Here is a 111,501-nt window from a genome sequence, read left to right as displayed (position 1 = left end):
TATTGGTCACTGGTGAAGATATCTGAGTTTTGAGTGAGCCTCTGTTTGTGCTTGCTTCTGTGTGTGTTGGAAACTTTAAGAACAAATGATCCTTAGCAGCACCCTCAGTAAAAAAGCTTAGCCCCCGTAAGCACCTTCAGAAAAAAAATCTCTGGAGCCGCCACTGCTTGTAATTATTCTTTGTCTTTCAGGTAAAACAGTTACAATCTGCTTGGTTCATGGTTACTTTCATCAACCAGCTGCTTGGCTGTTTTTCCATCAGACTTGTTGGCCGTTTGTGCTCCTCTGCGATTTTCAATTGAAGCCAAACTGAAAAATGTGTGACTGAGTGTCTACAGCCCCTGAAGTGACCTGAAAAAGACAAACAAAAAAACAAAGATATCATATGCAGAAATTATAAATCAGCCAACTATATATACAGTATATGTACATGTGCAGTACAGACCAAAAGTTTGGACACACCTTCTAATTCAATGGGTTTTCTTTACTTTCATGACTATTTATAAGGCAAGAAATCCCACTTATTAACCTGACAGGGCGCACCTATGAAGTGAAAACCATTTCAGGTGACGACCTCTTGAAGCTCATCAAGAAAATGCAGAGTGTGTGCAAAGCAGTAATCACAGCAAAAGGTTGCTACTTTGAAGAAACTAGAATATAAGGGGTATTTTCAGTTGTTTTACACTTTTTTGTTTAGTGCATATTTCCACATGTGTTATTCATAGTTTTGATGCCTTCAGTGTGAATCTACAATGTCAATAGTCATGAAAATAAAGGAAACTCATTGAATTAAAAGGTGTGTCCAAACTTTTGGTCTGTACTGTATATATATATATATATATATATACTGTATATATATACAAATACTGTATATATATATATAAATACTGTATATAGATAGATAGATAGATAGATAGATAGATAGATAGATAGATAGATAGATAGATAGATAGATAGATAGATAGATAGATAGATAGATAGATAGATAGATAGATAGATAGATAGATAGATAGATAGATAGATAGATAGATAGATAGATAGATGCTTTCCTGAAACTCACCTCAGTCTGAACTTGTTGAGAAAAATTCCTCTCCGTTCTGGATACTCTCTTCTCCAGGGACTATTATCTAAGAGAGCAGACGAAAAGGTTCATTATAGGAGCACAAATTACAAGTCTCATATTGTCTACATACTAGAACCGGAAAGAGGAATTTAGATGGCCAATGAAAAAATCAGCGCAGCAGCTTTTGTACTCCTGAGATCTATAACACTCACCAGAGTCTGAGCTTCTTTTTCCCATAAGACCAAAAAACAGCTCATCTGTTTCCCCTAATAAAGAGAAATCAAATTATTGTTTTTATTCCACATACACACTCATTGGTTTATAAGGATGCAGTTATGTTGAATCTCACTTTTTGCTGCAGTTTTCGAATCTTCATCTGTAAGACACAGAGGAAATACAAAGTCAGGTAACAAATTCTTCCAAAAAAACAAAACAAAAAAACAACAAACCTTTACAGTTTACAATTTGATTTACCAATTTTGCCATTTTATCTTCACTTGTTGATATTATAAAAGAAAATAGTAAAAAAAGAAAATACATAAATAAAATCAGCTAGACATATTAACAACAGTCTAGCCAGTATTTCTTTTGCCGTCAACCACAGAAAGCTCTCAGGATCCGGTTCTGTCTGCTCTGCTTCAGGTCTTCCAGTAATAAAATTTTCCGAAAAGAAATTTACCATTTGATTCACCAATTTCACCATTTTATCTTTAGTTGATGATACAATTTTTTTAACTAGTACAATTGAAAATACATAAATAAAGCCAAGCAGATATATTCACAACAGACTAACCAGCATTTCTTTTGCCCAGCATCCCGTAAAAGCTGTCAGGATCCGGCTCTGCCAGTCTCCTTAGAATGCTCTGCTTCAGGTCTTCCAGTAACAAAGTTTTCCAAAAACAAAAATTTACTATTTGATTTTACCATTACATCTGTAGTTGATGATAATATATAAACAAACTAATAAAACAGAAAATACACAAATAAAATCAGCAGATATATTCACAACAGACTAACCAGCATTTCTTTTGCCCAGCATCCCGTAAAAGCTGTCAGGATCCGGCTCTGCCAGTCTCCTTAGAATGTTCTGCTTCAGGTCTTCCAGTAACAAAGTTTTCCAAAAACAAAATTTACTATTTGATTTACCAGTGTTACCATTTTCTCTATAGGTAGTGATATGCCACAAACAAAGCAATAAAACATAAAATACATACAATAAAATCAGCAGATACATTCACAGCGGACTAACCAGAGTTTCTTTTGCCCAGCATCCCGTAAAAGCTGTCGGGATCCGGCTCTGACCGTCTCCTTAGTATGGTCCGCTGCAGGTCTTCCAGTCTTACAGTCTGCTGAAGATATATGAATAAAATAGTCAGTTTCCCTGAGAGGGGAAAAAAAAAAATCATCTGTGAAAATCTGCTTGATTTACGAGTTTCAGGGAAACCTACGTCTGAGGAGGCTGTGCGCGATCCGGTTTCTTCGCGTCTGGAATGACTGAAGTGAAGTTTCATGATGAGGAACAAAGTCACCAGGAGCAAGCCTCGTTTCATTTTCTGAGCAGCAACTGTCCGAAAAATATTCACAGTTACTCTTTTGTTTGTTTATTATTAGTAGTAGTATTGAGGAGAAACGAGACTTTTTTTTTTTTTTTAAAAGAGCACATCTAATTGTTGCGAGCAAAAAAACAAAAACTACTGCGTAAAGAAGCGCAAATAAAGGTTTAACTGACATGACTGATCTAGGTTTGCTTATTTTTGACATAATAAAAAACATATAACAGCATAAAATCAGACTGCAAACATAAATTGTACTTTATCAAGAAAGATTTCAAACATTCAGAAATGTATATTTACCTGTTGTTTTGTTTTTCCTCTGGCAGATTTGTTAAATGCGTCAGCTGCGTGCGCCCTGGTGCGGAGTGGAGCGGATATGCGCTAAGATCCAGTCTTGATAAATGAGACGTCCGCGCTTTGCTGTATTAAATATTAGTCAGAAACCTACGTAAAGCCAATCAGCAGCTGGAGCGTAGGAAGGGTAACAGGTCTTACGTCACGTCAAGCTTTCTCCTTGATGGTTGGGCACACCTCGCCCCTCCGCACCCCTGGACATGAAATAATAAACAGTGTTGGTAAGGTAAGGGGAATGGGTTTAGGAGCAACCACATGTAGGGACATAAAAGACGTTAAATGAAAGTGGGCTTACATGTTTTACAACATCCTCTAGATCTTTGACTTTGACGTATGTATGGACAAAATTTTTAACAATGGCTTCAAATTATTTTCCCAAGATATTTTCTTTTTCTCAAGAAGCATCATCAGAGCTAATGATGCACATATCAGTCAAATCAGATATGGAAGTGGCCAACTTTGTTTTATTTGACTTTGGTCGTTGATTAGCAGACCAGAAATAAACTTTCTTTGTTTGTTCGTCAAATGCACGAAAAGTATGACCTATCGTTTTTCAATATATTAATTAATTAACCAATAGCAAATACCCTGCCACTATTTAGATATAGTGCCACACAAGGTAGCAAATAGGCTGGCCTTGAGTTACATAACAGCTGCATGTTCACTGAGACTTTTCCACACAGTAGACATAGCCCTCTGTCTATAGGGTGCCCTGGCTCAAGGGTGCCATGAGGCAAAAAAGAAAAAAGAATATGTTAGCTGAACATTGAAGGAGTTTCTATTTGTTATTTGTGTGTCCACTCAGTGGACACTGAGCAACAGAATGAGGGGATCACCTAGTGCAGCATTCATGTCTTTTCTCCTTTGATTAGTCCAGTGGATAAGTAATAAAAATCAACTTTTCTTTTGATGCCAACATCTATTCAGCCTGAGAAGTTTATTATAGGGCCACATACCCATGTTGGCTGGGTACACTTGTTCAGATTTTTATTCGTTTAATAAAATAAAAAAAATAAAAAAAGGTGAGGTGAATCATATGGATTGATGGGTTGGGACGATGGTGCAAAAGAAAGGGTCAATCATGAAACTCCATCTTCTGTTCTATTACAAACTACTACCCTTTTAATTGAACTTGCATCAAAATTGTATCCGTTTTTTGACAGTAGAAGAAAAAAATAGAGCAGTTCAAGCTTAAGCCATCCTCAGTAATTTGGAATTAGCTGAGAGAATCTCAATCGATGCACCTCTGTTTATTATAATATCCTAGAAGCATCTTTGATTTTCTTTAATAGTAGCTGATAGTCTTTCTGTATCCTTATGTCTTAATGTGAGAGATTTTCATTTCTGTCCACTGATTTTTGCTTTTATATTCTATTTGCGATGGGAGACAACACATTTCCTTTCAGATGCAAGGGAAATTCAAAAACCTTCGCCACTGGGTTTGTTTTAGCAACGAGGTTTGGGTTTCATCTGAAACTGTGCTTGAAAAGCTGCAAACCAGGCACAGAACCTTAAGAAAACGTCTATGATGTGAAAGTGGATTAAGGAGTTACTTAAAATTGTGTTTGATAATGCACATCTTCACATCCAGACTATGCAGGTTTGATTTTTTTTTTTAGAAGAAGCAGTATTTTTGTTGTTCTTGTTGTTCTCAGTACAAGTAATAACCTTACTGTCATAGGACTGATTTAACTGATTTTAATACCTGCCTTGGGAAACATAATTAAAATAATATTATTTTTTTCATACTTCCCCTGTGGCGACAACATAAGCATCATGCCAGACCTTTAGGTGAAAACATTGTAGAATGTTGACCCTCAGAGTGAAACGAAATGTGTTTTCCTTTCAGCTTTCCTACAATCTATACTGTTACCTGCTAATTACACCACGCAATCTAATTTATGCAAGTCTTTTATTACAGAAAAGACACAAAGTGGTTTTAAATTTTAAACGGCAGATAGCGATGCCACTTATTGTAATGCTTCAGCAACCAAATTCCATTCTTTTCAAATAAATGACTGGTAGACTGTGGGCTGCACAAAGCCACATTTATTAGTACTTGTTGCCTTGCAGCAGGAAGTTTGAAGTCCGAATCCCGCCTGCATGTTTTCACCAGGAAAACATGCAGAGTTTGCATGTTTTCCTGATGAAAGTATCAGCTCTCTCTGAGTGCTTTGGCTTTGACGCATAATCCAAAACAAGTGTATGTTTGGTTGTTTGACCTCTAAGTTATGACTGAGTTTTTGAATGCCTGGTTGGGTGTCTCCGTATGTTGGTCCTGTGATGAACAGACAGCCTGTTCATCACAGGCTGTCTGTTCAGCCTACACCCTGTACAGGGTGTAGTGAATCACTGTGCAACTAATGGAACCTGCAGTCGTATGTTTTGACTCCATCTCCGTCTGTCCACCCATCCAAAATCAATGAGCTTTACATGAGCATAACACAATAACAGATTATGAAACAAGCAACTAACATTACATTTGACCAATTTCCACAATCAAGAATAATCACCAAATATACATCTAATATAATAAACAACGTTCCAGTTTGTATTAATCAAAGTGGGATTTTAGCCGTGATTTAAAAACACTCAGTGTTTTGGGTGTTTTTCTGTTCACTTTTCTGGAAATTTGTTCCAGGTTTATGGTGCATAAAAACGGAGAGCTACTTCTCTATGTTTGATTCTGTCTCTGGTGATGCAGAGCAGGTCAGAGCCAGAAAACCTGAGTGGTCTGGAAGGTTCATACAACAACCGTTCTGTATAAAGTGATTTATAAAATAAGTATTATATTCTAGTGTAAAGACTTCAGACTTTAGAACTGGGGTGATGAGCTCTATTTTCCTAGCTTGGTGAGGACACATCCTAGATCAGCTGCAGCTGTCTCACTGACTTTGTTAAGTTAACTGCTCAAACACTACATTTTAAATAATTTTGCCTATGAAGGGAAGGTTGGAAATTGGCCTGTATTTCTGCAGTAGTGACTTATCCAGATTGTTCTTTTTTAACAGTAGTTTGATAGCTTCTATTTTAAAATCCTGATAAAAGGAGTTTTCTATTTGATATAACAAATAACAGGCAGAATATTTTTAAGGAAAATTGTGGGTATTTCCTTGATAGTTGAGAATCTAAAACACCTTGACAAAACTGAAATCAAAAGTACATCATATATCTTTTTGTGCCACTTTGCACAACAAAATTTGACTGAGTTTAGTAAGCACTGCAGGAAAGGCATTTTTAAAAAAATAGTCATTTTCAGGGAAATGATACTTAGTACTCATTTAAATATGGAAAAGACATTTTAATGTTTTCAAAATAAATAAATATTGAAACCGACAAAATTGACACTAAAAACACCATCAAACAATTAAGAGTTCAAACCAAACCCATCACCTTTTTTTTTTTTGCAATCACGCATCCATTTACAGTTGCGCTTGTGTATGTGCACTCATTGGAAATGCAAATGAGTGTAAATACCTGAGTAAAGCAAACTTTGATAACAGGCAGGTGGATTTATGTTGCAGAAATAACTGGCTGCAGCCGTTGGAGATTTACACCAACAGCTCAACAGCAAGCGAATCCGCATACGTAATTTTACTAAAAAGGTTAACGACTGTTTTACCAATGGCTTCCTTTTATTGTATTTGTTTTCCTCCTGCATGTAATGGTGCTGAAGGTGTGGTTGAAATGAAGGGACAACAGCCGTGTGGAGGTGTGGGAGGGGAGATCTAAAGGAAATAGTGAAGTCATTAATGGCATATTTACATTATTGATGAAGATTTTTTTTTTTTCATCTCCCGTGGTAATCAAAGTGACTCTCCTCTTGGAGCACAGTGTCGGGGGGCAAAGAGCGCCAGTGGCTGTTTATCCACAACGTACGCTTTCATCTAACCAAAAGACAATTGACTATGAGCTACAGGGCTGGAGGTGCTGCAATGCATCACAGATATTGTCAGCTGCCCTCTGGACGTCTGAACAATATGACGTGAATTCTCCACTCGTATGTTGCTTGGATGTCACCTTTTCTTGGTACCTGACTCACTATCACATTTGTTGCACTCGTATTGGGTTTGGATTCCCCTCGGAGTCCCAGACAGCCTAACATGTTGTGGGGCAATCTCTCACCTTGACAGGTCAGCGGGATGGTCAACAAACACTGTTCTGACACAGTATGAGATTGTTTTAAGTACTTTCACAGCAGGCGTGATATATTTTTAGGGAGGAATATTACAAGATAAACCTGTTGATTAGGTTTAGAGACGGTTCAGATTTTTTTCACAAAGATTGTGTGTGGTCTACTTTGTTTGATTAGTATCTTACCAACAGAACAACACAGAAAGACTTACGTCAAGATTGGGGGGGGAGGGGAGTCTTGTTTTAGGTTTTAAGGTCTGTTAAAAGATACATTTCTGTATCAGAGCACCGCCACCTAAAATATAAAAAACTGTGTAAAACAATGCAAAATATCCAGCTATCTTCTGTAAGGTCATTAACCCAACATTACACATGAACAATTGATCAGGTTATAATATTAAAATAAACAATGACACAAAGGAGTACACAGACATACCCATATTGATTAGTTGGGTTAATTAACAGATTGTGAGCTGCTAAGGACTCCACAATTATCACAATGATTAACACTAAATATTCCCTTCTAGACATCTTTAATTACTTCAAAAACAAGAAGTAGCAGCACAATCGACACAATTAATTATAAACACAGAGAATCTGTGAAAAATCAGGCTCCTTTCCCTCCTCTCTGTGTTTCCTAAGGTCTTAGCACTGCCAATCAACCTTAGCACGTTAGCAGCTGTGCTAATGGCAGAGAAGCTACAGCTACTCTCTGCCATCAAACTAACTAGCTTGTGCATTGATGCGAAGTTCTGTTGTGGGAAAGTAGCAGTAGAGTAGTAGAAAGTTAGAGGAGGGATGTGAGCAGAACATACATGAGCTGATTGGCAGCAATAAGATCCACTTCCTGGCTCTGATGGGTTGTTTCTGACCACGATGTGTGTTTCTCTAGATGGCTGTGGGATCACAGGGAGAAGGCAAAGGAGCTCAAGTTTTGGTCACAGAATATCAGTCTCATATTATTCTGTCATATTTTTAACAAATATGTAAAAAAACATATTTTCTATAAAAGTTTCCTTCTGCAGCCAGTTCATTCTGCTGCAAATCATCTCCATCTTGTGATTCTATCACCACTATGCTTCACTGTAGGATCGGTGATGAGTCGTACCTGGTTTCCTTCAAACACGGCACCGGACGTTCACACCAAAGAGTTCAATCAGACCAGAGAATCTTGTTTCTCACGGTCTGAGAATCATTCTGGTGCCATTTGACAAACTCCAGACCGGTTGGTTATATATGCCTTTTGTGAAGGAGTGGTTTTCGTCTGGACATCGTGTCATACAGATCCAATTAGTTATTTTCTGCAGAGATGGTTATCCTTCTGGAAAGTTCTCATCTCAGAGAAATGCTGGAGCTACACATTTAATTTTTTTTTTTTTAAACATGCTGCAGCTGCAAATAGAAACTACTTTCTTTATGTTGCAATCCATATGTTTTTATTGAAATTCCACCATGACTTGCCATCAAATAAGAACTCTTTCATGTCTCTCCACTAAAAGGTGAAGAACTGCAGTTTTCCTTTACCGTTTCAGGCACGGTGGTATCTATTGGAATAGATTAATATTAAAATCTTATTGCTTTGTAGGAATAGACCAAAGCTGTTCCACAACCTGAGCAAAACAATTTTCATCTCATCAGAATTTCACAATTTGCATGAGATTACAAATAATTGGATTCTTCAAATTAAATTTGGTGAAAATTAATTCAGAAAAACAGCTTGTTCCACAGTTAGTGTTTCTTTTTAAAAATCTCAATAACTCTACAGCTGCTGTTGTCATGCCCTCTTTGAGATGTTGTTAGGTTTTATGTTAACACAAAATTGCATGTTTGGGTCAATATTCATTTTCTGAGCTTCCAATTTAGATTTGTAGTGCCTTGCAAATCCACACAAACAGCTTGAATTTCTTATTTTTCATGCTAAACAAGCTTGACTTCCTGGCATTTACATGGTAGATGATACCAATTTGAATTGGAGAACAGGCATAGTTGTACATACAGTATATACTTAACCCCTTTTACTTTGATATTCTGAAATAAAATCCTCTGCAACCAGTAGCAAGTCCATGCAAATGCAACCATGAAAGCAGACGCTCAAACCTTTTTGTCACACTTCATTTGATGTTTTAAAGCAGCAGATAGAGCCTGCAGTACCACCACACCGTGATCCCTCTCTCTGATTGAGCTGCCAGTCATCCATTGGTGCAGACTTTAGCAGCACGAGAGTGAAAAGATAAAGTAACTTCCAGTCTGGACTTCCAAGGAGAGAATAACGTAGTGGCCCCTGCACGGGAAAATGCTATGAAGAGACTGTGCAAGCCAAACGCAGCAAGAGGCATGTGTGAAGGCGCGAAAACACAATAAAGATGCGAGAAATCACAGTGCAGATTTAGCTATATTCATATACAATGTGGCGCTTTGAACAAAGTGCAGAATCTCTGGCCAATAACTCCAAACGGTATCCTGAAAGTGTGAACCCTGTCACAGAAAAACAGTTTGTCACACTCTTCAGAGCCATCTTGCTTTTTTTAGCCTTCATGTTGCTCATGGCGACGTGAGAACTAAAAAAAAAAAAAAAAAGCAGGTCTTGATTCAAAGCCTCACCATGGTAGATCATAAGAAACACCTGACAATAATTGACTTAATGGGTACTAATCAAGTGGGGGAGTTTTAACTGTGAGACCACTTTATACCCCTCCCAGGGGGCACGCAAAATGACTTTGATGGATGCAGTTTTTTCTGCTCGCTCTCCTCTGGGATCTTTGACTCACAAGGTCCTGAAGTGTCACTTCCATCTAAATGTTAATTTGAAGGCTGCTTTTTCAAAGCTGCCATGGACGCTGATGTTTTTTGATAAGTCATTTTACATAAGATGATATTTTGCATAAAACCAAATAATGGCAATGTCTGAGCTATAATAGTTTTTTTTTAGTGTTTTAAAATTTGTTTTTTAGGTCCATACTGGGAAAGAAATCTTTTGTTCCAGTCCCACAATAGCTGGCAACAGAGGAAAAAATAAGATGCTTTGATGCTTTTGAGACCTTTGAATCTCTATTTAAATAAATGACCTTTTTTTCATCTGTTTTGAAACTGTATTGCCTATTTTTCAGCCACTGAGCACACTCTAAAAGACACATTAGTCTCCTGTCCTGGTTATCACAGGCGCAATCAGCGTGTCTTATACTGTCTCCCCACTTTCTTATTTACACTTCAGTACATAAAATTGCTGCAATCAGGATGACTCACATAGGAAATTGTTTTAAAACTAGAAAGTATCATGTTTGAGTAGAAACAGAGATCTGAATCAAACAAACTTTTGGCTTTATAGGTTCTTTGCTTTGGTGGCAAAAGTTTGTCTGTAAACCAGAGGTGCTGTTCTCCACATCATAAAACTCAGGGAAAGCCTGGACACCTTACATTGCCATAAAGTTAATCAGTGAAGTGAAAATAAACTTTCAGAGTATTTGTTACCTGGTTGTTTAATGTAGTTTAATGTAGTCAATTCAACTCAGTTTATTTACATGCAGTGCCAATTCACAAAGTCAAAGGGAATTCAATCATAGACACAGATTCCAACATCCATCCCAAATTGCAGTCAAGTTCTGTTGATTGTTCAAATTGGTTTAAAAAATAATATCCAAGGAAAACCAGCAGATTTAAGCAAATCATTCGCTTCGTCGTAGCATTTCCTTTTTTTTTTTTTTACAAGCATGTCAAAATGGTGGACACAGAAGAATTTTTCCATATTAATCATTGGCAATAGTAGCTCTTTTGATGGCTTCATCTAGGACAGAAACAAACCCAAGCAGAAAAGCTCTGAGCCATTTTTCAAGTCTATGGGATAAAAGACGGTACATGCAGTTGATCAAAGTAAAGCTCAGCCAATAGCTCTGTATGAGACACAGGGTTAAACAATGAACGATATTGACCCAGCCGATGCACTGGGTAGGTGTCCCAACCAAATTCAATATAGAGTAAAAGTCAGAGCAAATATGAAATTAAAAGTTTAAACAACAGCAAATAATGCAAAATTGGAGAGCAGGATTAGAATATAGCAGTTAGGAAAAGCGCCTATTTGTCATCCAGCAGTCCAAATCTGTAGCAGCATGACAAAAACTTAAGCCAATATTAGTGAGATTTATCAAACAGGAAAGTTTTTACACTAGTCTCAGAAATAAAGTTTCTGGCACATGGGCTAAAAGTGAAAAATAGCTTGGTCATTGGTTGATCATTAATGCTTCACACATTAACCCATGTTACAGAAAGATTTATTCACCAAGGTGCATAAATCTTGGTGAATAAGGATTTACCAAGAATCTTTATTCTTGGTAAATCTGAATTCTGAATTCTGTCCAGTTCAGGACAGAATTAGAAAAAAATCTAATGAAAATGCACAAAGATGGTTTACATATTATAACAGCAAGACTTTAACAGAGACCAATATAATGCATTGTGATCAACATAATATTAGCAACTGAAAATGTAAGAAAAGGCAGAGAATTGTACATAATCACTTGCATTGATTAGTATGCAAATACTTTGCATTAGAATGCAAAGTATTCACAGAAATTAAAAACTGCTTTTTGGTGTGCACAGGTGACACGATGATTTGAAGATTGTAGTTTTGAGAATGTCCTTTTTTTTCTAAAAAATGCACTAAAATGACAAAAAAAACTGTAATTACCATGATTATAAATGCTATAACATTAACAGAGTAACTGTTCTTACTCTTGTTTGATCTTTCCTGCCTGCTCACAAATTGTGTCAAGTGCAATTATGTAGTCAAGACAGGAACCATGAACCAGGCTTAGACTTCTCACCCTTTGAATCAAACCAAACATTTATCACTAGGATTTAATGATCTGCCCCTTCTCCGTTGGAAGCAAGTACGTTCTTTTGTTCCTACATGTAAAGATGTATTTAAAGATCAAGAAGATCTTTATTAACACCAATGTACGAATAGAAAATTTTCTGGAACCATTCTAGAAACATTGTAGACCACACTGATAGTCCTTGTTTTCATAGCAGATGATACCAAAAGGATCTGAGATAGTTTGTTTTTCCCATTTCTAAATACACACCAGTTTAATTCTAATATTAGGTACGTAAAAATGTTGATGTGTTTTGAGTGAGTGACCTGAAGGTGGCTCATTTCGAAATGTATACATACGACTGCAGACTAAAGACACAAAACAGCATCGCTGCCAGATCCAAAGGTGAACTCGGCATGAAGGCAATTTCAGTGACAATGATAAACTTTGCTGTGAACAACCCCTTTTTACTGCACTTCGTCTTAGTTTCTCAGGAGACCAAGTCAAGTCAATGAAACATATTATTCATGAAACAGTCACCTAGAAACTGCTGTTATTGCTTTCACATTGAATGAAGGGTTCGCCCTCGATCAATACTGACATATCAACACTCCAGCACTTATTTTACAAGGGAAGCTGCAATAGTTATTGACAAGACTTGATCAAATTTCTGATCAGGTCTTGATAAAGAAAATAATAAAGTCATTTTCGACCTACACACAGCCTGCACACAAATCTTTGAATGGTTGTCCATTCTGCACAATCAATTTTTCCTTATGGGTCAAAAGACTAATATGTTCTACTAGAACACATTCCTGCTGGTATTTTAAGAACTGGAGTCCATATTAATTTAAAATGTAGAAAACTGACAGATGAAGCACAGAAAACATCTTCCTTATCTTCGCTCTTGGGGGTGCAGCCAATCAGAGCCAGGGAAAATTCATGATGCTGCCAAACGCCAGCTGTCCAGTTATACCTACAGTAGGTGTTTCAACTTCCCAAATTGTATTTTCTTTGGAATATTTTTGATATTCTCTACTAAAAAATCTGCAAATATCCAGATTTTCCATGAATAAATTTGAGTTACATTCCTGATGAATCCATAAATACTGAACAGGTTGGAGTCCACTCTATATCACAATTCAAAATAAAATGAGTTCCAAACCGAAAATCCTTCACTTGAAAATATTCATGTGCTCTGGTGTCTTATGTGTCTACATCTTAAATCTATGAGGCCAACAATTAATAAGCTTGAAAATTATGACAATGTAAAAAATAAAAGTTCAGCCAATCATTTTCTGAGCAAACAAATAAGTTAAACCACGCAGAAATCTCTTCCAGTTCTTAAATCCAAATAAACGGCGAATGAAAGTAAAAAAAAACAAATTGAAGGAAATTACTAATTACAAAATTACTAACGTAAATGGTAAAGAATATGCTTCAGGCGTTTAATAATGAATTTGCATTTTAAACTACAAGAGTGTGCCACGAGTGTTTTTTCTAAAGACTATTTTTATCTTTTTCTACCAAAAAGGGGTAAACACCAATTTGCTTCACATCTCAATATTTTTCCGGTTCACAACAACAGACTGACAACCTGTACAGCGTCTATGCTTTATTGTACAAATTACTCTACCGAGATGCAGCTTGTTATGCCAACTTATAATGAGCCATTATATCACTTTATACATACCCTAATGATGTTGATGCTCATTAAGCAATAATGAAGTGCATGGAGACTCTATTTAAAAACACTTAGGAAAAGGAGGGAATGTAAACAAATTTAGATTCATCTATTTTCTTTCTGTTTAGCTGATAAATCATTACATTAGAATAATTTATTGTAGAATTGTGAAAGATAGACTGGAGGACAAATGTGGCTGATGCTACGTTGTGATTTGTTTTTGAAATGAATTTAATTCAGCTGTGGCTACTATAAAGTAGCTCGCCCATGAGCATGTGAATTGGTGCGGCATGAATGGGAATCACTGAACGTTGTATGAATAACTTTGGGGTCATCTGGACTTGATAAAGTGCTACACAAGTAGAGGTAATTTACCATGTTCAAAAAGCTGTCAAACATCTTGAAGTGATTTGACTTGTTGATCATTTTCGAAGCAGAACAAGTGACATAATTCAATTTCACCTGGTCATTACGCTCTCCTAGCACAATCTTGTTTCTTCTTTTGGCAATTCATTTCAAATTTCTTGTGAATATTTGATAATTTTTTTTTTCATTTGCAACTTTTATCACTCTGCTCTGTTTCAATGAAGGCACATACAGACAGATAAAAGCTTTACCAACCCCGCCCCCGTAACACCTAAACACACACACCCACCCACCCACATGCACACACACACACACACATGACTGATGGCCTTGGGCTCTCCTCTGTAAATGACAAGTGCCATCCATAACAGACAGGCAGGGCTTGGTAAAGAGATTAAGCTCATAATACAAGATGTCCTGGTAAATACAGCTGGCACCACTTCTATAGACACGAAGGCAAATATCTCTATCCATATCGGATTGTTGATTATGTTGCAGGTTTGACTTGGGGGGGTGGGGGAGTGTCCTTGACTCGGCAGATGGGCTTCACCTTTATTCCACCTCACTTACTGGAGAAAGTCTAAGCGAAAGGATGTAAGAGAGAGCTAACTGTGATAAAAACTGATAAGATACCAGGAGGAGGAGACTTACAGTCTATTGTGAGCAAAGCTAGGACATTATAAACTCATTATACATGACTATCTGATAATCACATACATTATAATTCATTATAAATCTGGCACAACTGGGTAATGACGGTTTTATCTGTCGGGGCCATCTCCTGATTATAACAATCATACTGTGATTTGCTTATGAAAATAAAGCATCCAGAAATAGACCCACAGCTGTACGGAGCAGCGCCGTTTTCAGCTGTTCAATCATTTTACCTTATTAGACGTTATGTCGCCGTTAATCGGAAGCCAGCATCACTTCAAGTAAAGTACTGATCAGCACATCTTTGGAAGCATCAGTGAGCGACGGCTGACTAAGGCTGTCTGTTCAAAAGATGAAAGGCAAAAGACAAGTGCAAAACCTTTTCATAGCTGAGCAGGATAAAGTTGAACAGAACTTACAGTGTTCGGTGTCTCACTGTTAAAGGTTCTTCTTCAAAGACTTCACACCTCGCGCGAAAAGCCCTTTGACAAGCTTTCAAACTGCGATTTGTTGACTTGCTGTCACTGTAGATTGTAATTCCTTCACCAAGGTGAGAGTCGAGGTGGAGGTTGGCGGTGGGTGCTGTTTATGCCTCTTTCTGTGTGTCCGTCTCTGTTTGCCAAGAAAAAATCTGAAAAATAAAAAAGTAATTTTTGTTGAAAACTTTGCAGATATGTGAGGCAGAGGCCAAGGACAAAATCATGAACACGCTTGTTGCTCTAACTACTACTAGCTACATCCCCATGACGTAGCTATGTTTGACTTCAACGACATCTATCATCAAAATATTAAGTTTTGTTTAATATTAACAGTTCTTTCTTTATTATAATTGGCAACCCTCCTTACAGGGGCAAAAATCAAATGAAATTTTTTTTGGGGGGACAATAAATAGAAACATTTTTGAGTGAAAAAAGCTCTTTCCATCTCTCATCTCTGCTCCTTTGTGGCTTGCCTTGTAGGGTTGAGTCCTCAGCATGTTAAATACTGTTATTAACAGTAATAATAGTAGTTATAGTACAGTTCTGTACAGCGCCATATTCTACCTGTGTAGTTCTATATGTTAAACCATAAATGTCAACAATGTTAGTAGGTGGAAGGTGGCAGTGGCCCACCTGTATGATTACATCTAATATAATTTAATTGCACCCTGCTCTAATATTTGCTGTAGTCCATCAGAGCTCCCTCACGAGAAATTGAAGCTCAAAGTAAGTTGCAAAACTATAAGGAAATACCTTTGAGAATAATCCAACAACATCAAATTATGCTGAATGAATGCATTTATTAACAAACTAAAGCAAGATATTACAACTATGCCGGAAAATTTGCCAAATTATAAATTTGGCAACTTATACATACCTAACTTAAAGTATAAGCACAGTGCTTATACTTTGTGTGTGCATGATTAATAGTAATAACAAAAGATAAAAATTAAATCTTTATTTTTTTCCCAAAGAAGCAGAAGAATATTTTTTTTTAATTCAAAATGGGTCAATCTTTGACATTAAAAGAAATTTGATATCTGTCAAACTCTAAGTCATATGACAACTACTAGCTTACAAAAAATAATTAAAAATCTGACCTCAAGCTCTATTTAGAAACACTTTTATAAATCTGGATAGTACATATGGCTCTGTCTGTCATCGAAAATTAACATCCTTAACATCCAATGGACATTTTTGAAAAATCTGTCCTCATTATTCCTTTTTTTTCTCCTTCATCTGTTATTCTCTCAGTCCTAAGTGATCTCTCTCTCTCTCTCTTTTTTTCTCTAGCACTTTGTGGAACAAAGGTGTGTGTCGTGATCTTTCACTAATTAAGGAGCACATGGTTTAATTTGACAATACTAAGCTAGTATGGTTACAAAAAAATATTTGTAAGTGTTTCCTCGGAGGAACAACTTTTTGAAGGAGGGGTGTATTCACGCCCCCTCTGCAAACCCAATTTTTTTTCCTAATTTTTCCATCTCTATTTAAAACAAATAGCTAAAAGTCTAGAAATTTTATTTTTACTTTTTTTTGTGGATGGTCAATTGTTGATTTGCTCTTGTAAGATATCCCAAGCAAACTGGATGGAGAGTGTTAATGGACATAATTTTTGAAGTCTTGTCCCAGATCCTTAATTGGATTTTTGATTTGAACTTTGACTGGACCGTTCTAACAGATGAACATGATCTTCCCACTCTAGCTGGTCCTTCATGTTTGAGTCGTTATCTTTTTGGGGCTATTATTGTCCTCGCATGTGAATCTATAGTCCAGCTTCTAACATGTTTTCATCCATTTTGTCTGCATTTACTTCCATCACATTCACATCACATCTATAAAGGTAGCCAGCTGTACAGGCCTTTACTTAGTTGTATCAGATTTAAAAAAAAAAAAAAAAAAAAAGGTCCAATGCAACTTTCCCAATAGAAACATTACATTTTGTGGCTGTGACATGGAAACAAGACAAAATAAATGAAAAAAAAAGAGACAAAATAAGACATGTGAGTATCTTTGCAAGGGGAAATTAATAAGATGTTGTATATGGTTCACTTAACATGCTGCTGCTCTCATTTAAGACACAGAAAGACAAATGTGGCAAAGGAATGACAGATAATTAGCGAGTGTCTGTCAGATCAGGATACTGCTGAATGACAACATTATTTGTTTCCTTCAGTCAGCAAGCCATCGCCTAATTAACAGTGGCACCCCATCTTTCACTTCATCTCCAGCGTCTGACCGTCAAGCCTCAGTGTCACCATTTCTCCCATCTCCCACTCGCCCCATGATCATTTTCATCACCCTCATTTCCTGAGATGCTGCAAGGCTTTACACTCAAGCATTATGGGGGATTTAAATAGAACAGTCACGGGAGGACACCTGTGACTCAGTGTGCCTTTTGGCCAATCACAACATGAAGGAGTTACAGTACGAACAGTAAACCTGCCGTTGGAGCCTGATTATCAAAAGATGTAGTATTTTGTTAAAGGAAAGTTGTAAAACTAAAGTTAGGAACTTGAAGTTGTAGAGATTGTTGTTTACATTTACATCCAGCTCCATCTACAACAAGCTCTGGGCATTAAGTTCACACTCTTCTCACCTTAAAACGCTACAGTCTGCCCCTAGAAGAGGCAGAGTAGAAACACACGGAAATCATGATATTTACATTTTTATCTACATTTTTATCAGTACTTAGAGCAAAGAATTGTCATTTTGTTTGTGAATTTAATGAATTCAATCTATTCCCACAAAAGGTAAAGATCATTTTGACTTGACTGCCTGCTCTCATGATGTAGTGCACACATACTCTTCAACAACTAAGCTTTCTGTCTTAAGATGATGCAGTGCTACAGCAGCTGACAGCTCAGGTGCAAATTTTTGTTTATTTGACAGACTCACTGCTGACAGCAAGTGATTTAATGCCTTTCTGCAGTTTTCCAGTAAAAGAAAATATGTTTCTGGAGACTCTTTACTGCATTTTTTTCTGTCACCTGAAAAGCTACTGACAGACAGGTCGCACTTGTCTCACCTCAAAACTTTCCAGTCGTGACTACAATTTTTGCAAAATCATGTCCACTCTCTAACTATTTACCTCATGCTCTCACTTAGGGGTTTGTGAATATCATACAATGTTTAGGATGCTTTACTGCTTTTTAAAATTGCACCTAAAGAAAAATCCATGCATTGTCTGGTACTGCCGAGGTGTGGCTGGTACTTATCTCCGGTAGTCACTGGGTAAGAAGGAGGGAACTCCACAGACAGGTCACCAGTCCATCACAGGAAAACACAGAGAAACACAGAACACACACACACACACACACCCACACACACACACACCCATCCTCCCACATCCACAACCACACCAGATATCACAGTAGACAATCAGATGATGAGTTCCTTTACTTGTTCAGTAGGTTTCTCAGATGGACATGCCTAAAGATGAAACGAGTTATCACAGAAGCAGTTAAATGTATTTTTATTGCTGTGCACTGATTGCATGTTATCAAATTCATGAATAAATATGAGGGCAAATAAATATTTCTTAGTGAACTTGTTTTTGATAAAAAAATTTGATAAAAAACTAAACAAAAACTAAATAACAGTTTGGGTTTAGTACTTGAATTTAATTTATTTTTAATAAAGCATATTACTTAAAAAATGTCTTAATGGAAAATACAAGAACAGCTTGCAGAGACTTTACTTGCAATGACAACTCTATCAAAAACACAAATGGGCTGCTAAACTTTCCTTATTTAACAGGGACGTCCTGTTACATAAGGAAAGTGCAGCCCGAGAATGATTTTGAGTGGCCCAAGACAAATCCAACAAATTTGGCACATCAACACAGGCAAACAAAGCAGGCTGACAATTTTCCAACACGTTTCAAAAAGAGGCAACAAATGTAAGACTTAATATGAACAAGCGTTATAAAGCAAACTGTCTTTTTCCACTAGTCCAAATTCAGAGTCCTGAAGCGACTGCTCCACACTCATCCCCATGGTTATCATCAGTGACTTTTCCATTGAATCCAAATCGCTGTATGCCTCTGCCACTTCCTGCCACAGGTCAGGAAGAGAGACAGTTATTCCTCTGAATAAAACATCACACAGATGGGTTTAACTGAAATATAAAATATCAACTAAAATATTTAAGGCAGCAAAGACATAGAAATTCTGTTTTATCAGCATTACTTGCTGTAATCCTTTACACAGTTGAACCTGTACAGGCTTCACTACCACCATCCTGCCATCTGGACCTGGTTTTACACCCAGTGAAATCCAGAACCAGAAACTTTGTGTTTATAATGAATGTTCATTACATGATCTAGGGTGAGGGTCAAGTACAACTTAAATTTTGATGGAGAAGAAATAACTTACTATCTTGAATGAAACACATCTTTAACCCTACAGTTCAGGGTTTCCATTGAATTGCTGTTCTGCTTCAGTAACAGCTGTGAACAGGAATAATGATCGGCACACTGAGCTGGGAAAAGTGTGCTGTCTGGAACAGAAGAGCCACTGTATGGCTGCACATAGCAGTACCAGCCACACAGCAACAGCTGAACGTCACTATTATAGCTCTGAGGACTACCTGTTGAGAGATCATTTTCAGTCGTTATGCATTTTATTAAGGCTTTCAAACTGTTGGCATGAAAAGGCGTGTCCTCCTTAAAACTGTTAAAAATATTGTGTTCAAATGGAACTCGTGTTTAAAGCACAGGAAGTGATTTACAGTCATAATCAATTAATTAGAATATGCTTGTTGTGAGATTGGTCAAATTAACCTGATGTAATATTCTAGTCTTTCTCCAGTTGTAAGCAGAAAATCATAATTAACATAAGTAATAAGTTAAAACTTTCCATTCTGTCATGTATAAATAAACATACAGAAAAGCATTTATCCATGATTATCCAAAGAGCAATGAAATAAAAATGCAGTTATTTCCCAAATCTATCTGGTAGGACATGTTTGAAATAATGGGATAAAGTTATTATAGATTATAAAAAGCTTAAGCTTAGCTAAATAAATAATGGTTTACCGCTTCATAATACTTCTTCACACTCCTGTTAACAGTGAAGCATGACTATTGGGTTATAAATTATTGATCTCTCCTGACCATGATGAACAGCTTTTGAATTGATTCTTTCCATTATTCCTTTGCTCTGGATTTATAAGCAATAAAAGTTAAAATAATTATTTCATATTTAATTTTTACCAATCTGCATCTATCCACAGTTTGTGCTTTATAACATGATGATATACTGGATATATGTGCCGTTTGATACAAATATCAATAAACACATTAAACACTTCATAGCGCACGTTCAGCAGCTATGAGCCGATAACAAGTAGCAGAGGACTTGCCAAGTTCAGGCCGCAATTAACGGGGAAAACACTCCACATGCCCATGGCCTTTCTTCCAAAGTTTTGTGAAAGTGAATGTTAACATATTAGTCAGAAGTCCTTTCCCGCAGTTAAACAATAGAATTTTCTGAGGATACATCGCACTTTGTGTGGGCAATATATCTAATGGATATATTGCACATAAGTACAAACAAAAAGTTTGTTCTTTAAGTTTAAATGTGTTACAGCTGTAAAAGATTTTTAGGCTCCAAAGACCAAGTTTTTCCATTTAAATTTATTTCTAAATTTTAGACTTCTAACTTCTCTCTCATTTGTCAGTTGTGTGGTTGGAAATTTTATTGTTGATGCATCATTTCTGTCCAGTATGGATGGCAACATTTCTGTAATGCAGCGCTCAGGGCCAAGTGGAGGGTGAAGCAGCCAGGCTTGGGCTGGATTTTCTGAAGCCCAAAGGTATTCTTCAGTTTCTGTCTGGGTTGAATGATGGAAGAAAAAAAACAAAAAAACAGACCATGCCTGAGGAACGGTGCAACGTAAAATCTTTTAGAGAATGCGAGTTTCTGAAATGACTGTGTAGCTATATGTCAGCAGCTTTATAAAGAGTTTCAGCAGAATCTGTGTCTTTTTTGAGATTACAAGCTAAATTTATCAATGACATCAGGTGCAGGAGATGCCAGGCTGTGGCAAAGAAAATAATAACTTGCCTGACAACTGCCAATCAGATGTATTTGTGACTCAAAGGTGACCTTTCTTTCTCTTTCTCTCTCTTTTTCCTGCTTTCTCTCTCTCTATCTTGCTACCATTCCTTCCCTCAGAAAGTTTATTGTCTATAATCCTATAACAATTGGATTATTTTGTGTAGTCTGCTGTTTGGAATTGACTAAATTTCCCTAAAGAGAGCATGATATTAGTCGGTGGATTCATCCCCCAATCTTTATGTCTGCAGTGCGTCTGGAGGTTTCCGCATTGACAAATGTGGCAGGATATTGCCTGAAGTGGTACCAAACAACAGAGGATATGAATGAAACTGAGATCGCTGTGATTCACTTCGAAAGAGAGAAGTGAATCGTCTAAGGCTGATGAGAAGCACCTGTTTTCCTCTGAGATGATATGCCAACGTTTTCTGTTTCTTTAGAGAAATCAAACAAGTATATATATATAAAAAAAAAGAAAAATGAAGCAGTGGCATAAACATTCATCAAAATGAACATTTGAACCAGACGTCAAGCTCAACTAAATAAACTGAGAGCTACATTCAGTTTAAAAAAAAAAATAAAAAAATTTAACCACTCAAGAAAACAGAACAACAGGCACATTTTTCTCCACTGTTTTCTCCATCATCTCCAGGACTAATGATCTCCTCTGTGATGCACATGTACCTGCCGTCTCCTGTTTATGGAGGCACACATAATCTCCGCCTCGACACTAAAACATCGACTTTCGTGCAAAGGGGATTCTGTTGCCCTCGCTCTGTGCCTAATGTGTTGTCATATGCAAGTTTTAACGATCTGCGTTTTAATCACGTGATTAAGCTTGCTCACTGTGTCAGAATCACAGGCTGGACTATGTGGCACATGATCTGCTTACACATTTCCTTCAATATATTTAGACACCTATGGCAAATTTTATGCAGAAATAAGTTAACTTTCTATTGAAGCAGTACAAACATCAGTTTGAAAAATATGAATATAAATGAAGCCAGAAGGTATAATTTAGCTCTGTTAGTCCGCTGGAAGAAAAGGAAAACAAAAAGTCAAAAAAAGGTATAGCTTTTAGTTTAATTTAACTATAATAGCATGCATAGTTGGAATCTAGTCACTGCACCACCCAATACACACTTTTAATGCTAAATATTTCCAAAAAGACTTATGCACACACATTGCAAACAATCAACTGCTTTCTTAGGCAACAACTAAGTAAATTTTAAATGATTTTAAAATAGACTTAGCTGAAGTGAAAACCTTTATGAGATTTTCTGATTCACAGTTTAACATTCTGTTTCAGACATTGTGACCTCCAGATAGACAGAATGAATTTCATCCGGTTTCTTATTAGTGCGCAGATTATTGGCCAACATCAGCTATAAAGGTTATTGGTGTTAGCCAGATGCCAACCTGGGCAGATGCCAAGGTTAGTTGGTGGCATAAAAAAGGGAAGTGTACAAGCACATAATAATAAAACTATAACTATATCAGTTGTGTCCTGAAAATCTTTCCTGATGCTTTTGTGTTTTGTTAATCCCCTCACTTAATCTAGGGGATTAAGTGAGTTTTTCTTTTTTGTGGGACTGCATTTTGTCAAATGTCCTGGATTTGGTAGGCCGGCAAAGGGAGGGCCTCGCTCAGGGTGCTAGTCATGTGAAAACTCGTGTGTTTGGGTTCCGTCTACTTCTTAAATGACAATGACAGTAATATGTACAAGAAATCATTTTGAATGTAATATAAAAACAGAAAGTGGAAAATACCCATATTTTAGATTACACACAATCATCATAAATGCTCTTCTAAGGCTTCAAATATTAGAGCATAATGAAAAAGTATTGAAGCCTAAAGCAACTTTGTGTTTACCTGTTTTGTACTGCCCCTTTTTAAATCCTGTCATATATCTAGGAGGCACATCATAATGTATCAAAAGGTTCATAATAACTGAATATATGTGAGAAACCATGAGTGAGTCATTCAAAAAGCAGAATAAAAGCAGGGCGATTTCTCCCAGAGATTATTATTTCAGTCTTCTACATTGTGTCTCAAAAACAATCAGGACCCTTAAAATTGATTGGATTCAATCATAAAGTTAAAATTGTACACACACACACACACACACACACACATATATATATATATATATATATATATATATATATATATATATATATATATGTAAAAGGTGTTTTTATTTGTTAGTAATAAAGTAATACGGAACTATTTCCAAACTTTGACATTTTATAGGAAAGGTACATGCTTTTTATCAAAGTTGTAAAGATCAGTGTTAATTACGCACGAATACTGACACAAAAGCTGTAGAAAATTCTAGCACCCGTTCGCTCCTCTAAGAGGCAGGCTTTTACTTTGAGGTAACCTCTGCCAAACATCAGAACATCTCTTTCTCTTCAGTTTCCATTTGAGCACTCACAATGACGATGATCTCGTGGCATTATTGCCACATCTCAATGCATCGAGCTCTCAAGAGCTGCAGGCTCTCTTTGTATTGCAAGACAAGGCCTGCCGCTGTGGCTTGCAGACAGGAAACAGGGGTTACAAACATGAGGTACAAGAGAAAGGTGTGTTTAGTCTGTCATTTGTTATTTTCAATGTAAAATAGCCTATTGTATATTTATCAAGAAGTAATTACATTAGTAATAATACAGGAAGGTATAAGTGTGGTAGATTATCAGTAGATTTTAAATGTATGTTCTTTAAAATACAATTTTAAGTAACCATAAAGAATAAATGTACTTATATTTCAGTATATTTTTATTCACTACCCTCAACATTATAGGGTAGCGAATAAAGGGGACACATGAAGAAATAAACACACAACACTGCATCATTTCGTGAGAGACAACCACATTTATAATCATCTTTGAGTGGTGACATTTTGGTAATATTTTTTGCCTTTAAGGGTTGCAGCTTATATGCACCATTTAGTTTTACAACGCCTTTGATGGCTCAGCAACCATCTGGCCAGTTTATCCAAGGCTCATTCTCACCGAACAGCGTAGAGATCTGAAAGTGGAGCTGCTTGTCAGGCACGCTATGCGTTCAGTCCTGCTCTTCTGTGTGCTGTTTATATTAGTCTGTAAGGCCTTTTATCATTAGTCTTCGTTACACGGTCCGCCTTGTTACACAGCTCACTACAAACGCCCCGCTTTGTTTTATTTCCATCGATCTCCCAGTCATCACAGTAGAGCCATCTAGTGGTTACATTTTGTATTGCTAATAGGGGGAGTGACCTGCTGATAGCGAAGGATCCAGTATACAAAAAAAAAAAAAAAAAGCAGAGAAACAGCACTAGTGTATAATTTATTACTAGAAGTTAGTTACTCACCTCTCACTAAATATGCAGGCTGTCTAAAGAAGAAGAAACGGTTCATGAAATTTTGTCATAGCCTACCATGTAAAAAAAAAAAATTACAATTGGTATTAGATGTCAAAAAAAAAGTACACAGACTAAAAAAAAAATTAGAGCAAATGTTCCTACTAACACCATCAGTCTAGATAGTGATGTGTGTGTAAAAGAGGTGTTAATTACATATTTTATCACTTATGTCAAAGTGCTGTAGTACATGTAGCAATGACAGTATCGCAAAAGCCTCAAGGAGAAATCTATCAAGCAGCCAGTGAGTAGATATTTCAGAGGGAATATATGGAAAATAGTTTATTCTACTTCGTTCTTTTAACGCGTAGAGTATGTTGTTCTACCACTAAAACTGGTGTAAACTGGTGTTATTTAAACACAAATTGTGGCTAAATGAAGATAATCAAATAAAGAATAGCAAAATAATGCTTCATAATGAAATAAATACATCAAGGGAAAACAAAAGTATGCTTTCCCCCTGACTAACATTCTCCCTATTATTGGTTTCATAAAACGCTGTACGGACACATCTATGTAAATTTCTACTGTTTACTTCCTCTGAAGTTGATCTGTTACAGTTTGTAGGCTGTGAGATATTGAAAAACAAAGATACATTTCTTGCTTGTGCACACAATCTTGGAAAATAAACCTGATTCTGAGTCTGTATGGTTGCTTACAATTTAAAGATATGGCCCGGTAAATTATTCTTAAACTAAAAGGCCACTGACTGCATAAACACCTCTGGGTAGCATGGTTCAAATTTTCAGCCCAGGATTTCACAAAATACAAGTTGTTTTTTTTTAGATGCACAGTTGCATTTAAAAAATGCAATATTATAGAATCAATAATATTGATTCTATTTTATGCCTATTTGTTTGGTGAAATCACAAGAGACACATTATCAAAATTGAACAGCTGGTTATTAATAAATATTAAAATGGACAAGCAACTTTTTACTAAATTTCAGCATAAATGTTGAAGTTTTCCAGTTGCATGTGGAGTGCTTTGGACGAGATTCTCATCTGCCTCATTGTTGGAAAAAGTTTTATATTGATGACCCCAAATTCATAGAGGATATTGTTGTGGATGGTAAAGTTTAAGAAAACAGCGACGGTGATAACGAACATCTTCAGAACTTTAACATGTTTGTGTGTATTCCTGCATGAATTTCTCCTTTTGGTTGAAATCCATCCACTCCTAAGATATTCTTTCTTCTTTTTGGTACTGCTTGAAATGATGGGAATGATATGGTTTATGACGTCTGCCTGAAAATGATCTGTTGAAATGCTGAAAATGGACCAAATGTTTTCATAGCAACCTGACCCATGAAAGAAAGGTCCATTTCTACAAAAATGCATGGTTGAACCTTTTGTTGAAGAGGATTGAATCTTGAAATATATGTTACCAGCAAACTAATAAAGCATAGATGTGTCTAAAAATTGGCTAATTCACCATATGTCAAAACTAGCATGTGATTTGATGAATGTGTTTGTTATTTTTGAAGAGCTAAATAAACAAATAAAACGATAAGACAACAGTGAGTGATTCATAAAGATTCTGCAGACAATATCATTTCATGATTTATTGACATTTACTTTTTTCACAATAGTTTTGCTTGATATCAATATTTTCCATAAAGTTTTTTTTTTATTATTATTTAAATTACATTTATGTTTTAATCACATACACATTTATTGTTTCATTTTCTTATTGCAATAAACAAGAGTAGCCAGAATGAGTCAGGTATTGCTACAGTTTGCCATACAAACTCTTTATCCCTCTGATAATGAAGTTCAAAAATAATTTTATTGGCAAGACAAAATTACACCAAAGCCTCTCGGGCTCTCTCATTCTATGGTTCTGCTCGGAGAGAGACTGAGGGCAGAATAAGGCTAAGGCTAGGAGCCTAAACACAGCTAACATGAAGTCCAGAAAATGAGAATCGGTTATTTATTTCTCGAATGTGAAAAATGAGGAGGATTTAATGGCTGTTTCCACTTTGTGAACATATCTAGGACAATTTGAACATTTCAGTCATGCTACTAGAATGACTGGCCTAACAGGGATGCAAACACTTTGATATAGCCGAGTTATAAGATCAGCTCCATGATAAAATCCTTTCCGATTCATCAATCTCCTCAAATCAAACAGGATTTTTGTCTCCGTCACGAAGTCAGGGCACTTTTTAGCTCCAGGTCACCTCCGTACACTACCGGTGGAGGGTCAGGAGTGAGGATATACCATCACACACTTGAATATACATGGTACACACACCAACAGGAAGGCAAGCACAAATCTTGGAACAGTATCTCACTCAAAGATGAACTCAAAGATTACTTTCCACAACAAAAAGAGCACAATGGTGGAAGCTGACACTGAGGCAACTTCTTCTTTAAGTAATGGCATTAATAATATTCCTCTGCATTTTCACTTGGGTACGCTACTCACAAACAGGAAAAAAAAAGCAATGTAGGGAATCCAAATAAAACAATAAAAACAACAGCCTATTGAACAGATCGTTGAGCTGAAATCCTTTTACACCTGGTGTTGTACCCTGTTCCCCAAACAGAGATTCCCATAGTTTAAAGGCCCTTTAATATGAAGGGTCGGTCTCTGTGCTGAGCTATGCATCTGTCTTTTGCTACTCCTCCCTTGCACCATTGAGGGTCCACGATTCTTATGGAAGGAAAAGAAAGGCCTGTGATCTGGCATGCTCCCACTCTAAACAACTCCAGACATTGACGTAACAATGATAACAAGTCACTTTGATATAAATTGCTCATTGCATTGCAATATTCAGACAAAGGTAAGACATTAGAGCTCATTGTTTCTCAATGATAGGGCACAGTGTACATCTTGTTCAAAAAAAGGGGTTTCCGTTCCAAGCTGTCGAGCAGGAGCCAGTTGTTGCTTAAATAGCTTTATCTGGCTCCTCATCTTATCTACCTATTGGTAATTCTGTATTCCAGTTGTCTCGGAAGTCGGAGCTCTGATCTGGGATTAGTGTCGTAGCTGAGTTGGGAATACCACAGCTAAAAGTTGGAAAACCAGTTTTTCCAACTAAAATCGAGATACTCATACCAGTACTTTAGGGTTGCAGCAGTATTTCTGATTTATGCCAAAGAGTTGCAGTTGTATTAACTGTTTACATAGTCATGTGAGGATATGACATATCCAACCCATAACCTGCTGCTACTGAACGACGCAGATGACAGTTATCACTTTATGTTGTTGAGAATTGACCCCTTATATTTTTCGCCCAACAGGCACTTTAGATAATTTATCCAGTAACATTAACCCCTTCAGGTGATGCTCTTGTTGTATTTCCAACCAACTTTAGAAATGCAACATTTCTTCATACCTCCAAGTATGAAGGAAATGCTTCAAAGCTGCAAGTCAGAAAATTTGCAAATGTTTTGGCACTAGTTACTGTGTGTGGCGCTACCAGTGGAAGCCAACAGTGATATATTTTTTAACTTTTTTTTTTCATTTAAACACTAAAAGCTGTGTATTACAGTGCTATGTTCCACTGATTAAATGAGATAACTGTCAGAAATGCAAATAAATGATTTGCACAAGTTATGACTGAATGACAGCTTTATGGGACATTAAACTAATGAATACACCAACTTTCCAAAATCGGACTAAAGAAGACATTCCAGACATTTCTGTTGAAGCCCAATTCCAACACTGAGAGGGAAAAATTAATGTGGTCCTGTGATTATGAGATAGCTCAGTCATAACAATGAGATGCTATCTAACAATTATTGCTAATTCAAAATGATGACTTATAAGTCAGATCTTCCAACTTCCGAGAACAAATAGAACGCACAAGTGTGTCAGGCTCGTTTATGACATCCACCAAAACAATTTCAACCCCTTTTATTCACTTCCTTCTCATGGATGCATTGATAAACATTTCCTACCTACAAAAATATTATATGTTTTATTTCCCCCCGATTTTGCTCATTTTTTCATGTGCAGTGTAAACACAAAGCAACAGTCCAAACCGAGATAAAACAAAGTGCTCACCAGTCTTTGTAAAAGAAAACAAATCATGGTGCGTGTCATGGCTTTCATTTGTAAGACAGGAAGTATCAATGGTTGCCTCGAGCTGGACGTCTGGGCTTTTGCTTCTGGGCACCTTTATCGTATGACTCCAGCTCAGTATCATCTTAAACTAAGAAAGCATGCTTTTCATCCGGTTCCCTTTCAGTTTTTTTTTTATTGACCCGAACAAATAAACCTTTGGGTATCAGCCAGGTGAGGAGGAGGAGGACTACGCAGGAACAATAGGATTCAACCCAGTGGTGCTAAAGTTTGTCCCTGAAGAGCCTTATTGTAAGGACGCATGCAGGAACAACATAAATAGATCCGAACCTAAGGTCAGGTTTAAGTCATACCTGACCACCTACACAGTAATTCAGCCTGAGAGGAAAGAGCGTGATGATGATGTAAACGGAAAAGAGAACGCCAACTATAACCTATGCTCTTTTCAGTACCATAAACCACAACACCATAGAACATCCTTTACTTGAACATATTATGAGCTGTATAGGACTGTCATGTGTTAAATACAGCAGTGCAGTATGTTCACAAGCTTGACTCCAGCTGTTTCCGCCCTCCCCTTTCGTCTTCTTCAACGTCGTTTTCTGACTGTTATGAAAGCTGGCAGACATACCCTGCAGCAGTGTTAGTTAGTGCGATCTATTTTAAAACACAGATTTGTTCTGGACTATACGTGTGTGTGTGCGTGTCGGGGTGTGCGCGCGTCTGCATGCTTCCTGTGGTCAATCCATCCACTGACCCGCACAGACCCTCCTCTCACCTCACCTTCTCTGGCAATGACAGGGGGCTTAGGCTGCGATCCCCTACAGTCTCTCTTCTGTTCTCCTAACCTTCTCCGTCTGATGTGTTCGGCTGTGAGTACCGCCGGCCTGTCAGACAAAGTCATGTTGCAAATAGTGAGGACCTAGTGTCACAAATGGAAGAGCTGCTGGCTGCAGAGAAGGACAGTGTACAGCATTGTGGAGAGCGCCGCTGCGAGCCGCGGCGGATACAGCGAAGACAGAAGGAAGCAGCTACCCTACTGACGCAACACTATTGTCCTGGTTTCTGAGGTGCATAGGGTGACGAGAAGAAGTCGAGCCGTAACAACAGGAGAAACACCCCCTGCGCCAGAATAGTAACGATAACACTATGCATGGTTTGACATTTCTAGAAAGATCTGTGTAGTCTGTGTAGTGTTTTGTTTTGTTCTTTTCTGTATTGAGGTGGCCTCGTTTTGGCCACAGTGCAAGGGAAGGACTAGGGAAAATGGGAAATGTACAAGAGAGTACGATGGATAATGAATTCTCTCCTTCACTCATCTTTTCTACAGAGCTATCAGAAGTCCTTTGAAAAAGAAGGCGAGTGAGTGGAGAGTTTTAGGTAAAGGGAAAAAGAGACACATAATACTTGTACTCCTTCCCACTGTTCCTTTCCCTTGCTATTCTATCAGACATTTAAACTACTGGATGTTTCCCCCATTAGCAATTGCTGTTTGTTGATCTTTTTTTTTTTTTCTAGCTTCACAGTGTGCTTTTGGAGTGGATGTTTCTGACGGGATGAAGTCACAGGACAATGTGTCAGTAAGGAGAGAAGAGGATTGGCCCATGGGTGGTGCGGATGGGCCCAGGGGCGGGTCTCAAGATGGCGTGGCTGAGAGGTGGGCCTTGCAAGAGGTGGTGGTGGTGGGGATGAGGGCCAGGGGCAGCTGCGCGGAGAGCCAGCGGGTTCGAGGATGCAGCCGCGGCCATAGCTGCGGCAACGGCCAACGGGTTGGGCAACAGCCCCGCACCCAAAGCTTTGGTGAGATCCTTAGAGAAGGTCAAAGAAGACTGAAAACAGAAACCAGAGGGGGGAGAGACAAGTAGGACAGAAATAATGTGATCAGTTCAAAAGCATTAGTACGTTATAAATAATCAGATGTTCTCCAAGACCTTGTAGAAATCTAGTTTTTTTTTCATTCTAGAAATTTACTGTCAGTAATACTTCACCTCATTTAACTTAAATCTACAGATGACATATTAAGGAGTCTCCATACAAACTGAAATGTTTGCATCTTTGGGAATGATAAAAATGTTGTTTTTTTTTTACATATTTATTGCAATAGCAATAAATGTGACAATACAAATCAAATAAGCCCGTTTTCTAATAGCATTTTTTATGAACTACTTATTGGAATGGCATATCTTTATAACAACCATGTGAAAAGTAAAGATACAAAGTATATTTTCAGTTTTGGGGTTTATAGGCAACATCTGGAGAATTTAGCTTTTGCACAATAAGTCCAAATTTTTATCATAACTATATTTTGTTCCTCTTCATTTTTTAAACAAAATAAATAAATGTCCATTATTAAATGTCAACACATTCACAACACTTAATTTGGCACAGGTTTAGTTAAAAATGGGCTGGGCAGATGTTTTTTCACTCTATCTCAAATATGGTGGGTGAAAGACCTAAAGGAGTAGTGCAACAGTTTAAAGGCTTATTCAGATTCAGCTCCTTTCCCGTTCTTCTCACTGGCTGCAGATTGTCTGACTGAACTGACGCTAGTTGATCAGAGAGTTAATTGTAGAGATTCTGCAAGTGTGTAGTAAATGTTTGGGTTTTTCAACAGACTATTTATGGTTAGGTTATTTGTGCTACAGTCTTGAAGCATGTCATTGGGAATAGAGAGCATAACAAACGTGTCCATCTGAGAAAATGGCAAGAGTCAATGATCTCATGAGAGAAAGCCTGTCAAACACTGATGTGTCTCACAGAAATAATTGCTTTCAGTTCAAGTTATATTAAATTCATAAAATCAGTTTAAACCCGACTAGCTGACAGTTTTCTGTAAACTTGCAATATGAGTCACAGTTCCTTCATAATACAGTATGACCTAGTATTATCAATAGCTTCAAGACCTTCCTTCAAAAGATGAAATAATCTTATCAATTTTTAGAATCAATGTTTGATGAAATGTGAAACAGGGGACAGAAGTCAAAGCGTTACCGTCAGATCCGCCCCCCTGTGCTTCTTATGTCGGCTGAGGAGGGGGTTAGGCTTTCCTGCCATGCCGTCCCGGTGCCGCCGGCTTGATATGTGCTGAAAACACACAACAAAGGAGACCAAGTTTGTGGTTTGGATATTTGTCTTGATTATGTACCGATTCAAAAATATTTCATTCACCACTATAAGTTGTGTTTAAAAAAATTAACTTTACTGACTGCCACAAGATTTTCTAATGTTGTGAAGTCTGAATTTAAATTCAGGAAATGTATGTTTTTTTTTAGATTCAGTGTATGGAAAACAATATAATTTATGCTTCTCAGACTCAAAGGGAAGGATGATAAAAAAAATCTTCCACCTACCTGTTTGAGTTGCAGTTCAGAGTTCACCCGCACGTTGCAAATCTCACAGTGGAAGGTTCGTTCCTGAGTGTTGGGGTCCACTGGCCCCCCTCCCTGCTCTCCAATGGGCTTTGGACCTAGGCGAGGGTACGCCTTAATAGGACCAAGCCCGCTTCGTGCCTCCAGTATGGTTTTGTGTTTAGTGCCTGAAGGCAGATAAACACACACAAACAAACAAACAACAACACATTTTTAAAAGTCTTCTGGATAGAAAAATTTTAACACAGAGGGTAAAATAATGCAGATTAGCTAAATCTCCATGATCACAAAATGACTAGATATCGTCTACTTCCTCAATAAAATAAATTAATACATGATGCATCACTGTTCAGCTCAAATTACAGAGGCAGAAACAATGAAATAGAAGAAAAATAATTAAACTTGACAAGAGTGTGAAGTACTGCGTGGCTTCATCAATAAATCAATAACCATTGAAGTGGAACAGAAATCTGAACTCTTCAGTTGGATAAAGCTTTTGTCCACAAGATGGCAGTAAGAAGACAGCTGTACAAATGTCAGAGTGAGACATCAGATAAAAATATCCTCTTATGTTGATACTTTCGTAACTTATTAAAAATAGAAAAATGAAACATTGCGAACCACAGCACATTATGTACCATCTGTGGTTTGAGAAAAAAATATATTTCCACAACAAAAAGAAGAAACGATACTAAGAAAGTTTAAAAATTGGCCATCTTTCTAAAAAATTTCTTAAATATTTTAATCATGAAAGTACTTGATTATATAAGCTTTTAATACTGTTAACTTGGGTCAAAATACAGAAGACGTGATGAATTAGACATTAAAAATAAGTAAAAAATAAATAAAAAATAGAAATAATACTACTACACTCCTCAGAACTGAAAGAAAACCATTCAACCCTCATCAGCTCTAACTTTGACACAGTCTGAATTGAATTTGAATAATTTTTTAAATCCCTTTGAACAACGCAAAGGTCACCCAGGGGAAGGAGAAATTATGAGAGTGGGGTGCAGCGTGGAGAACGTGGAGGCGTCGTTGCAGGGACGCAACTGCACTGATAAGTTTTACTCGAAGCCAAAAATGCGCTCTCTGTTTTATTTTGGTCTGAGCACTGAGGATGGCCCTGGAGATCCGTTTGTCTTTGTAAGCTTGACTCACTTTATAAACACAAGTGTGGATGGCTTTCACTCCAAGAATCAAAAACAGGAAATGTTTGGAATAAAACAAAATGTTGAAATGAAATTACTTTGTAATCTTTTTTTATTTTTTTTGCCATTTTTGCGTGTTTGGCACTTAATCCTTCTGCCACGCACTTGGTTCAAGCATCTGTCTCTGCATGACTCATGCTTTATTTTTAAACTGTGAAAATGTACAAGTTTTTTTATTTTAAGAATGACTGAGGGTAATTGTTTCCATATTGTCTTCCTCCAACTTTCAGCTGGTTTGACTTTTAGTTTTCCAGGCCCTGAACTCTAGAAATACCCAGCCAGATGAGACCCAGGACTGTGATTAGGAGTTAATAAATTAAAGCACTGTGTGTTCTTTTACTTTAAACATGCATCTGCATTTTGATGAGAAACACTGCTATTCACTGGCTCTAGTGGAGATAAGCAACACCAACTGGTCTGTAGATAAATGAAAAAGGAGTCAATCAAATAGGGGTGAAAAATAAAATCGAGGAAAATTGTGCTATAATGCTGGTAGTGACCGTCTTGCTATTGATTATCCCACATTAAAATGGCCTTATTGGCTGAGGAAGCTGGGTCTAATCACCCAGGATAAGCAGGGTGTAGTTTAATCAATAATTTGCCAATTCGTTATGGTACTGTGTCTCTTGCTGCTATTCAGTGCTGAGCCTTTGCGGCAGCTTTAAGTTTTTTTGTACTTGGTAATGTTACAATTGCCTAAGTGTGAAGTGAGAACAATATGGTTTTTCAAACAAAAATCTCAAGAGTGTGGTGTGTATTTTCACCCCTGGCCTCTTTTACCCCTCGTACACACACATACTGAGAAGAGTAATCAGAATAAAGGGGGCTGGATACAAATGCACACCACTGTTTTATCTGAACAAAGTATAATTTCCTTCCACTAGCAATTGTGCAGTACATGTTTATTTATCAAATATAATCCCAATATAGCACATAAAATTTTTTTTTGAGGAATTAATGCTTTTGCACAAACTTTTTAAACTTCTAAACAGTCGTCTTACATGCAGACTTACTGTAAGTCGGTCTGGAAGGATTAAAGTGAGCAATTGGCATCGCAGGGATAATTGTAACAGTGAGAATGTGTCATGTTTCAGAGCTGTCTGGTACAATGTGTCCAGTGGTATTGTATATTCCTATTTACATCCCTCTGGAAGCGGTTACACAACCCAGCCATCATCATGAAAATGTTTAGATGGAGAACTTTTAGAGAGTATAGATAATAGACCTCGTGGAAATGGCAGAAGTAATCTTGATTCAGTGGATTTGGGGTTATGTCAAACATTACAGGCCTATGTGAGAGAAGAAAGTGAGCTTTCTGTTGAGTGTGAACACAAGGTTAGAAACTTTGACACGACTCTTGAGACCTAGAAAGAAGTTTTCGGTTACATGGGCCAGGAATGTCAGTGTCAAACAGATCATTTATCGGCTGATCAGTGCAGTTCTTAGTGTCCTCTGTTGTGTCACGTTCAACACTTCATTTAAAGCTTTCTTAATCAATTTCACATAAATATCCACATAGAAAGCAGCTACTGGTATGAACTGATTGATTTTTTAGCCTAATCAACTCTAATTGGTGAGTGGCAGATAGAAACTTTGAAGTTGGAACTGAAGGAAGAAAACTGAGGCCACCAATTTTCAACATTAGGGAAGAATTTAAAAATTAAGTCAAAGGACATGCAGGTATCTGGAAGCTGTTTTGATGAAACCTTTTTTTTTTCATAATGTTAGCAGGTCATTCGGTCTGCAAGAGAGCACAGGTTTCCAGTAGGTAACAGGAAGTCTAGAAGTATGACAGCAAAACTCCTGTATCTTATCGTCAAAACATGCTAGATTTGAAAACATACGTGTTTTTGGGAACTTTTGAGTTAAGTTAGGAGCCACATGTTTTCTACAGAGATAGATTGTGGTGTAAGTAATGCTGGCCACTTAAAGCATCCTATGAGAGTCTGAAGACATTGCAGAACTAGCAAAACCCTCGTAGGGATTTCTCTCCAGCAGCAGCAGTTTACAGTGTGGATTATATGAAGATTCAACGGCAAAAAGGCTACAAAAAATATTTTGAATGGTGCATCTCTGATTTACAACTGCTTGTAGGTTCCCATGTGCGGATTTCAAAGTTAAGAAAATCATAAAATTGCCTGTGAACATATTTGCATTTCTTGATGAATTCTATATGTTTAGAAAACAAAAAAACAAGTATTTTAAAAGAATTCAAGACGCTCATTAAACTTCCGAAGTTGTAAAATTTTAATTTCTATAAAACTTTCACCTGAACTGCTTTCTGTCTACACATATTAAGCATGTTTTGGGGGGTTTTCATTTTATTCAGAATTCAGCTATTACCCACCTTTGTTGTGGGCTTCCAGCTGTGAGAGTGAATTGACAGCCACCTTGCACAGTGAGCAGTACAGCAGCTTTTTGGCCTTATCTTCCTCCGTCTCCGGGTTGGATGGGCTGCTGGAAGCCGGAGTGGCTGACACTCCTGAAGCTGGTGGTCCAGACCCGGGCTGGTCTGAGCTGGCGCTGCCGCAGCCGGGGGAGGAGCTGGTCGGGGGGACCAAAGGGGGAGTCTGAGTTGGAAGAAGTGGGCACACTGACGTCAGGGGGGAATCCATGGGCGGGGTGGGTGGATTGGGTAGTGAGGGAAGGGGCCCTGAAGCCAGAAGGGGCTCGCTTAACTGCGACAGAGGTCGTGTATCATCTGGGGAAATTAAAGGAAAAATTAGAAAACAATGTGTCAAATACCCGATTTTATAGAGCCAACAGAGTAGCTGAAACAGTTAACTAAAGATATGTTCCCCCTAAAATATAATTTTATTAAATGTAACCACATTGTCAACCACTCCCTCTTGGCTATAGCAGTTTTGGTCCGGTCCGTAGATCAAACAAACCAACAAAAAGCTTTTGGTATTCTGTTTTTTTTTTATTTACTATGCTGTAATTCATAATGGGTTTGAAGAAGGCCTTTTAATTAAAGTTATACAGTAAAGGAAATACCAGACTTCTGTATGTAAAGGGAGGAACGCAACGTGTCTGAGAGCTTCATCGTTCCTTGATGTGGTCTGGTTGTGTTAACATTTACCAGAGACAAATAGGAAGTACAGACCACAGTATGTTTCTGCATCTGCCAAAACACCTGTTATTGTTATTTTTAAAAAAAAAATTTGGTTAAAACAGTAATGATTCAGTTCATAAATTCCAGAAGCATTTTATTAAACAGTGGCGCCAGTATAGCAGCCTTGCTCCGGTCAGACTGCCGCAGGGCAGCTGTGGATACAATCCAGTAGCTGGCCATCATGAATGGGAATGACTGATCTCATTGCAACAAGTCTTTGAGTGTCCTAATAAAGCGCTTTATAAGTCTGATGTCATTTTATTTCATTCTTTATCTTTGCCTGTGTGTGCAGTGGTGATTCCTGCAGGAACGGTCCAGGCTTTGACCAGTCTATATGTTGAAGTTTGTGGACTCCCGTCAGTATATGGGGGGCTTGACTCTAAAATGATACAAAATTCAAGCTTTTGCGTGTTCACTAATAGAAAGGCTTTATAAATCTCAGATTCCTTTTTAATGCATCTGTTTTCAGAGGAGCATTTTCTAGTTTGGGTTTAATCAGTCAAAAATATTTGATTTTGAGTCAAAAATATTTGATTTTGAGCTAAAAATAATGGAAAGGCCCTTTAATTTAGTGCTGAGTTGGAAACTTTATCTCTTTTCTCCAGTCATACTTATTTTCCTACAGTCCTTATAGAATGCAAAAGATTTCAGCGGCTACACAAACAAGGAAGTTGTTCATGGCCTAATTAAGAGGTAACATTGTATAATGAGCATTTGTGCAACTCCCTTATCCTGGGGCATATTGCCCCCCATAAAAACTGCCTTTGCCTGTGTGAATCTATACTTCTGTCTTGTTTTTAATCAGTTACCATATACAGTGTCCCCCCACCCTTAGTTATGATGCATAAAAATCCTTAAAATAAAATCTTGCATTGGATCCATGCTCTTATACTGAAAATTTAGAATTTAATTTGAGTATGCTCAATTATATCTGAATATTCTTATTTGTTTTCAAGTTAATAAAACAGGAAAGGAAAAGAAAAATAGAAAAATAAATCTTCTGGTGTTTAATCTAAATGTTGAGAATTAATTAGAAGCTTTAAAGAGCAATGATGTCATTATCTGGGCTTTCTGTATTTTTTAAAGACTGTCCAGGAACTTCTAATTCCTGTGTCCCTTGCGGTATGACATAACCTAGACAATGGAAAATTGAAAATGGGTCACCACTGTGGTCTTTATTGGGACGATGATCCAAAACATCTGGTCAAATCAACATAGAAATGCTTCACCTGACACAAACTACACCTTCTACCAGACCTAAAATTAAAGAAAACCTGTGGGTGAGCTGAAGAAAAAAGAAAATAAGAACAACAAGAACTCTTGAGAAAAAGCAAAGATGAATGGTCATATATCCTTCTAGCTCCAACCAGGTGCCAATGACTGTGACACTGGTGATATTATACAACTATGATTTCTTAGGATTAAATCATTTCCCCTTGTTGAATAAAAGCACTTAAATTAAGGGTTGGGTTTTACGCAAAGTATAAATGTCAGATTAAAGGGCTGCAAAAGCAGGTTAATGTATTTGAAGGCATTTTTTACCAGGGACACCAGTAAGCAGAATAGCTGTATACATTTCCACACATGTGTTTCTGGTCAGCTACTCCCACAATCAAGACCATCGGTATTCACTAAATAGAGAGTGCTGAAAAAATATCCCCCCTGCATTTGGGTGGGGTATTCATACGCGCTCAAAAGCAGAGACTGTGTGGCCCGAACCCAAACTCTACAGAAACCAATCTGATGATCGGCACCAGAAAGCCTCCCATGCATGTAAAACTAAAGAGATGTTGTACAACATTTCTGGAAAGTAGGCATCGTTTGCTTTAAATGCCTAATTCACATCTGTGTGTTCTCATACAGCATTGCCTTTTGTGACAGACATACCACAATGATAGCTGATATGTTTATTTCATCTATAGGCTTATGTGATTATATTGTAATTGGTGCTTTTTGGTTAGTGTTCCCCTTTCAGCTGTCTTCAGTCAAGCTCTTTAAGTTTGTTTCTGTCCACTGCTTCCCAAAATCAAAATTCCTTTGTTCCATACTGGTTTCCAGTTGCAGGACTGCAATGAACATTTGTTCAACATATGTGTATTCAAAAGGAATAAAAAATATATATATATCTATTTTCTGCTTTGGCTTCTCATGTGACATTGAGAAGTCCACTAAGAAATTCAGTATTATTAGTTGTTTAACAGAACACGCAAACCCTGCACAACATATGTTTTGGTTCAAAATCAGTCAGGAAAAAACATGAGTGTGTTGCCAAATAATTAGGAATAATTTTAGAATCCAAGTCTGAGATTGCAGACAAACATCTCTCTGTTTCTCCTCATGCACTAATTAGATACACCCTACAGGGCCTGTATTAATATTTACAATAAAACAGCTTCACTTTCCAGCTTTTCAACACCGAGGGCAAAAAAAAACAATCATTCTGCAACAGTTAAAGCAATCAAAGAACACTTTTCATGAAATTCTATATAAAATGGTCATATATCATGTGAAGTTAAACCGTTTTGTTTGATATATTAATATTAAGCTGTAGACTCCAAAAGGAATGTTTTTCTTTCACACAATCTTTGTGCTAGAGTTTGTGCTAGACTCTCCTACAACTGTGGATGTTCTGTAAGTCTACTTAATCATTTACAAAGAGGCTCCCTCATGGCCAAGCATAGGAAGTTCCTATTATTGGGGGAGAGGTCATGAGGGGGAGATAATTCAATCCAGATGCTTTACACTTACCCTGGTGAGTCTATGCTGGCCTTAATCCACTTTGGGAAATTAAAGCAACCTATTGGATGGACCCAGGAGGAAAAGGATTTGTTGACCAAAGCATCTCATTGAATGCAAACAAATTCCACACAACCATTTGTTGTCAACAGACGAAGGTTGCATACAGAGTACGTGTTAAAATCTGTTCTGAACTACAGGAAATGTTGAGGAAAAAATGTATGATTGCAAATAATATTGGGGCTGACAATTTATTTGTAATTGATGTATATTTTGCAAGTGTTAAATGAGAGATCGTGTGGTAATAAATCCTGTGGAAAGAGGAGACATAAAGTAGTGATGCATAATTAATGAGAGTAAACATACTGCATCGCCTTATGTCAGAAAATACTGAGAGAATATAAAGAGGATGGCAGCAAAGTTGTCCCTTGAAATAATTCTTATTTGTTAAAAATATTGGGATTTTTTTGTGATAAATTAAATACTGTGCGGTTGGTTGAACTGAGTAACCAAATTAGTGTATAGAGTCCAACTTTCTGTGATTGTATCTCATAAATGTGGCTGTTATGTGTAGGCCTCAAATGTTTGTTAGAGAACATCAGTAAACAATCAGCTGTTGGACATGGAAACGCTCAGAGCAGGATTTGGTTATGAACATCATCCCAAACTGTCACAGAGAAATGTTCACTCCATCTTTATAACACAACACCAAGCCTCCAAAGTCAAGGTCCGTCAACAGAAACTGAGACCAGGCAAGCAGAGCATTAATAAAAAAAAAAGCAGCCAAGAGACTCATGTTAACGCTAAAGAAGCTACAGAGACCGCGAGCCAAGATCGAAGACTTTGTCGACAGGACAGCTCTCACTGACATTTATAGAGTGGCGTGAAGAAAGCAATGAGAAGTTCTGTTCGCAGTTTTTCACAAGCCATTCCGGCTACAGAATATGCAAACATGTAAAGAATGAGTTCTGGTTAAATGGCATCAGAATTGAGCTTTTTAATGTCGATCCAAATGATGTGCAGCTGACTACACTGTTGCCATCTTGAAAGTTAGTGGTGGAAGAATCATGCAGGTCAGATGAGCAAATTTAAACTTTCTGGCCTGCATGCAAAACATTACCTGCTTGCCAGTACATAGCGTTATTGGGAAGGAACATGATAGAAGCTGCAAAACGCTTGAAACTTCCAGCAAAATAGTCATCATAAACATAAAACCAGTATAACAGTTGGATGGTTCAGCTCAAAGTACATTTATGTGTTGGAATGGTCCAGTCAAAGGCCATTCCTCTTTATTGAAATCCATGTTTAGAGTAGCAGCTGAAGTGAACATCAGTGTATCCAGTGTAAATATAAATGCATTGTACACTTTTCAGATTTTTTAAAGTTTAAATAAACAAAACAGCATTTTACATTCCTTTCCCCTTACAAACTATGCACTGCTTTGTACTGAACTGTTTTATAAAACTTTAAAGAAATGCATTAAAGTTCATGATTACAACATGAAGAAAATGAGAAAAATTGCAGGATGTATTAATAGACATGCAGTGCAAATTTACCTGTCAAGCAGGTGACTGTGGATTCGGCAACCATTATTAATTATTAAAGATCTATGGAACTCAATGCCAGACTTGCATCCATAATGCATCCGGGTGCATTTTCCCAGTTTGCTCTTAATTTGCTCTTAATGTCTTGTTGCTGGAATGCAACAAGACATTCCAGCTAGCAACTAACATGCATCTTGTTTTATTAGGTGCAACTGTCTCAGACAGATTTGACCCAAGAAACTCCTGCTGAAACAAAACACATATAAACAGACTTTGGCTCAACAAACAGAGCATGAAAGACTATCAGCTCTGCGTAACCCAATTCTACTGTCAGGTCCCCACTGTGCAACCCAAGCCATCACATGAAAGTCATCTGTTTAACTGACCTTGGGTGTGTGTGAGTGTTTGTGTGCTGTAATATGAGGGTGGTTTTAACGTGGTCCTTCATTAAAGTAGGAGTGTCAGACTGTAGAATGATAAAGAGGAAAGGCGAAGCAGGAAGGGGGCGGCCGGCAGAGCAGAGTTTCTCTCCAGTAGTGTAACAGCTGCCATGCTCTCTACTGCAGGCCTCGCCAAAACCTCTTCTCACCAGTCCAAATCCTTCAAAGCCAAGAGCCTCCTCTTTAGGGACAACAACAACCACAAAGCCTCTGAGGGATGTAAAACTCCCTCTGTGAACTGTACTGTTGAGCGGGTGACAGCATTCAGATCATAACCTCTCGCAGCTTCAGCCCTCAGCAAGGTCCCCAAATGTCATGTTCGCGGTCGTCACTTCTGACTGCATTTGATGTATTAATGAAAAATGATGGCGCACATAAAATGAAGGTCGGTGTAGACATGGTAGCCCAGGCCATTACTGCTTTACATCTGTTTCTCTCTAAAGTCAAACAGATATAAACAAAAAGATCTTCTACAGCAAAAATAATCAAGGTCAAAAACAAAGGCAGTTAAGCCTCTGTGGGAACGTTACTCTTCTATCTGAATAATTTGCTTAACCGTATTGTTTATTTATGTTTACACAACTTTATGGCTATAACCTCCTGCGTCTGTCCCAGAGTGGGCTCCACGTCCCACATCACAGTGTCTGTCTGTCCCCAGACAATGCTTTCCCAGTTGAGGAAGGGCACAGCTGCATGCTCCCAGTGATCTGTCTAGCCACCACTGAACTGAAGATCAATCTGAAGACACACACACACAAAACCCAGCATGCATGCTGCACAATCAGGAAGAGGCAAGGTTCCAGGGTCACGAGAAAAAGGCTTGGATGGAAAAAGGCATTCTTTCACATGTTTCTACTTTCGGATCTCCATCATGGCAGGCTTTGTTTTGGTCTCTCGTTCAGTTGTTTTTTGTCTCAGAAAATCTCAGTAATGGGGACTGATTTAAGAGGTTGAGCCCATAAATCCCTGAGGGGGAAAAAGACTAAAAAGAACAGGAGCTACAATTTTTCTGGGACAAGCTAGAATAAAAAAAAGTGCCAAGGAAAAGGCAGGGAAATGCTAAGATGTTTACTCTGGTGATTTTATCAAACAGGAGTTTCTTTTCTTATTTTTTTCATTTGAATGTTTGCACTGAGGTCCCACATCAGTACCCTGAAAATGTCCTGTAAACAGTCAGCTACAGAAACCTTTGTAAATGTCAGTGAAACGTGGCAGGTCTATTCAATGCCTGGTGTTTGATCCAAACTGTCTGCGACACAGACAGAGCGGAAAACTTGACAACACAAAAGAAGATGAGATAAATGCAGACAGTACTGTGAATTATCTCTTGAAATAATAAGAAGGGAAGGAGAGCTAAGACTAAGGAAGCAGGGGGAAAGCTAGAAATGTTCTGCTAAGAAATGAGCATGCACTGTCCCTTCTAACCATTAATCATCTGTCCAAAAGTAAATAAAGTCTCATTAAAGTCAGATCAGCTGCTGTCACCGTCCTTTATGACTCTGTGGCGTCCATGTTTAATATTAGTCTCATCTTTATTTATAATCAATCAGTATTAGCACCTATTACCACCATGTTTAAACTAATAAGCCATGTTCTATTCTGATTCAGCAACAAATTACATAATGCCTTCCAGAAGGTCATTTAGGAGTGATACACCACCTTGAAAAAGTAATCACTCCCCCTTCGACCTTTCCACATATTGTCATGTTATATCTAACTACTTCAATGTATTTTATTGGGATTTTATGTAAAAGTATTGCGTAATTTTGCAGTGGAAGGAAAATGATACGATGTGTATTATACATTGATGTTAATCTTTCACTGGAGTCATAACTGCAAATCCTTTGGGGTTTATCTACTAGGTCTGAAATTACTGCCATTCTGAGCCTCAACTCAGTCTGACTGAATGCAGAGTGTCTGTAAACATAAATAAAGTTTGTGTTGTAGAAATAAATGCTTACTCAGTTGGACTCTGTTCGCTAAGTCGATGATTATAGGCAGTTGGTTGAACTGGATTTAATTCAGGGGGTATGAGAGTAAAAGGTGTGATCACAAATGCTTTTTATATGTACATTTTTTTTGTAAAAAAAATAATTGAAAATCATGTATCAATTTCCTACCACTGCAAAGTTATAGAACTACCTTGTGCTGGTCTATCACACGAAAAGCCAAATAAATACATTGACGTCTGTGGTTGGAATGTGACAAAAGGTAAGAAAAATATCCAAGGTGTGTGAATCCAGGCAGCTTGTAATAATTTGTTGGCTTGACTCTCAAGCTCAGTTTGATTTACTGAAACTGGGCTTAACTGTGAATCAGAAAAATATTTTACTGTATACTAATCTGTTTTCAGCAGGCTTTGTGAGGTGGTGTTTCTGCAGCCAAATGCAACAGCATAAAAAACTTCATTTTTTTTTTCAGCAAGTTACTGCAAAGCCACTGTGATTAAAATACTTTGTTATTCTTGCATATTTCCCATCATGCATAACGTGAACGCCAATCCCTGAACATTCCTGTGTGGAGCAAGATGATTGTGTTTGCAATTAGAGGATCACACAGGCACTTTCTACGTCTGGTAACATCTTCTGCTCTCTCACCTGCTTTCCCACTATCACAATCCTGGGAAATGCCAGGGGCTCCAAGTGGAGACGGGGATGAGGTCTGGGTCAGGGCATGAGGCTTGTCCCCCTCCTGGGGGCGACTCTTGGACGTTTCAATGCCTTTAACTCTCCTGGCATGGCGGTTCCCCTTGTAATGGGCCTCCGCCTGGCTCTGTGAGACAAAAAGGAATGCAAGTTTGTATGTTGAAAGAATACACCACTAACAACAAGTTGAGTTCAGGTAGGATTAGATTCTCTGTCATGCTTGCTGTTGAAACCATGGCCATTTGCTGCCACTTTAATTACTCTATTTAGAAGTCTATAGGCAGACAGGAAGCTTCAGGAGGAGGCAGATTACAAGGAAGATAAGATAAAATGATGCAAGGATACTTTGATTGTATATAAGGACAGATAGAGTTTATCAACCCAAAGTTTCGATTGGTTATGAATTTTTAATATTAACATAAAACAGCATAGTTTTATTGAGGTAAAAAGAGATTGTCAACCTCACAATGTTGTTTTTCTAGAAGAGAATAAGAACAACATTTGAATACTATGTCATTTAGAGTTCACTAGAGTAACAACAAGTGGTGTAAGATCTCTCATTGTTAGAGGAAGAGGTGTAGTAGAAAGCTCAAGGACGCTGATCTGTTTCTAATCAGGTTTAACACCTGAAACCAGTTTTGATAGAAGTGTTTTGGTAATTTGAAAAAATAATGTGCACCTGCAGTGCCTCCACAATGATTGAAAAAAGCAGCTGTATTTTTTTCTTTTGTTTTGAATTTTTTCAATGTGGAAAGAAAACATTTTAGGAAATTATCTTGTCATATTATTTCTACAATATTCCATTGCTTGCAACTGATTTGAATAGCTTTGTAGAGGCAGAAGAATGGATTAAGGTAGACTCTGATACTTGCTGGAGAGAGCTGAAGTTTTATATTTGTTCGCATTTCAAAAGTTAAAAAGTTATAGTTGCTGCTATTTCTGTGGGGATTACATCAGACACAGCACCAAGTTCAGTGTTTCTGTCACTGCTGTGCAGAAACGCTCAAAGGCATGACACATTAGCACCTCTCTGAGCCCATCAGTAACAAACAGAACTTTGAAATAGAAAGGTGTCTGTTGGCAGACAGAGATTTGTGGACATACTGCGTAAAGATTGCTGCAATAATTTACAGATGTTCTAGCACACATGTTGAGCAGCCCTGATGTAGTAAAGCAGACCTGATATTTCAAAGATGAAAGGATCAGGATCAGTGTGCTGTGCAGACAGACAGGTCCAGAGAAAGCATGACTCAAAGTGTGATGAGAGGATCTGTGCTGCTTATGATGAAACAGCTAATCATGCTGCAGTTGGTTTCCTAAAACACAGGCCCGTGAGTTCACAGCTAAAGCGTTTGTTGAATGTAAGATTTGGACGGATTGAGAGAGGACTGATGATAATTTCAACAGGAAAAGATGTGTGTCAGTCAGGTCTGAGCTAGAGCTCTGATGTCAGAGCTGAAGACTGCTGAAAAGGAAAAAAAAGTACAATTGAATAAGTGACAAAAACAACAGATTCAGAGAGAGGCTATGAAGTTGGAATGCAAACTCAATAACAGCGAGGTTTAGTTTTACCAGTATGGGAGCAGAATTCCCCGCCGGCAGCAACTACACAGGAGAGTTTGTGTTTCATACAGTTGTTGAAAGGATGGAAAGAAGGAACACTTCATTAAAGAACTCAGTATACAGTATGAAATGTAAACATGTCAAGTGTACATTTTATTTAATTTGTTCTGGACTTTTTCTTTGGCAAGAATACCACTGAGTAATGTCCAACAGCAGACGTGGTGGCAGATGTTTTTATTAAACCTGCCACATATTTTAAGACATATTTGGAATGCAAACAACGAAGGAGTTGTTGTAGCAGATGAGATTGTATGGAGTAGTACTTACACAGAGAAAGAGAACATGCTGGCCAGGGAAAATATGCTTCATCTGTGGCTCTTTAAGTGGTATCGTTATTGTTAGGTTTTTTTTTTACCTTCTAGATGCACTTTATGAACCAAGTCAATAAATAAGAGATTTTTTTTTTAACTGTAAGAGCTACTTACTTTTTCAGATTGGACGACTTGTTTAGTGAATGAAAGAAAGTAAGATAATAATTTAACTACCTTTTGAATGATTTTGTTTTGCTGTAATGTGGAGGTAGCTACCACATGTATGTATATGGTGGAGTTTTTGCTGTAATTACTCCCAGCAGAGGACCTGCCTAGATGCACTTTGATTTGAGATTATAACAAATTTGGAACCCTCAGCAGCTACTTTAAATTTTGGGGGATTAAATTTTATCGGATTTCACTTTACAGATGATTTGAATCGCTATGTTTTAGAATCATACACCGCCTCTTGATCATGCCCCATGATTCTTAAATTACTATTTTTTTATTTCTGGTATACATTTACACAAGACTTAGGATTGAAATCATGTATATTTTTACCACCCTTCCAGTAGTATATTTGTGAGATCAGACATTGATGTTGGATGAGAAGACCTGGTTTACTGTTCATGCTCTAATCTCAAAAGTTGTATGTGCTTAAGATCTGGGCTGAATTCATTCAATGAATGACTCAATATGTTTGTCAAAACAGTGTAAATCTTTCCACATTCACTGTCTATTATGCTCAAACGTGAAATTGGTTTTAGTGACAAAACGATGGAGGAAAACAAAATAAATATAATTGAAATATCATCGTCACAATATTAAACAATAATATTGCAATGTAATTTTATCCTGATATCCTGCAGCCGTAAATCCTGGCTTGAACAAAATGGCACACAGATCATTTCCAGAAGCTAGTAAAGATGATCTCTTGATGACAGACTACGTAGCAGCTAATGTGTTTGTTCAGAGAGTCAATTGTCAGGAGATTACACAGACATTAAGACCGTCTGTCTCTAGCCACAGTGTTACTATATAGAGGTATGTGAGTCAGGAACAACATGCTGGGTGGGATGCAGTTTATGTGCAGAGCTGTCACCTAAAGTCTAAATATACAACATGGTGACAGTAAAACAAAACAGAAATCACCTCAAAACGCACACAAACTACAACACATAGTCTAATAATGCACAAGTCAAATGTGTGTAAACCTATTTGCTGTGTATCAATTCGTACTTATCTTATTCAGTGAAAAGCACAAACAGGCTCCTCGCTATATATATATATATATATATTTGGTGCTCATGCCGGTTCTGCATTTGACTCCCCAAGTACGTTAAGTGAACTGATTCGCCATTAAGGAAGCTGGTCTGACCAGTTAATTTTCCCTGAGAGCCCAACAATGTCTGTATTGATTCAGGAGGCTGGATTACTTATAGTTGCCAGTGAGGGATTTGATCTCGATGAGCAGCTGACAGCTGCGATGAGCGCTGAAATGCTTAGACTGACACTTAGGACATCAAGCTGATAACAGGCTCAAGTGTGGAGATAGCCTGGCTTGGTAAAAGCAGGCAGGGGGTGATGAGTAATGTTACCAAGTCTGGTTGTTTATGTTAGCTTCATGTGTTACAGCATCTCAGACGGGAGCTGTCAGGTTGAACTGTAAAGGGATAGGCCACAAGTTCTGTTAAAATTTTATAACCAGTTAATTAAAAATTCATGTTTTGGAGCAGTTTTGCAGCAAATGGTGAGAAAATACTGACTGCTGTTTCTAAAACGAAAGGTTCAGCAAAGGATCAGCTTTAAAGGTGTGCTTGCTCATTCGAACAGAGTTATGGTTTTTTTTTTAATTATCTACATTTTTTCTCAATTGATTTGAACAAGGTGCATGTCACATTACAGGTGGGAAAAGATACAAACACCTGCAATCTTAACAGGTGAAATAACTGCTTTTTATGTTTTGACAAAATCTCCTCCAAAATCCTAAAATTGCCCTTCTGAACCTCTGCAGCAGTTTTTGGAGCAACACATGCTTCCTGTAAATTCAGATTTTAACTACTCCCTGTCAAAATGAACATGCTGAAGCACTTTGGCAAAGCCTGCAGCTTAAGGTGGAAAAAGTTATGGAGCCTGCAAAGTGATGACTCAGAGAAAAAAGGGAATATAAGGAGATAGGGAAGTTTACAAATGCCATCTTATCCTCTACTATCAGCATCTTATCGGCTGCAAGAGATCTAAGTGTCATATAATGCAGAAACAGTGTAAAACTTCACCTCCACTCTTGCATAGAACTTTACTAAAACAGACATCAAATAACAGAAAAAAGTATCCCGGATAAGTGAATGCTGCTGTTCATTATAATAAAGTCTAAACAACAGGATTATCTGGAGATGTTGAAGTGTGGCTACTGAGCTTGGCACAAGACAAAGACGGGGAAAATGATTGGAAACATTGAACAAATGAGAAAAGAAGAGACGCAGTGAGGAGACAAGGACAAATATAAGGGATGTACATCAGCCTGTTTCTGCTGCAGCAACTGTGACGTCAGCCAATGCAGCTCCTCAGAGACTGTGATGTCACTATTGCAGCATGCCACCAAGGTTATTCTGCATTACCCAGCATTTAGCACCTCACACCACCAAACAGCGCTCACACAACAGGGAACAAACCCCCCACTCTCCCCTCCCATCTCCTTCTCCTGTCCTTCTCTTCTACTCTCTCTCTACCAGTTTCCCAAGATGCAAAGCTGCTGCTGGAGCTAGACGCTAATCCATGCCCTTGACGAATGCATCTTATAATAAGTAGTGGCAGGCAATTTTAGGGTTTTCCACACTGTAAATAATGCAGTGTGGAGAGAGGGAGGAAAATAGAAAGACGGGGCGAAGGTTGCTCAAACAGGAAGCGAAAAACAGGAAGAGTGGAGAGAAAAGCTAATGCCAGGTGGGAGTGAGGGAGTCAGGGGTCGTGTCGAGGGAAAGCTGACAAAAATTTGTTCTATAATTGAAAGTCAGGTTTGCTGTAACACTTGGCTCTTTTCAGGAGCAAAACATTTTGGGCAGAGAGCTGATTTTTTTCAATAAGGTTTGTTCTTCTCCAGCTTAGAGAGAAAACAAACAACGCATCACAGTAACAAAGTATTACTTTGCAGATGTACCGCAGTTTGTCCTCTTACTCTTGATCACGGTTGAAATGATCATGTGAGGGAGGAGTCAGTGTATTCCTGCACAACATGCTCTTAAAAATGAGCCAGACTGACACCTAGAATTGACAAAAACTCAAAAATACTCAACATTTTTGTTTTTGTCTACAGAAAGTTTGAATCCTAATGATGATTGTTCCATATTAAAGTTAGTTCATCTCTAAATCTAGTGGACTGTTCATCATTTGAAGTCAGTTTAAAAGATTAGAAACATAATTATTTTCATCAGATTGTTGAGATTCAAGATGGCACAAATGGTCCTCCCACAATAGCTAATAACTTTGAAGAAACCGCTAACATTCTTTATATAATTAAATATCACAGTTTTTTTGTTAAAGTTAGTTTTTAAATTATGACTTTCTGGATAAAATTTCACAGTCATAACAAAACCACTTTCACGTTCTATGCATGTGGTCCACAGAAGTCCCAGCTGGTCTTTGCCTTCAGAAAAGAGAATGGACAATGAACACAAGTTAAGATGATCTGAAGCGTCTACTCTTGTTTTTATCTCACATTATGTTCTACAGTGAAGTTCACTTGTATTCTGTATAGCTACAGAAACCCCCCTAGGCTATGTGTTGAGAACCCTGCTATGTTTCCAGACATTACATAAGTGAAAATTGAGTGGGAGTGGGTCATAAAGTGAACCAGTTTAGATAGGATTGATTGTAAAGAGCCAATCAAATATCATATAGGAATCAATCACATTACATTGTAGTTTCTTGTAAAGATCTCTCAACCATCATGACATGAGTACTTAAAAATAAAATTATTTAAGACATGAACAGAAGGGAGCATGATTTCCATCGTTTCTCATGCAAGTTTTTGCTGCCTGATTAATAAGTTGCTTTATACCAACTTTAAAGCAGTCATACATGTGAGTTTTGAAGCTGCATTAATGTCTCTTCTTTACAGATTTGTATCTATAGCAACATCTACCATAACTTCTAAACTAAAGGGCCCCAGTGCGTGATCTCCAGCAGTGGGTCTCAAAGTATTTCTTGTGTAAACATGTCTGACTGCTTCCTGTTGCCTATGAGGAAACAAGAGAAGTCTACAAAGAGAAGATTACAGCCCTGCTGCTGCCCAACCACACTGAAACCATGATTGTAGATGTGCAGTGTATATATAGCAGCGGTCCACTCCTAAATGTTATGTACTGTGCACGGCTGGACAGTGGGGCCTCAATTCTCCCCCACAGAATCAGTAGAATCACACCTAAATTATACAGTGTGAACATATTTTGCACTGACGTTGTCATGTTTCCATCCTCATTATCCACATGACAAAATAAATAAATAAAATAAAATAGCAGATGGTTTAGCATCACTATTCATAACACACCTCCAGTTTTGGCTTCATTCATCAGTTGGCAGTCATATATGCAGGTTGGTGATGGGGGTGTGAGGTTTATAATGTTTATCTGAAGTGTCCCCAACATATTTTCCTGCTGTTTATGCTGTCGTGCTTTAAGCCACAGTGATTGGTGCTTCTGCTAACTCCATGCCGTCTTGAAATAAATTCCAGCGAGGTCAAATGAGCCAAAACATTGACCAGAGAAATGCACAACATCCTCTGCTTCACTATCTGCTATGTGGGACAGCATAATGAGACAGAGAGCTGTCCAGCATAACCCAATGGGAGACATGTGGAGAAAACAATACAATACATTATAGTGCAAACGTAAAAGGTGCAAATTCTTTCGCAACGCAATATGAGATGTGTTGCAGTGTGTCATAACTGATTTTCCAAACATTAAGCTTCATTTAGTAGGCTGTAGAACCATAACAGTAACTGAAATTAATCAAGTTATCCGTCATTTGGATGGTCTCATTCCTAAATACTGTTTATTATTATTTAACAATTTAATGTTCTGTTAAGTGAGGTAAGTGCCTGGCTTGATTCAGACTTGATTCACTAAAGAATTTCACAAATATTTAAAAATAGCAAGTTTCTTTCTACAGGTAAGCCCATTATTATTCATACCATTATTTCGGTTGCAGATTTAGATTTAAAATGAATATTTAAGATTGCTAACATCCTCCTTCTGATTGGAAGTAATATTAAAGTTTTGCAGCAGTTTTCCCAGAATACTGACCTGAATCTAATAATCTGTAGAGTGAGCTAAATATTAGGGTGAAGGCAAGGAAGTATGAAACACTTGTAGGTTATCACCAAAGATGTAAAACTTATAGTGGAAACATGTAAAAAAAAAAAAAAAAAAAAAAAAAAAAAAAAAAAAAGGGTTTCATTAATGTAACACAGTGAAGATTGTTCCATTGCTTATGAAATAGTGCAAAAATATTTACTGACATACAATTTTTGAATAAGATTGTAATAACTCCTGACAGATGCCTATCTCATTACTTATTACAGACAGATATCTTTGTTGAAAAAAAGTCCTTTTACATCTAAATGTGCCAAAGGTAAGAAAAAATGAAGGCTTAATTCTATATTGTATGTTTTATTTACCTAATTAAGCAAACCAGATAAGGACCATGAATTTTCATAATAATTTGTAAAAGTGTACACCCTCCTTAATCTTACTATTTGTAAAATGCATTTACATTTTATCACAACCGTATATGTCACATGGGATGTATGCCATGTGACATATACGGTTATGGCATGGGATGTATGCCATGCCATATGATGGCATGGGATGTTCTTGTGAACATCATAGATGTTCCTCATAGAGGTAGGTTCCTCTACCTCTGAGTTGAAGCGGATCTGACAGACGTTGCAGGAGATGACCGGCCGCTTGGTCTTGACCAGAGGCACTCCGAAGGTGTGGTTTATCACAGCCTTCTGCACGGGGTCCATCTGGGACAGGAGAAGACAAAAACAAGGGGGGGAAAAAAATGTCAGCTGTAATCAAATCTTCCAGGTTTGAACTCCTAAAGTTCAAGAGCCATAAGTCAATAGGTCAGCCTTCCATCATCATGTGAAAGATGAATGTGACCTGTGACCTCTGCCTCTAATGGTTGAAGTAGGTATGGAGAGGAAAAGTCAGAACTTGTCATGTCAAAAGACCGAGGGGTAATGGTGTAGAAGTAGAAGAAATTACTATGTCATATAGTAATTCAGCTGAATGGAATGTTTTAGTAGCACTTGATGTAATCTGAATATCTATCTATATATATAAAGAAAACTTAGTGGAAAAAGTAAAACACAGATGTGAGAAAAAGGTTTTCTACTTTTACCTACTGCTTTTCGTACATTTTATTTGACTATTTTCATTTGTCTTCAAAAAGCAATCAATTATTAATGCCTTTCATAATTAACCGATTCTACTCTTAAACCTTTTCACATTTTCTCTCAACACAAATATCCACATATTTAATTAGAATTTGATGCGACAGACCAACACGAAGCTGAATTGTAGTTGCCTTTTTTTTTCCAGTGGCTTTTTCTTTCCGCTCCTTCAAAACAACCCATTAAGTGCACAAAAAACAGCTGTTAAGAGTTTTCGCAGTTGTCGGATTTAAAACTTCTCCATCAGTTTAATATCAGACCTGTCTCCTGTGCTCCTTGGTCATCACGATGCTGTTACTTTAATGTTGTCTGACACTCTGATGCCTTCACAGAAGCAGCTGCAGTGAGACCAAATTATGCAAAGGTCTATTTTCTCATTAAGTTTGAAGGGCGGATGGATGCCCATGATTTCATTTGGGCATTTTAGAGTAAAATGGGGTGAATACAAATGCTTCACTTTTCAGATTTTATTATTATTATTTTTTTCATAAATAAGTGATGCACTTATTTTAGTGGCTAAACCTCTAGAAGCTGAAAAATATAAACAGTTTTCAAGGTATGAGCACTTTTGATAGGCAATACGACCGCTGGCAAAGATTATAACACGCGCAGACACACGCCTGTTTACAACATCTTTTCTGTGTTTTCATCCAGCCCGTTGCTACAACCCAAACACATGCATCATGACCCACATTCAGTAACACATTGTCCCTGCAGTAATTATTTCAGCTGGGATGCCAGTCATCTGTTTGGTGCTAAGAGCGTTGTATAAATTTAACTAACTAGCTTAGCAGCACCTTCAACGTGTCAGCGTTTAAGCTGTCCTAAATAAATCTGTCCCCGACACTAAAGACCCTGCCTCCATTGATCTAAAAGGGGATCCATTCCAATTGTTTATCTGCGTTTGAAGCTGAATTTATCCAGCAATCATTGTTAGCATTAGTCTGGATTTCCAACTCAGACAACTGTCTGGAGCAAGCCCGCAGCTAAAGCGAGTAACATTATGAAAATAAGTGTCTGGGTTTATGAAAGCGAGAAAAATAAACTGCACTTTGTGGTGTGAAGAACTGAACTGCTTTGATGTTTGGTGTTTTAATGAGTATTAGGTCAAAAGATAATGAATGCTCCATCAGTGTTTCAAGTCTGACGAAAATCAGCTGTGTTGGAGATGCTGATAAATACCAAATAACTCGGCTTGTCATTTAATTGGACTGCTTTAAAAAAACAAAAAAAAACAACAACTTACATTTCACTCTTATCTTATATACAAATGACTCAACAATTGTGGGAGTCACATTGAGTGAAATCAGTGAAATCAATTTTCTAAAGAGTTAAACTGAAACAAGACTTTCCTTGGACCTTCTCACTTCCAACTCCTTAAAATGAATAGTTATGAGAATAGGGTAGGAACAGGCCAACAAATGCTCCTTCTGGAGGAGAGAATGAGTGATAGAGAGGGGGAGGAAGATTAATCGGAACAGATTGAAAAAATAAACCGAAGAAAAACTGGGAATAAGTCCAGACAGACAAAGATACAAAGAGAGAGAAAGAGGCCTGGTCCGGACATCCTCACATCACGCATTCTTATCTCATTTGGCTTTCTCAGGCGAGTTCCATGACTCCCTCTTGTTCTCTCCACAGAAACGGACTAAAGCAAGCTCTGCTCTATACGGGCCATAAATTCAGATACTGGTACTCCCTTGTTCTAGTGCTCAGGGTTCCAAAACCTTTTTCACCTTTTTTTTCTTTTAATCACATTAAAATCACAAACATCTATGTATTTTGTCAAGATTTGTATGCACAGCCAACACGTAGCACTGCACAATTGTCAAGTAAAAAACAACAACATAATTCGCAAACTTTTTCACATGTACGTCTGAAAGTGTTTTGTATTTAGCCTCCATTTGAAAAGAAGAGTGTAGACAATGACATCTTTGTCTATTTTCAGCTCAATCTCAATATGGATTAAAAGAGAGCACTTATGAACAGACATTTTCAAATTCCATATTTTATATTTGTGTCTGAACTTTGACTGGGCCACTTAGACACCTGAACATTTTTTAACTAAACCATTCCATTGTAGTGTTGGCTGTTTAGGCTTGTTGTCCTTCAGGATGGAGAACCCCCGCCTCAGTCTCAGCTCCTTCACAGCCTCCAAGAGGTTCTTGCCTGTAGCTTTGAATTGTTCAACTGATCTCAGCTCTGAGTAGCTCGTTTCCTTTTTTAAGCAACAGCATCACCACATCATGATGTGGCCGCTTGACCATGTAGGTGATTGAAGGTGATGTTTGTTTTGCACACACTTTGCTTTCATCTAATCAGAGCAGCTTCTTCTACATTTCTATTGTGTCTTCTACATGATTTATGGCAAACTGGAGGCAGGACTTCTGATGGGCTAAAGCTTGTCATGTTGACAGCTTCTCCTACCTGAGCTGCGAATATCTGCAGCTCCTCCAGAGCCACCATGGGCCTCTTGGGTGCTACTCTCATAAATGGCATCCTTGCCTGACCTGACAGTTTAGTTGCAGTCATGTCATAGCTTTGGAGGTTTGGAGTTATGTCATCATCTTTCTGTTTGAAATTATGGATCAAATAGTGACATAATTTTCCATATTTTAAAGATTTTCATGACTTTCTTCCCGACCTGTCAGTTGTGTTTCTTGTGCCTTCACAATTCTTCTTGTTCTCTAATGTTTTCTAACAAACCTCTGATGATTCCACACCTCTGATGAATTTACACAGATGACTTTACACACAGTTGGCTTGTAGGATTGTAAAGCAAACAAAACAACACCAATTCCTTCCACTTCACACAAATACCAGAGTCGATATGTAGAGAAAACTGTCAACTGTGTGAGCAACCCTTGAAGAAATAGCATCGCCCTACACAATGCACTTGTAAGCTTCACACCGAAATCAGTCTGAACTCTGCAACCTGGAAGTCATGAGCTGACCCATTATTTTCGTGCCTGAGCAGAGTTGAACATGAGGCTGAGCAGGCGCGGTCCCTGTCTCACATGAATCATAGGGTTTCTCCCTGGCTCGCTCAGGCCGGCTCTCTGGGTGTGGGTCACCTCCGATCCATCAACTCTATTCAGCTGTTAAAAACACAGCTGCCAACACGCCTGTTTGGAAGGCGGCTTGCGTCTTTTCTCACCCAAAGAGCCCTCCAAAAAGCATGCTCTCATGAAATAGGAGCAGAACACAATGATGACACTGCGGAGGGATTTTCCAAAACCCCACTTGCACACAATTATGAGAAATTGTGGAAGTAGTATTTCTGGAATCTGATGGAAGTTAATAAATTGCACATGTTTTTGCCCAGTTCATGAAAGCTCAGCCAGATGTGGGTAAGCCACAAAACCGCCAGTTTTAAGACATCAACAACCCCACACGACTCAAACAGCTTTAGCAACAATTAATCATCTTCTAGTTCGGCACAAAAACATAAAACTCATAGACCTTTTACACTTTGAATTTTACTGTCATCTTCTCTAACTTCCTCGCACATTTGATCAACTCACTAAGACAAAAACAAAAACAAAGGAATTAGCTTTCTTCAGTGAAGAATGTACTATTTACTATCACAAGACCCATTCTGCCAGCAAGGGAAGCATGCAGCTTTTGAAGCATGGGCTCTCACACACTTTGCATTGATCCAAAACATCCGAGCACAGTTGGGTGAAAGTTTGAAAGAAAAAGATATTTGGTACTCACCCTCTTCTCCTCTGTGTCTTTGGAGGTTTGAAGCTGCATTATTCCTCCTGTGTTTGTACTGCTCTCTGAGGTGAGTGCTTGAGTCTCAGCATGTGTGAGACAGAGAGTGTGTGGTGCACCTTCTTCACTCATTCACTCTGCCGGTAGTGTGTCAACGCCCGGCGCCGACAAACTCTCAGAAAACAAGACTTAATGCCTAGTGATGCATTCCCAGCTCTGACCTTTCCTGTTTTTTGTTGTTGTTTTTTTTTTTACAACATTTCTGCTTCCCTTCAAGGTGCTGCACCAGAAATCCTTCTCTTCAACACATGTCCTATCAAGTGCCTGAATCTGTTGTTCAGCCTCCTCCTCCTGTACAACTCAACTACTTCTCTCAGAGACACGCTTCAGTGTATTTTCTTCTGCTTCCCAGTTTTCTCCTCCCCTTCTGTCTCTGCATCTCCCACTCGCTCTCCTTCCCTTCATGCATTCTTCATCCAGCCAAATGCTAGGATTAAGTTTCTAACTGTCCCTTTGCCTCAGTCCTCCCCCCTCCACCTTGGGTTCACATCACAGATGTCATCTTTTTTTTTTTTCCTGATCCCCTAATTCTAGCTGTTGCGTAATGAAAAAAGTGTGTGTTACTTGCCATTTAAAACATGTCCATGAATCTCCTAGTTTTTGTTCACATTATCAGTATTTCGAAAACAATCTTCATAAAATAAAATTTTCTTTTTCGCTCTGGTTTGGCTATTTACATGTGAGAGCTCAGGAAAACTCATGGAAATCTACCGAGGCAAACTCAAGCATTTCTGGCACTCAGAGGGATTCAAATTTCAGGGTGTTTCACATTTAAACTCAGACATTTTGCTTGTTAGCTTGAAAAAACACAATCCCAAGTAGGAAACGCTGACTTCACAACAAACAGAGCAATAAGTGTTAATCTTGTTTTCGTCAACTTTTGTGTAATCAAGAACCTTCGCAATTCAGGGGCCTCACTTTGATTTAGTAAGAGGCTGACAGATGAGGTACACTAAAAATGTAGTTTTATTATCTATATTATCTTTAGTGGAGCTTGAAATTTAGATGCTGTTGAGAAAAAGGTAATGAAGACAAACTGTGTCTAACCAGGTTGTAGACGTTCATGGCTTGAAGTACCTATTTAATCAAATTTAGGTGATTCGGTCAAATGTTAGAAATCATTTTGCAACTGTAAAAATATATTTAAAAAATTTAATAAATGCTTAAGTACATATAATCAATAAAGCTTCTGGGAGATATACTATAGATACAATGCATAATCTTCAAATAATATCAAAATCTGCAATATGCATACATTTAAGATTAGTATTTCCTGGACCAGTTGTCTCATGATCATCTAAACTTTGGTTTTGCAGTAATTTTGTAGTTTTGTTTTGGACTAAATGTTTTTATGTGTGTTTTTTGTGAGTTTTAGCCTGAACATAGCTTTAAAAGAGCCTAGTTGTTGTTTTATTTTGGTAATTTAATTTCTTTTATTTGTTGTGCTCCATACCAGTTTTTCCTGTGAAACGAGTTAATGAGTTTGTTCTCCCTTTTTGTTTCGTAATCCTGTGCTCGGGTTTGGTCATGATCTTTTTAATTATTATTACTCATTCAGTACTAGCTGAAGCAGCTTAGATTCCTTTTATTTCATATCATCAATAGTGTCTGTTAAAACACACTTTCAGGTTCTGTTTGTTTTTTGTTCAGTTATATATAAAAAGGGCACAAACGTAACAGAAATGTACAAACAGAAAAAAAAAAAAATACATTTAAAAAAATAAAAGAGGTTTTGCAAGCAAATACTTTAACCTTTGGAAAATTTTAATAAAGATTATAAATTTTAGCCATTAGCTAGAAAACACTGCAAAAATGAGCTTGTACCACATATGGGTGGAGAGATGATATAAAGGAAGAGTCTTTTGATTGCTCATTCTGAAAGCTAAGATGTTAAATGAAAATATTCAAGACTCACACTGTCACACATCACACAGTGTGAATATTGTGTGACTGTGAGATTCACAGAGCTGGGAAAGCATCACTAGGTATTAAGCCACTGAGAAGTCCTTTGGAAGAATGAATAAAGTGATTTCCAGGAGATTTTTCTTCCTCAGTCAAATCTCTGTGATTATTTTGTCTTAAAACTCAAGTATTTTATCGCTCTGCTTTAGGAGCCCAACATGAGTGGAGGGTTTTCAGACCCAAAGTGAAATAGTGCGTGTCTACATCAGGACAACCTAGAGCTGCAATAAAAGTCAGCCTCATCACTGTCTACAGGCACATTGAGTGAGACAAGCAGCTAGAGGACAAATCCCATTAGAGGACAATTAAGGCTGTATTCGGCTTTAAGAAATGCCATTTCTCTGCTCAGCTATGAGGCTATAATAATAATATGAGGCAGTGTGGAGTGGAGTCCCATTATAGCTGTACAAACTCAGCACAGATCAAATATTTTAAAAAAAGACTGACAGAAGTACCAGCTATTAGATGAACGGGGAACAATTCGCTTTGCTAAAGTGCAACCTCTTCATTAAAAATATCTTTGTATCTAAAATTGTACATATGCTGCTGCAGAGGAGCATTTAGAAGTTGTTTAAGAATCCTGCAGATATCTCCTATACTAATCTTGCTGTAGAAATGTACTCATCTACAGAATACAGAAATACAAAACGTCTTGGAATGCCAAGGGCTACGACTTCCTCCGCAGCAAAACATCAGTAGTTTTCTTTTTTTGTCGAATTTCTTCTCACAAAACACCTGGTAAATGCAAAAGTACTGCAAGATCAGCTTCAGGCAATTAACTGTGTTCTGCTAAACATTCAAACCAAACATGTTTAAGTCATACTCTGTAGTAATGTACTGTAATTTTGGAAACATCTCTACAAGCCACTAGAGATAGTAGAGTACACAAAAATTGTGCTCAAGAATAGAACAACTTCAACATATTTTTACTCATGTAAAAATACTTTGCATAAGTGCTCCACAAGGACTTATTAATCAAAACAAATTTCATTAATATAAAAACTATGTACTAATATTTACAGTATTGTATACAGTCTAAGAATAGGACAGGGTACTTCTGAGGATAATATATAAGTATTTACTATTTTTCCAAATGTCTCAGAAGACTCAGCAGACACAAAATAATATTAGAACAACAAAGCTTGTGTGTTTACAAGAAGGCCCACTTTAACATTAACTTCAAGTGTCTCTGCATCTCATGGTATTGTGGTTAAATAAATAAGTATCGCTCAAGTAAGAGTAGCGATACTTTGTGTTACTCAAGTCAAAGTAAAAAGCTTGGTACTGTAAAACTACTCTGAAAGTACATTTTTCCAAACAGTTATTCAAGTAAATGTAACTGAGTAATGTAACTAGCTACCCACCCCTGAAAACTACTCATGTTGTTTTCTGTGAAATGTGCGTTTGTGTTGGCAAGTCTGTCATACTAAGGTCAAAGTGTCCTCCAATCCTTCATTATGGCTCCCTCTCCTGGCCGCAGACCTGAAAAACACCTCTGGTGCTGCCTCTCAGCTGTCAGCTGCAACAGCTATTAACATCCGTTGAATCCCTGTGGACCTTCAGACATACTTAACTCACAGAAGATGAGGATGGGGAGCAGAAAGATGGAACAAAAAGCTCAACTAAAGAGAGCGAGAGAGAATGAAGGATCCAGAGGGAGTAAGTCAGAGTAAAGAAAGAGGGATTAAACGGCTCTGCTAACAGGAACAAGAGGGCAGAAGAAGTGCTTGCATAATTCCAGTGTTTCCATAAATTCACATCTGCTGCTGCATAGAGGGCCATGTGACTTAGTTCAGTTTGGGAGTGAACATGCTTCCATTTCTTTTATTGCTCACCCAGGACTATTAAAATGACTTTATTATTAAAGCATGTTAAATAATGCACAGAATGTATCTCGGCATTGCCATGAATGTTTAAAGCGCATGTTGATATTCTGTCAGAGGGCGCTGCTGTGTTTCCCCTTTTGCAATCTGCAGCCAAATATCCCAGATGACACACGAGGACATGGCCCAGGAATGATTTTACACATTGCTGACAAGAAAGCTGTTGACATTGTTCGTTGGAGCCTAAAGGAGCAGACACTCCACATTATGCTGAGCTGGTGATATGCTGAATGTCTCTGCAGCCTTCTCAGACTGATGCTAGTTAGAGCCAGAGGGAAGAGGGAGCGGGAAGATCCCTCTCTGCTCACTCGGAGTACACACCACTTCAAACAAACTGCATCGTTTGAAGTGCGCAGCTATAAGGATGACCTCAGAACTCCTCTTTAATTATTGCTCTTTGATTTTAGCAACAAGGCAAAGTGTGTGCACATAAGGTATTAGTGAGTTGGGGAAGTCCTGCTAACATACAACCCTATCAGGCTGTGTATCCACTTTCACGTAATAAAATGTAACTGCTGAAAGACGTATTTCTGCAGCTGCATGGTGCAGCAATATAGTCCCATGTAATTGTGTAGAAATTGGTTTATGTTCTGCTTGTAGTGGACAATTGAAAAGACTGCAGTATATTGTGTTTGCCTGGGTCTGTGTCGGCTCTTACGGTGTTGAAGTTGTGGAAGAGACTCATGCTGTGTGGAGGAGGTGGGCTTTCCATAGGAAACTGTAGGAACGGCTTCATGTCCAGGTGGGGCTGGATCACCGTGGGGGTCCGCAGGAACGTCGGCACTGCTGCCCCAGCCCGATTAATGCCTCCTGAACATAAAACAAGGACAAACACACACAAAACCATAATTATATGTTTAGGTTCCACTTTGTGTGAGTGAAACAATTTCATGCTGCTTTTATGCTGCCTAATATTTTGTAAAATTACTATACAAGTATAGAAATTAAGGTGAGAGACAGAAAACTGGTTAAAGATGTAGCTCTTCCAGCGTATTCTGTGCAGTTTTTCTTATTCCTGTGAAATGAAACTACATTCAGACAGGCATGTTAAGCTGTATTTGGTCAGCTTACATTTATACATTATAAAGCAGATATTAACACACGATTTAAAGTTCTTTGGTTTGTAAACTTTCCCCTTTTTCCTCTAACAACTGGCCACACAATACATGTTTCCTAAATTAAGGTTTTGACCCTGGATCCAATTAATACACACATTTCCCACCCAAAAAAATCCAGCTTGCAGCTTCTATTCTGCCTAATGACCATTCAGTCGGAAACTTGAAAATCCGAACTTTTTCTGATCCATTAACACATCACAGTTAAGCAGTCAAAGGTCGCACTGATGAGAACACTACTCTTTGTTCTTGGAAGTTGTTCTTGAGTGAAGTATTGAGTGTTTTATTCCTTTGTTTAAAATGAGTATTGTATTTCCATTTTAAAGCTACTTGTTCCTCACACACATGACGTGACTTCGCTTATGCCCACAATATAAATAATACAAATAACTTTTAGCAGAAATGGTAAGAATGACTGGATTATGTTATCAAATGGAAATAAAATGTTCATGTCAAAATCTCAAATCAGCATCGAATCCCCTTTGAATCCATCCGTCCATTGACTAGACTTCTTGACTGTGCAGGGTGAAACTTATGTCTATTTCCAGCAGTCAATGCAAGAGTGGCAAGGAACATCCTGGGCAGGTTACCAGTTCATCACAGGGCAATACAGGGACACACAGGACAAACAGCCAAACAGGTACACACTAGTCTAACCAGATGATCTAACAGATATATTTTGGGGCTGTAGGAAGGCAAATATACACAGGAATAACATGCAATCTCCTTGAAATCCAGGACCTTTCTGCTGCAAAGCAACAGTGCTATCAAGAGTGACTGGAGCATGTTTACACAAAACAAAAGTCTTTGTGTGAGTGACACAATCAATCAATCATATGCACATCAACCACAAAGCTTCTTTGTGTGGATTTCCGTAATGCACCTTCCTGCCAGATCATCTTCTCCCTTATCCTGGGAGATATCTGCAGCTTGATCATTATGAGTTTCACAAGCTACTTTATGCATCAACAAAAGCTGTTTCTTCTGCAGCCTAGATGTGTCTAGTCACAGTATGGTAGCTGTGAGGTGTGCACTCTTGCAGAGAGTTCAGGCTGCTCCTTAGAGAAAGGGTGAGAAAGTGGGAGGGGCTTCGAGTAGAGCCACTGCTCCTTCACATCGAGAGGAGCAGCAGAAGTGGTTTGGGCAACTGGTTAGGATTCTTCCTGGATTAAGCTAAGGGAGGAAGAGAGGGACGGATGGATGGATGGATGGATGGATGGATGGATGGATGGATGGATGGATGGATGGATGGAACCAGAGTGTAGATTAACAGAGAGAAAACCGACAAATTGTGAATTAAGCTGACGTCAAACTCTACAGATGACCTCTTACAGAAACTCAGCTCCATTTTCTCACCAGTGTTTCCATTTTCCTTCTGATTCTCTTTAGCCCCTCTCCCCTTCTCTAACCTCTGTCAAAGATGATAGTGATGGGCTCCACATAGCAAAACTCAGCCTCAGCACGCTCTTAGATTAAGCCTCTTAATATCCGCAACTGGATTTCTGTGGCTTTTAAATTCCTCTGAGACTTAAAGCTTTGCTGCAGTCCTTTTTGGGATCACTCTAAGCTACTCATCTGCTCGGTTACTTGCTCTCCTCTAGCTGCATTTGTAACTGCAATGCATTTCCCTCCGCGGCCTTCCCAGTTTCCACTGGGTAAAGTGGGAATTATTTGAAACCTCTGCGTTTTTCTTGTTTTTTGTTTCCCAAGGCAACATTCAACCAAAATCAATCAGAGAACATAACTTGATTCCTGCATTGGCAAATACGAAGTCACCAGATGGAGACTCGGCATTTTGGATTAGAGAGTGTAAGGAAAAGAGGGGGAGATTGAATGTTGAACGAGGTGAAAATGCTGCCTCAGCTGAAGCTCGTCTGCCTTCTGCTGAACATCTGTAGGCCTGCAGGTGTGGAGGACTGAGTCATGAAGCATGAAAGAGTCCTTCACAAAGCAAGCAATCAGTCTTCACAAGAAAACACATGTATCAATGCATAAAACTAGATCCCAAACATCAATAAGACAACATCAGTCACTGACACACATTCAACTGCCTTCAGCAAGACCCTACTAAAGACCCTCACTGGAGATTTTAGATTTAGCAATAATAAACTCTTCTACAATGTAAACGATACCCTGCACCTTTAAATATTTATGTTTTTATGACTTATGCCTGTTAGTAACTTTCAGTTCATTTCTTTTAGCCTTTCATCACTATGATACAGAACTGCTAGCATTTACGTTTTGCTCATTCCACCTTTCAGTTTTATGAAGAGTGTAAACATACAGCTTTGGGACTTTAAAGCCTGTAACATTCGCTGGGAGTGATGCGAACAGATAAGCGATACTCTTGCTGCTCTGTCCTCCAAAACCTCCTTGGTGAGTGGTGACAGCAGCGCGCTCTCTGAGGTCGTGCCACTAAAAACAAGGCTAATATCACACTGCTAGAATGCATTAATCATGACACACTGTCGTGCCTTGACACATGGCCTGCATTCGCCTCCTGGCAGAAGCCGGTTGGGGCGGTTAGTGCTCTGCTTGAAGAGCAGCAACACTTTGTCCGCTGAATTTGCACAAGCGGTGATGTTTGCAGCTCCCCTGTGAGTCTGCGCTTGAGCATGGAGGCTGCTACTGGCAGCGGGTCAGGTTGTGTCTGGCAGGCAGACAGAGAGACGGGATGACTGGAGGACACAATGTGTCTCTACAGCTGCGGCGGGAGGAAGGGGAATCTGAGGATCTGGCTGAGGCAGGGGGACCAGACGTGAGCGAGACACGCAGACGTTCTCGGGGCAAAGACAGAGATTGTCCCATCAGGGACAAATGTGATTTGGATGTGCGCGTGTTTGTCAGTTAGATAAATCATACTTGGGCCACAGTGTATAATTACCCCATTAATTTAATCGCTCTTCAGGGATCTTCTTACGCTGTAAATCAAACAAATGGCTTTATAGAGTGGGAGATAAGACTCTGGGGTGAGCGAAGAGCTTCTCTACATTATTTGTGATATATGTTGGTACGTGTACGAGCTTTAAAGTGAGAAGTCCGAAAGGGAAATTTTATGACAGCAGAGAAAAAAGGCATATGGCACAATAAACCACAAAGAGCTTTTATTTGATGTTTTTTTTTTTGCTGCACACTGAAGAATTGGGAGCGCAGGTGAAAAACATCAGGATTTACTGACTGAACTCAAAATTTTATAATCTTTTAATAGCTAATTACAGTGAACTCCAGCTGCACACAAACAAATTCTCTCCAAGAACATTGGAAGGATTATTTACACCAATACTTTGCATGTGTGATTAATATTGGACAGTTATTAAGTTCACCATCTTCCTTTGATGTGGTAGGACATAAAGTAATACTTCGGTATAAAAAAACAATCATTATAGCAGGAATAAGTACTTTTGGCAGCAGAGGCATGTGTCAGCTCTTATGTAAAATTAAACCTGGGATATCCATAATGCATGAAAAGATAGTTGTGCTTTGAAATTGATGAGAAATCACCACTTCATGCTAGACCCCAAGCAACCCGGACTCTTCCTCTCCACTCCTCCTCCTGACTTCCAAATTAAATGAAAAAACAAGATTCACTTTAATCTGAAGAGTACTTCAGTCCACAAAGCAACATTTGGTCCTTGTTCTCTTCAGCCCACCTATATCTGATGTTCTTTCTGGTTCGGAGTGACTGGACACTTTAACCTATAACTGAGTCTTGAAATTAGCACCTAAAGACAGACACTTCCTATTTCAAGCTGCTTGTTTTCTTCTCTGCAGGGTCTGTTTGTGGCGCTGTGACAAAAAAGCTTTTTGAAGACCAACAGTGACCGATACATGCTGTAGTTTAAGCTGTTTCCATGTTAACTTTGCTCTACTGTGATACAAAAAGTACACATAAATTCATGTTTAATTTAATATAAATTGGAGACTATTATTACCTTGCTTCAAACATGATCAAGTTTATGTTTGAGTTCACACTTGTTTGAGACTTTGACTTGTAGACAGACAGAAATTATTTGGATTTACATTTATTGTTTGATACTAATAGCTTACATGTGAATAGAAGCGAATGAGACAAACATGTTGACAATGTTATCAAGTGTACAAGTGAAAAAGACAAATCTGCCACATGAATACAAGAAAATAGTAAAAAATTGGGGAAAAAACTGTTTTGGTATAGATTGCTTAGTGGAAAATAAGAGAACAGAACGCAGCACATTTTATTACATAATCCTGTTAAAAAAAAATGTCTATTTGTCTGGGCTCTTATGTCACTGACCACGCTCCTTACTCATCTTTGGGAAACATGTAAGAACACACTTATGCACAGATTAATAGGCTGTTCCAATGAGACACAACTTATTCCTTCGATTTTTTTCTGCTTGAATATTTGGTTCGTCAACATCATCTATCCAGGTAGGCACAAATTTCTATGTCTACCCCATGTGTTGAGTAGGCAGTTGCTCTCTTTGGAGTTCAGAATCATTTTTATGCAACACCCAAAAGCAATCTTTCTGGAGAAGCTGGGAATGCTTTTTACAGCTTGTCAATGGAGTCAAAATAAAGAAAAGGCATTCTGGAACTTTAAATATTGGGCACTGAATCAAAACAAGTGCTTCATTGATTCAAATTGGACTCTGGTTGGTTCTGGTTCTGTGTCTCATCCGGCCTTTATATGAGACACAGGCTGCACTTCAAGTGCAAAATTGTACAATGTTGCACTAACAATATAGATTTGGCTGAAGACAGGTTAGTCCAAAAATTTATATTCATACTGAGCTCTTAGCTTTCTGATATAAATCATTTCCTTTAAATGTGTTACTTGACATGCTTTCATATGCATCTAAATGTTGATGATCACAAGCAGTACATATTATGATAGTTTCAGAAACAGTGAGAGAAAGAACACATGAGCTGTATCCAATGTTATGATGAAGCTCTTGTGCAAAGGTCTAGTCAGAGGAGCGATATGTACAGAAATTGCTATTTGTAAATTGCCTTGAGATTAAATTTGTTGTGAATTTGTGCTATATAAACAAACTGAACTGAATTGAGTTAATTCACGTATTAGGTAACAAAATGATGCAAGTACAGTATGCAGTTAAACACTTTTTTTTTCATCTTTGTGACTGTACAGTGCTGCTGAAATGTTGCTAAGGGTACAGCTCTACTTGGAAGAAGTACCAATGAGTGTTTTTGTTGTGGAGCTACAAGACAAAAAAAAAAAAAAAAAGAAGCTGTTTACAGAATCTAGGCTAAGAAAACCTTTTCATGTCTTTAGATTATCTAACAGCCTGTGTGGGTTGCGCCAGAATCTGTTCAGGCTGTTTTTTCCCATGGGCACTGGGTGCATTCAGGAGAAAACAATGGGAGCTGGGTAGCTAGCACCAGCCATGCTGGGCAGCCACAGATGTGCCAGGATTATTGGCAGCAAGAGCAGAGAGAATGAGATGACTGCCAACTTGTATTTCTGCAGGGCTGTGATCTGCACCTGTTCGCCACATGTTATATAAGGAAAAAAAGGACTCATCATTAGATGCTGATTTGTTTGAGGCTGGCATATTACCAACAGATAACATTTCATAATCCCTTATTAGGATTAGCATAATTAAACTATGTCTAATGAATGTGGCGTTATACTTCTTGAAATTTGCAGCATGTTTTAGGTTTACTGATTTACGGCGTGCCAGTCATAATTTATTTGATCAACCAAAGGTTTTCAGCGGATTGGGGACTCAGAATAATTGCTGCCTCTAAATCCTGAGAAAACCTGCTTTGGGCTTATGTATACATTATTGAGAGAACTCTGAGTCAGTGAAATGATTTAAAGAGGCCAGGAGGCAGCACAGGGAGAACCTCTCAGAATAATGCAACCATTTCTTCTCATCAAACCTCCTTTTCCCCTCACACACAGAGACTCATACATCACTGACATTTCCTGTCTCCTTTTAATGGTTTAGGATGTTTTTTTTTTGCCTGTATTAACTTCAAGTGTTTAACCTACGTACACTGCCAGGTAAAAAAAGAACATTTTCACATAAAACAAGCATCTTCATTTGAACTATACTTTTAGAGTCCAGCGCCAAAAGTATTCCTAACCTTTTAATAATTACTCTCACATTATCCCATGTAACAGTCACAAACTTCATTGATAAAGTAACAGTAGAAAGAAAATGATACGTGGTTTTCATGCTTCCTTTTTCTTTCATTTTTACAAAGGCAAAATGTGGTGTGGATTTGTTTTCAGCTCCTCTCTGTTAACACTTAACACAACCATTCCTTGGAGTGATCAGAGGTGTATTTTGGGGCATGCCTCTACCAACTTTGCACATTCTGAGACTGATTTTCTTTTTTCTTAAAGGGGAAAAAAGTTCAGTTTGACAGACAGAAAGCAAAAACAGTCTTCAAGTCTTTCCACAATTGCACTGGGTTGTTGTCCTGCATAAAGCCGAACCTCCATCCCAGTCTCACATCATTTGCAGTCAGATTTTAACTTAGCGTAGCCCTAACCATTGGCATATGTTTTCAAACCAAACTCTACTTTAAACTCAACAGCCTCCTTCCTTATAACCGTACGCTGTGTTTATTTCTTTTCTTGGTGGCGTTTGTTCACTAAGGTTTTCCAATAACACAGTGCTTTCACAGAAGAGCTGGATTTATAAGACAATTAAATCACACACACAAGTGGAAACCATTTACTGATTGAGTGACTTCTGGTGGCAAATTGTTGCATCAGACTTTATGGGAATGAAAACTTATATACAGTATGTCATATGTTTCAAATACACATTATCTGAACAAGTTAGAGACAAGAGGAGCCAAAACAGCTTGTTTTGAAAGGAACTAAAAAAATTTAATGAACATGTTTGCATAGCCTAAAGACCTATCTTAAATCCAAATAGGATGCTGCTGACCAACTCACCATTTACACTTGCACATGGCTGCAAACAGATGTGTATTTATACAACCATGCATCTTTGAAAAGCAGAAGGTTCTGGATTATAAGTGAACAACAAAAGACTCAACAGTCATTGAACCAAACAGAGTTGTAAAACGAGCTGCATAAATGCACTGGAGATCCGCTTGGGTTGGCAGGTGATGGTCTGGGCTTTGCTGGAGTTGCTAGGTGAAGGGAAGTGCCTGGTGATTTGTGACGTTACATTCCGGAGATTTTTGAAACAGGTCATTTTTGAGACACCAAGAAACTTTATTGGCAGAAATCAGTTGGGTGGTCTTTTTAAGCGCTTTGAGAAGCAGTAGAAACCCAAAATGGAAATACAAGAACATTGTCAAGATGTGATATGAGGTGGTGGTAAGGCAGACGCTTGGAGACCCAGGTAAGATGAATAATGGTGGTTTAATGATGAAATCCCAAATAAAACAAACAGTCCAAACCCCAGGCAGCACTGCTAAGCGGAAAGCAGGGCTTAACACAGGTCGCGCTGGGTGAACGAATGGACGTCAAGACAGAGACAGCACGATGACAACAAATGAGACAAGGACCCGACGAGGAACAAGGAACACAAGTGGGGTTAAATACACAGGGAGTAATCAAGGAAACGAGACACACCAGGGAGCAATCAAAGGGTAAGACAGGACAACAGGGAGACTCAGAGACAGAAACTCGAAATAAATACACAGACCTCAAATCAACACAGGGAAAAACCCAATCATGACAAACATGCCTTTTTTTTAATTTAGTGTTAATAGAAGTACATTAATTGCCTATATTCCTCTCTCTCTATTCTCTCCATTTTGTTACTAAAAGATTTTCTTCCTTTCCTTTGTCATGATGAGCTCTGAGTGAATCTGTGCTGTACACACCTGTGCCCAAGCTCAGCGGAAGATCCAATTGTTTTCATTTGTGGAAGTAGGATGATAAGTCTGGACAAACAAGAGGTAGAGAGAATAACAGCCTTTTCTGATCAGGTCTCCTCCTTGTTAGAGGTCCTGAAGGTCTCCATGTCATCTGACAAAGAGCAATTAGCTGTTTTAAAGGTTTTACACATTTTGCTGTTTCCACTTTAGAAAATAGCACTAATTTACTAAAACTGGCATGTGTTTAATTAGATCTCTTTTAATGAAAGGTTACGAGCTTCAGAAGTATTCAAAGTCATCATTAACTGGTGACTTTGGCTTTAATTGACTATTTTACAATACATACTTTAATTCTGAGCATGTGGCACCCAAACCATTTGTATCCTGAATAACACAGCTCTGTGGCGGCAGCTCCATGTTGATACACAGTTTCCCAAACTACTTCAATAAATTAATAATGTCAGTCAGGGTTTCCAGCTCACACGAGGCAGTCTAGGTCAATAAATGTAAGTGTGAATTCAACAAAGCACAAACATATTCTGCACATACTGTAAAAAAAAAAAATACATATGCACACATATATATATATATGTGTGTATATATATCAAATCTGGGCAAAAAAAACCACCAGAGTGTGCTGCAGAGCCCTGAAGATTTAGCCCTAATATTAACTGGAAAATTGCATCAACCTTTATCTCCCTTAAATCTATCTTTAATCACTTTATGAAAATGTAAAGCTTCCTATGAATGTTAATTAATGCGTACAAGTTAAACAGAGAGAGATAAAAATCTATTTGAACTCCTGGTATGATAATGGGCTTTAACAGTAGACTTCTGCAGGGCAAAGCTAAAACTTGATTCATTGCTACAAATGAGTGGCTTCTGCGTTTGCATTTTGAACACTTGAGGAATGTGCACCTCTGTCTCTTTAGACATATGCGAGTCTGAGTTTAAAGTCTGAGAGGGTTATGAAAGCTCAGTTACCGTGAAGGGAAAGAAAGCTTGAGAAATAAATTTCCAACAAAGAAACCATTTCCTCGAAGTTTGCAAAATGTGGTTTAGAAATATTTTTCATTTTCAGTATGAAAAAACGTTTTGAACATGTTAACATTTTTTAGTACATGTAGTTAAAATTAAGACATTAAATGTAAACAAGGTGAATTTTTGCAACTGGATTTACAGCGGAGATGAAGGTTGAGGCAGAGTAAGGTGGAAACAGTGTTTAGTCATCAAGAACAGGTACAATTGCAGCCTTAAATAGACTCAGCTGTGAAGTACCAAACCACCTTCAATACACAGGAACTTAACCAATTTACAATTTCCTTACACCATAAGCACTATAATGAAACACCACATATAAAACACCACAAACAAATCCTCCCTGCCCCTCTTCTGGCCTCTCTCAGAACCTACAAATGGTGTCTGGACCCCTTGGGACGTATTTGTCCAAACATCCTGGACAGGCGAGTCACCCCATCTTAGCACCTCCACACTTTACAGATTCTACACAAACATTTGCTTAAGTTTTACTAACCAGTAGCTCTTTGCTCTGAGTAACAATTATCCTCCCTTCACACAGGCAACCTTCTCACTTCTCAATGAGGAGCAGCTGTGCAGAGCCCAGAACAAAAGGCTACATGTTAATTATGAAAATACTCAATACATATTCAATGAATGATTAAAACGTCTTGTGTGCAAATGGTTATTGATGTGCAAATCTATGCTTAAAGTGCAGTGCTAAATAAAGTGCTAGTTTTATTAAAGTGCAAAAGGCGCTCTTAACGTGCCATACAAGTTATTCAAGTAAAAATAATACCAGTAATGAAGACCTCTTCATTGCACTAACATTAAATTCTCATCAGATATTTATAACAACCCAAATTGACTGATACAGTGCGTAGAAAATGAAAAAAAGTAGATGAATTAAGTGAGACAAAAGGGAATGGCAAAGTTATAAAGTAATAAACTCATAAACAAGATGAGGTGCAGAAAGCCATCGACAAGTTGTCTGTATTTAGAATGAGGTTCTGTCCCCTATTGTACAAATGAATATCAGCTAGTTTAGATCTTACAGATGGTCTATAAAGGTTTCTCATGACGAAATTATTTCACAAGAAGCATTTAATGAAGGGCAAAAGCAAATGGCTCTCAAGACCTTATTCCAAAACACTCTGATGACATTTACTACAGATGTATAGTTAAAGCATCAGAATTTTCCATTCAGCATCATAAGCACCTCTATGGAGAACCAGAAAGAACATAATCTCAGCAGGTACAATTTTTCCATGATGTTTAGGAAATGTATCTGCAATGGCCTCTTTTTACACATTTATTGCACAAGATCCCACTGCTGAAGAAAAAAGTAGTTTAAAGCCAAGAAAATACTATAGTACATAGATCCAAACAAAACTTCTGGATGTTGTGCATATCATGTTTGGAAGAGGAGTCATCCTCTAAAAACATACCATTAGAAGTGTTTGGAAGTGGAAGTATCATGGTTTTTGACTGTTTTTCAGAAACAATTGAAAGAACCTGTAGATGGAACCAGTGCAGAAGACAGAACAACAACACGTAGCCAAAGAAACTTCTAATGATTTTCAAAGAAGTTTAATGGTTTTCAAAGAAAAAATAAACCTGTTCCAATGACAGTTACTTGACTTGAATCAAATTGAAATTCAATGAAAAGAACTGAAGACCAACATGAATAGACAAGGCCACCAGAACCTTCAAGATTTTAGGACAGTTTCTCTGGAAGAAGAAATATGGGTTCTCAAACGTTTCTTACATGATCAACATTCTGAGCAGATCTAATGCAGAGAGTTAGGCTGTCCCAGATAATAGGGCCAGCTACTGCAAATGCATGATCCCCTCTGCTTTTTGATTTGGATTTGGGAATGACACTGAATATTTAGTTATTTGACCTTCAGTTTATTAATGGGCAATGGATATGTAAAAGGTCATGGGGTGGCTAAAGGCATCTAATTGCAGTAGAACAACATCGACATGTTCTATGCTTATTTTCTCAGCTGTAGCTCCCTTTGTCATTGTACTGTAGCATGACCACAAGCTAAAACTTGCATCTGCTCCATGGGTTGAATAAAGGCCCACAGCACAATGGTAAACAAAGTTAAAACAGCTTCCAACAAGCAAAAATGGAGATAATCCATGGTTCATTTGCCTTGTTTACATTTTTTTGTGAAAGTGAAAACAAATTCAAGTCAGTCTCTGTCTTCCAAACATCCAGGAACCCACCAGAAACAATGATTAATTTTGTTTGCACTCTAATCATGGACGTTTCTTTGTGTTAAAACCTTTACTGAATTTGATTTACTTCAAGGCCGCAAAACATCTATTTTCCATTGGAAGCAGCCACATTCCTCTTTGCGTTAATCTGCTTTTCTTATCAAACAGATTAAATGTTTCCTTCCCTCCCACAGGAGAACATTTTGTCTAATGACAGACTAGATGTGGCGGTAATGACACCCTAGATAATATGACGGTAGCAGGCCCTGAAAAGCCCCCCCAAAGGTTGTACCTTGATGTCTCCTAAGTAGCTGCATCAAGGCTGGGAGGATTTAATTATCTGTCTGTTTCGTCAGTCGACACTCACGGGGATGACCGGGTATTCCACAAAAGATTGAGAGAAGAAAGATGAGCCAGAGGGCCAGGGGGAGGCATAATGCAAAAATAATGGAATGGAATGTGCTAAACAGAGATGTCTTTACTCCCCTTTGCATTCCTCTGCAAACCAACCATTTACACCGAACTTAAAATACACACGAGCACTAATGCGCATGGTTGTATAGTAGAAGCAAGTGAACATTTTTTTAATCCTTCGAACAAGTCTCCTACTGCTCCTAAATGAGCAAGTGAATCTTTGTTTCTACTGGAATTTTTATCGTCTCCTGGTGGCCTGGCATTCATTCACAAATGTTTCTGACTAATCTCCACTAACTGTCCACTTTATTAGGCACGCCCCACCGGGTTTGCCTTCTGAGAATCATCAGGGAGTCGAAAATATTCCTCAGAGATTTTGGGTCCATAATAGCAAAAGAACGTGACACTTGCACCAGATTTTAGCTGCATGCTCCAGTTCCACCACATCCGAAAAGTTTCCAGGTCGGTTTGAGTCCTGGTGACAGTTAAAGCTGCTGGATTACTGCCATGTTTAAAATAACAGTCTGAGCTGATTTGAGTTTTGTGACATGGTGCAATATCCTACTGCAAATAACCATAAGAAGATGATTACGTTGTCGTCACAAACTGATGAGTCGTCAGCCATGATGCTCCGCTGAAGCTGAAGGGTTTAAGCAATGCTCAGCTGGCGTTAAGAGCTGACACACAAACACCTTTACATCCCCATCACCAGCAGGAAACATTGCTAAGAGGCAGGGTGAATAGGCTGATATAATTCAAATCTTATTGGAATTTCTATTCAAATTGAATCATTGAAATTTATATTGAGCCCAAAGCATTTAAAGTCAGTAATGCCAAACCATTTTGCAGTAAAAAGCCAAGTAAGTGAGGGGCCTGTTTGACTTTCTGCGTACACATGCCTGCGTGCGTTAGTGTGTGTGTTCTGTGCAGTGACAGTAAGTGTTTACGCTGTTTTGAGGTCAATAATGACAGATAAATAGCTGCCAGGGTTAATGGTAGGGGACAGCCAGGGATGATGAGAACACAGACAGAGCAGGGCTGAACTTCTCAACATGAGCAGACACTGCAGACAAGGCATGCATGGCTGAGACCGTGCTAACACAGGGAGCATCACAATGAGCTCATCATACATTTAAAATTACACGCAGTGTCCTCTATACTATAACAAAATAATGTATATACCATTGACAGTGCATACAGTTGGGACTTTATCTAACCTGAATATTTATGAAATATAATGAAAGTCTCCGGCTAAAAATAACAGCTTTAGCCACAGTAAAAAGAAGCTACACTTGAGTTTTAGCATAGATATGATATACTGTAGTTTCTAACAGGTTATTTAAATCTAACTTCAAGTGTGCAAAACCACTACATATCTGGGTTGATGCATCTCTTGTTGTCTAGAAAAATTTAGTCAAAATAAGGTTTTCATGACCTCGCTAGGTTTTTAATTTGCAAGGCAAGTTTCAAAATACAATATGTGAGTGTATCTCTGAGTTAAGATTTAGCAATGAGTTTGATCTGAGAATTTTTGTTGGCAAATGCCTGATCTTAAAAGAATAAGATTAGTACCCAACACAAAAAATTAAAAAAATTTAAAATCCTGTTCAGGACATAAAACTTTACATCAACTTTTAAATACATTGTTTTGATTTTAAACCCAGCTGTTCTTTTTATGTTTCGGCACATAAACGGAAAAGTAGATACTTGAGGGATTCTCTATCACAAAGCCAAACAGCCTTGATCATCCCATCACTCTAACGTGAAATTATATGCATGTTTTTAGACAGATGGGATGCTCAGTAAAACCTGAGTATGCAGAGAAATTCCTGCTCAGCTAAAGTTCAAAATAAAACCTTTTTTTTTGCAAAAGTGGTAACTACTGCCCCACTCTACAGAACAGCTAACTACAGCTAACTAATAAGCTAGTGTAAAATTACACACTATTAGTTTTAAAACAAACTGCATGCAGTCAGCAGTTTTTACAAGTTTAACTAAATATTTTTAATAATGTCTCATGTTGTTGTGATAAATTTGCCTTTAGGGTTAACATTTTGAATTAATAACCTGAAGCAATTTTGATTTCTGAACCTCTAATTTCAGTCATTAAAAGTATCTAAAGTTTATATTCCAAAACTTGAGACTTGCCCCTCAAGACTCAGACTTTACTTGAAGAAAAATAGCTTGTGAACATCTCTGCAAATGACACATAGATGTTCATTCAACTGTGACTATATGACTGCTTGGTGGCTTCGTTAACCACACCCTCACAGGAATGACAAAGACTGATATTCTAAGACAAACACCTTCACGGTGTTGTCCTGAAACCCCTTCAAACCCTGTGGTCTCAGGTTTCCTATCTTTTATGTGTTTTTCTTTTGGTAACGACTGCTCCTCCCTTGATTCACAGGCAGCTATAGTAAGAAGATCACAGTTTTTTTTTTGTCCACTGTGACTATTGATGGCTGCAGGCCATGTCTGAGTCAGAGATGGATGGACTGCTGGAATGCTATGAGGAGGAACAAGGACTCGGCTCTGTTTTGTCTGCTGAGAGACAGTGATCCAACGCTGCAGCTGCAGCAGGAGCAGTAGGGGCTTAGCCTTCTACAGAAAAAGGGGACAAACTACAACACTGCACATTGAGGTTTTAAACAGAATCATGGGAATGATATGCTTCTTTTTTTTACCTGAAGCTTCTTTTTTTACTCCTGTTGTGGGATGATCATAGTTTCTCTCCCCTCATCTTCTTCACATTAGCTCCCATTTGATTCCTGCAACCCAGCCCCCCACCTAAATTTAAAGGTGGGGGGCTTCTCATCTTCCCTTCTTCAAGGCAGTGATCACACACGCAGGAAGAACAATAACTGGGGACTTTATTCCCAAGCGCGTCCCACAGAGCGATGCCCTCAGGTATGGAACTCTATCACTCTGCAGAAAAATAGGTGAACCAGCCCATTTACACTTTGTGGGACAATAACAATGGTGCCAGATCCTTTCAGAGATAAGATATCCAGCCTGGAGGAAATCATAATACAGGTGACATGGTGGCTTGAGGAATTTGGGAAGGATGGAGATTTTAGATAAGAAAATAAAAGACCCATGTTTTGATTTTGCTTTGATGGAACATACTAGTGTTACCCTGCAACCTCGGATGGCTGAGGGTAATGTAGCAGATGATCTTCCCTCAACGTGTGATGCTGCGATATAGAAAAGACGAGGCACACACGTTGAGCTCCTTTTACCTTCAACAGGAAGATTTATTCTTCTCTTGATGACCGTACTCCATATACAACACTACATATGCAATACTTCATATCAAATACTTCAGGTATCACTGTATAACTTCAACAAATAACCCTTCGATTCAGTACATTACAAATGACTGCAATATCACTTTAAACCGAACGAGAATTATTTTAACATGCTCCATCATGAATTTTATTGAATGACAAAATATTTTAGATAGCTTTTAATTATCCAAACCAATTAGTTTTGTTTTAACTCAAATATCTTGTCCCTTTTCCTCAGACCTTTTGTATTTTTAACTGTCAAAATAAAAATATATAGATTTGCTTTTAACTATTTCAATAGCTTTTACAATTTTTATTCTGCACAAAATATACTTTAATATTTAAGCAATGTAGCTTTTAACTGTATCCACTGTTTTAACAACATTACAGTATTTTATCTCTTACACAAAAAAACTACAAACTGCTCCGTTAATACTGTCTCTTCATGCAACCATTTACTCATTGAGCTTAACAACATTGTTTCTGTTATTTTTAAATAACCCATAAAGAAAAGACACCAGAAAAATATCTTTTACCGTTTCAAAAGTGAAAAATACAATAAGTTCAAAATGAATTCAATCTCTAGTCCTTCAACTGTTTCTCAGCTAGCTCAACACATATGTACAATGTTCGCTCGCATTAGCATTAATTAGCCTCCCGAAATACGTCCCGTTTTCTACACAATGTCCATCCAAAGCTGTACAAAGTGATCCACCAGTTGACTCTCGAGTCTATAACCTCTTAAACTCTTAAAGGACACCACATTTATGCATCAAAATACATTTTTACTGACCTGCGATATAGAAAAGACGAGATACACATGTTGAGCTCCTTTTACCTTCAACAGGAAGATTTATTCTTCTGATGTGCTCAATCTTTTCTTGGTCACTAACGCGTCAGCGCCCCTAGCGGCCATGTGTAGAATTGCACGGACTAACTGACAACACTACACAGCTTATTACGGTGAGAAATTAAAGATACAAAATGAAAAATTATGTTGGGGTGCCTATTTTCTTACTTCTTGGTTTTGTTTACTAGCAACTTGTTTTTCACCCCTCTACACTAGCAACCTAATTAAGAGTGGGACAACACAACATTTCAGGCTTGAACTTGTTTAGTCTATCAAACTATTGCATTTACCATGAAATTAAAACATCCTGTCCCTCCATATGTTAATCTTTGTAAGTGCAGAGTCTCCTCTGTAATTGGTGTCACCACTAACGACAACAAGGAGTTGTGGTTGCATGAATGCTAAAGGAGCTTAAATAATCAAGTATGGTTTTGCTCTTGGAGTTCCAAAATGTTCCTACATGGATGCTATTTTTCCTTATTATAAGGATACAAAACATCTCTGAACTAAAACTGAGCTCATGTGTCAAAGTAGAGATTTTCTTTTGCAGTTGGTGGTTGACTCAAACATAAAGCTAAGCCCTTCCTTACACCGCTTCTCACACCTTTAAACCCAGCTGAGGAACACTCAGCACATTTTTCATAGATAACAAGTGATGCATTATTCAGCTCGCTCTAGTTGATCTTGTCTGCCATGAAACTCTGCTTTATAGACATATGAGCTACGTTACGCACACATTCCTGCCTTCTCCAGCATTGATGGATGCTGAATAAAGAGTAGCTGAGGACTCATGAATCACACCTCCATGGAACAATCCTCAACAAAGCGCTGCATGGATGAAAGGAGCTCTTTTCTTTTCAAACGCTCGCCAAAGCAGCATGGTAATGAGAGTACTGAGGACATCAGACCGTAAACATGCCACAATATGCTTGTTAAATGTGACTACTGAATTACATCAGAGCTAAGGATCTCTGATGCAAATGTTCTGCTCCTAGTTTCCTTACTTCATGTTGACATTTAAGGACACTTTTGTGTTGATGTGCCCAGCTTTAATCTGTAACCATCAGAAAGAGATGGTGACTGAATGCATGGTCTTCAATGAAGGGGCTGCTTAGATAATCTAGCTGAGTCATGAGTTTATTGGCCTCAAATTGTTAGTCCCTCTGTGAATATTGTTCTACAGTTTTCAGTAGTTTCTAATGTGGGAAAAGCTAAGCTTTCAAATGTCTGCCTTGGAGCATAAGGATTTTTAAATAACCTTACACTGTCTGCAGGTGAGGAGGTTGGTAGACAATAAAATATAGCAAGAAAAATGGGTTAGGGGAAAATGAATGCTTGCATGTATGATCGCTGAATTATTAGGTTGATTTGCAAATCATCCACTTTTTTCAAATGTTATCTCTTTACAACCACAGATTTTAATGCACAGTATTTTATTAGGCTTTTATATGGGAGACTGACAGAATTAGCCCATACTTGTAAAGTAAAACATGCATACATGCAATTAATTTACATGACTTTTATTTATCAGGTTTAATATTATATAACATAGTCCTATTTGTGTTTTTTCTGATAAACTATGTTAATAAAAACAAATTTTTCTCCTATTTGATTCGTAAACAAATGTTACACAGTATAATTTGGTTTGTGAAGCTACTTAACAACTGGTTAATCATCAAAACATTTAATTCTTCTGTTTATAGTCAGTTTTGGTGGAGCTTGATTAAAATGTTTCATTAAGTTAACTGCAGGATTGGTGATTAATCTCAATCGCATTTTTATCAATCCCTACGTCGACAAAATAAGCAACATTTTCCATTCAAAAACTTTTTGCTGCTAAATTATTGAATAAGCACAACAAGAAAAATACATGCTGTTTTTAATCTGTTATTTAGGTTTTTCAAATATCATATTGATGCATAGTGGTATTATACCCATTCAGATTTTGACCTTTTGATGTTGTTTGCAAATGCCTCTTATGGACGTACCAGAAACATGTGAATACGTTCCAGCCAGAACCTTTTTTTTTTTAAAAGTGATTGCGTCACAATCTTTTATTAATTAATTAAAATTAAGTCATTAAGACCTAATTTTATCATTGGGAAGTGCCATCATCCAAGTAGGAACACAATCAGCCCATATGTACAGTATATAAGGAGGGAAAGCTCAAAAAGGATGTAGTGCTTATTTTGCATAATCTCTTTTCTGTGTGCCGGATGATTCAGAGAGTCTGCTTCCTCGCTACGCTGACTTCTTGAGTCTGATGGTCAAAGGGTAAACAAGGGACAGGTTGAGAACAGAGACAAGTTTTGTTTTTTTGTTTTCCCAGAGTTCAATCTAGTCGCTTAGGTGCTGCTTACCCTTGCAGCTTGGGCTCAATTGATATTATGATTTATTTTCTAATGAACAGCGCTGCCCTCCCCTTTTGCCACACAATGCCTTGATTGAATCTGGCATTCCATTAGCATGTTAAAGAGGCTCCAGCTTCATCTTTGAGCCGCTGACTGACAGTGGATATCATCTCCCTAATTGCTGCATGTAGTGGACCTTGCGCCTGCCAGAGAGACGCACAGGGAGTTAGAGAGATCTTTGTATATTTCAACTGGGAATATTTCTATTTCGATGGTTTTCTTCAAAGAGTACCAACAACCCATAGCTCAGCCCAAACAGCAGCAGCGTTTCATAACATGTACAAAGATGCAACACAAGCCAATTATGTCGCAGGAATGTTAAGTGGCTGCGTGCTGTAAGGACGTGACATTGTACCTGACATATTTATGTGGACGTCCTGTTCAAATCTCGCCCCATGTCCTTTCCTCTTTATGAACTCGCTCACTCCAATTCTTCCACGTTAACTTCCTCATCCCCTGCATCACTGAGCACATCTCCTCCTCTTCCTCCAGCAGTCTTGCTGCTGCCTCCCTCTCTTTCTCTGCAGTAAATGGTAATTGAACAAATAGAAGGGTGGAGGAAAGCTACAGAAAAGATGGTTATCCTAACTCCACATGCAGTGCATCCCAAATTAACAGATTCCCCGCCCTTTCTTTCTCCTTTGCTCTGCTGTGACATAAAAGATACGAATGCAATCGCACAACATTAGCAGCGCATGCAGCAGTTTAACATCAGAAGACTCCACAGCAGTGCTCTGGTGAGCACATCTGCACAGTGTTTTCATTGAAGACATGTGAATGAGGATGTAAGGAAAACCACAGCATATTATTTAGCTGAAGGAACCTAAGCAGCGAGAGAAGACGCGTACGTTTCAAGAGCAAACAGATGTCCAGAATCTGTGCATCACTGCCAGAGCTCAACCTCAATATTGTCAACATGAAACTTCTAATTTAGGATTCATCGGGACGCCGTTTTAACATGAGACAGATGGGAAGCGCATTATGTTACAGCATCAGTTTTAAATAGGCTGTATAGATTTACGGGTTACATAATTAATGTAGCAGGTTAATGCTTTCAGGTTTTACTATCAAGCAGCAGAGCTTAATCCATCTCCACTGGCTGTGATCTGAACTTTGGTTATGCAAACAAAGGCAGGAAGTGTGTTCTCACCACTGCAAGTTTTTGCGGATACGTATTATTATAAGACTTTTATTTGATCACATAAAAAATATGTTTACACTACACTGGTGTGAGTTTAATTCACTGAATGTTTTTCTTTCTTACCTACAGCACTGATGTTATTTTTTTTCCATCTCCTTTTACGTTTAAAAAAGTGCCCAAGTTGTTAGTCTTGGAAAATATTGAAAGCATCCTGTGGGAGTTTCTTTTGTAAATATAATTCAATGCATTCAGTAAGTTAAAGATAGTTCTTTTTTCCTCGGAAAGCCTTTGATGAATACTTCCAGAACAAGGTATTTCTTCTGTTGTTGCTTTTTTGTTACTCCTGAATATTTCAGATCAAACACATTTTATTAACAGACAAAGAGTAAATACATTAAGCAGCTTTTAAATCATGATTTAATTTATTAAAGCATAATTTAACATAAGTGCTATGTATTATTTTGGTATTATTTAAAATGGACTTTTTTATGCTCTGTATTATGTTAGAAGCATATCTGGAGTGTTGCTTTGATTTCTTCATGCATGTTTGAGAAAAAACTCGCTCCCACAAGCCTCTCCTTGGAGGAGACTCCAGCTGAACCTTTAGTTTGTGATCTTATTAAGCTTCAGTGCACTTGAGTTGGGCAGCAATTCCACCTCTGAATGTCTAAGCATAAACAAAATAAAGGTTTTTTAGAGGTCTAGTCAAAGTATGGATGTATGTCTAATTTAGTTGATATTGATTGCTTTGTTCCCTTAGCAAATCATTTAGCAACTCCATGTTGCTCATACTGATATTAAAATTAGTTTGATCTGAAACTTTTAAGTCAGAAAAACCTAAAAAAAAAAATAAAAAAAAAACCCAGAAGAAATCTAGAAGTTTTCACAGAACTATAAGTTGAACGAAAGCAAGATCATTCTTCCTTCAGGTCTGGCAGCTGCAGGTGAGATTTAAGATCTAGGTGCAATTACAATCCCACAGAAGCCCTAAAAAAAAAAAAAAAAACATCTCCCGTCTTTCAGTGATTCAGGAATAGGGTCCACAGCAGGAGAAGACAAATGTTATAATTTGGAAAAGTGACATGTTATATAATGCCGTGTTTCTATCTTTGATAACATTTTGTCACAAGCCTGATTATCTATATGGTTCACACCGGTCTCTCTTGCTACTGGTGAAGATAGTAAAATGTTTGCTCCATGCGCTGCACTACACCGCATCAGCTGATAGGTTTTTTTGTTTGTTTGTTTGTTTGGCTAGATAGGATAGGAGAGGGGCGGTTGGGAGATGTGGGGTGGAATTCATTGAATCTAAAGATAAGATAAACTTTTATTGTACTTGGACGATTATAGTTGACTGTTATAGAAGAAGCAGCACAGCCAACAGCTTTGGCAACCCTGTTAGGCTGCACAGAATACAGAAGAGACTGTGGCTTAAGCTGACCAGCAAGAAGCAGGCAGAAGTCTGTCCTGTAGATAACAACATGGGTTATATGCAGCTGCAAACACACATGCAGCATTTACACCTGCAAGTAAAATACTGCTGTGGTTTTATATTAGACTGTCTCTATAGCAAAGTATCTGAACTGCACTATAACCACAGATGACAAAGCAATGGGTCCGCTTAATATATTTAGCTTGATGCTGTGGTGATTATCTGAGTTCAAATGTGCAGTGGCAGAGATGGCATCACCACCAACTGGTCAACACAACAGCTGGTTACCATGGTAAGTGTGGATGGAGGCTGTTTAGGTAACATTGCTGGACAAATTGTCACACTGATATCTTGAAAGATTTTGAATCAAACTATGTCACAGGGCCAGATACTATTTCATGAATATTCTCCTGAGAAGAAAAATTGTTTTTTAATTGTGTTTATTTCAATACATGCAAAATATTAATAAGTATCTCATACTGTTTCGCTCTATTGATCTAATTATTTCTCATTCGACCAGTAAGAGTAAGGATTCCACTGAACCACCATCCTTCATTTCATCCTGTCCTGTACTGTCAAATAAATGTTCCTTGATTAGCAGGAAAATGAATATTAGCTGCACAAACCTGATTGTAATGTTATTCAGTTATACATGTATGGGTTTTTTTTTCTTTTTGAATTGGAGAAATCTTAATTCTAACATTTCTTTTAGGAAGGTCACTGCACTGGTATACTGGTTCCTTCTTTCTTTTGTCTCATCATCTAAGAACTGCAACACAAATGTGTATGTGTGCAAGTGAGTAAATCTTTGGGTGTGCAGGCGTGTGAGCGTGTGTTTATCTGTGCAGTGTGACTAGAAAGTAACTTGTAGTGTTTTATTTTCAGTTTAATTTTATTTTACTTTATATCCATTTTTGGAGCCTGACAAGGGACTAGTATAGCAAATAAAATAGTAACATAACATTATTATTATTGTAATTATTATTATTAATTATTATATTAAAATATTGTTTTATGACAATCTCAAATCAGTACAACACATGCAGGACATCTAAATACTGTATGTTGCACTTTGGACATTTGCATATCCCTATTATCCTTAAAGGTGTCCTATGAACCTACCATAAATTGTCATACTCGCAGAACATTTTGCTAGAGTTACAATCGACAAGCAATAAAATTAGTGTCTGAATAACGTCTGTAGAGTTTTTTTTATTTTATTCCACCTGAATAGTACACATACACTAGTTTCAGCACAAACGAACAACTTCTTGATTCTCAGAAAGAAAAACCAAACCATAAGTGTATTTGACAAACATGCTTTTCAGATCGTAATGATCTCCTTTACTCTCTCTTGTGCTTCTCTGGAATTAGCAGCACAGAGCATGTTGACACACGCTGTTAGTCAGATTGATGAGTTTGTTTGAGCTGTGCAGGGCTGCAGTGCTTTATACGGTGACTGACTACATTAGCCGCTTGCTACTAATCCAAGAGTTAATGACTTTCCTCTGTAATGTTGTTTCAAAGCAAAATGTTTTATTCAAGTGCCCGCTGGATCTGATCGTAAGTGTTGCGATGCATCACTGTTACTTTTCCCCTTGCTCAAACACTCCATCCAAATCAATGTAGTCAGGTTTGAAGAGGTAGTTTATCACCACCAATTAACCTCACAGTATTACAGCCTCTCTCAGGTGTCATGAACCAAGAACATTACACCAATAAGCCTTCAGTGTCAGTAAATATGTAGACTGTTCTTTAAGCCAAGGAACAACCTGAAAGCAAATGCTTTCAGACAGGTGCACCCCATTACAGGCACTTAAACATTTAAATTTTTCAAAATAAACATGGAGAACAAAAACATTTTCTAAGGAAAGACGATTTTAAATTATTTTAGATAGGTTTACTTGTGTTCTGTACACCTGGACCAAAAATATTAAAGCATATATACTGCATTAATTTCATGAATGTCTAGAGACAATTAAACTCATGGAAGTGGTTTATGAAGACAGACTAAGACTGAGCTTAAATACTTGAGCTCAGTTTTTAAGTTGGATTAAATTTATATCAAAATGAACTAAAGTTGTACTTAAAATGAAACTGGATTAAATTTAAATCGGAATTGAAGACACTTAAATTTCAATTTTATTTAAGCTACCAGAACTGCCTTTTAACAAGACAGTCTTTAACCGCATAGTTAATTATGGATCATTTTGTTTCTTTAAAGAAGAGCAAAATTCTATGTCTTTGTATCTAAACTTCACAAAACCTAAGGCAGCATAGCAGAAATTAGCTTACATTATTGCCATATAAGCATTATGCTGTTTGCATACTTGCATGTCTGAAATGAGTGTGAAGCCACTAACATGTGTTGCAGACAGGATGTGCTGCTGGTATGCCAGCTGGAGCTTTAAATGCAGACAGATGTGACGCTACAGTGATGGCGACAACAAACTATTATATAGCCTTTGCTGCTAGCGCCCTGCATGCTGCAAACCTCCTATGCCCAACCCCTTTATAGCCTGCCATCATAACCTCAGACTGCGGCAGCGCAGCGCATTGAGACAGAAAATACAGTGACGTTTTACTGACCTAAAGAGAGGGGGTTATTGAAAGGGACGCTTTTAAGGAGAGATGGAGAAAGTGAGTCAGGCTCGGAGGACAGTAGAGCACCGGGAAATAGAAAAGATATTCAAAGGTCGACATGCAGAAATGGTGAAAAGTGGAAAACATAAACAGCCCCACTGAGGACTTACGATTTGTGAACGTCTTAGAAAAAGTGCAGAGTGAAAAGAAAAAAGAGGGAGAGAGAGGAATAGAAAGAGAGAGAGGATGCTTGATTGTACCATAAAGTGTCTCACCTTGTTCTGCACCATGCACACACACAGCACCCCGGCTGTCAGGCAGCCTCTCTGTCTTTTTCCATCAGGCCGGCTGGGAAAAATGCATCATTCATGAGCAAAAACTTTACTTATTTAGCTGTGTCATCTCCTATACGCTGTCAATAACTGTTTCTTCACTGGAACTCTGGCAGCAGGATGACTGAATGCAGACCGCACATTCATCCAAAAGACAGCTCCGGTGGGGACATACCTGGTTTACATCAGGATGTCCTGAGCAGTATCAGAACCACAGAAACAAGGTGTCTGTTAATGAGCAATGAAATGAAGTCAAATATATCAAAACCTAGATGTAGTTTTACAAAATTAAGCCGATTCAAATGAGGATTTAAATTTATACATTTCCTTAACACATAGCCTTAAGAGGAAAACTACAGCTAGACTGTGCAGTATGAAGGTGTAATTATCTAGAAACCAACATGTGCTGCCCCAGCAGCCTTTCTGTCCAGCCTGTCCTCTTCCCTGAGTGCATGCTGCATCACAGCCCGCTGTGAGGCTGCCTGCTGTGAAGGTCACCCTCCCTGTAGCTATGGATTACAGACGCAGAGTAAGGCAGAATATGACACTGCCCTCAAGGGGAGGTCTGAAGCTGGAGGCGACAGAGAAAGTCCTCGTCGACCAACCAGGACCAGAAAGTACTGCAAATGTAAATATGCCTTTCACCAAATGACTAAAGCCTGAAAACAGATTAAAACTGAACGAAATCCAAAACCATTATCATGGCGACCATGGTTGACTCCGTGTAGATTCAAAGTTGACGGTCGTTTAAGCTAAAAACTGCCTTTTCTTCATGACTTTTGAATAGTTGCAAAAACATTGCTGAATGAACTGAGGTTTCATTTTTTGCTCATATGTCTGTGCCAAGCTAGAAAAACTTTTAAGAATAATTATAAAATAACGTAGATTCTGAAAAAGTCATGAACTCTCCAGAGCGTTAGTACACCGCTAAAAGTAATCATCTGCCATGACAGCATAAAGAGGGAAATAAAATTGTCAAGACTACAGTGAAAATAACAGATTTCTTTTAGCCATGACTGCAAGCTATTCATCCATTAATCCATCCATCTTCTAAGTCCACTATGTCTTTACGAGGTCACAGGAGAATTGGTTCTTCTAATGATGATCAATAGGTGCAAAATTATTGCAAAATAAAATTATTGCAATAAATTATTTTGCAATAATTTTATTGCAAAATAATCATTTATTTTGCAATAAAATTATTGCAAAATACGATGCATTTTCTTTGCAGGGTGAGTTTTGTTTTTTTTTTTTTCCTCTGATGCATCAACACAGGCTGAGCTTTTAAATGTCCATTTCCATTTTGATGTTTTTCTCTAGTTTACAGTCTATCAGCTGGCTGCATGTGGAGGACCACACATCAACACCGGGACAAGGAGAGAGAGAAGCTTTCTTCACCTCCACTCCAGGAAGTGGTGAATGTGTGCATGTCTGCACACATTCCTAAGAACAATTTAGAGTGACCAATTAGCCTGGACAGTAGGATGGAGATGGAATACCTGGAGAAAATCTATGCATGCATGCAGAAAAGCTGGCATTCAGATTTTGTTGTAAGGCAGTGGTGCTACTAACCTCACCACTGTGCACCCCTAGTTGTTGTTTTTGTATAAGCATAAAAACTTAATGTAAATGAAAAAGCATGTTTTCTATAACAAAATGTCTTTTTAATGATTACATTTGCAAGATAAGAGCTCATTTCACATAAATGAAATGATATGCAAACTGCAGTGCAGCTTTTAGATTTTTATGACCACACAAAAGTCTCAGGCACCAGAGGGTCAATTCTTTCAACAATAAATGTTGCTTTTTCCTCAATTAAAAGCTGTCTGAGAGCCTCGGTAATTCTGTAAAACAATCCAATAAATGTCTGTATTCTTTTGGGGGGTTTTTTTGTTGTTTTTTTTGAGTGAGGCAGAAACTAATAGTTATTGGTTCTTTTTAGTATTCTACCATTGTTCCGAGGTCTATGAGATTGAAAAGCATGCCCTTTCAAACAACCATGAACAAAATTTGTCAGATCTTGTCATTTCCTGCCACGACTCTCCCTGCTGTGACTTTAATTTGTTCCGTCTTCAGTAAGACTTAACTGGATAGTTGATGCACCTTAGATGGAATCTAAGCAAAAAAGAAAAAAAAAAATCATCCCTTTGAAAAAATGAAACACAAAGGGAGGGCAAAGGAGGCTCAGATCAATTGGATGCAGTGGACTTTGGTGTGGTACCTTTCCAATACTTATTTACTCCAGGTAAAAACTGGTGTGAGAAATCATCTCTTTTATTCAGAAATGCATCAAATTAGTGATGCCTCAGCTTTTCATTTTCTTCAAATGAGACCAACCCCTTTCTCTACTTATCACTGGTAAGGACACATAGCCTGTTACAACCTGTTCCAAAGCACTGCTGCTGGATGTAAAATTAAATAAGCACGCATTGTAAAAACTTTTGTGACCTTGTGAGTATTTATGGTTTTTGTTTTACAAGACTTTCTGTCATCTGACATGAGTACTTTCTCTCATCTTCTTGTTATTCTCCTACATGGCTTGGGGTAAACTGAGAACAGGACTTCTCATTGCTTTATTTTAGCAACAGCTTTCTTCTTTCCATTCTTCTATAAAGATCTGATTTGCGGAGTAGACAACTAAGTTTATTTCGTTGACATAGGCTCATGCCTGAGTTGTAGGTCTCTGCAGCTGCTCCAGAGTTACCATTGGGCTTTTCTGAGTAATACACCACTTGCTAGGCCTGTCACTTTTGGTGGACAGCCATATCATGGTAGATCTCCATCCATCCATCCATCTTTTTCCGCTTATCCGGGGTCAGGTCGTGGGGGTAGCAGCTTCAGAAAGGAGGCCCAGACTTCCCTCTCCCCAGCCACTTGATCCATACTATTCCAATTTGTAGATAATGAGTGAATCAGGAATCAAATGCTCTAAGCTCAGTATGTTGGTTGGTTTCTGCCCTACTTGTCTGTTGTGTTCTTTGGGTTAGATGATGCTATTTGTTCTTTGATATTCTCTGAGTCCTTCACAGAACAGGTCAATTTGTGCCAAGATTACATTACACTCAATCAATCAATCAATCAAATTTTATTTGTATAGCACATTTCAGCAGCAAGGCATTTCAAAGTGCTTTACATCATTACAAACACAGAATCACAATGCAATATAGAATCAATAATCAAGACACAGCATTAAGTCAGGGTAAATTTGTAATTGATTACGTTTCAAATACAATCCTAAACAGGTGGGTTTTTAGTTGAGATTTAAAAGAAGTCAGTGTTTCAGCTGTTTTACAGTTTTCTGGAAGTTTGTTCCAAATTTGTGGTGCATAGATGCTGAAAGCTGCTTCTCCTAGTTTGGTTCTGGTTCTAGGGATGCAGAGCAGACCAGAACCGGAAGACCTGAGAGGTCTGGAAGGTTGATACAACAACAGCAGATCTTTAATGTGTTGTGGTGCTAAGCCATTCAGTGATTTACAAACTAACAACAGTATTTTAAAGTCTATTCTTTGAGCTACAGGGAGCCAGTGGAGGGACTTTAAAACTGGTGTTATGTGCTTTATCTTCCTGGTTTTAGTGAGAACGCGAGCAGCAGCATTCTGGATCAGCTGCAGCTGTTTGATTGATTTGTTGGACAGACCTGTGAAGACGCTGTTGCAATAATCAATACGACTGAAGATGAACGCATGGATGAGTTTCTCTAGATCTGGCTGAGACATTAGTCCTTTAATCCTGGAAATGACTCACTCAAATACACTATTTACCAATTTGATGTCTTCTGAAGCTGGCTAGTTACACTGGATTTTATCCAGGAGTAGAAGAGTAATGAGTTGTGAATATATATGCAAACTACACTTATGATAATTTATTTGTAAAAAGAAAAAGGAAATTATCTATAATTTTTCTTCCCCTATGCCATTGGGTCATGCTCTGTGCAGGTTTATTACATGAAATCCAAGTAAAGTGCAACATAATTTGTAACATGACAATATAAAATACTTTTGCAAAAAACAAGGAAGGTTTTTCTTATCTCCTATGTTTGAAGAAAAGGAAAACTGTAGATATTAGCTCTGTGAAATGCTTTGTGCTTTGTGAGTTTTTTGGGATTTAAATTGTTCAAAAAGAAAACGTAAATCTTGATGCACAAGCTGAACAAAACTAAATGAAATGTTGACCATTGGTGCCCAAACTTTTGCATCATAACATATGCGTTCATATCTGAGCATTTATGCTCATGTAATTCTCTAGTGAGTATTTAAGAGAAGGGAGGAGAACCCTGGCCTGTAAGCGGAGGACACAGGGACACCAATGAAAGCTAAAGAACACAAGCTGTCTCCCAGCAGGCTAATCCTCTAATGAAGATTTGTGGCAGTGGCTGGCTGGTGATTATTGGCCCAGCACAGGCACAAAAACCATCTTCAGAGCAACAGTAAATGAACAAGCTCTCACATTTATACAAGCCGTCACAGGATAAACGAGAACATTTTGGGTGGGAAGCAAAAAAGTCGGCATTTTCCAGTTTGGACTGGAGAATATGCTGCGATGCTCCCTGGCTGCTCTTGATGAACAAAATGCAGAACAAGACTAAACATTAACGAGCATTATTCAAATGTCAGCAATTCAGCAAGAAGTCTGTCATGTCTGGGCTCTTAGTCTTGTTTCAACAGGGCAACTTCTCTATCCTGACTATGCTAATTTTATGGAAATAGTTGGTCTTGAACCTTCTCCTCTGACTCCTGTTTGTTGCACTCCATCGGTGCTCCTTTGAACTCTGTTAACGCTGTCTGAGTTTAGGAGATGGAGGAGAGCCAAGTGTCAAGTTCATATTTGAGCATGCAACGTTTAATATTCTATAAAAGTGAGTTTATTAGATAGGAAGAGATGTGGACACACATTAAAAAATAATCAAACTGTCTATGATAAAACATTGCTTTGGAAAGTGCAGATAAAAAAAGAGAAGGATAAGCAAATGACCTCAGGTACCTCATCACCCCTGCGTCCCTTACAGCCTTCTAATCCACACCTATGGCATTTCAACCATCCCTCCTCCCCCATCTTCTCTCCCTCCCTTCAGGCAGTGGCAACGGAGGCGTGATGCAAGTCCTGGCAGAGCTCCTTCCACCCCTGCTCAGCCCCCACCTCCTCCCTTGCTCCTGCTAACTGAGGGGTAAGGCCACTTATTCAGGGGAGGACTTGTTTGGAGACAGGTGTGCATACCAGACGCCTGTGTTAAGCCCTGTGCCACACGGATCCTATAACTACGAGCAAGCAAAAGGCTTCCCCGGCTCCCATCCAACACCGAACAAAGAGATTCCTTTAGCTGAAGCTGAAGGTATACCGTGACTACAATCACTGGGCAAAACGCCATAGACAACTGGTCACCTTTGCATCAGCAGACTTTTACTGCATCCCAACAGCCGAACATGCGCTTTATTAATCTGTTTCTGAAGAATTAGTTGGAGGCGAGAGGGTGCCAGGGGTGGAGATCGGAGCCATTTTAAGTTGTTCATGTAACATCAAGGATTAAAGGCAAGCTTAGGGATTCTTAGAATAAAAAAAAACCTTGGACTATTTAGTTAATTTGTTGAGTCTGGCAGTAAAACTGAAGTAAAAGTGGAGCCGCTTTGACATACGAGATCACAGAGTCAAGAGATGTCCTTGTGGCTACAAATTAAGACAGCATGATAGGATGACATTCCTCACTGGGTTTCAGATATGCTGCTCATATTTTCACTTTTCATGAGTCAGATGATGCAAAGAAGCCACAGTTTAAAGCATGCTCATAAAACATAATTGGTTATAGCCTGCAGCCTCATTGTAACCATAATATTACCAGGCAAACTCATTTGTACATATTTCCCCTCTTTTGAGTCCCTATCCACCTACACGATTCACTCCAGCCTCATTCTATCACTGCTTCCCAATAACGTTCTCCTACACTTGCATTGCCCCTCTCCACCCCCCCTGAATTGACCTTGCAGCAACTCAAGGAGAATTGATTTTTCGTTCGGTCTTTGTGTGAAACCCTATCTCGGTCCCCTGAGCTGGATGGAGCTAGTTTTCTTTCATGATGACACTGTGCACTCCATTTTACCCTCTGCCTATTTTGCTGTCTCTGGTACCACCCTCCCCCCGCACCCCATTTGCTCATCTCAACTTCCTTCATGAAGCCAAACAAACAGAGCAAGGATGTTTAATGTGGCACCTATCACTGCCAAGCATCAGCTCTGCTCAACTGTTTAACATTGAGATCCAGTTTGGGAGAGAATGAATCATTGGGCCTTCTCCTGCTATTATATTAACACCTTAAGTATTTCATTATGATTTTTTTGGAAAAAAGAAAAACATGGTGGTGTCTGTTACCAAAGTGTATAATATATATATATATATGTTTGTTTTTTTTTAACATCAAATTAGATTAAATCTTTCCTGTTAGAATTACCGAATTACAGAATTTTTTTTAACTTCTCAATAAGAAAGTAATACAAATATTACAATATAACCCTAATGTTAAACAGAGCGGGGGACAAATTATGTTGTTTTTTAAAGTATATGTACCTGTAAATATCTAACTTGAACTGCTTGATTACTTGAACAAAAACCAAAGCAAAATCAAAAATAAGCACATTATGATGCATAAATAAATTAATCAAATCAAACCAAACCAACCAACCACATTTGTTATCTCCTGGACAGCAAACTTTTAGATAATTCCTCTCTGACTATTTTTATTCTGAGGGTTTTTGCAAACAAGGGTATTTTTTGTTTGCAATTAAGAATGTGCACCTGTGAGAAGATTGTCTAGTCGGGACGACTGACTATGAGCTGACATTGACGTCTGACATTTGGGCTGCAAGAGCCGGTTTGTTGCTCTTTTTTTAAATTTTTATTCAGGCAGGTGTGCAGTCATGGCGTGGAGTTGACCACATATGCTGCTGCTGCTACTGTCCCTGGGATGCTTACGCCTCCACGAGCAGCTCTCCTTTTTATTTTGTTTTGTTCTGGAGACACACCCTGACATAAAACGCAAGTGCACTCCTTTTATGTCACAGGTGTTTAAAAGATGGAAAGCAGGATAGTAAAAGTAGAAGGGTGCCACAAAGAATGCTATAAATAAAAAGAGAAAAGCTCCGGAGAGATTAGATGCTGAACGTGTAAAAATTGGCAACCTTTTCGAAAAAGTGACCGCGCACTTCGTAACGTCAAGTAAGAACAGTGAAAAGAAAATAAGACAAGAGACAAGATTGATTTTGCAATCAAGTCACTGAATTGTGTGGCATTTTGCCATATAACATAATGTTGCCTAATTTAAATATTTTTATAAACGCCTCATAACTGCCTCAGTCAGAAGAACGATGCAGCACAGAGCAGCCATGAGCCCTCAAGTTCAGAGTGGACAGTTATGGTTATTCACTGAGTGAACATTATTGTAAGTAATATAGTAAAGATTTGGTGTAAAACTGCTTTTTATGAAACGTGGCCTGATGATTCAGTTTATTAAAGTGACCAGAATTTTAATATGTGATTTAGTGACATGAGGCAAAGAAGATATTCTTGCGTATTCTGACAATCACACTGCAATAAACAAAGTTGCGGAGACCAGTAGACGGCTCAGGCATATGTTACTGTTTCAGTGTTGGCCATGTTTCTCAAAAACTACTCTTATGCAGAGGGAAAAAAAGATAATAAGGTCATTAGAAAGCTATACTGGGAATAACAAACGTGAAGAGACCAGCTTTTGTTCATTCTTAAGATATCTATGAACACTAATTTGGTTGATATTTGATATTGCAGAAAAGGAAATTCTGATGTAAAGAATAGTGTTGAAGATTTGCCCTTTATCTAAGGTTTTAATTTGTGAATTCAGTTGTGATGGAACCATATTGTGGCTAACGAAAGAGAGCTTACAGAGTGAAAAGAAATTATAACAATCTTTATATGTTTTTTTATATTTATATTTACGCTTTTATATAATTTTTATGGTTTGAATATCTCCAAACACTTATTTGAGCAATATGTAGATTCCGATATTGTTGAAGAGGATGTGCGATTAAGAATACTATTTAAGATGTGCATTCATGTTGAAATAAATATACAAAGAACTGAAAATGTTTTAGACTCAATTACAAAGCTTTACAGAACCCTGCGCTAATTTAATAATAATTCATTTTAACTAAAGTGGGAAGGTCAAACGCTTTAAACTCCAAGGCTGAAAATGAGATGCAACATAAGAGCTGTAAGTCATAAAGTATTGTGATAGAACGTGCTAGCTAGTGTTGCAAAGAAGTCTGTAAAGGCAGAAAGAGGTTTTGGTATTTTTCCAGGCCGTGCTGAAAGAATTCATGCAACTCGCTCTGAGGAACATTTACAAGGCAAAGTTACAAGGTTATGAAAAGTACAGGACAAGTGTCTGATCTACTGATGTGGTTGAGAATGTTGGTTTTATTTGAAGCAACAGTGCATCCTCCTCGACACCAGACAGACCTGGCAAACAAAGCTCATCATAAGCTGCAGGGTATGTTATCTGATATGACTGCTATTATCTTAACTACAGACATTTGGAGGTCAGACTTTTGCCTAATGTCAATGCTTAGTCTCGCAGTACAGTTAATTGAACAGTCTGGAAATGAACTCAGTTTTATTTCCCTGCGGTAAAAGATTATGTTCACCAGGTATTTTTGTTGCTGTTATTGGCTTTGGTTTGTTTAACTAAAAACAGAGCAGTGCTCTATTCCCACACAGCTGTAGGGGCATAAAGTATTTAAATGTCATCTATTTACAATAAAAATGACTTTATAAAACACCAGTGAACTGCCGTTTCAACCAAAATGTACTTAGCTTCTCACTATTAAACCATTCTGAATCTTTTGCAAACTTTATCGCCCAGGTGTCATGCGTAACTAGTGAATGCAATACTGTAACACCATAATCGCGTTCAGTTGCTTTAAGGAACAGCACTGGGGGTTGCTGAGTACATGGCATGTTTTATTCAAGTTTTTGCAGGCACCAAAAGCACCCTGCACATTTAATGTTAGGCGTTTTAAGAAATCAAGTTCTCCAGTGTCCCCTTGGCTTTGCCTTTAGTAAATGGTCTTTGACAGAGGACACTGCAGAAAGGGTGATGGAGCTGTTGGAGCCAGAGGAACCTCCACCTCCCTCTTCTCTGCAGTGTTACACACACCAAGGGGCCACACACACGCACAGATGCTCTAACAGACACAATGGGTTACCTTCCCACCAGTCCAATAACAGGCCTATTCATTAAAGTCCCTTACAGACAGTATTGACAGCCTGCTGACACATAGTCACTCCAGCATAAACAAATGGAGGAATAGCTAGGAGTAAAGGCGGGATGGGAGGAGGGAAAAAGACCTGTTATAATGGCTTTTTGACCGAGGAAGAAAATCTCTGTGAGCATTTAGTGAGTGAGCCACACAGAAACGGGGGCTTGGGGGTTACTTCGTCCAGAACACAAACACGTATTATTGTTCTCCCTGAGGCTTAGTGGAGTTCTCCCTCCATTGTTTAACGTGTGAAACTATCATGTTAGGTCACAACTAATACGTGTAACTTATTTTAAGGGGGCGGTATTATGCAAAATAAACTTTTTGAAGGTTTATATCATCTTATAATGCTACTCCCTTATCAAAAACATACCTGGAGTGTTGCCTTGATTCTTTTATACATCTTTGAGAAATTTTTTTAAGCTTCTATGGCAGCCGTTCAACTGTGTAAAATGCCTCGGTGGACCAAGCGCTGCCTTCTGGTTGCAGTTCCCAAACTTCTGAGCTTCTGCCTCACAAAGCAGCCCTCCCCCACGACTCCCCACTCAGCTCCTTCAGACTAGCTAGCAGCAATTTGCAAACATCTGGTGGAACTGCACATCTGCTTAGCTCATTATTCATGCTATTTCTCAGTGAAATGCTGGTAAAAATGTTGTCAAAGGATTAAGAGCAATGTCATGATTCAAAAAGTGCATTTCCATTATGTCATATTTGTATATTGGATTTTATAATGACTTAAGGTAACATGCTATTATGTCATAAAATGGCAGTAGGTGCCTGGAAAATACATAATACTTCCCCATTTAAAAACAACTACTTGAAGCAATGTTTTCATTCAGGGCCTTATGGGTAATGGATCCATGGAGACTGCAGTTGCAGAAATTGGCTGATTTTTAACTCGATCAGTCCAGACCAATGATTAAGCAGGCCATAACTCAAAAATTCCTTCTTTTTCTGGTTGATGAATGCACCATCGTACAAATTGAATCCTAATTTATACTCCTTAGTCATCCTTCCAAATGCAAAGCGTGAGGTATTTTCTGTCAATTGTACCCTGACTTTCTACGGACATCTGCCAGTAGTCGAGGGTTTTGCAACCACATTGGCTGGGTGCATCAGCGGGGACAATAATATTCTGTAATAGACATGCCAAAGAGGAGGAGAAGAAAAACCAAAACAGGTTTATTTTAAATACATACAGTAATGAGACTGATTGTCTTTTTGGTTATCAAAAATTTTAATTAAGTTATTTATAATTTATTCATCCAAAGGTTTGTTGCTTTGGAACCTATTTTTATCTTTGAAAACAATGAATCTGCTCATTTAGGAAGGAAATACAAACATGATTTTGTCAGAGTACATCTTCAATAATAAGTTTACTTCTGCATCAAACAGGAGTAAACGGTAAGCAATGATATTTTGTGTATGTTTACATTTTAACCATGATTTTAAAAATCTAGCTCACATCAGGAAATAAAAATGTAACACATTACACTGTCTCATAAGTGACCCACTAGTAAAAGTGGCAACCATGAAAAAGCTCGTGAAAACAACTTTAAATCTATATCTACCGCATATATGAACATTTGACATGTTAACTTTAGATTTTTTAGTCTTGCTAAACTGAAAGACATAAAGTGACTGATATGCTGTGGCATCTTTATTTCCACCTTCAATAAACCTCTTGAAAGTAAATGTTCTGTATATATGTAGCGCTTTAGCAGAGACGGACAGAGTGGGGGTTAAAACTGGCAACAGAACACATTCCTACCTGGTCTAGTGCTAGCTTCAGCATGTATTCATCATGTTTGCATATTTTGTTTCATTTTAAATTTATACCACACTTCATGCATACCAAATGTCTGACTAAAACTACTTTGTCCTTTAAGCCCAAAAAAGTGAGCATGTGACAAAAATGGGGGGAAAACCCCCCCAAAAAACTGCAGACTTTCTAAGAGACACTTTTTTCAATGGTGGAGAGGTGGAAAAAAATAGGTAAATTGCAGAAGCAACAGCTATGCATGCAGGTCAGCACAGAGGCAGACTTCATGAAGACAGATTAGGGCTGGTGGGCACACAAACACAAAGACAAAGAGACAGATAGACTGGAAAGCCCTGAACTCAGAGTCTGATTCAAACAGACAAGACAGATGAGACAGGGAAAAAACATTCAAACATGAACTGATCTCGACATGGTGGAGGTGTCCCCCCAGTCCCCACCCACAAAACAAGAAAAAAAAACACAATGTGAAGAGGTTTTAAATTGAATTTGTGAGGGAGAATATTGTTAGACAGCTCTATGATAGCACATCTGGTGCCAGTGGAATGACATAACGGGGAGAGAGATGTTTTAACCAAAAGTTAGTGTTATACCATAACCTCCCATATGGCATTTATCTTTTCTGTTTTCTAAGAGAGCATGTCAGCTCATCTCAGTTCTCCAAACCTTTTAATACACAACAAACTCTACAACGGAAGCTGCCGAACTTGCTGCAGAGTGAATGTCAACCAGTTGGCTAAGCTCACCAGATAGCCGCTGATGTTATCTGCATCTGCACTGTCGTCACCGTCAGAGCTGCTACAAGCCTCTGCCAGGTCCTAAGAACTACTGCAGTGCTCGTCAACCACAGTCACAGTATAAGGGTAGAACCTTGATGGTGACGTTTTTTGCTCAAGGTCAAAAAAACGGAGGACAAAAAAGGTTGATGGCCAGAGTTGGTGAAGCATGCAGTTTATTCAGGCATATTCACATCGTCCAGGGCTCACACACAAATGTCTCAGTATTTTTTTGTTACAAAGCGTACATGCCATTTATCTTGAAAAATGTTATCATACCTTACAAGGTGGATATCAATGAGCCCAATTAGGAAATTTTCTGACTGGAACTGGAAATCAACTTGTAGCAGAAAAGTAAAGGTCATTGCAATGACATTATCCTTTCTTGGCAGAGAAGAACCAGAAATGCCGAATAACTCACCACAGCATTATGAAAAAGCATGTTTCCCCTCTGCAGATTTCTTCTGTATTTGTTAATTTGTAGCAGTATTTAAAATCCAAGTTATAAAAAAAAACTGTTAATATCAAACAAGCAAATGCAACAGGAATAAACAGGATAGATTTTTCAAATTATGATTTCATTTAGTGAGGAAAGAAAAACTTCCCAGAACATCATGCCAAAGGATCTCGTTTAGATTTAGGTCCAGGCTTTGACTAGACCTCTACAAAACTTTTCTTGAACAATTCAGATGTGCTTCAGATCATCATGCTTCTGCATAAATTTAAGGTAAGCTGTATATTCTCCTACAGGATGCAATTGTAGAGACCAGAGTTTGTTTTTCACCAATCAGCCTATAGCAAATTATCCCTAAGATACAAAGCATTTCTGATCATCAGACTGTTGGTGTGATGACCTTTTCTGAAATGTGTGTTAATTTTACACCACATGAACACCTTCCAAAAAGATCCAGTTCTGTCTCAATACACATTTTTTCCACATGTTTTGGGAAACATCCAGCCATCTCAAATTTATGCCATTTATAAAATTTGAGATGGGTGTTTGAGTTCTTAGCTAATTATGATTTTGGTGTTTTACCACTGATGTGTTTGAAATGTCTTACTTCTTCTTACTGTTAAATCCTGAAAGGTGACATTGACCAAATCCAGTGAGATGTTCAATGCTTCAGCTGTTGTCCTAGATGATCGATTTGCACATGGAGTAATTTTGGTAGGCCAGGATTGTCTTTATGTTGCTCTGGAATCCAAAGACTTGCAAATGATTCTTCTTGGATCACATTTTTTTATCTGTTCTTCATATTTTTTAGATTGGGGAATTATGTGTTGCTTTATGAAAACCTTTTGCCTGTTTCATATCTTCAGGCAGGTTCATTCAAATTATTTTCTTGATCATAAATTCTTTTTTCACATTTGGACTTTGAAAAAGTTTTTTTCTTAATAATTGACATAATAATTTAAAATGTGCATTTTGCATTTACTCTGGTTTACTGTACCAGAACTTCACTTCAAAAGATCATATCTACCTCTTTAATCAGCAGACGCTTTGGTTTGCGGTTAGACATGAAGTTAAAGTGTTTTGCAGTAATTTACAGGATTATAATTTAAATGAGGTCAATATGCTGTAAAAAAAATCTGCAGTGAAAGCAACATAGCCTGAGTGTGTTTCTGCAAAGGGCCTCAATGCAAAGATAAATTCCACATTTTATTACTTTTGCTTAGACTCCTTAACAGTTAAAACTGACAGCATAATAACTACCTTAAGCTAAAACCATTAAAGTGGCGTAGCTGTGCTGTCGTTAACACGTCCAGGTCGAATAACATTTACTGCAGTTGCTACCACCTGCAACCCAAACAAGACAGTACTCGTCTAATTGCCAAGTCAAAATATTCACTTTTGACCAGCTGCAAAAAAAGAAGAAATTCAGGATGCAATTAGGTAAAACCCACCTCTTTTTATATACAAGAGTTGGGTTTTACCGACTCTTTTGTATATACTTCATAGTTTTTGCTAACTCTACATGCACGCTCTTCAACATGCATACTTCTGCCAGCACTCACAGCCGAGAGTCTACACGAATCCCTATAATCATTAAAGATGTCTGCATGAAAAACATGCCTGCCGGGTGGGCAGAGAAGCGGAGCGGTGCCTGAATCAGCCCAGGCATGCGTTAAAACAAAGTGGCCTCTCCTTCAGAGCACATAGCAACACAGAGAAACACACACACACACACACACGCACGTTCGCAATGTTGAGTCCTCCTCTCAGAACTTCCCCCCCCCAAACACACACACAGTCTCATAGAAACGGCCAAACACAAATGAGAATACTCTAAGACACCTATATCCATCATATTTAAACAGTAGCTGGACTCATCCTCCGTATGAATGCACACAGAAGTCCCTCCTTCAAGAATGGCCAGTATGAGAGCAGCATACTAAAGAAGAAACTGTTAGCAGGCTGACTCAAGGCAAAGCAACAGTGCAAGATTAACTGCAAACTAACATGTCCTGCATGCTGGAGACTGGCTCATTCCCTGTAAATGGTTGCATTAGTCTTTTTTCAAGAAGCTGTGTTATCTCAAGAGATGAAATGCCCCCACGTGGTCCTCTCTATTTGTATAAATTTCCATCCCTTATCAGTAAGTTTGACAGAAAGCATCCCTGTCAGCTCTCTTCCTCTGGCACCTCACACACAGGAATGGTTGAGTCTGGTCATGTGACCAAACAGCTCCGAAACACTTTGACCTTCACTGTCATCACTCACACCTGCCTCAGTAATGGCACACTAATTACGCACGCTGACCATGACTTTAAAGGATTTATCCAGGGCAGCAGACGGAGCAGAACATGGCATTAATCAGGAGCTGCTGGTGGCCAAGTTTAAGTAGGGATTAGTGGCTGACCTCACCAAAAATCCCATGCACTGAAAAAAAAAAAAAAAAAAAAAAAAAAGCCAGAGACAACTCACCCAGAATCATGCTGTGTGGGTTTGTGTTGCCTTTGGTATCCTCTGGGGTTGGCAGGTGTTTCCCCCCACTTGCCCGAGTCTCTCCTGCTTTCGCCGAGAGACAACAACAAAAATGCTCCAAAAATAAAAAATAAAAAATTCAGAGTCGTCCCCCCCCCCCTTCCACTCTCCGGAAAGAGGCAACTCAGAGAGGCAGTGCTGGATGTGGAGACAGACTGCTGCTGCTGCTACTGCTGCTGCTGCACATGTCGTCCCTTGCGCCTGCCCTCTCCAGGTGAAAGACTGTGTGTGTGGAACAGAGAGAGCGGACGTGCTGGCGTGGGTGTGTGTGTGTGTATATGTTAGTGCGCGAATGAGGAGGAGGAGGGGGGGGGGGGTCCAGTGTTTCTGCAGCGGTGGCTCAGGTATGCCTGAGGACAGTGTGAGGAGCAGAGGACGGTGAAGGGGAGAAAGAGAGAGAAGAGCGAGGGGGGTAAAGGGGTTGAGCCTAAAGTGTGACAGCCAATCACAAGGGGGAGGGCTACAGAGCCCTGATCTTCTACTCCACAGCAGCCAAGAGGAAATGCAGTGGTCTCCAGCAAACAGCTGACAAGCACTTTCCTTTCATCTGTATCATTTCACAGGAGGCTTCAAAAGAAGAAGAAAAAAAAACTGAGGAACGTCCTCCTTGCTATGTAAAGTCAGCACCTGCTTTGGTCTCGCACAGAAAAATACACACACACACACACCCACACGCACTCTTTTCCCAGTCTCACTTTCTCTCTGCTTCTTGTTTTTGGGGCTGGGTATAACCTAAAGGCACCTTACATGCCTCTGCTCTGATTGGTGGCAGACTTGGCCAATGGGAGCGACGGCACACACTTGTCATCATGCAGAGTGGAAGTCATGAAGGAGAGACGGAGCTTGACTGAAAATGCCATCTCCCTCTCATTTTTCACATTCACCCCCCTGTAAGAGCCCAGTCTCCCACATCTGTTTACAGCACTTGTTCTCCACCTCTTCCCTCTCCTGCCCTCCCCTCTTTCTCTGTCCTTTGACTCCACACCTATGTGGACTTGTTAAAGGATTAACCTTTTATTTGTCCTTCCCTCCTTCCATCGCCTGACCCTTTCAAGCAAAGTTAGACGTGTTATCGTCTGAGCTTTTGTCAGAGGGATTGGAATTCAGACTGGGAGAGCGGTGGGGAAGAGAGGAATGGTGGGTGGGAGGGACGCCAGGCAAAAAAAAAAAAGAAGAGATGAAATGGGAAGCGACAGAGCGGAGGAAGCAGAAAAAGGAGGGGGAGAGATTAAACTAAACACAAACTGACAGAGGGATGAAGAGACGTGGAGAGACAAGAAGAGACGACCAGAAGGAAACGCAGACAAAGAGAGAGGAAAGCTGTCAGACCCAGGAGAGAATTAAACAGGACCTCAGCAAGGCAATCACTAATTGAAGAGGAGATTCACAGACAGTTGTTTTATGGTCCAATTCCACCACACTAAGAAGCCACTCAGAAAAATGTCTGCTGTCATGTTCCCGGACTGCTCTCTCCTTCCAGTTTCCCCTTTATGAAGGAGAAATCATAGGACAGCTTGGGAGAGACGTTTTCTAAAATCACAGCCCTGACGTTACCGAGTAGCTCGGTGCGTTAGAGAAGGCTTGACAAAACTGTCAAAAAAACTAATCCCCTTGGGCAGGCCTGCTTGCAAACACAACAGATGTAACCACGTGAGCCTGGGGCGACAGCAGAAAGCTGTCTGATGTTCATGGAGTCTCCCCTCGTCCTGCTTTCTCTTTTTGCTTTTTTATTTTCTAACTGTATTCTCCCACTTCAATTCTCCCACTCTCAGGCTCAGGCTGTGAGTCAAAGGATGTTGGAGTGAATACTAAGGAGATGGGCTGACACCTCCAGTACCTCTCTGCGAAGGAGCTCCGCTGCATACCTCCATGGTACCTTGGAAATGTCTTCGTATCCCTTGAACTTTAGTGTGCTTTGTTTTAATTATACGAGATATACAGTAGACTGGAAGAAATGTATGATGTATGATTTTTAAACTTTTGTCAAATAGACTTTAGGAAATTATGCCATTCAGTATATTTTACTTTGATACCCCAAAATCAATATAGTGCAATGAATTGCACTATAGCAGTCACTTTATCACCAAATTAGAAAATTCTAATTCATTTCAAATTAAAAAATGCTTTATTGGCCCCAAAGGGAAATTAAATAATGGAATGATGTCAGACTTATACAGTCTTTTTCAATCCTCAAAGGGTTCTCAAAGTCGCTTTACAATAAAACCAGTCATTTCCATTCATACACTGATGATCAGTTGTAAGCTACTGGATTGTAACCACAGCTGCCCAGCCTGCCACAGGTTTCTGCCATCGGCCCTTCTGATCAAAACTAGCAGACAAGGTGGGTCAAGTCTCTTTCCCAAGGACACAACAGGGGTGTATGGAGTGGGAATTGAATCGTCCACCTGCAGGGTAAACTCCTACCGCCATCTCCACCATCGCGCCCGAAAAGGAAAAAGTCCACCTGTAGTTTAATTTCAGCATCATTCCAGCTGTTCTGTGTGTGTCTCAGAAGTTTGATGCAGTGAATTAGAGAACAAAAAACCTTAAAAGATCATCTACTTTGGTCGTTTGTTTTTGGTATGAGTGAAGACATTTCTAGAAATTTTTGATAAAGGAGAAATTCTAAAATTGTTTTTGAGAAACTCGTATTGTCTAATATTAGCAAGGTGGAGCCGTTGGTAGCACATTTCCCTTTAAGCCAGAAGGTACTAGGTTTGAATCAAGGCCTGGGGTATTTCTACATGGATATTTTATGTTATTCCAATAGTCAAGAAACATTATTGTTAGTTGTCTGCGTGTTAAAAGTCCGTCCGTTCGTTTAGCACTACATTACCCATGATGCACCTGTTAATTTTGTAGTTCCAATTTCACATAGCTGAGCAAGTTGTTTTCTGTGCTTCTGTGTGGCTCGGTGGCATAAAAATAGCATCCACGGATAGCATCCACCATCAATCCTTCCTTAATCCCGTGTGTATGAAACCTGTGTGCGTTTTTATTATGCAAGTATACATTTTCATGTCCGATATTTGTGTTTATGGCGGTTATTAGCCCAGGAGGTGAAATCGTCCTCTTGTTTCTTTGGCTACCGATAATGCAAGAGTTTACTTATAATAATTCAAGTTCTATGCTATACTTTGCCAGATATATATTGTCATTATAGTAGTATATGAGGAAATTTACCGTTAATTCATATTTTCTGACGGTTTTTGTCATTTGTATGTTTATTGCATTTGACCCATAATTCATGGGTGGCGTTATGGTGCCCTCCAGTGGATTTCTGTGATACTACAGGTTATATTCATCCTGCATCTACTTGTAACCGTTTTTGACCGCATGGCTATTAATATGCACCTTTATTGTTTCTTCTGTTTCAGATGACCACACACACACACCCACATACATATACATACGAAACCAAATATAAGCACCTCGTTACCATTTCCACCTCATCATCATCTGTACCATCATCTTCCATGTACCTGCTATTATTCCGTCAGTAAACCTTCTAAGCTGCACCAGTGGAGTTGACCTATTCCTTCTGACCGAGGAAGATTCAATTTATGAGAAATCTGAACGTAGCGCATATTAGACGCACACAGTCTTCTACAGCAGTGGTCCCCAACCCCCGGGTCGCGGACCAGTACCGGTCCGTGGACCAATTGGTACCAGGCCGTGCAAGAAATAATTAAATATTTCTGTTTTATGTATTGAGTCTGGATTATCTTTTATTTTGAAAAATACAAAATAAAATACTTACATCAGATCAACAACCCTAATCATTGCAGCAAAATGTGAATGTCAATGATTGAAATGCTTCTTACTGAGAAAACACTTTGAAAACCTTGCATCATTTTCCTAACACTTGACAATTATGCAAAAAATTTGTGTAAGTTATTTTCGTGAAATTCAATGTATGGCTGCAATGGGACACGATGTAAAAGGATTCAAGGGGTTTAAATTGTTTTGAAAGACGCTGTATGACTTTGTACGTAAACAGAGGCAGACTTTAATACCACAAACACCCAATCACCCTTATCAGAGACTGTATAAAATCCTATGTCAAAATGCTCCTGGAAACAAAGCACCTGTGGATATACAGTACAGACCAAAAGTTTGGACACACCTTTCTAATTCAATGGGTTTTCTTTATTTTCATGACTATTTATAAGGCAAGAAATCCCACTTATTAACCTGACAGGACACACCTATGAAGTGAAAACCATTTCAGGTGACTACCTCTTGAAGCTCATCAAGAAAATGCAGAGTGTGTGCAAAGCAGTAATCACAGCAAAAGGTTGCTACTTTGAAGAAACTAGAATATAAGGGGTGTTTTCAGTTGTTTTACACTTTTTTGTTGTGTGCATATTTGCACGTGTTATTCATAGTTTTGATGCCTTCAGTGTGAATCTACAATGTCAATAGTCATGAAAATAAAGGAAACTCACTGAATTAAAAGGTGTGTCCAAACTTTTGGTCTGTACTGTATATGCAAATATCACCTAGAATCAAAGAGAAAAATATCAACAGAGTCCTTCACCAGCTGAACAAACATTTTGTTGAAAAGAACAAGAATTCAGGTCTTGGATGAACCACAAACACACTCTGTGTTCTGCAGGAACAGGACTGCCCACTGAGAATATGCGCTTCTCAAAATGGGATGCAAGCAGGTGGAATGATAGTTAACATCAATAAAGCTGGGTGTGTATGTTTCTCTGGGCATTCAAACTGTGGGTGTGGGGGTGTGTGTGTCTGTGTGTGAGAAAGAGAGAGATATAAAAAGAGCTGAGATAGGGTTTCTTCATTAGTTGTGTTGGTATCAATAATTCAGAGCTGGTCCTTGTTGGCGTTCAATGGGCCGAGGGCTAATGTGCTGTCAGGCCAACCGGGGGCCAGGACTGAGCGCCACTTTAATGGATGTCATGATGAGAGGGTGAAATTGGAGCATGGGTATCCTGTATCATCCATAGGCAAGAAAACAGGCCAAGGAAAACGCAGGGGAGGAAAGTCAAGGGACAGGGGAAGGGTGAGGGTCACTGGGGAGGGGACAGATGAAACGACTGGGCAGGTAGAAGAGCAGAAAGTTGGTAGATGAATGAACTGAGATCAAGTAAAGAAGGTGCACTACTACCATATAATGAAACAGGTAATAATAAATTATTTTGAGGCAAATACACAAAACAATTCAATAGCATTATTTATTATTACAAAAATTCTACATTATTTTTATTTCTATTTTAAATATTATGGTTTATGCCAGGGTTCGCCAACCTTCCATAATGTCTTTCAATATAACCAACTAATTTAGATTTAACCGCAAATACAGGTTTTAAGGATTTTTTCAGTTTTTCAAGGATTAATTGCATTTTCACAACATAATGTCAGTAAAAGTACCAGTAAATTTTTTCTGGATTTACTTTTTCTACTTCAGGTTGGAAACTATATACTTTTTATACATACAATTTCACCGATTGTATGTATAAATGATATTTTATAATTTATCCAAAAGTTTGGATAAATGATAAAATGTATCAATTTTCATCCCATAGAAGAAAATGTATCAATTTTTATTTTTGCAAACATTTTAGGAGGGTTTTCTCTTCCAAAATACATATATATTTTTAAATTGATAACATCTATTTATCAAAAAATGATAAACAGTTATAAAGGTCATGTGATATTTGTGGCTCTAAACGTGTTTTATTTTACTGAGAGCAAAAATGACTCATTAGATTGTAAAGACTGCAGACTCCTGGGACATGTTTTAGAAGTTTTAGATATTTGTATCATTTCTGAATTTACTCAATATAGAAATATGTTTCCTCAGTTCTTTAATAATTTGATGTATGTGTCTATTGATTTTTATTCTCTTTCTCAATGGGCTCTTTGCATGTACGGCGCTGACATCACATCCGCATGAGCGAAATATGGCTTTCTTGTTTCTGCTTTGAGTTACCATGACAGCTAGAAAAGATAAAGTCATATTTCAGATGCACGAACATTGTTGTTTTCCTAATATAATGGACTTTTAAGTTTTTATGGACCCTGAATTAAGAAGACGGTGGCCTGTAAATATTCGCCGCACAGCAAACTTTGCAGCCTTCCCTCCGGATCAGCTTCTTCAGCCTAAAACTACCAGGGGGAGACGGATGATAAATAAAGGAGCCGTCCCTGTGTTATTTTCATGGAATCACTTCTGTATTCAGCCTGAAAGAGCGAGTATATGGGAATGAGTGGGCAGACCAGAGCCAAACAGTCGAGCAACTGATCCGCCTGTACACACTGCTGTAAACACCATGCTATTCGAGCTTTTCACAAGAAGCATGCAAAAGTAATACAACTAAATAACATGGAGACCTTAAGGAACACGTCCATATTTTTCTAAAAGCAACAACTTTGAACCTGAACAAAGTTCCCTGTCCTACTTTTAAGCTATGTAGCTTGTTGTGCTTCCTCATGCTTCGGAAGCAAGAAGCCCGAACCGTAATCTCCCCGTTACTTGGACTCTGTTTAACACTAACAACAATAAACACATATAATATACTTGAAAATAAGTACAAAATAAGGTAAAAACATTGTCCGTTAGAATTGATTAAAATGTCTAGATATTTATAGCACAATTTTACAAGAAAAATGTCAGAGAATATTGCCTACTAGCATAAGCTAAAGTTAATGTTAGCCACAAAGTTTAAAGAAAGTAAAACTCACCTTCGTATCTGTGAATGTATAACAAGGCATACATCTTAAAACCCTTCCCCAGCTTACTTGTTGGGGCTTCGGGTGATGTATATCATTAATTGTCACCTTGGGCAAGTCCTGCAAGCACCTATAGCGTAAAATGCCATTTTCAATAGACCGGAAGCGACCGAGCCGCTTATCCCCGAACACGGAAGCTGACGTGCAAAGAGCTGCGCTGTGATGGACTGGCGACCTATTCAGGCTTTATCCTGCCTCTCATTCAATGACTGCTGGAGAAAGGCAGCAGTCCCTCCTGGATGGATGGATGAATGGATGGATAAACTTTTTTCTGTTCGCATGTATTTAACCTGTGAATAAGCTATGTGATATACTGTATTCCTCTATCTTGTATATGTAATCTTTGTAATCAAAAAATTTTGTTGCTTTAAAATTCAGCTGCAATTTAAAGACTCCTCGTTGACTTTTTGAGGATTTTAGAATTGATTAATTGAGGTTCTTCTTAAAAAATGTACTGGCGTTAGTCCAACCATCACATTTGATTTATCCAATAGGCCCTCCAGATCTCTGATGTGAGAATTGAACCTGGGCAATACACCGGTTAAGATTTTCAGTACCTTGCCTGAACAACACAAACAAAATGCTTAAGAGAAGTGAGTTATTATACACCTGACCTGAAGAACAACTGAACTACCTAGAGTTTTTGAAACACCTACAGTACTCTGTAGATCCTTTGCTGTTGTCCATTTTCGTGTGTGGTAGGGAAATTTTATCAGAGTTGTTAGCTGTCATTTATCTAAATTTCTCCCCGAGCTGCAGGATACATGAGTCACCTCCTCATCCACCCACTCGCAGTCATGTTGCAGAAATGCCTATTTTGATTTTAAGTGCCAGAGGGACACCATATTTTAACAATTTTAGTTGACCAAGCTCTGATCTTTATATCTATTGTTTAACATAAAGTAAAATACTGATTTTTACACACCAGTTTTATTCCTGGAAAGTCGAGCAAAGTGCAACACTGGGCTTACAAGCTGAATTGAAGTTTGCTGCCCTCTATTGGTCCGATCAGGTCAACACAGGAGTAAATACTATGCTCAGGAATTCCAAGATTCCTAAAATTATTCCCACAGACCAGTGAGACTGATCCCAGCATGTAAACAAAGAAATATTTTATTTTCTCATAGTCAAGCTGACACTCTTAAGGGGAAACAGGGAACAGAAATGAGAAGACACTGGTTACGCCCCCTAGTCAGAAAACCTTATATAAGCAGGAAAAGTCACTCTACAAAAGAGCCATTGTGGGTTAACAGATTCTGCTACCCTCACTGAAACTTTTATTCTTTTTTTATCAGTAGAGTGGGATACTTTTAATGACCTTGCCGACATATAAGAGTCTTTCAGGGGGAAGTCAAATTTGAAGGAAAAAGTGCAAACTATTCCAATAAAGGCAAGATATATCATCTTAAATCTCTCCTGTCAAGGAAACAGACTAAATGTACATTCTCTAAAGGTCAAAAGACATGTTTTAACTTATTTCCACGCAGCAGATTGAATTCTCTGAGAAGTCGCAACATAGATTCTGCTCATATATCAGCAGCTACACATCCGAAGACTATGTGACTTTCCACAGATGTTTCTCAGTTCATGTCTCTTCTTAAATAGTACACTGACACATAGTCTGCACTATGACCATATATTATGCATTGAGTGTCTTTTGGCACTGCTGTGATGAATTTAGAGGCTGCCCATGAAGGTCAAAGGTCAGCTGAACAAGCAACATGTAACTCAGCTCTGCATGGAAACAAGCACCTCTCCATTCCCCTTGAACTGGTCTGAGTCTGTAAGTCTGACAGACATATCAGTTTGCCACAGTGAGGGATAATTGTCCCACTAAATTTAGACTATTGATCAGGTGTGGAAATGTGCCGGAAACACAGTCAGCAGGTTGAACGTTTGCATCCGTGTTCAGCTTTTCCTCAGGAATAAATTACTGTGTTGCTGAAGATGTGACTGCTCGGTTGGGATTCAAAAAGGAAAATTTGGACAACAAAGAAATCTGTCAGTGTGGCATTAAAAAAAAGTTGCATGATGTTCCTCAATTTACAAAGGAGAACAAATCTGGCAATCCAAAACTACCTAGTGCAGAGATGTTCAGCATTGTTGAATGATACTGAAGTGGATATTTACTTTCTGAGGTTTGCAGGGTTGGTACCCCTCTGAGAACATTCACAGTAAGTTGGAGAATCATCATGTCATGAAGTGTTCGTAGGGTGAACCAAAGACGCAAACAGGAGCTGGGAGTATTGATCATATTGAATGTTCTTTAATAATAAAACTGAAAACTTAGAAAACACAGGGATCCAGAGCAGAACAAAAATGTAGATCCAGGGGACATACCAGCAAGGAAGCACAAGTACAAGTAACTAGCGAGGAGTGAATGAAAGTGGCGTGATTAAATACTGGGAGAGTGAATGCTGGAACAATAGACCTGGGCTGATTGGCAAACTGATTGGAAGGAAATGAATCTAACAAAATAACAAAACAAAGAAACATAAATAAACCAGAATAACTAAGAAAGGACTAGACATAACAAGTAAGCATAATTAGAATAACTAAAAAGGAACTGGAGTGAAAGTAGAAACAAAGCAGAATTAATAGAGATAAGAACTAAAGATCACAAATAAAACCCAAAACAAACTCAAAAACCCCAAGATCCTAACACATTATGCATGCTAAATTTATATCCCTTCATTTGTTAGTTTAGTTTCATTGCTTGTCTGAGTTGATTTATATTTTTTTTGAATAAAATTTCTCCTTATTGTAAACCTTAAGTCATGAGGACAGGTAGGGAAACTTAGGGATTTCCCAGGATGTGCTGATATGTGCGCACATGAGGGTTTGGCTGACCTGTGAATCCACACTTGCCTGCAGAAATGGAGAATGTAGATGTTGACCGTCACATTCTCACACACCCCTGGCATTTTTACACCACTGCTGGTGGACAGCATGTCCTTCTTTCTAGATGGACTCACAGCACACATTTAGTGCAAAATCACTCATATAATTCAAACATTTTTGATCGCAAGACATGGAAAGTGAGCTGAAGTACATGTAACATTTATGCTCTAAGGTGACGCTTTATTTTAGTTTGTGAGAGTTTTTATGAAGACAATGAATGCCTTTCTTATGCTCTCCAAATATCAACCTATTTTTAAAGCTCTGACATTCCTCACATGAGTGAAAACCAGCATCAGAATTTTCCTTACGTCATACTTTAATTTTTATTCTTTCAGACTTGCCTCATACCACATATTAGTTAATTCTATGTGATTAGAAAACAAAATATTAGTTAAAGCTATAATATAAATTAATGAGACTAACTCAGCATGCTGGTACTTTTCAAAAACACTGATGGCACAATTATTTAAACCCTAACATTAATACAACCCCCTTTCGTTAGTTGGGCTGCACATAGTCTTCTATCGCATTTCAGCATTTGACTGAGCAGCAATGACATTTCTCTTTCTAAGCTTCTCTAGGTCACTAAGAGAACCCTTTCTTTATTTTTCTCCTCACCTCACCCCTCAGCTCTTTGAAAGGATCTCGGTCTGAAAACTGACCTGACCATGGAAAAAGAAAGAAAGCCTGATTCTGTGTTTGTTTTCACATTTCTGTCTTGATTCGGCTAGCTGTTTTGGGTCTTGTTAGTGAAACTTTTTAGTTTTCTCACAGACGCTATGAGATTATTATTTAAAATGCTCTGACAAATTAAGGAGTTTATGATGCTGTGCACTTTAGCAAGATTGCAGAGGCCTTTGTAAGACATACAGGCCCATGGCATGGTGAACTTTTCCAAATATTTATTACTTATTTTCATTCACTCCCATCTGGAGCTTTTGTTCACAAAAGTCCAATGTTTGTCTTGTCAGACAGGAAAGTCCCCCCACATATTTATATTTGTGAGGGCAGAAGGTTTTTTTTTCTGGCATAGTTCTTATGGTTATTATGGAAACTTGGTAATCATAGTTTCTTCCAGTTAGTTTCAGAAATTTTCTGTGATCTCACAATGGAAAAATAAATGTCGGTTACAATCTAGAGGTGTTACCAGTGGCAAATCAAAATCAAGTGCTACAGGGAAGCACAATTTTGAAAAAAAATTAGACTAGTGTAAGTTTCTACTCTTCCATTGAAAGATTAATTTGCTTCAGTCCTTTCAACACATCTTTACCAGGTGTGCCAATAGTATGGCAAGCACTTCAGGCATATTTTCTTGTCAACACAAAATGTTCTGAGTCCTGTCTGAACAGGAGAATCTTTACAACGTCAAAAAGATTTTGCAGCTCAAAACTTGATTTTATTTTTATAAAGTAAAGAAAACTCCTCAGAAAGAAAAAAGTGTGAAATGTAATGTAGAAACCACATGTAGACACACACACAAGCATTGGAGGGTGACAGAATGAGTTCATCTCCTACCTGTGCTCCACATTGGCTACACCTTTGATCCCCCGGTCCTGTGTGACTTAATCAAATGTCCAATCCTTGCAAGGAAAAGCTGGTAAACGTTTATAAATCCCTGCCCACCAGCAAAACTGTGTGGACTTCTATAAAGAAGAAAGCTCAAGTCCTCATTGATATTAAAGGCTTCCAGATCGGCACATGCAATCAGCAGGTATGATGGCTATCCAAGAGGACATGTGGACATAGAGACGGCATACACATAGCTTCTGTCACCTCCCATCCACCTCTCTGCATCGTACCTCCTCCCTTCATCCTCTCCCTCCCCCTCAGAGTCGACTCTGTGTGAAAACAAACCCTGTGCAGGAGATTCCAGCAGCTTATCTTAGTAGACCTTAATAGGTGAGGGCAGTTATGTCAGAAGATTGTTTAATGCAGAAGCAGGGAGGCTGCGAGGACCAGATATCAAACGTCTGTGAGGGAATGAGAAAGAAAATCGTGAGGAGATAAATAGAAAACTACGTAGGTATGATCTGACAGAATCTCTAACAGTTCAAATGTTGTAAATATTACCCTTTTTCATCACATGAGAAAGTCTAGAGGTTAAAAAATCTTAGATCTCATAAACATGTTTGCCTCACACAAAGTTTGTAAAACAAACACAAGAATAACACGGAGAGACCTATAGAAAAATGTCGTGACACAGAGATGCAGGAATTCATAGGTGAGCGCTACCTTCCACGAGGTCCAAAAAGCACGGAGGCCGCCAACCTGATGACCAAACTCTAAACTGGCTGCTCAGTTCAGCCCTACACAGCATCACCTGTAAGAGTAAAGTAAGGCATTAAACCACCAACCCTGCGCCTTATGCTGCAGCCATGCTGTGTCTCAGCTCCTCTGCAGTCTGGGAGGGGGGCGGTGGATGGGACACCAGCGTACAGCTGTAAGCACATTTCAGCACTCAGAGGTCTAAAGGGTAGTGTTACAGAAACTCGCTGCAGACGGGGTCATCGCCATTTCTCACAGCAATAAACAGGCTTGTAAAAGCTTACACTGAAAACAGTTGAACCACTCGCTGTTTGGATTTTGTGTAAATATTTATCCTGCAGTTGTTTTAGCAGCATTTGGAAATCGCAGCTCATGCCTGACAAGTCCATTTCAGAAAGTATAAAGTCCTTTGCAAAAGCATTCAAACCCCATAGACCTTTTCACGTCACGCTGGAACCACAAGATTCAGTGTATTGTGATATATTGTGAAGTGGACGAAGAAGCATACTGTACATGTCTATAATTTGTCTTTGCA

At 38.4% G+C, this 111,501-nt stretch overlaps 1 protein-coding gene across 2 annotated transcripts; it reads right to left on the bottom strand.

The window, feature by feature from the left end:
* Positions 1-26,091: 26,091 nt before the first annotated feature.
* znf385a (zinc finger protein 385A) lies at positions 26,092-99,664 on the bottom strand. Of its 2 annotated transcripts, XM_032574328.1 has the most exons (8): positions 98,985-99,664; positions 60,257-60,408; positions 51,434-51,544; positions 43,598-43,772; positions 35,513-35,866; positions 31,937-32,121; positions 31,578-31,670; positions 26,092-30,415 (listed from the first exon to the last, which is right to left on the bottom strand). In XM_032574328.1, exons 1-8 carry the CDS (start codon positions 98,992-98,994, stop codon positions 30,164-30,166), a joined length of 1,332 nt encoding a protein of 443 aa, XP_032430219.1. In that variant the 5' UTR covers positions 98,995-99,664; the 3' UTR covers positions 26,092-30,163. The 2 variants fall into 2 exon arrangements, with proteins under 2 accessions (XP_032430219.1, XP_032430228.1); XM_032574337.1 differs by lacking the exons at positions 60,257-60,408; positions 98,985-99,664 and adding an exon at positions 55,694-56,158.
* Positions 99,665-111,501: the final 11,837 nt, after the last annotated feature.

Source organism: Xiphophorus hellerii, chromosome 1 (genome assembly GCF_003331165.1).
Source record: "Xiphophorus hellerii strain 12219 chromosome 1, Xiphophorus_hellerii-4.1, whole genome shotgun sequence".
NCBI classification, from domain to species: Eukaryota; Metazoa; Chordata; class Actinopteri; order Cyprinodontiformes; family Poeciliidae; genus Xiphophorus; species Xiphophorus hellerii.
The sequence above is the reverse complement of the archived record's forward strand: the minus strand, read 5'-3'. Positions and strand labels throughout refer to the sequence as shown.

Excerpts from the sequence above, each read along its gene's own strand:
- znf385a (XM_032574328.1), bottom strand. Across the intron at positions 35,867-43,597 it reads TTGTGATAGTGGGAAAGCAG|ATGATACACGACCTCTGTCG; the intron begins GTGAGAGAGCAG and ends TAATTTCCCCAG. Across the intron at positions 32,122-35,512 it reads GCTGGAAGCCCACAACAAAG|GCACTAAACACAAAACCATA; the intron begins GTGGGTAATAGC and ends ATCTGCCTTCAG.